Raw genomic sequence first — 144,179 nt, 5'->3', positions numbered from 1 at the left:
TTTCCCAGATCAATTGTTGGCGTCTTGCCTCTGGCCCCTTGCATTGCATTACCATAGTAATGACTTTTTGACCCTTCCCTTTTGAAAGTGGAGATCTACATTCCTAGTCGTGGAGACAAACAAACGTACCTGTGAGTCATTTCGCGGTGTGCAATGAATTATTCCGTGCAGGAACTCCTGTATTCTCACATCGGAAACATCATGACTGACCCTCGTGAAGGTGACGGTGTGAAAATGACGTCCAGCGACTGTTTTTTTTAATTACCACCTTACAACCATACTTGTTTTTTTTACATTAAAATGCTTTTACTTTTATTATTGCTTAATGCAAATAACTACGTACAGCTCAAATTGACTCAAGCCACTGGGATATATGCATATACGTTACTATAATAAAAAACAACAACACATCTGGACATTGCATTTTTTCAGATCTTCAAGCCAGACGCCACATTAACATAATGTCTCCCGCATATCGTATAAATTCTTGGTAAGCGATGCGTCCTGCCAGTGAGCGGTGGTGGAAGTAAAAAAACCAATCCCCATCAACAACAACAAAGACAGAGACGAGCTTCCTCCAATATCGCTCACTGCACCTTTAAGACACCAGCCGCGGAGACCGACTTCCCCGTGTCGCCTCTGGCAGACAATCTTTGATACGCTCATTCCCCATCTCTCTCTAGCCTCTCTTTTTTCTTCTTCTTCTCTTGTCTCCCTTCCACCAGCTATCAAGGGTATACAACGTTCGTAAATTAGAGGTATACAAATGCCACATCCTTGTGGGGCCGAGAGGGATGACACACGACTCTCTGCCTCCGTCGCAATCAGCCGAAAGCATCTGCCCCGGGACGCTCGTCAGCAGAGGACTGTGGTCGTCCCGGTCATCTTCTGTTGAACGTCGACGTCTGTGACTGCGTGAATGCGAAAGGGGATGCTTGCTGTAAAAGGACCACGCACGCTCAGCTAAGCAGGCAGATGGCGGTATCAGATTTAAATCCCTTGACGTCCAAAATTTCACTCAACTTCAACACGGAGAAATAAAAACTGTGGCTTTTTCAGTCGATTTACGTACGGAACATTTCTGGTTGTCACGTGCCGTGTGGTGGTTGCACGGTGGTGGCAGGGGGCAGTCTTTATAGTTTGGAAAAAAAGTGCTTGCTGAGAAAACAGGGGGTGGGGCCCCTATTTAAAAGCGAAATAAATTAAATGAATAAATGACCGGATCGCCTGGTCGCAGATGGCCGACTGCCTGCCATGCAAGATGTCCCTCAGGATAGAAACCTGCCGTCCCTGCCAGGGAGCTATTTGGCATTTGACAAACTCGTCAGCGAAGTCTCATTCGCTCTCATCACTTCCCGAGCCCTCACACATATCCGCCGGCCCACGTTACCGCGCACACAGCCGAGTCCGAGGGGTTCGGGTAAATCCAAGCCTCCGCTCAGCCGGCCGCTGAGAGGCTTCGAAGACGGCGTCTTTGTCCACGGTGAAACCTTACGTGACGCAAATGATTCCTGCTGTTGGCGGCGAGCTCCAGAAGTAAAGGCGACTGAAACGTTTCGGGAATTTGTCGAACGCCCACATGTCGCGGCATATGCTGTTGTTTTCCCGAAGAAATAATTATCTGCATCCCTCGTCGAGCTGAGCAAATGAGTCATATCTCTGATCCTCCAATCCCAGCAGGCCTTTTGTGGTTCGGCTCAATAGCAGCGGCGATCGGCACAGCGATTTTTTTTCTCCTGTAGCTTCTACAGTTTAACTGATTTCCTGTCCGTGCCCGACGGCGCTTTGTCCTCGCAGCTGCGTCGGGCTCTGACGGGGGGAAGCTGCACTCTCCGTCCGTCCACAGGCACCAGGCTCGCGTCGCGTTTAAGAACCCGAGCGACCGGCCGATGGATTTTTCCTCTTTTACCAGTCAATGCCTTCTCACGCCGGCAGCCTTGGCAGACGTCGCCGGGCTTGTTTCGGGGAGCTCTTCAGCTCAAAATTGAAATTCTGTCATTAGCTACTCGGCCCGACGTGGGCTGAGTCCTCGGTGAAGTTTGAACGGCCTCAGAACACACACACAGAGCTCATGCAGGAGGAGTGCATCAGCTCCAGTGGAAAAGAAATCTCCACTAGCTTTAGGGTTTTAAAAATTTGATCAAACCAGGAGTCTGTGATTTTGCAGTTGCATTTCATCTGATGGAAATATTTTTCTTTCGACATTTTGCGCGTCACCAAGTTTCTCAAGACTCTTCCTGACGTATCGACTCAAATTTTAAAATAAGTTCTGTAGATTAATGTTTGACTGCGCGGCGTGAGTTTGTGTTGACTCGAGTTAAACATTTGGTTTTTTTACAAGCAAACTGAGAGAGCAGTGTTGGCTCACAGGACACACAGTGGGTTTCTTCTGCAAATGACAGTATCAGAAGTGAGGTGTTGTTTTCTCTCTCTCGCTCTCTCCCAGTGAACGTGAATATGTAGCCACAACATTTCTTTTGTCGCGTGGAAATGGAGGGCGATGAACAATCAGTACGTTACCGTGGAAAAAAAAAAAGGTCCCAGATTCCCATGTTCCTCCCACTAGTTTGTCTCTCTGACTCATCGATGATCACTTGTAGATCAAACACTGCGGCCGGTGGTGAAACGTCGACGTCCATTTGATTTAATGATGAGGACATTTAATTCCCTGTTGTCAATAATATTTCCCTTTGCTCAGATTTGGCAGTTCTGTGACGGCCAAGTTCGTCCTCTAGTTCACTGGACGCATTACAAAACGGTTTACTTCCTGTGGCTGGTTAAATGAAAAGCTTCCAGAGAGCCGCGACTTACCTCAGTCTTGTGTTGAACTCATGCCACAGTGGCGTGGGGAAACGCCTGTCTGTGTGCAACCATGTGCAGAACCCGCATCAGCGGCACGTTGCCAGTGGCCGGCGACATCATTTTAAGATTTCCTTTTTCTTTTGGGGAGAGGATTAAGCTCGTTGTTCCCTGGTAAAAACTTCAAGTTGAGACTTTGACCGTGAGGCGAGCTGACCCCAGACACGTTCCAATTCCCCCATGAAGCGAGACCGGCGAATGGCGACGAATACACCTTGGTTTTTACTCATTCGCTCAAGTTTAAGAGCTCAACACAACACATAACCCGAGGGCCGGCGTTTAACGTGTCATTACCGAGAAAATCCAATTTTTTCCTCTTGCTTACAGGAAATATTGAATAGTGTCATTAACACCACATGTTGAAAAAAAACAAAAAAAAACCCGGCTCAGCGCGAGATGTTTTCCAGCTGCGCTTTGATAAATATGTCATAAATTTGAAATTAGCATAATGTCTCTCTTCAACAGAGCAACACGCTCTCATTACAGCTAGTGTAATATTTAGCAGTAAATTAATATTATCTATACTATATTGTCGGCACTAAAACAGTGGAAAGATTTGCAGCGGAGAGCTCAATATTTACGCTCGTGATAATTACGCTCGTGATTTGAGTCGCAGACGTTTCGACGTCTGAACCTCCCGAGTGTGCACGTTCCCATTTTTTATTTATTTTTTAAAGCGGCTCTCAGGTGGGAGAAAAAAACAATCAATAATATACATAATGCACACGGCGGATGATTGAAGAACCGGGAGTCGCACGGACTCGTTGGGGGACAAAAACATATTTATCTGCATGAAGAATTGCGCCGCTCGTTGATTCATTCCACTCAGGAGCCTCTTGACGGTTGAGGCTCAGTACGTGATGAGGGACAATCAATCATGTCCGCAAGTTTCTTTCGTTTCCCATCGGGCCTCGAGAAACCAGACGAAAAGATGTGGAGCACAGTTCGGGCCAGGGCGAAAAAAGAAGAAGTAATTGTGCGCTCTCTTTCTCTTTTCTGCCTAAATATATTTATTTATCTGTGTCGTGAGAAAATTGTGTTTTGGTGTATGCACATTATCCCCCGAGCGAGTGCATGAAAACTGGCGTAGTAACCAATTCCGTGGACATACACAGCTGCAGCTGAGATATTATTGTATATTTTTCATTGCAATCCAATGCATCTTACTGATCGTTCATTCAACTCACACGAGGCGTGTGGCATCGACGCGCGGCCATGAATTTATCTCCTCATTGCTAAAAGTATGGGCCTGTTCATGGTTTGGCCACTTAGTTACAGCACGACTTAATATTTTAGATAACAGTGCTGCTGCTTTTCCCTTCATATGTCTGCATATGTTGCTTCGGACCTCTTCCTGCCAGCCCCCCTAGTAAAATTTATAGAAATGTCAGCGTGAGACCCCTGTGAGAAAACAGAAGGAAAGATTCCCGGCTTGACTGTTCCGGGAAATGTTCCTGCTGTTGTGAATGCGTCTGCCCCGAACAATCTCCTGCTGTTCATATGTGACCGGCAGAACATCTTCCAGGATTCTTGTCTGGAAAAATAAGCTCTTGATGGATTTTGTGGCATTAGTCCACAAACAACATGGAATTGACGGACAGCCACCAAATCCCTGTCGACAACACCATTCGCTTACTGTGAGGAAGTGAACGCACGAAATGACAGGTTGAATCAAAGACTCTATATAAAAACAGACGTAGTCACCGAGTCTGGAAAAATGAAGCAGAATATAAGAACTGCAAAACTATACAAAGTATGAGGAATATAGATATGAAGAATGTAAATAACCTTGGTGTGAAGTGTTCAATCAGTTACCGGTAATGTGCATAACTCCAGGAATTGGCTGGAAGGTGCAAATCTTTTATCATGCACAAAAATATTAATTGTGGCCATTTTTTGGCCAATGTTGACATCGCTATTGGTAAGTTACATCCCAAGAGTGTGAAGAGGGGAGAAACGAGGTTGTTAGCCTGAGCAGAAATGTCTTCACGGACACAAACGCTCAAAGTAAATCATAAAGGAAATGTGTTTTTTTCATCGGGGGTCAGGGTCATTTCACTGAAAGCGATTGTGCGCATCGCCGATTGAGAAAACGCCTTCAGCAATCCTGCAGCGCAGATGTCGCCAAAAACACAAAAAGCACATTTTGACCTGAATAGAAATCTTCCCTCTTCTCTAATAGCTCAAACTCAACAAGCTGCCCGACGGTGAACGGCGATAAGTCAAATCCCCGTCAGGGACTCTTTTCCTTCTTGGTGTCTCACCTTTTTTTTTGCCGTGATGGATCGTGGCGGCTGAGTGATGATCTGTCAGAGCCCAGAAATTTTGATTTTTTTTTTCCCTCCCTCTCTCCCTCAGCTGCATCAGGTCGTGCCCTGCTGTCGCTGTCCTGTGTGAGATATATTGACGGCAATTATCTCGGATGCTGGTGGCCACATCGGGCGACGACTCGTTACATCCCACACTGTACTGTGCTGTAGCCCGTATTAGGGTTTGAATACGCAAAGCTTTACAGTGCAGTATAGCTTTACTCCCATGCTGTCTTTGCTGTGGTGCTTTTACACCCGATTCCACGGAGAATCACTTGACGATTAACAACTGTTTTCAGTGTCAGACTTGGAAACTGTTCTTTCTCTTTTCACACCCAGAGAAAACACTGGGTTGTTAGATGAGTTCAAATGTTGAAGTTGTCGCGAGCAGCATACCGGCGCAATTATTTCTCAGTATTAACTTTATTCAAGAAAAAGGATGCGACTGTAAAAATGTCTGAGTAACTGGACTGGAAATTTGTGATCTAGTCTGTTAAATTCAAATATTTTCAGCATTCATCCGTGTTAGATCATGTTCTCTTTGAACGTCATATAGTTTAAGCCTGATGATCAGAATCAGAACCCCAGTAGAAGACGTCGCTCTGTGGAAATGGCGGTGGCCATTTTCCACATTTGTCTAATTGTGTTAAAAACTAAATACATGATGATGACTGACTGGCAAAAAACTTTTTTTGCTGCTAAACTAGCCAACTGACACAGTGAATGTGTGGTTAGAGTTGGTTGATTTATGTGACGGTAGCAGATTCAATTGCATTGTCATGGACGTGCTTGACTGTGACAGATTTTCCGCTCATGGATTTTTTCTTTATCTTGAGATTTTATTTGAGTTTAAGAACCTTCAGGCATCTCTTTATCGTCCACTGTCCAAGATTCCTAATGTCCACATATGATACTTAGCCAAACAATTCAAAACATTCAAGATGGCAGATTCACTTATAGAAACAAAAGTAAAGTAAATTCTGTCAGTATGTTTTGAATGGATGAAATGAGTTCCATAGAATCATCACATTGTACAAACGTGTATCGGAATCCAATTCCGCCTCCCTGGACTATCCCGCCTCCGTGTAAACCAGACGGCCGTGAACGCCAATCCTACAAACCGAACATTCACACACACACACACACACACACAGAGAGACCTGAGGGCAAAACACAGTAGTAAAGCCAGAGGTAAAAGATCAGAATGACGAAGGAGAATGGCGCTGAGAGCGGAGCCGAAAGAGGGGGAGGTGTCGCAAAGAAGTATCCATAACCTTTTTTAGAGGCAGTGTGGAGAAGAAAAAGAAAACACGGAGTTCTGTAAGTTGAATAACAGGAAAGCTAACATTTTATTTCATTTACGTTTGGAAGAGGAGGCTGTGGATGTGAAGGTTCAGTCGACGGACGCCTCGGGCCGAGAGGATCCGCCGCCTTGCATCACCGCCCGGCCCCATAATGCAGCTCAAACACGACGCAATTTGTTATTAATAACCGGGGATCTCGGGCCAAAGTAAACGACGGAGTACATCGCAAACTCCTTCGCATTCAATTGATGGAGAAACCTCCAATCTCCTGCCAGAGACGGGTTAAAGGAAGGTCAGGCCTCTTACTTTCTATGCATGTCCAATATGAGTAATAAGGTTATTAATCCCCTCATGTGACCCAGGTGTAATGAATGTGCAATTGCTTTGCTTTCAACCCGAGTGGAGGAGTTTAGTCTGTGAATAACGTTGGCGGAGAAGAGAAGAGAAGGGGAAAGAAACAGGAGAGAGAAGGCCGCAGAGGTAAAGTGAAGTGGAACGTCGACTGTGATTATGTAACTTGGTTGTTATTAGTAAAATAGTGTTTCATGTTGTTGATGTGGCAGAGAATGATCTGCGTTACGGCTTCACGAGCCAACAAAATATGGTTCCAATAGCCAATGCTTAAAAAAACTGAGGCTATAAGATTCAGCAAAATGAAAGAAAAGAATATCTAAAACAAACATAATTCATCAGTTCACCTTAAATATGTGACGTACCAAACTTATGGTTTGGAAAACTGCACAAATTGTGTTGCACAAAACACAGTCCAGGAGTTGCTCGCCAGTTAAATGATGAACATCACATGTTCAAATGGAATGATGGAGGCACATTAGGATCGTTTTACTGCATATGAAAGAAATTACAGAGCCGAGGGAGGGGAGGTAATATTCTGGGGAAGAAAAGATTAAAGTCGTAAATTTGACGGCATAGCAAGCACTTGGATATTCTTTGAGATTGAAAGTGGCTAATTTGAAAAAACACACATTTACGAGAAAAGAAATCAATTATTTGTGGTGTAGTGCAATTTCGCCTCACGGCAAGAAGGTTCTGGGTTCGAGTCCCGGTTCAAACCAACCAGGGCCTTTCTGTGTGGAGTTTGCATGTTCTCCCCGTGTGTGCGTGGGTTCTCTCCAGGTTCTCCGGCTTCCTCCCACAGTCCAGAGACATGCAGAATGGGGTCAGGTTAATTGGAGACTCTTAATTGACCGTAGGTGTGAATGTGAGAGTGAGTGGTTGTCCGTCTCTGTATGTGGCCCTGTGATAGGCTGGCGACCTGTCCAGGGTGAACCCCGCCTCTCGCCCAATGTCAGCTGGGATTGGCTCCAGCCCCCCCCGCGACCCTTAAGTGGATAAAGCGGTAGACGACGGATGGATGCATAGAACTTATAAAGTGACATTTGCGAGAATTAACTAACGTTTTTTTCACCTTAAATAAATCATTTTGTGTCGAGCTCCTGAGCTAAGAACACGGCAGAACACAACCACCATGGCAGAGGTAATAAAACTCTAAGCCTTTATCATTTGAGACATCCAGCTGATGTTCCTCCTGCAGACTCGACACGGTCCTCGGCAGCAGCACTGCCACGTGATTAAGGAACGACCCCGAGCGCGTGACCACGCATAATTGCAGGCATGCGGACGTGGACATGGGCCCATGCGTAGGTGACGTCGACGGACGAGGCGGAACTCTGTGCAACTGCAGACCCTAAACCGAGGGGGCCCGGGCGGAGGAATCATAATGATATTGTGATCAAGCGTCACATCCGTGACATTATGCGGCGCGCAGTGGGAGCGCGTCCCCCTGTCGTGGCTAAGCGGCGTGTCAGCTCCTCCCTCAGCGGAGGAGCCGGGGGCCGACGGGGAATAGGGACGGGATACAAGAACAACAAGGTCAACCGGGCGTTTAGCAGCGCGGGTCGGCGCTTTTTTCCTGGTTAAACAGAACCCCCCCCCCCCCCCCCCCTTCACTGCCCAGACTGCTGACCTTGTCTTGTTTCATGAAACGTAGCGGCCATGCGTAGCGTTTTGCGGCCTGTGGACTCTGGGCGCCATGTGAGCGACGGCGACGGCGACGGAGGCGCCCGCCCGCCCGCCGGTCTGTGATAATCAAACATGTATCACGGGAGCCTGCACCAATCAGTGTGCATGAACAATGTCGGCGGAGAGAGAGAGAGAGAGAGAGAGAGATCTGAAATGTGGCGTCGGTGACAGACAGTGAGATATTGCCTAAACGAGAGTGATGTTGCAGGGAGGGGAGAGGGGGCGTGGCCCAACGCGTTGCCCTTCTTCTCCCGCTGCCGCCGCTGCTGCAGCTGCCGGTCTCATCAGATATGCTGAACGTGTAAAAGGCTACAAAAAGATGCATATTAACACTGATAAGGGGCTGATAATTACATGAGAACACACTCATCTCCCTTTGCGCGTCCTTCTGACTCTCACATTGTATAAATACTCTCGACAACTTTCCGCCCGTCACTTTCTCTCGGCTCCGCGGAGGAGGAGTCACGCGGGACGCAGACGTCAGGGAGAATTGCTCGATGGGATAATCCCAGTTGACGATTAATGTGCTCTTAATGCAGCTCGGCGAACAAGAGGCTGATTCTACACCGTGGTTACCAGTGTCTTACTGCACGTGGCAATGGCAGGGAACAGTCTGGGGGATTTGTTTTGGTGTGATAATATTCTAAATTGAAACAACTGTCTGTAATATCATTTTGCAATTATCATATCTTTTTGATTGTTTGTCTGTTCTTTGCCGAGTTTCTTGGTCTGACCTGTGGAACCGTTTTTGACCGACGGTGCCCGGGGGTTATTTATTTATGAATTGTTTTCTTGCCTGTAAGATGAAAACCCCAGCGTTCGGTTTATCAGATCAGACACAGATACGAGATGATATACGGATATGTTGGGTGAGCTTCAGAGGTGTGGGCTGGCATTTTTCATTTTTTTTTAATCATAGTTATGATAAGCTGTACTCAAACTCCATCTTCAAGTTTTATCTCTCTTAGCATGAAAAGATGTTTTTCCCCATAAACGTCGACATATTCCTTTAAGATTTTCTGATATTCGGAAGTTTCTTAAGAAATATAGTGGAAATTGCCACTTGTCAAATGAAGATCCAGGAATGCAAATTATCTGAGAGAGAAACATGAAAGTGGAATTGATGATTTTATTCTTGATCTTTGCCCCTTCGTCTTCAGATATGATCTTGAGTTATCGAGGATTTGATTTGGACCAATTTCCTTTTCTTTTTTTTACAGATCTATGCTGTACGCACTCTTTCGGCAACAAGTGCGTCATCGTTCCTAAAGTATTGTTAAAAAAGGATTTTTCCAGATTCGTGATAATCCACCCTGTGTCCGGGGGGGTCTGACCACCAGAGGCTTCACCTTCAGGCGGGCCGGGGCTGAGCCCCCCCTCTGGTCAGAGGTCCCTGAGCCCCGGCCCCAGTAATCCATCCTTTAATTCTGCCTGCTGGCATTTCTTTTCTTTTTTTTTCTGCGGTTGCGCAAGATGCACTTTCTTAACCATGCAATCAAACACCGCAGGGAGCGGGTGACCGAGCTTAAAGAGTTTAATTAATTATGGATTATGAATGGCCCACCGCAAATACGGTTGTGCACAGGCGGATGCATTTTCTGAGTGCTGAAGCTAAAAAGAGGACAGAACTGAAACAGTTTAATTGAAGATAAAAAGGTCTTGTTATCAAAAGCGTTGGGTCAAAACCTCAAAGTATCACTACACAACAATATCAAGAGTCATTTATCGACTGCATTGGGTTTCGCAGCGGGCCGCTGCTGTCACCTTCCGTCTGGCAGACGTGACCATTCCCGCGACATGTGCCTCATCCCATTGCGACATTAGCCTTGAAATGGACTGGGGGAGAAAGGGAGAAGAAAAAAAAAATCGTTTGAATGTAATATAATTTAGCCGAGCACGTCAGTCTCGCTGACAGCTGCATCCATCATTGTCATCAGGAGCCACATCAGCGCACGGGCCCCCCCCCCCCCCCGGAGGTTTTTTCTTCTTTTTTTCGCCAAAGGATGGGGCGGGAATTGTGAACGTCTCACTCAGGTGTCTGGAATGGTTGTGTGCAGGCGGAGACGCGAGTCTGAACGAACGTGGCGGGGAACACCGTGCCCTGCTCATTTTTGTGCAAGGAGCGTCTTTCTCCGACTGCGAGCAGCGGATGAGCCGGAGTTATGAAATACAAAAAAAAATACAAGAATCCTTCTAAGTTTGGATTTGCAAGGCACGGTGAGAAAAAGTTTGGGTGTGACGCAACTGTGAGTGTGCAGGGGAGAGGGAACATTCCCAGAGCATCCGCTCAAGAGAACAGCTGGAAAACGTCTGTGGGTTTACCGTTGACATTTCACCTGCGTGACGGCGAAGCAGCCTGGTATTTAGCAGGAGGCTGTTTCATCATATTTCATTAGCGCGGCTCATTAGGATCCGATAATAGGCCGAGATCAGGTTGTTTTCGGACGAGAGGCCTGGCGGCCGGTGTGTCTGTGACGAGAAGGGAAAAGGGGAAGAGAAGAGAACATCACAGGCTTGAATCCACCTTTCATCACGCGGAGGTTGTCAATTTCACACAAACAAGTCGATCGGAGGTTACTTAAGCGGTTCCACATCCGGACAGAACCTTTGTATCTGGTCTGTTTTCGTTAATAACATGAGTATTACCTCATTGGACATGAGCAAACATTTAAATGTAAAGTTCTTTTGGGGCACATTGGGAATGATGCCATATTCTGATCAAACCAAAAGTAAAACCTTCGTCAAAATTGGAATAAGATCCTACAAATGCCGCTTGGGCTTTTATTCTGATGACAGGAGGGAAGACACGGTGGTCGGCTGTGGCTCAGGAGGCAGAGTCGGACGTCCCACCGACCCGGAGGTCGGCGGTTCGATGCCTAAATCCTTCCGGCAGTGTATGAATGGGTGAACGTGACTGTGAGTGGTCGATGGGACTGGAGAAGCGCCGTCAGTCCATTTGCCTTTTACAGAACCAGGAATCCAGAAAAGCATGGAAACAATGGTTCCAATCAATAGATGGACGAAATGATCAAGCATTTGATTTGCATCGGGATATGTTTTATCGGGGGGGACATCTGTCCTCCCCAAAAACGTATTGTATTCATCAGCACTCGTGATTTATTTGAGCAACTTCTTTGATTTTTTGCATTTGAGGAAGAGGAGACAGGGAACAATCAGCTGGACATGCAGCAGTTTCTCTTCCATCGCGGCCGTCGTCCCCCTTTTGAAGAGCGCCCGCCGTGCCCTCTGCTGCCTTTCGTCACATTCCCGGGACTTCAGTCCTTGAATTGGTTTTCCACCTTGACCTACTTCCTTCGCCCCACCGAGAGACACGGGGCAGATTAATGTCCCCCCCTTTGAAACCTCAGTCACATAGCGGGGGCCACCGGCTCAACTGTGAAGATAAATCAAGGAGTTTGCCACCTGTCACCGCGCTGACTAATGTCTCCAGCGTCCAATATCAAGCCTCGATTTTCGTACCCAAATTGAAAGCGAGAGGGGATAAAAGACAGCGGTACAACAGCAGTGTTTCAGCTTCCTCGGCCGGAGCCGACGCATTTGACGAGACAGGGGTTTCAAAGCATCTTCATCTGCGTCCCTGTCTCGAGTGAACGGTGAGAGGGGGGAGGAAATCCACCACCGTCGGGCTGAATCAACACTTGGGCAAAGTGTGATTCGTGGTCTAACCTCCATATGCACATACGGAGCAGATACATGATATTTGTTATAGTAGAATCCAACACACGCGCTCATTCCAAATCAATGAACTCCAGACGAGGCGCCGTTTTCTCGGCAAGTGCGGCCCTTGGAAAAAAGGTATTCTTAGATTTTTTTTCCCATTCCTATATTTAGCGATGCATGTGCATTGATGATGATGATGATGATGTTTGATGCTGTAGTCGATGAGCCTTGACCAGTGGGCTTTATGACTAACGTCGTTCGAGGGAGAATAAAAGACCAAGAACGTGTATATGTTAACATATCCTTCCAGACGTCTGTTCAATAGACGCGACGAGATGCAAATCGACGTCGTCGCAGATTAATCAAGGGGCAGCGAGAGGCATCAAAGTCTCCTCCATGTGTTTCCGAGGGGCTATAAACGTGTGCAGGATTCATTTTTCCGAAGCCGTCCCTGCGTTGGTTACTTCCACGATGCCTGATGACATTGTGCTGCAGCGGCAGCGGAGGGGGGAGACGGTCTTTATTCCTCTGCTGTGGGTGCACATTACAGGCCGGTGGAGAGCCGGCCCGCTGACAGCTTTATGGATCAATGTGACGGCTCCCTGCAAACCGGGGCGAGCAGAGGTTTATTTGCTCACAGAAGTGAATGGCTGCGATGCCAAACAGAAGTCTTAAACGGGGAGCCTTGTTTTTTCGTCTGCGGATCCTCGGAGAGATCCGTCTCTCTTCTCCAGAATCAAAGCAATCTACGAAAATAGTGTCACCCACAATTTTGAGTGTGAGATTAACAATATATATATATATATGTATATATATATGTATCATGATAGGAAAGTACTATCTCTTTGTAGTTTGCATGTGCTTGCGGTTGCTGCGTCATTAATATTCATATCATATGGGTAAATGTTAATGCGTGATCAGTATGCTGCATGTACAAGTATCAGCGAACATGCAGAAGTGTTTGTACAGTAATGTGTGTGTTTGATTCGTGCACAGTCTGGGTGTTTTTCGGAGTATCGTGTTGCGGGCGACGTGGCCTTTCACACAAACAAATCCACATATTTCCCCTGCAAGTACAGCGGTGCGCTTAATAATTAAAGAGGGAGCATTGATTCCATGAATTAGCAAACAAAGCGGAGGCTTCGTTGTAGTGTTTGCCTGCCTGTTTGGGGAGGAGAGTAACCACAGTAGCCGTGTTTCGAAACCTTGTCGAGGTCCTGGAGACACGGACGCATGCACGTGAGTGTTATTGGAGGAATTAAAAAAAGGTATCGCTAAAAAGCCTTAAATGCTGCTTAATTGAAAATACAACAATTTTTCCTTGCTTATTTCAAGGAAATCAATGTCTTTAGTTCTTGAGATAGTTACATCTTCACGGTTTACAAAGCCATTTCAGACAAGTTAAACACAATCTAGCTACTGCCTGCGTGAGACACTCATCAACATAGGGTCATCCCTATGTTCCATCATTTCTATTAATTACCCCCCACCCCCATGCGACTAAGTAATAGCCCCCGCTGTGTTTAAGTACCAAATTGCATTGAGGAATCAAAAGGTGTGTCTTTTGAAACCCCCCCCTGTGAAACCCCCCCTGTGTGTGTCTTTTGAAAATACTGCATGCAACTTAACAGCAGCACAGGAACAGGCATCGTATATTCCCCAACTCCGTGTCAGCGCAGACTTCAGCACGTCAAGCTTTTGTAGATTTACGAGACATTAGCGAGCACGCGACGACGGTCTTAGGAGTTAGACGAGCGATTAAAGCGACTTTGGTAATCCAAATTTCACACGTGTGAGTGTTTCTGGAGAGCTGTCTCAAAAGTAGCCTGAGGGACCAGATGGTGAATACAATTTTATTTGGTGAAGAGGGGGGAAAAAATAAATAAGCTTGCAGCAGTCCCAGTTTACTTTAATTTAATTTTGCATATTGTACGAATTGCCTTTAGTTCCGTAGTCGAGTTTGTTAATGGGAAATAGAGGGCGTTTTGGACCGTGTTTGCTTCACATTAAAACGTATGAAATTACAATGAAGCACCGTAGCAGCCATTTCTCAGAGTAAAGATATTGGAATTACTATACAATTATAGACGAGCGACTTGAGTGTGAAATCCATATCAGAGTTATGGAATGGGAAATATAATTCTGTTTAAGATGGTGTGTACAAAGGACTAAACAAAGGATTGTCAGCTGTGTTCCATCCATCTGTCATCCATCCATCCATATATCCATCTATCTATCTATACATCAATCTATCTTATCTATATATCATCCATATATCCATCCATCTACCATTTATCTATCCATCCATCTATCTATCCATATATCCATCTATCTATCTATACATCAATCTATCTTATCTATATATCATCCATATATCTATCCATCTACCCATCTATCTATCCATATAGCTATCTATATATCTATCTATCATCCATATATCTATCATCCATCCATCTATCTATCCATTCATCTATCCATCTATCTATCCATATATCTATCATCCATCCATCTATCTATCTATCCATCCATATATCTATCTGTCTATCTATCTATCCATATATGTATCCATCTATCTATCTATCTATCTATTCACCCCTCCCTCTAACAACAAAAAGCCATTCTACCTTTTTCTACCCTGGTTTTTCTTGTAAAAGACAGTTATACCTCAAGAGGTTTACAGTTTAAATCAAGGACACAAAAACTAAAACACTTTTGCAGGTTTGACACATTTCACAAGCTTGTAATTCCCCCCTCCCAAAGTGTTGCCATAGTTGCTCAGGTGTTAAAAAGTTTTGACGCTGGTGAAGAGGACAAGAAGAAGAAGTCGTGTTCAGAGGGAAAGGAAAGGTGACACAGGACAAGGCAGCAATCAAACAGCTGAGAACCAATAAACCAACGCACATTGTATGAAATATCGCATCCGGTTTTCTCCGCGTAACGCCTCGGGTACGAAACGAATTCCAGCGTTCGGCACCTGAGAAATGAAACTAAACGGCGGTTTGAGTCGACACTAACAGATGGCGGCGTTACTCATTTATTCCCCTTTTTATTTATCTATTTACCAGCAAAGACAAAGCAAAGTCACTTCGGCAGTTAAAACGAAGAAAACCCCCCCCCCACACTTTGAATCGCGGGTGGATGTCTGTGAACGCCCGCAATTCGTTGTATGTCTGCTGCTCGGAGCAATTTTCAAATGTACCTCACTACTTAGTCAAACACAACAGCCATATTAATCTTTTCTGCTATGCAGGATGAGTTTTTTTTTCTTCTTTTCCCAGCTGCCCTTGTGATTGGCTCTCTGAATCATAGCCTTTCCTCCCCGACGGCGACACCATTCATCTTCCGCCAGCGGTGAAGGTTAAGGACCGTGCTCACCTGACCACCGCTTGTCATTGATTGTGGTGTAACGCGGTGTGAGAACGCACGTCGCGCTGTTGGCGGCCTCTTCAGCTGGCGTGGTGTGAAAACATTTACAGTTTAAGGGGCCCGCTGGGAGCCGTCGCTTCACAGTGGCCGGCTTCATTTCCCTCTTATTCCGAATGGAGCGGGGGGGGAGAGGAAGTAAGAGATGCTCAGACAGCAAGCGAATGCAATTTGTTTTGTGGCTCTGATATTTATGGATGACGGTCCACATTGTGCTTTTATAAGTGACCGGATTGGGTTTGCGGGGGGGGTTTCAACTGTGGGATGCTGTCATTTTCACAATAACAATGCAAATGTGCAGATACATTTTTGTGTGTCTGACAAAACCAGTCAGCCGGAAGAAGACAGTCACAGGAAAATGTACTGCTGCTTGTCGGGTTAATTCTGTTTTCATGACTCAAGTGTTGCTGAAAAGTGTGGGGGGGGGGGGGGGGGGGGGGGGGGAGCCTACGCCTACGTACAGTGTAATTAATGCAGCCTAATGGAACATTAATGAATCCAATGTACTTTAAATATTATTCAATTTGGTAATTTGGGAGGCTGTAGTCAATGGTAATGTTGATTTATTTCCATCATACCAAAGAACTGCTTCAAATATTTTGTCCACCTTACTTGGATCAATGATGAAAATAAAGATTGACATTTCAATTTTGTGTTGAACTACCTGCAGTTTGAATCATAGACTCGGTATTCCCTCCGTTGACACGTCTAAAAGAACAATATTTATCCAAGACTTTTGCCCAAACATCAAATCCGACCGTCAACTTTCAGTTTTTTTCTCAAGTGCTTTGGAACAAATTCTTAAATAACAATGAATAAATACATAAATGAATGACTGTCTTAGGGCACTTCACAACAAATAGCAAATGTTTCAGCATCTACAATATGTGCAAGTTTCAATTTGCTCAATTATATATACCTTGCTGGTCAAAACTGATGATGTCGCGTTTCAGTTGAACAGCTGTACTACTGTAAGCCGTCACATGCAAAACAGTTAATGTAATCAGGCATATATGAATAACATTACAGCAAATTGGTATTTTTTTTTCGGAACGTCCCTTAGTGAACCTGAACTGCACTGATAACTGAGGAGTTTTCTCACATCTTACATCCTGTCAAGTGAGCTGACAGGTGCTTTTCATGAGTATGATATTTTGGCCAAACATATATTCAGAATCACTACAATCACTACAATTGACAGTGTCTTAAGTGATCCGAGCATTGCATAAGAGCAGTTTTACAGCCCTCAACAAGAGATCGGCGACATGATGGCGGCAAATAAATGTTATTTCACTGCGATAGATCGATGGCGTCTTTTAAAGCATTAGCTCTGTAGGCAAGTGTTGAGAAGACGTCAGGCGATGATAAATGAACAAACTCTACAAGATACCATTTTAGAGAATCTGCGACGGCATGAAGGATCTGCAGTACCAGTTTGTACAGGTGACTCAATGGATTACACAAAGTGCATTGTACATTGTTCTTTCTTTCTTCATACGTAGAGAATGACAGAAAACATGCATTGCTTTAACTTTATGCTTTCATAGTAAAGATGACAGGCCAACGGGAAATACTGCTCTGTGTGCTGCAATATCTGGGAACATTGTGAGCAAAAGTTTTTTCCCAATATTGTCCCATACAACACCAAGAAACTCCTGACGTTCTTGGAACAGTAAGGCACGACCGGCCATCGTTGGTGCCTGTGTTGGGATGATGCTAACGTCATCAGGCAAATGGTTAGCAGTCCACCAAAACATGCTGGTGGTGTTCCTTGCATTATATGGTCCCTTCCTAAACCCAGTTGATGGATTCTTCTCTGCAAGGAGGTGGAAGGTTGCGTTATCATCACTCTCACACGTCTCCGCTTGCCACTATGGATGCTACTCTTGATGACCTCGCACCAGAACCTCGCGGGGGACGGTTGCAGCATGCACAGCGAGTTTCCCTCCCCGGTTGTATTGCAAGGGAAAAATATGTCAGTGGAAATGTGTGACAGGACATCCAGCAAAACAGATTTTTTTTAGTGTAGCAGTTTTTTTTTTTGTATGGAGGTTTTTTCGTATTATGTCATACTGTATATTTTCTCTGTTTACTGAGGTGTACAGGAAATAAAAATACAATAAAATTTCCCTGGAAGTGCAATGTGCAACATTCAATATACGGCTTGATTTATTAACTAAACAAACAAAACAACTACTTTCTTAACATTTGCTTCAATTAAAAACTAGGACATGACTAAGATATGGATATGGGGACATTCCCTGGGTCGACCGCCATACTGACAAAACATGTAAATATAATGACCAACCATTGTTTAGGCAAAGCCTAATTGAACTATTCATTCAGAGGACAAGGGCTAAAGCAACAACTTTGTTTTGAAGCCGGAGTTCGTGAACGTTTTGAATGAGTTATGACCTTTTGCAGGTGAGCTATTGTGTTGTGCTGTACCACATGAGCTGTTCTGACAAAGAGCTGAAGAAAACAGGAATGATTATGATGCTAACTGTACAAGTAGTCGCTTAGCAACAAGAGACACATTTGGTTATGCAGTTTATACGAATCATGTAGAGATAGAGAGATATATGTAGATAGATAAAGAGATAGAGATCGTTGGAATAGATAGAGATAGCTAGAGATTTATATATAGAGAGATATATGGATAGAAAATTAACTGCATTTCAGTCAGGGTTAGGTTTAGCATTAGGGGTTAGTCAGAAAAAAGAAATGAAGTGGCATGAAATGACATTTGAAAAGCAAAGTATCCATTGCGATATCAATGAGAATGACTTTGGTAATTGGCGTGTCATTCTCACGCCCTCATGGTGACTGCAGGCTGGTTGGATATAGGCCGACAGACAAGAGTTTGTCATTTTGCCGCGTGCTCTGAATTACCCTCTTAATAATCACACTTTTCATTTGGGGGCCACGCAAACACGCACGCACACACGCACACACACACACACACACACACACACACACACACCCTACAGGCTGTCTGACTTCTCAGAGGGCCTTTTGCATATTGAACCGAATCTAGTGAAACAGAGCCGGCACAACTTAATGGGAAATGTTGCTCCCCCCCCCCCCCCCCCCGACAGGCAGAAGAAAAAAACCCCCACTGTCATCATTTTCGGCAACATCACAAGTGAGTCCTCTGCATGACCACGGAGAAGAAATGTGTTCAGTCACTCGAATGCAAATTGGCTAAGTGTGCAGACAAACGCTGTTGTTGATTTGCATATAAAAAGGAGACAAACTTGATTATGAAATGGAACTCCGCAGCAGTCGCTGACGGTGTTTGAGAGAAGCGTTTTGAGTTCACGGCGCCCTTCGGATACTCTGAGCTTTATAGATAATGACAGCAAATAGACGTGAGTACGGAAAGCCTTACTGGGACAAACACAGGTTTTGTTCTTGTCTTCGGAACGAGTCATCCGGCGATACTTTAAGACTCAAAGTGCTTTGGTTTGTTGTGTTCCCCTTAACCTGTTGATTGTATCCTACCTTTCCCAGAAGGCCCTGTGGTGCCATGTATTCACCTGTGGCTTTTAAGTTTAGGAGAGTGGAATGCAAGATATGTCTATTGTTGTAAGAAATATCACCTCTGCCCCTTATTTTTCTTAGAGCTCGTCATAAACATGCCCAGCCCATTGCTGTGTCAGTGTCTCACACTGCTACTTTTTTTCTTTCACCTGCCAACAAAAGACACGAAATCGACCAGAAGTGATGATAGAATTTTTGACTGATTCAGACAAAACCGCGAATCCACGTAGTCGCGTTGTCTGAGATGACAAGACGTAGCGGCATTCGGCAAAACCCCAGTTTAAAGGGGCGAGATATAAAAATGGGTAACATATGGAACTGCCTCCGACCGTGATATTATAAAACACACAGAGTCGATGCTAATGATGTTATTACCGACCAGAAAAGGCAGACAGCGACTGTGGCCATAATTGTTTTTGCTGTAATGAAATTAATCAAGCAATTAATCAAGTAAGTGAATTATCCGTGGGTGGAATAATAATAATAATAGTAATGTTAAATTCATCAGGGCAGAGGGCAGATTGTTCTTCAACACACTGCGCTGCCAATCAATATGAATAAGTTGCAACGCCTTATCACTATAGTTCAAAGATTTAAGATTTAGGGACAACTTTCCTCCGAGATGCAGACCTTCATCATCCCTTTCTCTTTGCCTGTGCGACATACGCCGTCCAGCTAGTGGCCGAGCAAATGCGACAGTATTTTCCCCCATACGCACTCCATTTCAAATGTGCTTCATGCATTTACCCTATGCATTTGCTGGCGGACCTTACAGCACCAGTTAGCATAGTAACAGATAATTGGTACGACTACATGAGCCATTTGCCAATGTAACACGTTAAGATTCAGGGCTGCTCGCTCTCACCGCCTTTCACGGTGGCCTTTTTTTTTGTATAGTCGAGCTGCAGAACGCATTCGTCAGGGGCGTCGACCGTCAGCGCCGACCGGAGAAGGTCTAAATCTGCCACAGCGCCCAGGAGTAGTGAAACACTGTCCTTTGTGCAGGCGTCAAGGTTTTCGTTGTTGTTGGTGTTTTTCTTTTGTGCCGGCTCGCCTCCTCCGGCTTTTGGTCTTGAGTTAATGTGCGGGCAGCGTGGGGCTGTAAGAGGGATCAGGTAATCTCATTAGTAAAATTAGTGTAGCGTAACTGTAATCAGCTAAAAGTTACCTTGGAAAGAATGTGTAATTATATGACAATTAAAAATACAATTACAATACTTATTTTCATGTTAAACAATGATATTCACGAATGAAAAGTGCGCCTGACGTACAGGGTCTATCACTGGTCCACCCCCAGGTGGCGGCGTTTAAAAGAAAAGTGTTGAGTCCAAAAATACCGCAGACTTCAGAAATTCTATGTTCAGCGTATTTTGCGGAAGCTAGAAATTAAGTTGAACTGCCGTTTGCACACACACCTCGACTTCAAATCTGAAGAAACACTTAAGACGTAACGTTCCTTCCTCGGTTATCTAGCTAACGTTGCGGGCTAATGGTAGTATGGTGCAGCAAAGTGCGCTGCCCATTAGCCAACACATTAGCTAGCGTATGCTTGCTGAATATGCGAAATGCCTTTTGCTAGCATTGAAAATGTTTTAAGAGGAAAATTATGATTTGTGAAATTTCAATGTTTAATTTTCCAGTAATCCGGAAGTATTCTGATTAGAGTAATCCAATGGAATTCACTATTATTACTACAAACATTCCCATGCACTGTAGTTTGCATTCAGTAACTGACTACATTTCCACATAATCTCCAACCCTGCGTGTAAAGGAACAAAAATACAAAGTCCAAATCTGCAAATGTGGATTCATTGTTGTCCAAAAAGACCAGATTCTTTCCGAACCAAGCTTTTCTTTGGGGAACATGTTTCTGAAATCAGATTATTAGAGCAGAAATTAAGAAGCTCGTTCCGCTCTTGGGTTCCTTGACTCTACTTTATCCTCCCCCCTTCCTCCACGACTCCCTGCTGTGTTCTTAAACGTCGGCCTCTGTGTCTCCACCGGCCCGTTGCCGCCGCGGTGGCGGTCACAGCAACGCCGTCAGGCTCCGTGTCAACAGGGCCTCAGCTCGGCTCTGAAGACCGCGGGCTGTCAGGGGTCGGAGAGAAAACCTCCGCAGCTCGTGCAAACGCGCTCTGGTTTGGGATTCCCCTCGGCAGTCGATCGCACTGATTCCGAACTGCTTCCCCGCGCCAGGGTGCGGAACGAAATCATTATCCGCCGACAAAATGACAACAAAGAGGCGGGAGATTATTGTTTTTTGAGACAACAATCCGAGAAACGGGGGGTCTGTTTGCCTTCCAGAGCTGTTGGTGGTGCAGACATAGCTCAGGAAAAAAAAAGAGCAAAATCGATGCAGAGCTACTCGGCGGCTCCTATTACCCTAACAGGAGAATTATGATGGGGCTCATCTCCCGTGCCACACGAAGCCCCGCGGGGGGGCCGCGCCCGCGGGCCGCATCGGACACTCGTTCTCTCGTTTTTCAACATATTCGCGATGAATAATATATATTTTGTACATTACATTACGCACACTTTCTTGGCCGGGCACATGCGTGCTAAACCCAAACCGACAGACAACATTGTGCCCAGTTGGAATCAGTGCTACTCACGCTAAACCATGAATTTATGAAAATGGTTGTATATATTTCAGGAGCCACCGACAAAGAAAATTTGCTCTCTCTTTATCATGAGAGGAAAACACTTACAGTATATGTATATATATATATATATATACAGTCTCCTTGTTTTCCTTCTCAAAGAAAAAAAAAAGCAAATGGAAGAAGCACGGCAACATTAGAGAGACAGGCGGCATTAAATCCATTAGCAAGATGGGAGATTAGAGCCCAAATGTGTGTGGAAGGAGACCTCTTGATTTAACATAATGTCAACACAGCAGCTTGTGGCGTCTGCTCCGTGGCAGGAGATGAAGTATCAGAACAAGACCCCTCAGAACAGCGGCTCCGATGCAGAGTCCTCCCACCGAGGTCGGGCATCTCTGCAGCAAACAATTCCCCTCTCTCACACACACACACACACACACACACACACACAGGGATGTTCACAGTGCCGCGGACCGTCATAGGTCCTGGGGCTAAGAAGCTTTCTGATTTACTTTGGTAATCCCAGCTGTAAGTCCCCTTGTGACTGTCAGTGAGTGCACTGCCGACGCTAAATAAGAGAACAGAGCGGCAAAAAAATTGTAATTACTCCGAATCTTTTATTTCGTTTGGAGGTAATTAGGGACGTTGTAACGCTGCAATCTTGGGAAGAATTTGTTGTTTTTTTCGTGCCGCCAATTCCGAATGAAGTATATGTTTGCTGTACAATTGAAGGAGCTCAGCGATGCAACCAATTACACCTGATTAGTGTATTTTGTGCGTGCAATTATAAAAGACGCTCGTCCCGCTGCGGAGCTAATTACTGCGTGACTTTAAAGATGTCATATAGCTTTTTTTACTTTAAAAAAATAATGTTTTTAGATAAATTTGTTGGGTTTAAAATGAAGAACAAAATAATGTGATTTTTTTTTTTTGTGGAAAAATATTTGCACAGGAACATATTGTATGTTATTGTAAGACTGAACTGAACATAGTGCACTGCAGCATTGTGCTGCACAGAAAGGAAAGGGGGAAAAAAGGACTCATTAAATTACACTGAAATTTATACATCAGTGATGATAAGCTCTCTAAGGGGGGCGAGCGGCCATTTCACCAGCCGCGAGATTGAAATGTCCCATCTCACCGCAATACGGGAGGAATGAATGAAATACTCCATTCACTTTCTGCAAATGCACATGTTAAAGGTAAATTAGATCAGAGGGTGCGGAACAGGGCGAAAAAAGTGACAGGCGAGCGGCAGGAGTTCCTCACGTTGTGAGCAATGAGCCACATACGGGGAAAGAACGCGAACGCGAGCACGACGCAGGTGCTCCAACAGCCTGCGCGTCGCGACACAGCGGATAATAATGAGCGTTAATACACAGGCCAGATGTTCGGCTCATAATCCAAGCCTCTTAATTCGATTAGCGAAATTGTCAATACACAACGTGACGCTCTTTAGGGGGAGAGCCCGGATCGAGTCGCATCAATCGCTAATTCAGCCGCGTGGTAACCAACACAGGTTGTAGCAGCGCGGGGGCCGCGTGGGTCAGAAGCGTCTGCCAGCTTGTTTCGCCCCTTTACCGCCAAATGCCAAGCGTATGTCATGAGAGCGGCGCTCTCGCCGTTTCAAAAATACTGCAAGAGATGGTGTCGTTAACCTCTGTGCTCGGCAGGCGAAGCCACAACCGGGGGACGAGCTGCAGTCGCCCTGGATGAAGTGAGTGTCCTGCGGTCGGTTAAAGTGTGTGAGGAAGTAGCCTGGGGACCCATAGGGAATTCTGGGAGCTCATTTCATTCGCTCGGCCAGAATATCCCCTGGATCCCCGTCCACTGGGAGGTGATTTCCCTCTGGCAGCAAACTCGCCAGTTCTAATCAAAATTCGATTATCTGATGATGGGCGGGGTTTATACCGTGACGTGGAGGGAAGAGACTTTTGTAAACAACCAAGATGGCTGCCGCTGATGACCGAGCATTTTGACTCAAAGTACACAACATTTTCAACTTTCTCCCACAAAAACAAACAGTCGTTCAAAGGCATTGTGGAATCATCATCGCAGGTATCCCCTCTCTGCTCTAGCCTGTTGACGCGCAACAGACGTCACATGATTCGTTGCTCTCACTGATTGTTGATCTGTCAAGTTGCGTCCGTTGGTGACGGCTCTTGGAAATCGAAAATGAACCGAGAGGTCCCAGACTCTTAAAACGCATTCGAGCATTAGTCCGGGCTACGCCAGGCTAGAGAGGAAGAGGAGAGAGCGTTTGAGATGCCGGTTCCATGGATGATTTCTTTTACCAATTAAGTGAAATTGACTTTGCTGCGGTACGATCGTCAGTCACACAGCTGGCGTTGGATCTTCATCAACACTAATTGCACTTCAGAAAGAAGAGTAGAAGGAGTGAAGGATTGCACCATGACAGCTCAGGACTTAGGGTAGTAGACATGTAAGATGACAAGCTCCAAGTGGTTAAATCGGTCCTAACAAACCAGCCTTCGGAAAAATTACAACACACTTGACTCGCTTTCGAACGTGGCGAATTAGAAAGCATCTCAATTACGTTCCCGAGCTGTGCAAAAATAGGAGATGGATGGTTGTTTCCCAAAAGCTTTACGAGTCAGCTTTGCGGTGTGAAGGGACGGCAGCGTGGTCCTTCCCGTGTCAGGAAAACACACTGTTTCCTTACCCAACTTTGTTGCCCCCCATAGAGGCGTCACATAAACCTCGCCTGACCGCAGAAGGCTGAGCAGAATTGATAGAGTCAAGGGTGTTTATCGGTCGAGATTCACGACCTGCCACCCGCGGATCACTTTTCAGGGTGAAGGTGTTGTCACTTTGGGTCGGACCATGCTCCCCCTTAATTTACGCTGCATCAGCAACGCCGTGTCGCGGGAGAGAAATGTCACCAGTATTCCCGACGCGTTGTAAATCCCTAAGGTTCCTGAGTACGTGGTCCCGGTCCTTCAGGGCCACAGACAAGGGCGAAGGAATTCCAAAGTTTTGCAACAGAGGGAAGTTTAATTGGACCTCATAATCTTTCAAACTGTTACTTATTGAGAATACCTTCATGGGTTTGAGGATGATTGTATGTTAATTGCTTTTGTAATTAGCACGAATGAACTTACAATGGCATGCAAATGTGCCAGTCGGCCACAAGTGTAAATGTGAAGGAGAACATGGTTGTTGAAGGAAAATTAAATGGTTGGTGAAGTTATTGCACAAATGGTTACATTAATCTTTGCTTCTCCAAATCCAACATTCATTTTTTTTTTATAACTTCAGCCAGCTATGCTCGCACTCAGAATATATACTTATATACTAATTGAACGTTCAAGTTCAATTAGTTGAAGAGACATCTACTGTATATTTGATAATGTGCAGTATAAGGGGTCATTTACTTTGTAGGAAAAACACCATCACGTTGGACTGTGTAAATCCAGATACATTCAAAAGATGTGTTATTTTTTTCTTCTTCTATCTCGCAGTGTGTACTAAACTTGTACTTTCGCAAGTTAATATGGGAAAATGACTTTGTCGGGGCTGACAGCTCAGATCGCTAATGAGGATTTAGCTTTGTTCTGATGGAGCCGGCGCCATTCCGAATCAAACAATTGCAGATCAAATGCACAATGTTGTTTGCGTTTGTCTCTTCCCTTGATGAGGGCGGCAGGAAAAGCGGAAAGAAAAAAAAAAACGGAATCTGTTTGTGTTCGAGTCATTTAACAACCAATTAGTCATAAAGCTTTAAGCTTTAAGCGTTAACCTAAAATGGAGCGAAAAGAGAGCTTGCACTCCTTTTACCGCCACGCTGCAATTTGAAAGATGCCGCCTGACTTCTGAGGCTCTTATTGTCACGCCAAAATAACATTAGCACCAGGTATGAAAGGACTCAAAGTGGTGGGTATCAGCGGTGTATGTATCATAACCAGCATGCATGTCAGCTCTCTTTTGGAAGAGGTTGTTACTCTGCATGCGAGACCCCTCATCAGGGGAGTGGCTGGTTCAATTTTCTATTCCAGAAGCCGTGTGACATGACTTGTACTCGTCTCTGAGCGAGGATTACGTGTCATGGCCGTCATACCAAATTACAAGTTTGAGGAGAGAGCAGGAGCGGCAGCAGGAGCACACGGCTCAGGTGATGGATACAAATAACTCAGATCCACTCACTCCCGTATCACTCGACAGAGGCAAGCACTAAAAAAAAAGCAAGTTCGTCATATGTTATATGATAATGCCAAAGAATTAAAGGGGCAGTAAGCAATTTTGGAGAGAGCTCGTTTCTCTCTTTGTCGCGGTTGATGATTTTCCTTCACTGGCTCGGCCGCAAACCTGCGACGTGCTAACCACGAGGTTAAAAAAAACACCTGCGTCTTAGCATCATAAGCTAGCACCTTTCTTAAGGTGTCGGTGGGTGATGTTCACGGTTGCGCACAATTTCCTTTTGTTTTTCAACTTACAGAGCCAGGGACTGTGCCGAACAGACTGATTAAAGCAAGCGAAACGCGAGGAAATATTCCCTGAATTTCACAAAAAAGTGTATTCTTTCAAAATGTCTTACTGCCCCTTTAAGTTGCCTAATTTGTCTTGCAGTGGCAAGATTAAATTACATTGCACAGCACAACAACAAGAGCTTATCGGCTTTAAAGCGGTTTCTTTGATAAAACAGTTGCATTTAGATGGAATTAACACTTTCAGAGTCGTATAAGTGTAACGAGTGCTGCAGTGAGAAAACCTCAAATGGAACGGCCGTGCCAAATTGTGCCAATATAGAGATTTCGCCTTCACCACCTCCCTGCTAAAGCCTGCTAAACTTTGCTCTAATTCACTGTATCAGCATGACATCTGGCAGAGTAATCTTCGGATGTTGCGATATGGATGGATACGGTTTCGGCTTCATCTGCATTATTAAAGAGGGGGATATTCACTTGACAAATGTATCTTCATCTACCCAGTAAATATCTATACAGATTTGTACACGTCTGCTAGAAATGGAAGTGTCACCTTTTATATAGATACCAATATTATTCATAAAGACCTCATAGTCGCAGAGATATACTCTTCAATTTGGGGCCCCTCATATTTCCGAGCAGCGACACGACGACAGGGCCTCGTGAGTACAAGAGGAACCACATCCTATATCACACAGAACAATCGTAACCGCCTCGTTCGTCTCCCGATCATCCCTTCGCCTCTCCTCCTCTCAACGGCACCTGCCAGTTGTTTATCTGCGCCTTGAGTAAAGAAGCAGCCGCCGAGGGAGAGCGCGAGTGATATCTGAGCACGGCCGGCTGATGTAAAGCAGGCAACACCAGCCGCTTGGAGCATCTCGAGGCCGGCGCGTGAATACAGATGGCGGCGACGACGACGACGACGACGACGACGATGATGGTGGTGATTGTTGTTCAGATTAACATGCATTTTTCCTTAGAATTTGTCTGGGTTCGAGAGAAGCTGCTGCTGCTCACCTTGGTGTAATGTGCTGTAATTGTACAGTATGGGATCTAAGAGCAAAGTTTCCTGCTTTCATTAAAATAGCTTCGGTTTTCATGGAGGCAGATGCCCCTGCACTCAGCATATGTGCAAGGTCATAAATCCAGATTACCTTCTTTCCTGCGTCGCTTCTCGAGCCATCTGGTGTGATTAAAGCAGCCGGTCACGCTCCTCCTCCTCCTCCTCCTTCTTCTTCTTCTTCTTCTTCCTTAACACTGCAGCTCGTCCCAGACAAAACAAGAAAAGTGTGGCAACAGCTCAGAAATGACTTGGCCACTTCAGTTATTCAAAACTAACAAACAGAAAAAGAACTACCTTCCATTAGCGATTTTAAGATATTCCCTTGATTTTTCTTGTAATTGAATTATTTGTGGAATGTGTTGTTGTGTAGTTATTGCTCCAAGGGCATTTTTAAATTGTTTGATTATGTTGTTTTGCAGAATCTGTTTGTCCTGAGAAATGGTAGTAGGGTTTAAATACACCAGACTGCTCTAGTGTGAATCAAGAAGGTGACATGTTTGCGACACAAAGAGTATTTCAAACATTTATCGTTACGAGTAGTAATGATGGACACTCGGAATTTCTATTGATTTATTTAATTTCAAAAGGTTTATTGAGGATCCAGTTTGAGAAAGTTAGTTCACAAAGATTGGAAAATACGATCTGCCCATGACATTGTCTTCAATGGTAGAAACTATTTTGATGGATGAACAGTCCAATTTACATACAGCTGCTGGAACGCCTGTGTTGTAAATCTCCCTACTGTACTTTGTACTGTCTGATGACGAGCCAACGATTTCAAAAGGAAAAACAAAACAATGGCTCCGTATCAAACGCGCCTGTGAGGCGGCTGGCTCGAAGCGAAAAATCTAAGGATCTCTCGTCTGCTGTCTCTCCTCGAGACAGAACTAGTCCCCGCCGCTATAGCCCAAACTTTATTCCTAGTTGGTGTGTCTCTGGAGGATGAGTGACAAACGTGTCACATTGTGAAAGAGAATCAAAAAGTTTTTAAATGTCAAGCTGGAACATCAATACACCCCCCTCCTCGCACAGAAAAGACAAAAAGAAATCTAATTTGGTGGGTCCATCTCTCTCTGGACGCTGCAGTTTTCCGGAGAGTTTGGAAGCGTCTATATTTCTTGTTTGCCTGTGGCTCGTACTTGACACCGGCATCTTATTGAGATTCATGCAGCTAATCGACACACGGCCCCACTTTGTGATTCATTGTTAATAAAATTGGCTTATTTACATTTAACAGGTTTTTAAAGTAGAGACGGTTAATCGTTGTCGGAAAAGATCCGTATCTAGAAACGCTGCCACCAACGGGCAAAGGAGGTAACATCGGGTGTGGACATCTTTCTTTGTCATAAGCGTTACTCTGCTGTTTTTCTTTTTAGGAATATTGCTGCTCCTGTATTGCAACAGGCTTTTCTCTCTGACAGAGTCAATCGGAAGCAAACTGCGACCTCGCATTCTTCCTTTTCTGTGGTGATATGAAAGAAAGTTACTTGAGGGGTTTGTAAAAGGTCAAGGATTGCGGTTCAAGAGTCCGGCTGTTTCTGCCTCATGTCTTGTTTTTCCATACTTCTTACCTCAGTCGGCAGCGCAGGTGTGGCCGTGAACTGCAGCCTGCCCAGACTTGGTATTTCTAAATTCTGCTGGCACCGCAGCTCTCACCGGTTTCCGTCATGACACGATGTCCTCGGTACATAACGTCCTCGCTCGGCGCGGCTCTAATTTAGAGCCCCCGCGTTTTGTACAAAAGTCAAGACATTGCAGTCGGCGGCATTTACCGAGCCGGGGAGGTCCTTTCTGTGCATCTGCCGGGGACCGTCGAGGATGTGGCACTTCTTCACGGTGGCGGTGGCAGAGGGGAGCTCCACCGACACCTCCCCCCTGTGATGGAGCATCTCGCCTTGCCAGGTGGACATGCTCATTGTCCAGCCGCCTTATCTCTTCGGGGGCCATTCCTTACTGAAGATCACTTGGACTGACGGAGCACAAGCAAGGGCATTCTTACGGACATTTCTGGAACTGGCAAAGCCTTTGGAGGGGGGGGGGGGAGTGTGTTGGCGATGCAAGATGTGCCAAATCTAAGGCTGTCTGGAGAATCCTACACTGTTGGCGTGAGACTCGTAATCTACCTCGTAAATTACCACCGGCAGGATGTATAACCGATGTTTCACTGATATGGAAGCTCTCAGCTGGACCCGTTCTCTCTTGCCGTTAGGGCTCTAATGTACAACGGCCATGGATCACTTTAAAGCACCCTTGGGGCTGGATCGATGAGACGGCCCCCGCTTGTGTCCCAACGCATTATATTTCACAAGTGATTCCATATCCATGGATGGATGGATGGATGGTTGTTGCAGTTTGACGTGACAGCAAAAAATATATAAATAAATATACATATCTCAAACAACTTTTGACATTGCAGTGGCCTCTGCAGTGCATTTTTATATTTACTTTGGTGCATTGATGATGATGATGATGATGATGATAACGCAATGTTAAATTCAGCAGAAGATGAGCGTTCCAGAAAGAAAACATCAATCACTGTAACTACATCAGAATTCTGCTCTTCCTGCTTTTAGAAGTCACATGCCCAAGGCAACTGTTCTCCACAGCAGAAACCAAAGACGGAATTCTTTCCTTTGTGGTAAAAACAAACAAAAAATGCACTTATGAAAACTCAACCCACCTGTCAAATTGCATTTGGTTGGAAAAACAATCCTAATAGGTATTTATTTGCCATAGATGAGGGAGGGAGAATTTCTTTGGAGCATTTATTAGATCCTTTGCATAGAGCTCAACAGCGGAAGACAATGTTATCAGATATAGAAGTTCCCATTGTTGTATTAATATTTTCTCTTGTTAGCATGGGAATAAATATACTTTGAGGGCGGGACACAGAAATGTATTTAAAAGTTACCTCTGCAGGACAGGGAGTAAATTAGCACAACTACGAGCAATAAATTGATCAATGTTACGCTGACATATAGTCTATCGATTGATCGTGATGTATGTATTGTAAGTTATTAATTAAATGATCTGTCTGGGGGTAACGCAACCATCTTTGCACCCATTTAGATCTGACATGCAGTGTTGGAGAAACTCAAGATAGTCAGATAAAACGGTGATCTACATCCATTACATTAATTGTGCTGATGGAGGCAGGTATGACCTGGAATCCAACCCCCCAACCTTCTGTACCAAGGTCGGTGGTGTGACGCTACGCCAGCTGCCCAAAAAAGATGTGTTTTGGATTTATTTATAAAAAATAGCATCCTCTTCATGTTTACATTCCCAAGTGGAGGGCGCGGGATTAGCGAGGTATTAACATAAAGCCCCGGTGAAAGTGCACAGTCTTACATATGCTGCGTGTTGTTATTTTTTTGTCCACACAACACAAGCCCACTACTTATATTACTGCTGCTGCTCATGTGGGATTCTCCCATCGCTTGCTACTGGCAATAACACTGCCTCTCCGCGTCTCTGTGCCCGGAATGAGAATTTTATTGCACATTATACAGCTTAATGAGGTAAGAGATTAAGATGTTGCCCTCACACTCGCAAAAAAGGCTATATTAGCACATTGGATTTCCAAAACGACACGGCCCGGCCGCTGCAGCCTCTCGTGGTATTGTTTAGGGGTAAGAGTGATGGAGTGGTCGGTGATTACTGCGCGAGTGTCCGACTGGAATGTAATTTAATCTCGTTGTGTAATGTTGGAGTTGGTGTACGGGGGGGGGGGGGGATTCTTACCGTGTTCCAAACGGTTTTCATTTGATTAAAGTCAGATGAAACTTTACTACGATGACGTGCTGGTACACCAAAATAATCTGTATTTCACCTTTTTGTAGAGCTAAAAGAACAAAAAGACATACCTCTGATAATGAAAAGCATTTAACAAATGTATTTTTCTGTCGCTGAACGTAAGTTATAATGTGTGAGACTACATCAAACCCTTTTTTCATACTGTCTATTGTCAGCAATTTATTTTTCTGCAATGGCCGTTCAATGCATTCACTTTCTGTAATTCCCTTTTATATATAAAACACACTCGGCATTAATGGCAGAGTCACATTCTGTTTGGTTTCATTGGAAACTGGAACGAGAATCACAGGAGACATTGACATGGACGTCGTTGAATGACGATTATTTATAATTTGACACTTTAATTCTCGTGCATTATTATTATTTTAAATGCACTTTGATCCCGCAATGAAAAGCTTGGCGGAATAAAGGAGATGCCAATCATATTGAAAACAGGAGCTGGGGCCGCAGAGCGAAGACGAGGATTTATTTCAAGCGTCTCTATTAACCTGTGAGGTGAAGAAGGCCCGTGCCCGGGGTCTGCGTTGCATCACAGCGCTGCAGGGCAGCTCTGGGTGGGCAGTATTGATTTTGCTGGGGAGGAAACTATAGCATGGGAGTTCACGACCGAGGGATGCTGTAATTCTCCCGTCTTGATGTGGACACTCTCTTTCGAGAGCCTCCAGTTTTTCAACGGTGATGTCTGGAGGTCAGGATTTTCTTGGAGCCCTCCCTCGCCCTTATCTCTGACATGTGTGTGCATGCGCTCTCTGACAGTTTTAAAAGTGACCTTATACTTTCCTTGGAATGAGGGTACAAAAAAAAAGAGCTGCTCTCTCTTGTGATCGGATGGGGGGGGGGGGGCGTTTGACCTCGAACCGCCGCATCGATTACGCGTTATTAGATGTTTTACAGCCCTGGTGAGTGAGCCACTTAAGTTTAGATATACAGACTTCACAAAAAGGTCAACTGGAAAAGGTTTTTGGATGGACACTTCCTGGATAGTCCATAAATCTGCTGGTGGGGACCAAACCGAACGAGGCCCACCCTCGGGGACTCGATGGGCTGCGTGTTGGGGTTTGGGTGAGAAGCTTATCCCCGCGGATTCCCACCGCCACCCTGCCGCACGCCAGCTGGAGGCCGTATTTAGCAGCAGACGCTGACACGCCTTGCTTGCCGCCAGCGAGACACACACACACACACACACACACACACACACAAGGTGGATTACCTGGGTGATACGCTTCCCGATGCTCTAATACCCAGATCTGTCTCGCAAAGATTAGCACTTAGGAAATCAACCACATGCGATGCTGAGGAGCGGAGTGACCCGCCTGAACTGACCCCTTCCTCATCCCCTTCCCCATCCCCTTCCCCACCCCCACTGTTTGTTAATACACTTCTTCTCCTTCCACCACTGAAACTAGCTCCTAGTAAATAGCTGCCGGAGCCAGTGGCTTTTAAAATATTCATCAAGCTATTTCCAGCGTCCCCCAAACATTGCTCTCATTAGATAATGATTCATTTTTTCCCCCAGGGGAAGGAGGAAGTTGTTTGTTGGGCTTCACCAGAGCAACACCACCACCACCACCACTGGTGCAACAGTTTGACCTTTGCCTGGACAGTTAAAGTAACTTTATAAATTGCAAATGACACATCCAGAAACTTGTACAACTGAATCAGAGTGACGGAACAGACGACATGTTGGGGAATCTTAGCGTGTCATAGCTTGCAGAATATACAAAGGGGATCAGAAGGAGTTCCCGCAAGCCAAAGTGTACATACAGTATCAACTTCTGTCCCTCACCATATGTCAGATGTTTACAGTTTCACCCTGATGATTCAAAACACTGCCGCCGATGCTGCTGCTTTGTCTTCCACTGCGATAGAATAAATAAAAATGAGCAGCTGCCAAGCCCGATGCTCATTTACCATCCGTCGTTTACGTTGACACGCCACATCTGCATGGTGAAATCATTATACAGATGATACTGTGCTGTCTGAAAAATGATGTTTTAAACATATTAATTTTTCTGCTTCTACAAAGGAGAAGTCAAACAACTTTCTCATTAGACAAAGGCGATCTGTTATTGGCACGTTAATGGAGGAAAATCTGCAAAGATGACTCTACCTCAGAAGTAAATACAATATTTAGTATTCATACCATTTTTTTGTTTTAACGTAGTCCCAGATACTCCCCGACATTCCGGCCGTAAAAACGACTGGTTTGTCTTGTGTATGTGACAGGCTCCGTGAATTTAGACTGTACTTTAGTCTTATGGAGCATAATGAATGCTGCCCGCTGAGGAACACACTGTGTGGGAGACGAGAAAAAAGCCCGAGCAGGAGCCGCATACAGATCAAGAGGCTCGCAGCGATTCTTTCAGAATGGTCCCGCCGCTCGGCGGGGGAGCGTCTTGTTGTTCCCAGATTATTAGGGCCCCTCGCTCTCAGAGGGACGCGTGTATTCTGCCGGAGCAAACCGCAAATGACACGGTAAAGAAATTCTTTCTCTGCACCTCCACTTTGAACCGTAATACATCATATGAATTATGGAGACTTGATTAGGTTGGGAGAAGGGACCCTAAACGGACCTTTTGTCATCGCGGTTACGGCAATAAACGCTCGGTCAATGGCGTCCGTGGCCTCCTGATTACGACCCCATGATACTGGAACGTGGTCGCCGTGGTTACAGTAACACCCATGCAGCTACCCTTGTGGAAGTCTCACGGTTCGGCTTCAGTAAAAAGGTCGTGGGTTGGATCACAAAGAAAAGGCTTCCTCGCCATCACGGGATGCTGACAGCGGTCATCTTATCAGACCGCACATCTCAGCCTCCCCCCTTTGGATTGACCTTCGATTGGATTGATTCCGGGAACGTGACTTCCCTCCCCTCGCTCCCGTCGCTGTCACCGCGGCCTCCATCAGAGGCCCGCCGAACAATGACACCTAACTGTGAGTCATGACGCGCGCGTGCGAACGCGCCACATCTGGCGCAATGGGTTGCCGCTAAACACAAGTTTCTAAATCGCTAATCCATCGAGCCGGCAATTGTTGGTAATATCGTGCTTAACACAGCTCGGCTAATGTTTACACATTTGTGGAATAGCTTTTTATGCTCCAGCTCATTATTATTTTTTTTGGAGGTCACACGATTGGGATAAACATGTCATAGACACAAGGTCAGCCGCTCTTCACTCTGCAGGTTTTCTTGGCTGATTATTCGACAGACATTTGTGGCATAACCTCAGGGACCGACCAACTGTCACACACACACACACACACACACACACACACACAGCTGTGTCACACTGCTGCTGGATGTCAGTGAGGGGCATGAATTGTCAAGATGGTGGATGGATATATTTTTGGAGGAGTCGAAAGGGGCTGTATTACTGGAGATTTCCTCCATTTTTGGTCCATGAAAAGTCATAATATGGGGAAAAATGTCGATCGTGTTTCCCCAAACTCCCAAGATGATGTTGTGTTATGTCCACACACCAAAGATATTCAGTTAACTGTCGCAGAGGAGCAAAGAACCCAGAAAATATTCACATTCAAGAAGATGAAATCAGAGAATTTTGACTTTTTTCCCCACACAAAAACTACTTGAACAGATTAATCCATTGTCAATAAAGTCGGCGATTAAGTGTCTGACATCTGAACTTGTGACATTTTATTTTGGATGATTTTAATGTTATTTTTCTCTGTGCCAATACGCCCGGGGCTAACGAGCAGGTCATTAACATTTGCATTTGGTTTTGTCTCGGCCATTTCCCAGAACTATCTTCATCACAACAGGACCTAGTCGAGTGCTAAGCCGCTGAAATAACCGAGGAGAGGAAACCTTCTGTGCTGGTGAACACATACTGTACACTTCTGTCAGAAAAAGAAACCCTGTATGCATCCGTTATCTTTGTTGCTTCTCAGGGTCGCGGTTTCGCGCTGTAGGAGACTACCAGAAGAAGTGAAAACACCCGAGACAAATTCTGCTGGTTATGAAATAGTTTGAGCTTGTTCAACGGTGTGTTTCCAAACGAGGCAGGTCGGACTAATACGAGCGTTCCAACAAGGCAGGAACAATCTCATTAGTCAAGTTTCTTATTCAAGAAGATTTGAAAGCAGGGCTCCTCATAAACATTAATTAGAATAAAAAATGTTTTCTTCATCTTTCCTCGCTCATGACCCAAGGCAGCCACGGGTCAAACGGCAGAATCCCCGACTAACTTTGTCCGCACGGCTGCATTTTTGACATTACATGAAACTCGTGGCTCTTCCAGTCTGCCGAAGGGAATCCAGTGATTTTCATTTCCGCCGTTGCCTCGCGATGCTGCGTGTGATCGTGTTCTGTCACCAGCATTTCCCCCAATGCTCTCGGAGTCCTGAGACAATGCGAGTGGCGCAGGTGCTGCCGTCGCCTCGCGCGAATGACATCTGACAGTGTCGATTTCCGCTAAACAGTTCTGTCCGGGGGGGCCGTCGGGGCGCCTTCCTCCTCGGCCTCGACGGCGAGCGAGTCCCCTTTCAGACGGTTCAATGTGGCGCTGCTGCAAGAAAACACACGCCTGTCACTTCGCGTTTCATCAAACGCTCGCTGGACTCGAGCATAATGAGAGTGAAGCTCTTTAAAGCCAATACCAACAATCGGAGCATGTGCCCGCGATGCCGCGGCGACGCCTTTGAACTAAAACAGTGTTTAACCATCTGAGAGCGTGTAAAGGATATTAAAAATGACCCGCGGTTCTTTTAGCGCTCATGTAGGACTTCAGCGGCAAAAGGACATTATTCTAATTGGTCCCCTTGAATGTTACAAATCCCGCCCTGCCATCCTGAGAAGAGATTGCAATTTCATCTGTCACTTAATGTTACCTTCAATTTTTTTTCTTCTTGATGTTGTATATAACACCCACTAAAAGCTTCGGAGTGCTTACGTCGCACAGTGGTTATCCTTCACGAAGCACTAATCGCTGCATTTTCCACCACCTCGGTGGAAAGCAAATAGCATCGTAATGGGATAATTAGTATAATGCAGTCGAGTGAATGTCGGGTCCCTGCGATCCGGTGTCTAACAATCAGAACTTCTCCGCACTTTGTAAAGATAATCTATGTTCCCGGCCAGAAAAAAATGTTAAAATAAAGTGTGAATATATGTATATATATATATATATAATGTAAACTGCAATACAACATCTAAGTCCACCGATCTTATATTTCTATCAAGGGTTGCCGTGCAGTCCTGTAGAGCCGAACTGCAGACGGAGCCTGTGGCCAACACCGTCTGCCGGAGAGCCAAAACCCTTTGACCCGTGATTCTCCACTAAGTCCGTCTATAAATATTGCTGCACCGCGTCCCTGAAGATCCGTCCCTCTCCCCTGCTGGGCGTCTGGAAGATGTGTAAACACATCTAAGGGTCTTGGACTATTTGCCGCCGCGCCCCCGTCATTCCATCATGAAATGGAAGGCGGCGTCCACATTGAGCGGTGTTTTGTATTTATTTGATTTGAGCGTGGCAGATATGAAAAAGTATGAAAAAGGAAAAGCAACAGTGATGTGAATAGATCTATGTCTACGGCGCCTCTCTTGTCCTACTGACAAGTCACATTCCCCCATTCAGACACAGCGCTTCTCTCTTCAGTGCCTTTCTCTATCACACATCATTCGTGCAGCAGATTTAGGGTCACGTGAGCCGGGGAAATCGAACCATCGACCCCTTCCGGTTAGCGGACGGCCCGCTCCACGTCTTGGAGCCACGCCACAGCCGCCCCCTGGTGAGACGCGGACCTTCAGTGGCGCCTGGAGGATCTCAAGAGCTCGTTGGCTTTCGCGTCATCGCGTCAACATTACGACTCAAGCCAATGACACGAATTTCGCGTCGCACGTCTGTGCATCGTCCGTACCTACAAAGAATGAATCACAATAATCTGACGACATGCTTATTTTTATTTTTTATTGTGTACATTTTATGTACCGTGTGTCAAGCGATGAATAACTCCGCTCGTCCTCGGCGGAGCCGTGTAAAGAAGTAAGTCTCAGTGTGTAAATCTGTCGCCTTCACAACTTCAACTGGGTGTTAATTTATGACACGATTCCGAGGACGGTGATTTCCAAACTTCCGATGCACGATTCCTTGTCGGGCTCATCATGAGCAAGTGTGGTCAGAGATGCTCTTTTCTGCCCTGGTCTCACTCCTGAGCGAGCTCGGCCTGAGCCGTGTCACGGATACCCACTACCCTCGGCTCCCCCACGAGGTTGGTTGACCCCAAAGCCCGAACGTCTCCTGCCGCATCCTTTTTCTTAATGCATCAGATGTAAACCGTCGTACGCCACGCAGTCTCTCATTCGGCTCTCGTTATGGACGACTCCATGCCTTGCGGTCTCCGCGCCCTGCCCGTGATATTAAAGTTCCCCACTCGGATTTCATCTGCTGCTGCGGCGGCCCGGGCCCAGTATCGATCCCATTAATGATTCAAAGGGCAAAAGTGAGTCACGGGCAGCCATAAAACGACAATAATAATAAACAAGCGTACTTTTTTATTAATAGTATTTAAACGCAGGGGGCCATTTCATTTTCATTTGGGATGCTGATCTACGACGACAAAACACCTGTACTTGAGTTTTGTGCCATTCGCTGCCGCGGTCTGTGACTTCAGAGGAAAGTGACTGAGTCCTCTCGCACAAAACGGCAAGTTTGTCCAATTCCATCATTACTCCAATAACTACTGCACCGTGTCAACAGTCCGCCCGGAGCTCAGGGAAGTCCTTGAGTGGGATTTCTTTTTTTTGAAGGTGACGCACCTAAAGGAAAGAAAGAAAACTCAACTCGACCCACATTATTTGAGAGGATGGAGGTGTAAAGGAGCTCCAAGCAGCCACTTGTACACATACTGTTTCATTTGTAGATAACAATTACATGTGATACATAATTCAAAATCTCAAAAGTCCATTCGTGTCCGTATGAAATATGATCTCCTCATCAGAAAAAAGTCGAGGCCACGGTTTTGCAAAGATATGAAGATACTTTTCCGCCGTATCTTGCCAATTAAATGACACCGTTTCTTTGTGCTTTTCCAAAACATTTAGAAGTGAAGAAACTTTTATGATGCGGCAATGCCACGGCTAAGATTTTGTTGTAAACAGTGCTTTATGACACATCTGTCTCTTTTTGGTTTAGTTCAGTGAATCGAAGCCCCGCCGCGCCGTCTAAAACTTCCCAGAGTTTGGTTCGTCCCCGCAAAAGTCCGTGCCAGTTTTCCATTTGCCGAGTGTCTCCGGTGTGAGACGAGACTCCTGATTGGTTACAACGGGACCACGACTGAGATCCGTATGCGTGGCAGGACAAGGATCCTCGGGGCGCTGCCAGAGGCGGGAGCACACAGTGCTGGAGAGACTCCGGCATTAACCCCGCCGAGCGTGTATGGTTTGTGACGTGCTGTTATAATTTCATTATCCGCCACCGTTCGCTCCCATGTCAGCGCAACTGCGGCGAGAGCGAGTCGTCACCCACACATGCTGCACACGACGGTAACCTGGTCGAATGGTGTGTGTACACCGCACCGTGAAATGTTAAATAATTCATCCTCAGCTACATTTCAGTCTTGTCAGACAGAAACTGGAACTGGAAAAAACCCAGTTCCCCCCACACGAATCAATGGCTAAGGGTTGTTACAGAAATAACAATGTGACCTTTCATTCACGAGTAAGTAGCCCAAAAACAATTGAACCAACACGTTTGTTAAAAGACAATAGAAATTCAGATTGGTCCCACTGAAGGGAAGTTATATTTACCGAATTGTAATACACTGGTTTTAGAAATGTTGTTGTTCCAAATAACGCAGTACGAGTAAATCGTCTGCGGCGGAAAGCCAAAGCTCACGATTACCTATGTGCTCCCGCCATACGTACCCATGGCCCCTCTGGATCGGTCCGGCTGTGCTCGAAGAAGAAGAAGTCGATGTTTGTTTGCTTCCGAGGCAGAAACACTCATGACTGTGCTTCAACTGTACGAGAGCCAGAAGACCGGCAGCCAAAAAAACTTTGACATGTCAGACATTAATTCAATTGTCCGTCGGCCGTTCGGGAGCATCTGATTGATCCCCCCTAACCCGTGTGCACGCACACATTTGGTCTGCAAGAAATCAGGTCAAAAAAAGGCCCAAGTCGTAAAAGGGTATGTCCAGTTTTGCTTTGGTAACTTTAGTTTTCATAAGTGAAAGTACTGAATTTTAAATTGTACTTTACATATCAAAAATCCTTTTTTTTTTTTTTGCCCCTCTCAAAGTTTCTCGTATTGTTTTATCATCACATATTAGCAGTGCTGGATAATTCCTCTATAAACATTAACAATGATTTTTACGATGGTTTTATAATAATTTGGGGTAACGAGTGGGGATAAAAGTAAAAAGAAAACGGGCTGCAGGGATTCACTTCCCTTCAGTCACAAACGCATGAGTCCGATAGGCCCCCTGGTAAGAACTGTCCCTCAGTTGGGAATCAGGTTCATTCCAAATTGTGTTTGGTGGTGCTCAGCTTGGGCGTTCTGTGTAAAGTTCTTGCACAAAATGGGGAAAACCATTTTGCCCGTGCTTTAAAACCAAGGCCGCGAAGGCTGGTCGCACCTGTACCTTGTTCAGCAAGTCCTGCAGTATTAACATTTTATCTCACCGGATCTATGAACATACGATGCAGAACACTGAACTGCGACCATAGATTTTCATCTCCGATTCGCGCTCCTGCCATTTGGTAATGATCTCCGCATCTCGCTCAATGTGCAGACATGCAGCCGGAGCCGCCCCCTCATTGTGGATGAAAATAGCAAAATGTCAATTCTTGACAACGTCTTCACGAATGGAGCTTAACAGGATGCGAGAAGCCGCCCTTTGTCCGTCCGTCCCTCTGGATGAGGTGAAGAAGGAGGATGAAAAAACTGCCGTTCAGGGAATATGTGCTGTTCTCTCGCATCAAGGTTGTCATAGTGTTTCCGAGTGTCCTACGGGGGAGAACTTTGACCCCGTGGGTTAAGCCTCGAGGTATGATGGGGACGAGTGCGCTGGGGCCCGACTTATTGTGCATTAGAACAATTTTCAAGGTCACTGTAAACCGTCACTAGTCTCCGTTTCCTCTCCTTGTTGTGTGTTTCATCTGCTTGGTAGAAACAACACTCGAGCAAATGCACTGTGCCTCTTCAATATAAATGAATCATAATGCGTCACTTGTTTTTCAGAGTCCCGCCGGCTGTCTACTATCTTTGAAGTCATCGGATATTCATTTTTGCGTAAGCTACAATGCAAAAACTGCGTAATATTTGCCCGTTCCAGCTTCTCAAAAGTGAGGATTTTTGTGTCTCTAGTTTATTTAACTTTTTAAAAATGGAATATTGTTTGATTTTTTTTGTGACTGTTGGTTTGGACCAAAAAAAACCAAAAAACAAGCAATTTAAAATCACCACCTTCGACTCTTGGTGGAAATGTGTTTTCACCCTTGTGTCCTGAAAAATAATATTCATGCAGCATATACTAAATGGTTTTTGGCTACCGTGGTTTTTGAAGGAAATGGATTATGTTTACTGGAAGTTTTTTTTAATATTATATGGTCGGACCACACAAAGTTTGTAGGGAGTGTTGCTGATGCCAAGTTGGCAGCGCATGGACTTTTTCCGGACACACGTTTTTTCATCATTTTCTTACGAAGAGAAAGAGCTCATATTTATGAATAAGAAATCAGCAGTTCATTTAAAAAGAGATTTTTCCGTCCACCTAAAGGTGTCGACCCACTTCTGTAATTGCAGCTCTTGTCTTCATCGGCGGCCGCTCCGCCACCCCGTCAAAGTGCGCTCGGCCCATTAGGAATTATAACTCTCGACGGTTTCTCGCTGTTCACTCGCCACTTCCTGTTTTCCGTCGCCGCATGGTCCCACTCGATGCATGGGCGCAAATTAACTGTGGGCTTTTAAAGTCAGTTTTTTCCTTCATCCTGTTCTTTCAATTGCTTTGTTTCAAGATGTACAGCTAATGTGTCCCATCAGGTGTGATATTTTGCAGTTACTGTCAGACTGTCTAATGGTTTCATCATTTCCGTCATGTGCTGGCTGTTAATAAGCTTCACCCCCCCCCCCCCCCCCCTTGTGTTAAACAGATTGAGTCCTGACATTTCCCCCTCCTCCTCCTGCTCCTCATGCAGCCAAGAGCCTCTGTTTGGATTGTAAATCAGACCTTGCGGATACATAATGAATGAGAACATAAAGTTTTCATTTGGTCGGGAAAGGTGAAATAGGAAGTTTACCGCTCCAAAACCCGAAAATGCCCGCTTCCCTTTTGTTAAGGATTCTGTTAATCCTCTTTACCTTTTACTCCAATGTCCCCAAAAAAATGTTAACTGCAAAAATGTTCCTAACCGAGAGGGATCGACCGCACGTGAACCATTGTGCATGAGAGTCTGAGAGTGCTGCGTGTTCCTCGGCGCGACGCTTGATGCATCCTAACGAGTCGAACAGTGTGTGCTGAAGAGTCGGCAGCGGGAGGCGAGTGTTGGTTTGATTCCCCGAGCAGCGATTTGTCTCGGCTGCGTAAGTGCCGAGGGATGGCGCTACTCGCAGTCGTCTCCGCGGACGGGGGGAGAGTGCTATATGGATTTTTAATGGCGGGGGCGCGGCGTAACCTCGACGCTCATCAACCGCACACACAAATTACATTGTGTTTGCGGGGCGGGCGAACAAACTTCCAGTCCTGTCCCCGGCTTGATACCAAAGTCTCCCAGCGGGGCGGCGGCGGCGGCGGAGCCCGAATGCCTCCGCCATTTGTCTTGTGTCCGCGGCGGTTTGCCGTGCACACGCCCACCGCAAAAACCGGCAGCTTGAAATGAGATTCAGTCAAGCGCACATAATCCCTCAGTTCTGCTTAGCTGTGATTAATTGACCAAATGTCTCGTATGTGTGTGGGGCAGGTGCACACAACCAGCTTGTGCCTTTAAAAACCCCAAAAAGGACAAACCTCGGCCACCCGCGGTGGATATCTGCTACAAAAGAATTGTCCTCTCAAGTCAATCGCTTTCAACCTTGTCCACGGGACACATTGTAATCTCAGGGTATCGTTAAAAAAGGCCTCTTCCAGCAATTAGCCCCCCCCCCCGGCGAAATGCTTTACTGACCTGTCATTAAACGCCCGTCAAGGCAAAACGGACATCATGCGGAGAAATGGCCCCTTCGGATCGATGGCGGAGTAACCCCTTGAAGCACCGCGCCGCCCGTTGTCAGGGAGAGGACGCATTTCGGTTGACAGAGTCTCGCACTCGTGCGCGACAAGGAGGGCCGTTCTCCAGGCCTTCATTAATAAACCCTCAGTGGGGAATAAAAAGCAGGTTTATGACCTTTTTTCGTGACCAGTTGTCCCAAATCGTTGAGAAATTCATGACGTATGTTATTATTTTCTTTATCTCGACCCCTTTAGCTATCGGAGAAGAAAAAAAACGAACGAGAAAGGTGAACAGGAGCCGAATGTAATGCAGTCACAGAAGGACGTCGGCCATTACTGCAAGGGCTTTGTCTTCTTCCTACACAGGATGTTTCCGCTGTCTGACACACACACACACACACACACACACTTTTGCCTCAGGACATCGGATATGTCTGTTCAGAGTATAGATAAACAGCCTATATGCATCACATAGCCGGTCACCACAGGCAAGAAATGACATTTGCACACTGACGTAGAGAGAACACTGGACACATCCAGGAGCGGACTGAAACGATAAGGCAGGCAGGGAATTCAACTCCATCTCGGGATAACCTCGCACAAAACATCAGGCTGCTAATTAATACATTTTTGATGTTAAAGGATATCAATTAGCAAAATTATTAGAGATGCTCCATTTTTTACCTTTCTGATTCCAAAACCTGGATTTTTCCGTAGCGGCCGATACCGAATCCCGACCCGATACCAGCGTATTTTAAATCAGAACAACTAAAGTATTTTTAACAGCGGTTTGCTACCAACCAAAAACTGTCCTTCAACAAAATCGACCAGATTCAGAAAGTGTTTTGAAGCAGCGTATTACGGCGTAGGTTTCAAAGATCGCAGACCTCTAGCGGTAGTTATGCGCGCGGCCACTAGAGGTCAGCGGTGGACCTGGTGAGTCCGTCAAGTTTGTGTATTTAAAAAAAAGGGGCAGGAAGCGATTCTAAAGCGATTCACGTTTCGTAAATATCAGCGAGGATTTTCTTTACTAGAGCCTAGCTAGGCTAGATGTGCTATTTTATGAAATGCACGACTTGATCGTTTGTACCACATACGACACAGTTCATCGGATGAGGTGGAGGACTTGTTGCATTTCTGATTCTGGGATCGGTATCGGAACATGTCCGAAAATTATCTAAATTTCTAAAAATGTGAAAATGAAAATGACATGATATGTTTTATTATGAGTATTTTTCTTTGACGTATTTCAGCAAATGCATATTATTACAGGAGTAGATGGAGGCCACATGTTTAGAATATAGTGACACAAGAAATGCAATGTCATCAGTCATAATTATATACAGTAACGTGAAGAAGTTGTAAAACATGATTTAAAGTCTCTCTCTCTCTCTCTCTCTCTCTCTCTCTCTCTGTTGCCGGCAGCAGCTGCAGCATCGACACTGTGGACGAACGTACGGCGGCTCAGCGAGGTACGCCGTCAAACCCACGGGAGGTACAGTAAGAGGTTCCCGCTCGTTCCCACTTTGGTTCATCATTACTGGTCAAGTTCACTGCTCATTTTCAGGCCACTGGGAACAAAAAAGCCCCCGGCGCTCCCGACGGGGCAGTTTGCCACTGGACGCAGCCGGCGTCATCAGTCAGCATTAAGCAGAACTATCACCCGAGCCTCGCTCGGCCAAGGCCGGGGCTCGTATTACAGATTTAACAATGATCTTTCTGCGTTGGTGAGAGAAAGAAAATCGGAGAGCGTGCACCGCCATGAAAACTCTCTTGGACGGAACGAAAAAAACCAAAGCAAGAAAACTCTTCTTCGCCACATTTAGCAAAAACAAAATGTTGATGGTACATGATTCTGTAACTATCTCACATTGTTTTGGAGTAAAGTTGAAGTATATGCACGTGTCACCGGTGGTTTTGCTACAGGGAGGGTTAAGAATAGACGAGCTCATTTAAGAAGAGCCAACGTTCCTTCGATCATCGTCTTCCTAACCAGTCATTTCCCTTTGCGCCGCACCCACTTCTTAGACAGAATGATGTCGAGCATCGACATCCGGCAGTTATGTTAAAAAAAAAAAGCCTGAATCTCAGAAGGTGCGATTCTGTTTTTCTTCCGGTGCCGAGAATGAAAACGCACGTCGATACTTCTGTGCACGTCCTTGGCGGCGTTCTTGCCGTTGCATGCTAACTCCCAACGGTGTGAGACACAGTTGTGTTTGGCGGCAGGAAACTGGTTCCCCGGATGATACATGAAGTGAGACCCCTGCCTCTCCACGTCCGCATCCCTCTGACTCTCATCCTGCCGCTCGCCTCCGATGCCTAATCTGTCTCCTTAGCGAGCACACTTTAGTTTATAGACCTCCCTCTCCTCCTCCCTCTCCTCCTCCTCCCCCTCCTCTCCCCCCCCCCCCCCCCCCCCATCCTCGCCTGTGACGCATCACCCTCCGCTCTCTTCATGTCTCCTCTGCGGCCTAATTGATGGGTGAACACTAACAAGTTGCCCTCCCTCCATCTCGCCGCCGCGTCCTGGTCCTGAAGGGGCCTCGCTCTCGCTCTCTCTCTCTCTCTCTCTCGCTGCCCATCGCTTCAACCCCCCCCCCCCCCCCCAGCCCCTTTCACTGCTCTGTTCATTATTCATCAAGTTTCCCTTTGGATCCAGAGAGAGCAAAAGCATGGCTGAATAGGCAGACTCAACAGCTGGCCCCAGGGTAACCTGAGCGATGGTGAGTGTGTGTGTGTGTGTGTGTGTGTGTGTGTGTGTGTGTGTGTGAGAGGTAGAAAGAGAGTGACTGACTGACTGACTGACTAATTGATAGACAGAAACAAAACAACAAAAGGAAGCGGATGAGGCAAAGAGTCCAAAAAATAGAGAGCGCCCTGCCAAAGACGAGTTTCCAAACAGTGTAATTGGGCTCGGGGAGCAAGGAAAAGGCGGAGCAGCCAGGCGGAGAAGTGCTGGTTGCAGAAGGTGGCTGCGTTTTGAAAACCAAGCGGTGTCACCGAGCCGAGAAGTGGCGAGGAGGTTAGAGAGAGAGAGAGAGAGACTTGTGAAATTCACCGTGTCTCGAAGCACCAGGGACATGTGAACACTACGACGTGCGCAATTGGAGTTGACAAAAAAAGAATTCAGTACTTCCCCCACCCCCCCAAAAAAAGTTGAGTGTGAGTATCTACTAGAGATCATCAGAGAAATATAAGAAACGTTTTTTTGCAATTATATTTTCTGTATTTCTGTAGCAAAACCTGCATATTATATATATACATATATATATATATATATATATATATATATATATATATATATACACACATATATAGGCTGTCACTGACACCATGGTGTGTCAACACTTGGGGAAGGAAAAGTGTGTTTTTTTTCAGAAAGCAAACGTCATCAGTTCCGCACGTCAACAGCCGACTGCTGATGCACCCAATTTTATTTCAAACTTAATAGACGAAAGAAGGAGAAAAGAAATGCCTTCCAAAACCCGTCTGAAAGCCGTATACTCGGGCGAAAGGAAAAGACCACCACAATTAAACTTCTTGAAATCGGTACGGTATCAAAATCCCGCCGCTCAGATGTTGACCTCCCCTCTCTCGCTCCCGCCTCCTCTTTAACTCACTGGGAGTAATTGGCAGCCGGTGGCGCCATTAAGATTCTGGAGGATGAAAGTAACACTCACCTCTTCCTGACTCTTGAAAGACACCTCAAATATTACAAAAAAAAATAAGAAAAACTGTACGACTATCTCTGAATATCTTTAAGGCCGTGAATCCACTTTCCATGAATCGTACGGTCACCGACGTCTGGAGAGATGATAATACGGAGATACGCTTGAATAAAAAAACGTGGTTTTTTTTAGGATGTGAAATGTCTGGGCCCCAATTATTTTTGGGTTTACTCAAACACAAAATGCATTATTTCACGATCCGGATTTTGGTTTTTTTTAAACATTGCTGCTTAGGTCCAAACACATGCCGATGTTATTTCCTTTGTTTTCCGGCTTGTTAAATTTGACCCCCTCGACCCACATGACGCCACCAGAGACGACGGAAATAGAGGCGTCTTGAACCGCGAATACAAATCGCTCATATTCAACGTTTTATTTTATTCTCAAAAGCATAGTAGCGTTCATTACATAGTAGCGTTCATTACAGCCGCATTTGAAGCTCACGAGAGACCTTGAGATGGAGAAACAAAAGTTTTAGCTTCACGCTTGAGGCTGTAAGGGATTGAAACACTCATGTCCAAGTTTCATTTCAGGTTTACAGTATCAGATCTGAATATCTGTGCAATTTGCTGTGTGGAGTTCAAGCCGGAGTCCCTGTGCGCTCAAACGGGCAAACACTCCGTCTGACTTTTAAGGTTAATTAATGATAAATTCCACGTCAGGTTTTCTTCACACAGACACTGATGCTCCATATCCTACTGGGACAGTCGGTGGGGGGCGGGCGAGGTAGACGGTGTTTGCTTCTGAATGTGTGTGTAAGACAATTAGATGGGGATAACATATTGCTCCCTGATCACTATCTTATATAATCACGTGTTAACAGAGAAAGACAGGAGCAGGGGAGGAGGAGGAGGAGGAGAGGGAGAGGGAGATAATGGAGAGGAGGGGTGGAGGGATGGGGGGGGTGGGTGCACAGGGAGGCCGGTCCGAAGCCTGGGAGCCGAGGATTGATCTGAGAACCGGCCAATCCGCTGCCTCCGTCGGGCCTGAGCCGCCGCAGTAGCCGGGCAGGATTGGAGGAGAGGAGGATGCTGCTGAAAGTGTCGGCGGAGAGATCCGCGCACACGCACCGGGGCTCGGCTCGGCTCGGCCTGTCGATCCGCGCGCGCACACGGGGGGGAGGAAGCGAGGTGGTGGTGGTGGTGGTGTTGGTGGTGGTGGGGGCGGGGGGGGGGGGGGGGGGGGGGGGGGGGGGGGTGAGTGAGTATCGGCTCTTCGGCAGCGCCGCGCAGTCCAGCTCAGCCCCGGAGAGGATGACAGCGGCTGGGAGAGGAAACTGAAACGAGAGAGATGGAACTATAGGAGGGAGAGGAGAGGATGATGATGAGGAGGAGGAACAAAGTCCAACATATGTGCGTCTTTCCAGCCGCTGATCAACAGTCACGTCCGTTCACGGCGGTGCACGAGGACAGGTGAGACGAGACAAGTTAGTTCTCGCTCGGCTTTGCGCATCGCGCGCGTAAGTTCTTTTTCTCTTCTTCTTCATTTTGTACCTGTGCGTGTGCGCGGGCTTGTGCGCGTGTGGCTCGTCTGCGCCTGCCGCCGAGTTGTGTGTTTGACACAACTGGTACAGGAGTCTTGTGCGCGTGAGCGGGGCGCGTGCAAGGGGCGAGTTGGGTTGTGTGCGCGTAAAAATTGGCGGAAAGACACACAGACACGAGAGGAGGCGAAGTGGAAGTGCGCGCACGTTCTCTCTCTCATTTTTAAAAATGTATATTTATGTTTTTATTTGGCCATAACGAGCGCATTTGGCACCGGCGCGCCTCCCTCCGCCTCGTCTCCCGGGGGGTATGTCGTGGCTCTCCTGCGCCCCGATGGAGTTTTCAACGAACGGGCAGGTTTCTGCACCGGGAGTGGGAGTTGGAGGCTCTATATACATCCGATCCCTCTCTGCTGCGTGTGTGTGTGTGTGTGTGCGTGCGTGTGTGTGCCGCACCAAGTGTAAAAGCCACAGACTGAAATTTACGCGCACTGCAGGAAACAAGAGTCCACGCACTGACTGCAGCCCTTCCCCATCGCAGCTCCAAATCTAAAACAAAAAACCCAACACATAGGCGCAGTTTTCATTGGAGTGAAAGACTCATTCATTTCATTCCCTGAAATGCTTTGACAGTGTGTGTGTGTGTGTGTGTGTGTGTGGTTGTGCGCGCGAGCGCAGAGATGCGTTGTGCCAAGTGCCAGATGCTCAGCTGTCCCTGTTAATGTTGCTGTGATTGGCTTCTGGTGAGCACAAGGGGAGAACTGTGGAGCTGTCAGTCTCAACAAGCGTTGCATTTTTTTTTCTGCAAGGTGATGGCCTCTCCTGATGTGTTTGCAAAATGTTTTAAGAGAAAGATGTCAAGTGTCGTGTGATTCAGTGGCATGTTGTCGGGCTACAGTGCGTTGAAGAAAAGCTGTTATGTTGCTGAACATTAGACGGTGTGGCTCTGCTACAGGATTATGGTGAACTGTACGGGGCCTCTGGTTATCGATGCAGACGACATGTAAACATTATTCGACATGCATGATCGGAAAAGCTGTGCCGAGGGATACGTTTTGATGTTTTCCCCGTTTAATTGGGGCCTGGGGACGTTGTGGAGTCGTCCATATAACATTCCCTCGGTTTAAACCAGTGGACAGGATGAGGCAACTACAACGGTTATCTCCATCTATCAGTCGATCTGTCATATTTATCTCATGATTGGTGAATTACATGTCCGCCACAATGTTCCCCAAAATCCATTTATCGAGGGGGAAAATCCATCTTCACGTGAGAAGCTTTGAATAAGCAAACGTTTGGTATTTCTCTTCGATTTAAACAATCCATCAGCTGTCGCATGAACGGTATAATTTAGTTACAGCACCAGACTGGAGAGCATGAGGACTTTAATTGACATACAATTATGTAAGATGCATAACAGACCTGCATGAAAATGCTCTGAAGGCTTCATCAGCCTCATTGGTCCCCCTGCTGGAAACCCATCACGTCAACTCTTAAAAGTGGGAAATGATTCCCACTTACAAGCCATTAGCAGTCACTTTTACCCATCGTTAATGTACAAGGATGGAGAATCACATGATTACTGAACCTAAACTTTCCATTTCAATCCTCGCAACTACTTAAAGCCAGTTGAATGTCACAACTTAGGCCTGTCACGATAATTACGTGATCGACTTTTCATCAATACAAGCTGAATCGTGTTGGACTGGCATACGCAACAAGCAAGCTCACGTGATTCAGTCTCCTAAAAATGGTCTTAAAATGAGGGTAATATTTTTTATCGCATTTAATTCTGGGACAATATATCGTGCAACAAAAAGTAGTTATCGTGACAGGCCTTTTTTGACTAGCAGCGCCTCCGTGGACGTTGTTACAGCAGGAAGAGTTCCAAAAGAAACCCAATAGTTGAAGGTGCAAGAACTTGATTGTTCTGGTTATAAGATTTAAAATTTGACAAGTGGAATAGTCTGGAATAGCTTATTTGAACAGTTTTTGCTAAAGGCCTTCGGCCTTTGGCCTGAGTCAGTCTCACCCAAAGAGAAAACGACACATGCTTGATGAATTGGGAACGATTAATCGTCTGGGTAATCCCCTGGTCAGATTGTTTAGGCCAAACAATTATAATTAGATTTGCTACAAACTCGGATCAATTAAAAGACAAAATGATTTCACCTATGGGAAGTTTTTTCACTTCCTGTTCCTTCTTGCATCAGTGACTTGTCGACTTTCCCTTCGACCAACGACGTGGAGTTCGGTGCCCCCAACATAAACGCAGAAGCCTGGCAGGGATCCAGAGTGAACCTGCAGATGTTCTGGAAAGGCACAAAGACGAGGCTCCGCAAGCCTTTCAGAGGCGCTCTGTGATATAATGGTATGCGTGTTTGTCCAGGGCCGGTGGATGTTTTCCCGTTTGAAAAGGGCACCGAGCTAATTACACCCTTATTAATCTCAATAAAGAGAAACATTCAGGGGGGGAAAAACGGTCCGTTTCACTTACAGGCGCCAGTGTGTGAGCGTCAGTGGACGACGCAGACGACCACAGCAAGTGCATGAAAGGCCAAACTGTTCATATGCTGATCAGTGGAATCCCTGATTTCGACACCAGTCACGCAAACCCTATATGCCCCCGAGTGTTGTGTCAACTCGACTGTGAAACACAGCGCAATGATCAGTCACTCGTCACAGCTCGCTTGGAGCTGAGCAGACGTGTCAAGCAAGTCATTCGTTTTGTCAGACCGGGCTACGTCGTAGACCACACATTGTTGTTGTGAAAAACTTACCACACTTCTCTTTGGATTCTGAAAGGCCAATTTTGGAATGGTTTCGACAGAGATGTTCCAATAGCAGTATCGGAAATACCTCAGATACTCAACTGCCAATTCACAATTGGCAAGTACGCAAATCTACGTATCCATCCGATGCCACGTTTTTAAAACAGGGCCCGACCAATATGAACCTTTCCCAGACATATCGGTATCAGCGCTTATGTTTACCGATATGAAATCTTTTGACAGTGCAGAATAAACAATGCAGGAAAATAAATGTGCATTTAAGTTTTACTAAAATAAATTATGTTTATTTTTTCATTTTAAGTTCTATATATTTGGTTGAAATTTGAGGGTTAAACTAAAATATCAAGCCTCAATTACATTTCTTTGGCGGAAAGGTTTGATAACTACATCTTGGGAACCATTGACAGATTAATATATATATATATATATATATATATATATATATATATCAGCCGCTGTATCAGTATCTCAAATCTTGTACTCCCTAATATCGACATCGGCCGGGCTTTTAAAGTGATGAGATAAAACTGCAATTTTCTTCTCCTGGAAGAAATAACTTCTTCTTTTTGGCCACTCCAAAAACAGCAGTTGTGCTCTACCGCCAATTACAAGCACTGTTGTTTTTTTTAAGCGGCAAAGATGAAGTGATTTCCTGTAGCGCGGCGTTAGCCAGAGCTCGAGAGATATCAGCAATTTGTGAATATTTCACACCAGAAAACCTTATTGTTGTTTTATACTGTTACTGTAAAATATACAGACCAAAACATATTTCATTTTCATAAGCTGTGGCTGCACTTTAACAGCTATATAAAGGATGTAATTGTTGTTTATTCCTAGATTTATTTTTTTGTGTTCTTTTTCAGTTATTCCTGTTAAACTACAACTTCTAGTTCTCTGTGTGCATCTGCCATCTTTGCAATGATAGCAAGCATCACTTCCACAGGGTTTGTAGCATACAGCTATTAGAATATGTTATATGAGTTATTATTCAAGTCCAGGTTTTGGAATCAGGTATCAGGAAAAAATTGTATGATTTACATCTCTAACTCCAGGGTGATGGCTGGCATAACGTATCACTAGCAGTCTAGACAGAACAGTGGGTTGTTGTCCCAACAGTGCCGTCAAAGGGCCATTCAAAAAGATAAATCATAGCTTTTCTTCCAAACATTAATAGTCTCTCCACAAAGAGCTGGTCATTCACCGGCCGTGTCTGCAGACCGAGACCGACAATTTAAGTTTTTGAAGACAGAATTACAGCTCTGAGTGAAAAGCCTCATCAGTGCCAATGCCGGCTATTTCTCCCAAAATCCAGGAAGCAGGTGAAGGTGAAATAATCCCCCGCTTCTCACGCAGCACAGGGGTTTTATTGTGTGGCGCTAACAGATGAACGATGCATCGAATTTTGTCGTTAAAATGTCTTATCAGACATGATGGGGACGTGCACACACACACACACACACACACACACACACACACACACACACACACACACCATTAAACATATAATTCAAAAAGAGAAAACCACTAGTGTGAGCTGATTGGCTGGTTATATGGTGTATAAACAGCACCCCCTTGTGAAAGTCAACTATTGATTGAAAAAAACAAAATCAATTCCAGAAGCCACAAAATCGTGTCTGAAAATGATTTGCTTTCCCACCGCCTTCGCGACAAAAAGAAACACAACCTCATCGGAAATTTTCTCACATCGCCACTTCAAACCACTGGCGTTGCTGCTCGTCTAATCTACAGCGGAACAACCCGTCGCTGACAACGTACGGCCGCCGGTGCCAGCGAGACGCAACAATCGGACCCTAGTCGCCACAAGTGCGTCCAGGAAGAAAAAGCATAGTTTCTCCCGCAGCGAAAAAAATTAATCTGCGTCTTGACATTTAAAATTGTAATATTCAATGTTAATGACATCTCTTATCATTTATGATATTCCCCTGCATGCACCTTTAATATTGTTTGTCCCATATGACCAGATAAACTGATTAACTGCATTAAATATTTTCTAGTGACATTCTAGTGTTTTTACATTGGTCTCGCTGTGGAACTTGTCTGCTATTGTATTTATTTGTTAACGTGACTATTTTTTGTTATTATCGCTGAAGTGTAGAGCTCCATCAGTCAACCGATTACTAAATTAATCCCCAACTATTTTAATAAGGAAGTAATAAAATTCTCTGATTTCAGCTTCTCAAATATGAATATTTTCTGGTTTCTTTGCTCCTCCGTGACAGTAAACGAAATATATTTGGTGTGTGGACAAAACTAAACATCATCTTGGGATTTGGGAAACACAATCAACATTTTTAACAATTTTACGACATTTTATGGACCAAACAACTAATCGGTTAATGAAGAGAATAATCGTTAGTTGCAGCCCTGCTGAAGTGTATCCGTCACCATCAGGTTCATCGCCATAGAAGAGGCGATCATTTTGTCAAGACTCCAAAAAGAAGCAATATTGTCTTTGAATGTGGACATTTCTTCCAACATCCAACGATTCCATACTCAGCACATTTTGCTATCTAGTCGCGCCATATGGCGAGGAAAGACGTTTGAAGGGCGTTTCTCTGAAAACGATAAACTGGAACCATTTCTTTTTACTCTCTTGGATTCTTTAAAAGACACAGCGTTGGGACTCGCACGCATTCTTCACAGATCCGAACGGGACGGCGCTTCACACCGTCTCCGAACGTGCTTTGGATCTGATTTGCGAATCCTATTTTTTTGTGTTTTTGGCTGTCCAGACTTTCAACAGAAATCAATCTGGGGACAATCTGGATATACCCCCTCTCTGACCAAAAAGAAAAAAGAACCGCTTGGAGCTGGCAGCCTGATCAAGGCCTTACACACCATATGGTCGCATTGATTTTGAACAGGCTGCCAGACAGACAGTAATGACACGTGGTGGAGAGCCACAGGGTGTTTCCCATGAGCTCATCAGCCAGGTAGGCGTCGTCGACGCGCATGGTTATCAATCTGGAACTGATGACACCTCGGGACGCGTTTCACCTGTCAAGAACTAAAGTGCACGGCGAGCTCATCAAACACCTACGGTCAAAAGCAATGTCCAATTTCCAATGCTGCACTTTTAACTCGCCGTCATGCGGCATACTTTGCCTTTTCCCGTGCTCACCGTGGGACACGGGAGCAGTCTGAATCACGGCGCTTGTTACTTTGCACTCTGGGTGTCTTCAGTATGGGCGAGAGAGCACCATTAGGATGATTCATCTGCTGCCCTCACTGGCAGTGACGAATGGGCGGCGAGGCATCCCCTCAAAGAACACCCAGCATTACGAAAAAAGAAAAAAGGGGGAGGTTTGTTCGAGGCCGGGCATTTTTTTTATGGAGACCGCAGCATTTCCTCCCCCGGCACATTTTGAATTCGGGGGGAGAAGACACGACGGATGATGGAGCGCGCCTCGTTAAAAACCCCCGTAAATGTCATGATTTTCCCCATGAATCGGTTAAAAACACAATGGTTTGGAATATTATTTATATTCCCCCCCCCCCCCCCCCCCCCCCCCCCCCCCAAAAGATACGTGTCATTTATGAGAAATAGATCGAGCTACACGTCGAACCTGGGAACATTACACTTCCCCAGACTCCTTGCGAGCCCTTGACGTGTGACGTAGCAGGAGGAAGAAGAAAAAAGAACAGTCTGTTACGTGAGAAGAGGGGAAAATGCTGCAGCAGTGGGATGTGGATATGAATATTCCTCATATCTGCTTATTTCTGGGAAGGAATGTCTTTGCGAGTCGTGAAAACGAAGCCATTTGATTGCCAATATGCTGCATGAATAGTTAATGCGCTATTAGGGGGAGCGGTTGGATTTCCCATGTCACATTTGTGTGAGTGTTTGCTCAGACTACTTTTTTTTTCTTCTTTTTTTTTTAAATAGCTCTTAAGGATGAACCGTCATTATGTAATCGCTGTGCGTTTCCTGCCCCGGGATCCTGGAGGCTGCCTCAGAGTATTTGAGTTTGTTCTCTGCTTTAAAAGCGCCGGGGCGGCGGCGGCGGTGGAGGAAGAGGAGGAGGAGGAGGAGGAGGAGGAGGAGATGCCTCGTGGTCACATTCGGGAGGCTGCAGCGTTCTTCAAGGAAGAAGCCTGTGTTTCATATTCACCTGGGCTCAGTGGTGTGTTGCACTGATAAAAAAAACAAACTTTGTACAGTCCTAACTGACTCATTAACAACTTTATAACATATTCATCCTCACATCCTTGTGACGTTCATGCCGGTTATCACATCTCGCTCCTTCTGCCACAGAGGTTGTGTGTGTGTGTGTGTGTGTGTGTGTGTGTGTGTGTGTGTGTGTGTGTGTGTGTGTGTGTGTGTGTGTGTGTGTGTGTGTGTGTGTGTGTGTGTGTGTGTGTGTGTGTGTGTGTGTGTGTGTGTGTGTTCTGTGGGCCTGTCAGATCTCCTCAGGCTTCACGTGCATCGCTGGAGATGTGGAAATGTGAGCGAGATGTTGATTGGACCATGCCAACGATTGGTATGAGTGATATGGGGGGCGAGGTTGGACGGGGGGGGGGGGGGGGGACCCAGCTGATTCACACGTCTGAGGTGGAGGAGAGGCGGGCTGCAGGAGGGGTGGGGGGCAAAAGGACGATGTCAATGCTGAGTTTTGTTAAAAATCAACAAGAGTTGACCTGATATATATATATATATATATATATATATATATATATATATATATATATATATATTCTTTTACCACTTTGGATTCGGAAACGCAGTTGGTACCAAAACTAGTGTCATGACCATGAACCATGAAGCTTAAATGACGCTCCTAGTGTTGTATTTGCATTAGGTGGTGGATCTATAGTATTTAACCAAGTGCTCAACTGTTCAACTTGGTGTTCTGTCGTAGACAAAAAAATGTTTGACCTTCTCAATGTTTGGTATCGTTATTTTCAGCACAACGCTGACCAGACTTTATATATATGAGCAGACAATAGATTTTTCATTTTGACATCAACAGACTGGACTCCGAGACACACACAAATTCCTGATTTTGTCCAGAGGGTCAAAAAACAGATGGATTTTCTTTTCAACTATACAACGGCAAACACTCAACACCATTAAGAGTTCATTTCCCTTTAATCTTTCATGATTCAGGTAGTTTTCCTCCCAATTTCCAGGTCTTATACTTTGAATAAGTTGCAACAGCACTTGTTTTCACAGATTTTCTGATTCGAAAAGTCATTTTCACAATTCAGCATTTGTGTAAATTCATTCTTAGGCAACAATTCACCGTTTCATGATAGTAAACTGAATATGTTGGGGATTTACAATGACTTTTCGAAGGCATTGGGAACTTGTGATTGGCGGATAAATGTCATTCATGATACTCTATTAGTCCAAACTAAGCACAGCACACCTACACACAAGAACGAACACGAGACAGAGTCAAACTACACAAAAGGATCTATCTACATCAGTGAGTCAGCCAGTCCTTCGCTGGCCAACAGAGTCCAATACCTCAGAGGCCACATATCATAAAGTCACATTTACAAGCGTATTTATAAGTTCATAAACAAGTCAAAGTGACCATATCTCGTGTTATGGCTGTTAACGGCTCCTGGAACACGGCCAGCCGCCATTCTATTACCGTTAGATCCAAACAGTCGTAGATGGGGAAATTTATCACAATATAATCGATGAATCAGGAAATGACTAGTAAATGAATTGACATGAAAGCAGTTGATTGCAGCACTGCTCAATTTCCAGTGGTGAAGGGTCCAACAAAACAGAAAAAAAGTGGATTCAGTGTTAACTTACTCTTTACATGAAAACTTACATGAAGCCCGCCTCTGCACAGGCACACGGAGCCAAAAAATAAAGTTTTGAATCTCATATCTCTGTTAGCAATCTGTTAAAATAATACAGTGGAATGATAACACAAATAAGAATAACATGACGTAACGATGGAGGAAAACCTCGGCTGGTGATTTTAGAGGGATTCGTGAGAGAATCCTAATCTCAGTTCGACGGGATTGAGAAAGTCGTGATTCTCACTTTTTTCTGGGGGGGTGGCGAGAAACACGGCCTCTCGAAAAAGATGAGTAGTTTTAGATTTTAAAGGTGTCTATCGATGTCAAAAAATCAAACAACGTGAGCGTGAAATCACGACTGGGCCGCCCACACAACATACTGCACTGTACTGTACATTCCTCTCACACTTTTCCCACGACTTGTCTCTCCACTTCGCCTCTGCCGCCTGCATCACCGGCTTGTTCTTAACTTGCACACTGAGGCGGCACATCCCCCCCCCCCCCCAGAATCCACCTCGTCTCTTCTGCCCTCGCTCCGTTCGGCACTTCGATCCCACCGGCATTAGAGGCTCGCCCAAGTGGTGCCGCGGTGATTAGTCTCTTCATTGATTAGTTGAAATTCATCAACAATTCATTTACCACTAATTCATCATTGCAGTCATTTATTAAGCCAAATGCGCTTCTTAAAAAATTGAGGATTTATTGCTCGTCTTGTTTTTCATTTAACGGCAAATTTAATTCATGTGTTTTTAGGGTGACAATTTTTTTTGTGGGCGAAACAAGTCCCCCAACCGGAATAACCATATAATGACATTTTTATATTATTACCATCACACTGATTTCCCCCAGACCCTAATATGAGGAAGCAAATAGGCCGTCTTGTATACGTTCAGACAAAAAGAAATTCTGAAACTGAAGTTACTCAGCAATATGTTTGATTAATGACTTTTTAAGTTGATAATAGAGCAAAAATGCCAACTATGACTGATTCCAGTAAATATTTTATATGTTTCCCCTAAATATGAGGGGAAAGAACTAATAGACCTTTTTGTATACGTTCATACAATTTTATTTATGAAAAAAAAAGTTTTGAAACTCCAATTACTCAACAATATGTTTGATAAATGACCTTTTAAGTGATGTGAGCAAAAAAGTCAAATATTTACTGATATTTCCAGTGAATATTTCATATCCTAATGAATGAAATATCAGCTGGTTTTCGCCTGTTACCCAGACAATCCTGACAATTTGCCTACTCTCGTACATTACATTGTATCGACCCTAACAACTAATCGATTACGTTGGGAAAGGACTCATCAATCGATAATGAATCATTACGAATTGGGCGGTCTTTACTTTTGAGGCGGCCCCCCTCCCTGGATGCTTTTTGCGGCAGCGCTGCGTTCAGAGTGGAGCGAGATGACGATGATGAAGATGATGGTGCAAGTTGAAAAACTTGTCCTTTTTTTCTCCCTTTCCTTCCTCCTGCAGTTGCCAGCAGATGGACGCTGTCCGCTCCGTGCTCGTATGATGAGAGCTCAATTCAGCCGTTAAAAACACACAACAGATGGGACATCTCTCCTTTTCCTCCACCCGGCGCTCGTCAAGCAGCCAAACAACATATAGTGGGGACGACGAGAGCGGCCGTGTTTTTCTAATTTGCAGCCGGAGGAAAACGAAAAAAAAAACGAGGATGAACTCCTCCTCGACAAATATAATTAAGGTCCTTTAACTCGGCACGCAAACACGAGGAGATGAACCCATCAGTGGCCCTTCGTCGTCTCGGAGAAGAACCTTTCGCCTCGGCAGAGCCGCGTTTTGGGGGTTTGTTGCGCTAATCAAAGCTGAGGGCGAAGACAGATGGCGTTTGGGAGGGTGGCGTGCTGGAAGGACAAGTTGCTGTTGACTTTGGGAGACGTTGTGGGAAGGGGGGGGGGGTGACTGACACACCAGCCTGCCCACACGACTCGGTGGGAGTCATTACTGCAATGGACCTAATTACCTTCAGGCCCTAATCTGTGTTTAAAAACCTGCTGCTTATTACTTTTAATTACCCACAAGTGTATTGGGAAAGAAAAACCAGAGAAGAAAATTGAACTACAAGGTTGGAGAGTTATGTCTGTTGTGTTTCTTTCCCTTCATGTGTGTGTGTCCATTGGAGAGACAGAGGGTTACAGTGTGGAGTGCAATTGTAATTTCGGTTTAGCTCTGTATTTTCTTGGACTCTTTGGCCTCGTAGACATTTTGTTTTGTCTGTAGCCCTAAAACAAAGTCATTTCTTTGCTCGCAAGGCAAGAAGAAAGAGATGATGATCCTCAGGTGTCTACTTGGCGAAAGGGGAAGTTGAGGGAATGCCGGGTCGTGATTGTTAGACGATCTTGAGGTTGTCTTCTGTCGACCGCCTTTGGGTTATGTCATTTAATAAAAGTGGTATTTCTGCAGGTGCTGGAATGTAGAGTTCATGTTGAGTTGGGGGGGGGGTAAACAGTCCCAAAATCAAAATGTAGTTCCTTTACTCTGTCATCCTCACCATCTATAGCTGACATGACGAAAACACCATTAAAATCTGGAGGAAATACATACTTATAACTTTGTTAACTGTCAAAATAACACGATTAAGATGAAATGGACAGGAGAAGGAGAAAACTTCTCACTCACTCTCACCCTCCGTCGTCTCAGAGTCTTTGTACTGAGGTCTTTGTGATTCGAGGCACAGACAGACGGACACAAGCCTCTTGCTCTATACTCAGATTAGATTCCATAGTTGTGATGTATGCACACTGCTGCCGTCCCAAGAAGCCTTATTAGAGTCTGTATTTCTTGCTATCCCCTTGTTTTTGGTCTGCTTAGTTCTTAGTCAGTAAAGTAAAAATAAAATGAAGCTGTCCACTGTTGGAACGGCAGCAAACGTCCGCTCTGCTCTCCTCACAGTTTAGAGGATGTAATTTCATATTTTCCCTCTTATTAATGATGTATCATATTCACCACCACTGTAGCCCATCAGCTATTAATCACAGTGTGAATTTTAATGAGCTGACCACCCCGGTCCTCGGATACACTTTGGTCAGTGTACAAGCCGTATTTACTGGGAATTCAAGGCTTAGATGATGTACTCACACATGCCCAGGGCAGTTAGCTAGCTAATAGAAAATGCCTCCCTCAGACTCAGAGGATAGTAGACCTACTCGGTTTCGATGAACTCGATGTAGTGATTGTTGCAGGACTTATTTGCGAGGTGCTGCCATCAAGCCGTAACCATAGAAATGGACGTAGTCACTGGGTCCGAGGAATTAAGCCAATGCGGAAAGTGCCTGTAGCCTGTCTTCTCTGGAACGACCAGTAGAGGGCGACTCACTGGTTGCTCAAGTCTATGAGAAAAGGACTGGTCCGTCCAAACGGTGCATGGTTGCAGGTGTAGGTTCGGCGTGACCGAGGGGATAGAAGTTTTGTACCAAAACTTTGTCGGGTCGAGTGATAGTAACTACGGTAACAGCGTGAAAAACATGAACTCCGTTGTCGTTTGCTAAGACATAGTTTGAGATACATGAATGAATACATGAGATTGATATATAAAATCTCACAAGAAGAACTCCGTTAGTCCCAAACACATTTCCCGAGCCCCGTGTTTCTGGCCTTGACAAAGGTTCTAACACCAGCAGACAATCCGTGATACTGCCGGACAGCTTACACCCATGAAAAGCTATTTTAACGTGGTCTTGTGGACAGAACCTTCATCACGTCAGCTGAAGGGGACGTTAACCTGACGAAACAAACCCCGAGAACAAAATATGGTACTGCCTAATTATGTATCTGGCAAAAACCTCACAGAGAGACCAGAGTTGGAAAAAGACAAAACTAAGACGAAAGACGACTAAGTCTTCCGAACCTCTGAATTCGCCGGCACCTCTCCGTCTCCAAACCTGTTTGTCTCCTTCAATTTCGTGAAAACCCTCGAGGGTGAGCCTCACGTTCAGAGGATTGCCCGGCTTGTGAAGCTGATCGCACCACAGCTGGGTCAAATCACCCGATAGTCTCCAGGCCGAAAAAAATTAAATAAATAAAAGTGCTTATTTATAGAAAAGTCACACATCCATCAAATGCAATTTGGCGGATCTGACGAAAGTGATGTTATCAATGTCAGTGAATTAAAAAAAACAGCATTTAGTCCCAAAGCACATATTATCAGCGGATATTTATGGACTATCCACGGATTATGAATAGGGCTGCAAGTAAGGATTTTTTTCATAATCGATCAATCTGTCGATTATTTCCTTGATCAATCGATCAGTTGTTTGGTTCATAAAATGGTGAAAAATGACGATTGTGTTCCCCAAACCCCCAAGATGATGTTTTGTTTTGTCCACACACCAAAAGATATTTGTTTACTGTCACAGAGGAGCGAGGAAACCAGAAAATATTCACATTTAAGAGGCTGAAAAAATTGAATTTTGAATTTTGAAATTATCAAAACACTTGGATTTTTCTCCTCTGCTGTCTCTTGTTTTGTTTTTTTTGTCTCCTGTACTTCTAATCTAATCCTCTTGTTTGCTCACCTCGGCTCGGGGAAACATCGCCCAGGACTTCGGGGCCTCGGATCCCGACCCCCGCAAACGGCTGCAAGATGTTTGTTCTTTGTTTTTTCGGGTGAAAAGTCAACAGACAGCTGTTTGTGCTTGACGATAGGCGGCGGCGGCGGCGGCGGCGGCGGCTCATCGATACGCGCATATTCTACTCTTCCTCAAAGATATGAAATGAACATTAAACATAGTTGGAAAGGGTTGAAGGATACGTTTGTCAGCTGAGCAGTGGGTGCTGGGGGAGAAATCCAGCAGTGATGAAGTGGAAGTCTCGAGTTACATGATTCATTTATTTTTATGAGAAAAGCAAAACAATGCAGGATTCTGTTACAGATTCTGAACCCAGCAAATGTCTGGAATTTTTGCCTAATCACCTTTTTTTTGCCAGCTGCCCAATCAATGAATACATGTCCAGATTTGTGAAGATGGGGTATCAAAAAGCGAAATCATAATTCAAATCCATAAGAATTTATACATGTAATCCTTATGTATTTTTTTACAGTGTATCTCTAAGTATTTCCTGATTCTCCCGGCCCGTCTGTTGACTCTGTCCCAAACCCAACTGGTTCCTGTCAAAGATTTCAAATCTTTGAAAACAGTTCACAAATGCATAACTTCATTTTCTTCAACTGCTGGGCACTGTAGTTTTTTAATAAACATAACTCAAACAGGAGAAAAAAAATATCGCAGTTGTTACTTAGTCTGGGACTTTTTCAATCAATGGATTAATTTACACGTTGAGTGCTCCGGTGTGTATGTCCTGCAGCTAAACAGTGGGGAAGTTGCACGGTGTGGCCCATTGTGTTTTTAATAGTTTGATGGACAAAATTAGGGGGGAAAAAAAAGGATCTCTGCACACTTACATCTATGTGATGTAGTGAGCTATATCACCTTGACTACACTACAGAAAAAACTAAAGTCATTTGTTGTTTTTGTCTTTTCATTTGATTATTTAAAAGAAACACATCAAATATCGTCAGCCGTATCCTCCGACCCCCCCCCCCCCAGACAAAAGGACAGTCAGGTTTTCTCATAATCAGACTATGAATTTAACCAGGACGTTAAGGTACGGCATTTAAAAAAAAAAACCCCAAATCAAACAGAATTTGCACGTGCATGTAAAAATAACGCGAGCCATCTTGTGCGCGTGCCCCCCAAAAAATCCCAGCGGCTGCCGCTGTGCATAAGCCGTCCTGTTAAACGCCTTGCGCATACATAAACACGCTGCAGGCAGAAGGCCGCTCAGAACGATATCATAAACATAAGACTGGGGGGGGGGGGGAAATATTTCCATTGACGGAGCCAGATGCTGTTGATTTCATGGCTCCCCGGAATGTGTTTTTTGCCGGGAATCAGCATGATAATCAGACAATTAGGAGTCTGATGGAGGGGAGCCCCGGGAGGCGAAAGTGAAACCACTGGAAAAGATATTCTCATTCCGACACGTCGCCTGATTCAACCTACAACATTTTATTCCTGCCGGAGCTTTTTACCGTGTTGGGGAATTTTGCGATACTAGTCAATCATAAAGACGATAAAAGAAGCCTTAGAATCCCTAAAACCCACTAGTAGTGTTTGCAGGGGCGTGCTGTCGTTTCCTCAGTTACATGGGGGGGGGGGAGTGTACCTGCACCTATGCAGATGATAATCTTTTCCCCCAGATTACGCGTGTTCGGTGTCGGGCGGAGTATTTATCCTCCCGCTGCTTTAATCCAAGTGGATGTGCAGCAGACTTCCGCTGCCTCTCTCTCTCTCTCTCTCTCTCTCTCTCTCTCTCTCACACAGCCCGAGAGCTCGCACTAGGTATTGTCCATTACAAACCCACTGCACTTAGTCGACATCGCCAACGAATGGAGTTGAGCTGCATAATTTGCATGTAGAGATAGAGATATATATATATATAAAACATGTGGATTAGTGAAGGGGGGCTTCTAAGCACATCTTAATCCATATATACATGTAAAAATATTTGTACAAAAATCTGCGATTATCCCTCAAAGTGAGCGACGGTCGTAAGTTGCATTAATGTCTGCTGCTGAGCTTCCTCCCTAATGTCGTCACACGCATTGTGCGAGATGGGAAGTGGCGTCGGCCCCTTCGAAGGCCGTCCGCCCCGTACATCCTATTAAGTGTCAAATACGTGTGTTTGTGTCGGCCCGAGCCGCCGGCGTTCTGCTGCGGCACGTCGGACCGACTCCACAACTGTTTGAGCATCGTATTTGCTTCCTTGTGCTTCAACTGCGTCGACAACCATAAGTTTACGAAGCGCTTGAACAGATTCATACGTCCTGCACGCCACCGATTGCATATAGCGTCACTGCTGTCCTAACCTCTACCTCTTCGCACCTTCACCATAACACGGTGTCACTTTTTCAACCATTTTTCTAACTCTGCACTTTGCCAAGAAAACTATTTATGTTCTTGTAATTGTAAAGAGAGAAGTGACAAAGACAAATGAGCCAGGCGTGACTGTGAAAACGTTCGTTCGGCAGCCGGCCGCGAGAAATGATGCATTTGATTTTTAAATTTATGGTTTAATTTTCTCTCCTCTCCTGAGATGCGACGACAGGTTTGCTGGGTGAGACCAGCTGGTCTTTGTCGCAGGTTATTCCGAACAAGTATTTTGTACTTTTGGTATAATATGTTGGTAGAGGTGATGCGTCTGGAGCCGTAGAAACGGAAGATGGAATTCATTTTTGGAAGATAAACTTCAAAACGAGTCAAAATGTTATATTTCTCTAAAGGCAAATCAAAGATTATTGTTGTTTATGCACCAGTGTAACTATGGACAGTACTGATGTCTGCTGTAACTCTGTGTCTGTACAGACAATGCAACACTTTAATAACAGAAACCACCGGCAACCTGGATCATATTTAGTTTTAAATCAAATATACATCGCTGCAACTGACGGTCCAATCAGATGCGGCTGTTCAACACAATTTCTCCCTTGTCTTTCATATTCACTACGAAGTGCTGCTTTATCGAACGGACAGATCATTCAAACAAGTTTTCGGCCCAATTTAGTAAACACGCCAAATGAATACGCAACGGGGCGACATGAGGCGGTGGAAGGAGTTTTTTATTTCACCCCGGAGAGCGTGACAACGTGAAAAACTCTCTCTCTCTCCCTCTCTCTCTCTCTCTCTCTCCCTCTCTCTCTCTCTCTCTCTCTCTCTCTCTCTCTCTCTCCCTCTCTCTCTCTCTCTCCCTCTCTCTCTCTCTCTCTCTCTCTCCCTCCCTCTCTCTCCCTCTCTCTCTCTCTCTCCCTCTCTCTCTCTCTCTCTCTCTCTCTCTCTCTCTCTCTCTCTCTCTCTCTCTCTCTCTCTCCCTCCCTCTCTCTCTCTCTCTCTCTCTCTCTCCCTCTCTCTCTCCCCCTCTCCCTCTCCCTCTCTCTCTCTCTCTCCCTCTCTCTCTCTCTCTCTCTCTCTCTCTCCCTCTCTCTCTCCCTCTCTCTCTCTCTCTCTCTCTCTCTCTCTCTCTCTCTCTCTCCCTCCCTCTCTCTCTCTCTCTCTCTCTCTCTCTCTCTCTCTCTCTCTCTCTCTCTCTCTCTCTCTCTCTCTCCCTCCCTCTCTCTCTCTCTCTCTCTCTCTCTCCCTCTCTCTCTCTCTCTCTCTCTCTCTCCCTCTCTCTCTCCCCCTCTCCCTCTCCCTCTCTCTCTCTCTCTCCCTCTCTCTCTCTCTCTCTCTCTCTCTCTCTCCCTCTCTCTCTCTCTCTCCCTCTCTCTCTCTCTCTCTCTCTCTCTCTCCCTCTCTCTCTCTCCCTCTCCCTCTCTCTCTCTCTCTCCCTCTCTCTCTCTCTCTCTCTCTCTCTCTCTCTCTCTCTCTGCCTCAGCCTCCGACTGATGATTTAATCTTTGACCTTCCGGGGGGGAAGCTCCTTGTAATATTAACGGCTGGACCTGCTTATCCCGCAGTCGACCCGACTGAAAGCTCGTGGAATGATCCCTTTTTAGGTGTACGCTTGTTTTTTTTTTACCGTTGGAAAAACGCTCAGAGTATATAGAGTATATGTGCCACGTAAAACCTGTTTCCGCCGATGCCAATTTCCAACTCGACGGAGAGAAGTGCCTCCAATCGCATATATATATATATTCACTGCACAGCAATTCTGAACCGTTCCTTTTTTTAAAAATTCCTTTGGTTGTGAAATCACGTCGAAGGGCGAAAACAGCAAGGTCAAATGATGCAATTTTCTCTCATCATCATCAAAATAAAAAAAAAAGAGAAAAAAGAAGAAGTGAGCACTGATTTCGTGCCGCGGCGCCACTTGAGTAACAACTCTTAAACAACATCCGACTCGCGGAGTCGTGATGCACGTTCACGCCAGCACAGAGATTCAACAAAGCTCCTAGTTATTTGATCAATGCCACCCTCAGTATATAATTCTGATTGAGGAAAAACGCCCGTTTCCTTCTGTCTCTTCCATTCCGGTGCGCCGCCGCTCCACGTCTGAGTGGCTCGATGTTGCACACGCCGAGCCTCGTCGCAGTGCGTCCCCGGGTTGTGTTAGAGCATCCGAGTCCGCTCGTCCTTTTGGAGCTGCGGGGCCCCCGGCGCTGCTCTGACGACGTGACGCTCTCTGACGTCACGTGGCAGCATCGGTTCGCCGAGCAGCCGCCGCGACCTCAAAGGCCCGGGACGCCTTTTAGCAGCACTGCAACTGCTCAAGTCCAAACTCGTCTGTGTCATCTACATAGCGGCAAAAGAAATGGAAAATGGCTGGGATCGTTTTTTTGGTTCGCAAGTGCACATCCTCATCCGACAGGATTTATGAGTTCCGATGTAATGGGATGGCGTCAGGGGACGTTTAGCTTCTTCTGTCCATCAAATTAATCTCTGACTCTGCGTTTCTCTCTTTCCCCCCTTGTCTCTCTCTCTCTCTCTCCCAGGAAATCCAGAATGGCGTCAGGGATTAACCCCTGCTCTCGGTAGAAGTGCCCGGGAAACGTTCACGTCGCCCCCCCCCCCTTTGTCGCGGCGTCTCTTCATCCTGGGAAAATTCCATAATGTAAACGCATCTTTCATTTTTGTTCCCTTTTTTTTCCACCTCCGGCCGGCGGCCTTTTGGGGGTCATGAACCATAGAGGAGCTACCAGGACGGCCGGTTTCCTTGTTTGGATTTAGACCTCTCCCTTTTTTCTGGCCCCGGGCTACATCACGGGCCCCCGCAGCGGTGGCCAGAGGAAGTGGCTACGGCAGCGGCGGCGGGAGGACCTCGCCACCTCGGAGTACAGGGATAACTTCACAGACACGCGCGCGCCGCCATGAGGATATCCACCACCTCCTGTCTCTGCCCCTTCCTGGTCTGCCTCTGCTTCATCCAGAGGTGCTGCGGCGCGGGCCACCACGGCGCCGCCCGAGTGCCGTCCAGGAACCAGACCCGAGTGGCCGGCGGCGAGACGGAGGTGCACCACCGACCCAAGCGCGGCTGGATCTGGAACCAGTTCTTCGTTCTAGAAGAGCACTTGGGACCGGACGCGCAGTACGTGGGAAAGGTAGGACTGCCTTCTTTCTTTTTTTTTTGCAACTGCACAAAAAAAAATATAAAGAACTGGAAAACCTTCTGATCCCCGGGGAACTTGCTTTTGAACGGCTTACTTGGCGTTTTCCCCTCCTCTCCTCTTGTTTATTGAGAAGTGGGTTACGGCGGGAACGAGCTGTTCTGTTGAGGTAGACTGCCACGTTGGCATCGCTCCCTTCTGATGTGGAAATTCAGTTCTCATTTCTGAAAGGTGTGTGTGAGTGTGTGTGTGTGTGTGTGTGTGGTTGCACTTCTTTCTTCTCAATTACAAAGTCCGACTGAAAATCCCTCTCATGATAATGTCCCAAAAAAACATATTTTAATTCTGTGTAATGAAGGAGCGCCTCTCAGCAGGTGGGCCGCTCTGCGGACGCCGGCTCCTCCACTCGAGTGGATTAAGTCTGAAAGTGAGAGTGACCCCCCCCCCCCTCACCTCACATCAAGCTCCATCTTTGAACTGAACTATTAGATTTGGGGTTTTTTGCCTCTCTGGGAAATGGACTCAGATTTAATCTCTTTGTGGGGAAAAGAAATTAAAATATAAGTCCAAGGGGGGACACGGCGAGCCACCTCGCGTCCTCGTCGCTAGAATTTTTCCATCCATCCATCCATCGTGTACCGGTTTATCCATTTAGGGTCACGGCTGGAGCCAATCCCAGCTGACGTTGGGCGAGAGGCGGGGTTCACCCCGGACAGGTCTCCAGCCTATCACAGGGCCACGTACAGAGACAGACAACCATTCACACCTACGGTCAATCTAGAGTCTCCAATGAACCTGACCCCATCCTGCATGTCTCTGGACTGTGGGAGGAAGCCGGAGAACCCGGAGAGAACCCACGCACACACGGGGGAGAACATGCAAACTCCACACAGAAAGGCCCTGGTTGGTTTGAACCGGGACTCAGAACCTTCTTGCTGTGAGTGCGCACCACTACGCCACCTTGCAGCCGTTAGAATTTTCTTTAGAATGTAATTCCAGAGGTGAGAGAGTGTGGCGTGGCGGTGGTCGGGCGGTCGTCGGGCGGTTGTCGGGCGGTCGTCGGGCGGTGGGGACTTCTTTTTTGTGTTAGCTCCACAATAAGCCACGGCGAGCCGGTAAGTGGTCGGCCCCCAGCAGATTGACCGGCCCCCTTATCTTCCCCGAAAATGTGAAAAAGTGTTTCTCCGCCGCAGTGATCATTATTCCAGGCACTCGGGCACAGACTAATCCCCCCCCCTCCTCTCAAATGCACTCGGAGAGAAGAAGAGGACGAGGGGAGGCGGCGACTGCACATATGTCTGTGTTTCCGACAACGGCACCGTTTGAAGGCAGACTGAACGAGGGGATGACATGCTCGGAGAAAGGGAGTGAGGAGGGAGGGGGGATAAACCCACCCAACGACTGCAAATATCTCTGTCCACCTCGAAATGTGCGTTTGGGAACAAAACCTGGTGGGTTTTTTATCCACCAGCGTTCCCCGTGAAGCCCGACAGCAGACAAAAGGATATTTATTGGCGAAGCATGTTTTGGTTAATATTATTTGACGCATGAACGAACCGTGAAATCCCTCGGCGACGACAACAACAACAGAAAACTAAAATCCCTCAGCGTCCACGAGACAATGTGTCCCGATCACTAGACAATACAGATCTTTTCTTTTTTCTTTTTTCTTTTTGTTTTTATCGCCGATGCAGCGACTGCAGGAAGACGTGGTTCTTCCTCCAACATTAAATTCATCCGCTGCCTCTTGAAGTTCAGATTGTTTGCTTTGCTGATCTGTGCCAGCTCCGCTCTTACCTCGAGGGTGTTGTTGTTGCGAGTGTGTGTGTGTGTGTGTGTGTGTCTGTCTGTGTGTGTGTGTGTGTGTGTTTGTGTGTTTGTGTGTGTGTGTGTGTGTGTGTGTGTGTCTGTCTATGTGTGTGTTTGTGTGATTGTGTGTGTGTTTGTGTGATTGTGTGTGTGTGTTTGTGTGTGTGTTTGTGCGTGCGTGCGTGTGTGTGTGTGTGTGTGTGTGTGCGTGTGTGTGTGCGTCTGTGCGTGTGTGTGTGTGTGTGTTTGTGTGTGTTTGTGTGTTTGTGTGTGTTTGTGTGTGTGTTTGTGTGTTTGTGTGTTTGTGTTTGTGTGTGTGTGTTTGTGTGTGTGTTTGTGTGTGTGTGTGTGTTTGTGTGCTGCTGATGAATGCAAAAACAATCGCACACAGCTAATCCTGCATCATGATAAAGTGCTGAGAAGATACATAAACACTATTAAGGAACGAATTTGACACGCGTGTTTGAGGAGATGAGGTCTCCAGATGGTTTCGCACGGAAGAGAAAAAAAGAGAAAAAAACCCATTTAATTATGTGGGTTGGGACTGGTGGAGCTGCCGCATCCTAATGTGGCCCGGAGACAGAATGACCCTTAATTAGACAAAGACAGGGGAGGAGGAGGATTAATGCACTCTGCACGTAGTGCGGCGTATTGTGCCTCTCCCTCCCTCCCTCTGCTTGATTAAAAAAAACTCTGGACATTAGCGAGCGAGCAAATGAGCATTTCCACTGCAGGGAATTGGCCGACACACACTCTCTCTGTCCATAATTGCTTTCATGAAGAAGAAGAAAAAGAAATGGTGACGTTTTGAATCAGACGTTTCGCCATCAGATGTGCGGCAGGAGGAAGAAGCGCACGAACACAAAACAATAGGAGACTTTGTCCTCGGCAGCTGGAAATGTGTGTGATTCTCTCACATGAAGGAACTTCTGGGAATAAGTGAAGCGGCCAGTCTGTCAAGAAGATGTTTAATCCCCCCCCCCCCCGAGGTATCCCATAATCCCCTGTGACACCTTTCTGTGGGGCGGGGGGGGATGATGCATTTTGGAAATGACAGCTTTGTGCATGAGTGAGACGCAAATGCTCGGTGTTCCGGGGGGGGGGGCTTGTCCAGATACAGACGAGACAGGAGACAACCCACGAAGGTGTGAACGTCTCCGTGTCAGTCAGCTCAGCGTGGCGCTGTGAAGAACTCCGGCAGGTAACACACTCGGGATGGTCTACGAGTGAAAGTGAAAGTGTCTTTCTGGGACTCCGTTGGACTGGACGGTGCCGGTGCAGATCCTGGGTCATAAAAAATCCATGAACGCTCCCCTTAAACTCCCCTTAAACTCGGAGGGACGCCCCCCCCCGTGTCTCCTTCTGTGTTAATTCGCAGAGCAAAGTTGCAACCCTTCCAACTAAAGAAAGAGGTACCTTCAAAATGTTTTATTCATACGTCTAGAAATGTATTGTGCTGTGACAGAATCAGGCAACTGTCTGGTTGTGTTTACAGTAAAAGCTCAACAGTGGGAGGAGGAAGAAGAGAAAAAAAACTAGACCTAAAATTGCTTCTCAGACTTTTAAAAAGTGTCACGTGGAACAAACAGTGTCGTTCACATCGCTGGTGTCGTGACACTTGAGACGTGCACGTGTGTGAGCCTCGCGCGGCGGCTTCTCCCGGAGCTCAGGATGACGACGAATCAAACCTGCTGAGGTGCAAAAAAACCCCTCTGCACTCCTGGAATAACACACAGAACACCGACGGTCGGAGGGAAATAAAAAGAAAGCGGTGCAGACACAGTGCAGAGAGATCGACCTCCGCCTTCAAGAAGAATAAAGAACTTCATTGTTTGGTCCTGTTCCGGCAAATCAAATAGAATCCCCTGTTGCATCACACACGAGATAGTCCGCTCGGATCAATCCGATAGAGAACCCTCTGCACACCTCTGGAAAGAGTCAAGGTCGATTCTCGACGAACTCGAGTGGCCGCAAGCGACAAATCACTTTCGGACGAGACACCGGATCCGAAAGGCTCGGCTTCGCGGAACGAGCTGAGAGTATCTGAACCGCGAGCGGTGGTATTTTTAGTTTCGAGGCCAAAACGGAGCAGCAGAAACACTTAAAGAGTGAATAAATGATACACTTTCATGCTTTATGCTAATCCACATTAACGCCGTCAGTCCAAAAAAGACATTCTATTCATAATTATGTTAAAAAGAGACAGAGAGAGAGAGAGAGAGAGAGAGAAAAAAGTGGATGTTCACATTTTAGAATCTGCAAACAAATTACTTTAGCTCCAATTTTAGCTGCACTTTAGTCTCAGACTCTGCAGCTTCTACTACGTTCGCCAGCGAGATGCTGCTTTCTCGTCCGTCTGCTCTCGAAAAGCTTCCTGCGACATTTGGAAATGAAGCCGGGGAGCCCGGTCTGAACCAACCAACCGGTAGAGCTGGTTGCCGGGAAACCAAAACATTGGCTGAAAGATGCTAAAAAAAGCCTCGTAGGAGCTGGGTTTGCCAGATTAAAAAATAGGAATGAGTGAATCCATCCATCCATCGTCTACCGCTTTATCCATTAAGGATACCCTTCTTGGTGTGAGGCGAAAGTGCGAACCACTACGCCACCGTGCAGCACGGAATGAGTGAATATTTAACAGAAAGATTCAGATGTTCCAATACCATTTCACCCTTCCAGGTGCAGACTCCGATACCGTTGCGTATCAGCCGATCCTGAGAACCGATCCGGTACAAGTGCATTGTTGTGGTTCGGCCTGGCTCAGGTTCAACCCCTTGGAGAAACAGATGCATACACACAGAATGAATGTCATAGAATTTCTTTTGTCATGTAGTTTGACAGTCATAACAGGAAAAGCGACACAAATAACCAACTCTAGGAGTAAAAAAATGACTTCCTTTACATAGCTGTCGGAGTGCAGCCGCAGCCTATGATGAAAATTATTAAAGACCTTTAGAGGTTTGAACAGAACTGCAAGAGTATATTAAACTGAATGAATCTAGGAATAAATAACAAAATCCTTAACATGCAGCCAGACTTTATGAAAATAAAATACCATTAGTCTGTGTTTTTCAGAGTATGAAATAAAACAATAGGGTTCACGTCGGCGTTTTACTTTCCAGCGTGAAATATATTGCCAATATTTGAACGCTACCCGAGCGGAAATCCCTTCTTCTTCTTCTTCTCCTTTGCCGCTCTTAAAACAGAACTTGCTGCTTTGGAGCGGCGAAGAAGAAGAAGGGATTCCAGGGTGAAGGACATTTCAGCTTTTATCTGGCTGACACCAATATACTCAGAAGAGATGGAATCGGATTGGTACATGTTTGCGGACCCAACCCGGCATCGGAATCTCCAGTTTCAGCAGCAACATGTACTGTCAGTACTGTAAGTGGTGTGTGTGTGTGTGTGTGTGTGTGTGTGTGTGTGTGTGTGTGTGTGTGTGTGTGTGCCTGCGCACACGTGTGGACAAGAGAGATTCATTGATTTCTGTCACCGGTGTTTTCAGGCAATTTGGATCAACAGCCTCTGTTTGAAGAAGGATCACCATTGTTTGGTCAGGGTCGGAAATGTGTCCGCACTGCCGTGTCCTTGACACGCTCACACTTTTACCAAACAAAAGGATAATGTGGAGTTGGGGGGGGAGAAGAGAGGGAAGCGAGGCCAAGTGAATTACAGTTTAATGTCCAAGGCTCCAACGTCTGCAGGAGAAAGCGCATGGCTCCTGTTTGCCAGCATGCGTCATTTCCAAAGTGCATTCCCCTGTCCTCTGGCTGAAACGTTCAAAACATATTAGCACCATCGGGACACTTGAGACTAAACCATTTGCCCCTCGCTCACTTGGCAGAGCGCGAGGCAGAGACCTCATGGTTTTTTTTCTTTCTTTCCCGAAGGCCGATCTGCCGACGCCTTCATTCCTGTCTCGTCCGAATGTGAAGCAGTTAGAGGCAGAGCCATTAAACCAGTGTCAAGAGTTGCTTCCTGGGACGCTAATAATCTCATTACTGTACATCAAGCAGTCAACCGTCCAGCTGGGGAGGCAACAGTTCATTCTGCTGCCCCCCCAACGTAGAGGACGACTATCAGGGCGGATCTCTGTGATGGTGCGCGTCCTCGGCGCTCCCCCTCATCGCGGTCTGCTGATGTGCGGTCATCAGGCCGGCGTTCCATCATCAGGCCGGCGTTCCATCATCAGGCCTTTGCTGTGACTGTGACAAATCAATCGGGAGAGGAGGGGGCTGCTCAGAGGGGGTTGATTGGTGGTATGCGGGGATAATCAGACAATCAAGCATGCCCACATAAAGAGTGATTAAGTCCTCTTGAGTGAAGTGTAAGAGCTGAGATTTAATCACAAAAAAACGAGCCCGCCCCCTCCGCTAATTGCAAATATGAAGACGTGGCGCCGATCATCAGCAGGAGCACGTAGCGCGCTCATTTCTCCGCCCCCTGGAAACCTGCAGTCAAAAAGGTTCTTTTGTGTGTAATTAGTGTTTTTTCTCAGTAATCAGTATAATAACACAAATGAAACATTGGCTGAATACATCGGTTGGGAGACTGAACTATGGGGTGGAGGTTCGTTTTAACGAACCTCCAAGAAAGTAAAAAACAGTCTGGGTCCCAGAAGAGAAAAGAGAGGAACAAACAAAGCAAGGGGAAAAAAAACTGTTGATTAATTTCTGATAAAGCGACGTCCTCTCAGACAACCGGAGAGCGCGAGCGAAGGCTGGCGAGGGGCACGTGCATTACGTGGATCTGTACACTGAATATAGGGCCGAGCTGTTATTAAAAAAAAAAAGGGGGGGGGGGGCATTCGCCAATAATTCAGTCCAACCGGTCACATACATTATCATGGATCTATTCTGTACAGTGAAAAGGACAAAGGCGTTGAAGGGGAAGGAAGCACATGAAGGTCAAGCTGTGTAGCAGCTAATAACGTAGCAGGGTGGCGCTCGCAGGGGGCGTGTCCGCCGCCGCCGCCGCCGCCGCTTACTTCTGGACTCCACCTGAAAGTGGGACACGAGTTACGTCCATCTGAACTGCGGCCACTTTTCGGATGACGATCGCTGCATCATGTCAGCGCCTCATTTGTCGGCAGGAGTAGAAAAATTGGCATGATTGTCATGTCAAAAGCCAGGACTTAATGCGGCACTGGTGCATTGTGATCGACTGGCACCATAATTGAATCTTTCAGGGGTGAACGGGTTTATTAGCGGCCGTGTAAGTTATGACCGTGCATTCAGGTTCGTGCGTCCAGGTCCAGTTTGCTGTTCATAATTGATAAAATATATTTTTTAAATGCCGCATGTGTCATTTAGTTCTTTATTGAGTAAATACTTGTGAATGCAAAAATGTAAATATAGGCCACCTCCTCCCAATACTTACTTATTATCATCAACTCTGTCTCATATTTTTTTGCGAATGAAGGAAAACATATCTGATTGATAAGAGGGCCAGAATATTGATCACATAATCTATGTTTATCAAGTGAAACATTAAACATCTGGCAACATTAGTAATGCATTTACTAATGTTAATGTACCTTGTGTGACAGCTGTTATATTTGGTAACACGGGCACATTTTTTTTCTCATCCATCCCACTTCTCATTTTCCATCGTCTTTGACGCGGCTGAGTGAGAGACTGAGTTGATTACATCTGTGACCCCTTCAACTCGATCACATTACCCAGCACATAATGTGCATGATGCAATTTGAATGTGGCAGAATTCGCGTTCTAGCGGTGAAACTCTGTCGGGTTAAAAGGAGGAGCGAGAAAAAAAAGGATTGTTTTCTTCCTCAGCTCTCCTCTCTCCTCCTAATTGACCTCGACACCCGACAAGTGGTACGACAGGGCCGAAGATGAACCGCTTGGCTGTGAGCGCCAATTAGCATGCGAGCACACACAATGACTCTGCAGAGGCCCCAAAAATATCATACACGTAGTTTGTTGACAAAAGAAAAATCAAGATACACTTTCCAGCTCGCTCCTCTGGGCGCATGATGACGTTACAAGCGAGGTTCACCTTGAGATTGGAGTTGGGGTTTTTTTTTCTTCCTTTTTCTTCGCGCCAGCGACTTTTAAAGCCCCCCGGTCTCTGCTGATCTCTTTAAACTCCTCAGAAATGCATTGCCAGCTGCCCGCCGCCAGCCCACATGCCAGTCATCTATTCCACCAGTCCTTTAATAAAGTCGCCCACAGAGACGGGGAGATAAACACAATCCCTTGTTTTGATGCGCTGCGGACGAACACGATCCCTCTTAAGTCTGTGCAGGTGGAGCCAGGCAAAACAACAAGGTCGCAGGGGTCATGGTTCCACCTTCGTCGCCGTTTCTCCCTTCGCCACGCCTCCGATCGGGCTGCGCGAGAGATTCCCGCACGCCCTCCGTTCATCATTTATGGCGCGGACGCCGGAGTTGCTCCGAATTGCCGCACACAATGTGTTCGTCGCGCTCATCTCGGGGGCTGCAAACAAAAATCAACGCAACTCACATTAAGGCGGGCAGGGCCATGAAATTCCATCATCAGAACTAATGGAGGAATAAATAAAATGTCCCTTGGAAAGCCGAAAGTGAAATGCAGTAGCAGGCGTCGAAATTGCGCCTCGTGTTTGAAACCATGCGACAGATATTTGCCCCCCAGCTGGTTTCTCCACAATCGGCTTTGACTAGAAATATTTAAACTGCCCCTGTAACGGCAGTGATGAAAGTCTCTGTCCAACCGAGTTTGTTTTTTTGCCTCTTCTCGTCTCTTTGGTATCCCCCTGGCATCCAACAGCCACAGATGGTGAGTGAACATGAGAGAGCCGTGTGCAGTTCACTTGCAGCCTGGGGAGAATATCAGTATCTATCAATAGGAGGTCTATATACATTCAATATTGGTACTAGTACCTCGGGTTGTTGTCTTTACCTGCCCCAATGGGCTGTAGTTCCTTATTTATGAGTGAATTACAGTTAAACTTGAATTCTGATTATGTAATTCAGATATTCACAGTGAGGGTATGTCAACCACAATCCTAATGACATGGACAAATGCAAACCGGAGTGAGGAATTAAGAAACCTTGAGTTCACTGAATGAACATTGAAGTTTTATATTTGAGCTACGTGACTGTGACAGTGAGTTTGCTGTTCACAAAAAGCATCTGCTAATACCGAAAAATACAGACATTACGACCAAGGATTGTTCATTTGCATGAAGCAGGAAGGGGTTAGAAAATGATTCCAAGGAGTTCAAATGGTCCACAGTTGAAGACAAACTCTGTATAAAACGGAAAAGATTTGGTTCCGTGGCTGCTCTCCCTGAAGGTGGGCGTCCAGCTGAAGATGACTCCGAAGACACGACGCAGAATTCACAGAGAGAGTTTTTGTTTTTTTTAAACAACAACTGAAGGATTAAAATCATAACTGGAGCTGGTTCAACATCTGTGTTCACCAGGCTGATAGATGGAAAACGTGTTGCGTGGAGCGCGGTGTTCTTGACACGGCGGAGGAAGCAAGCTCACGGCGAGCTGTGGATTGATGAAACTAAGTTTGCATTGTTTGGGAAGAACATTCAGCTCTATGTGTGATGTAGAACATGGGCGCCGCATACCAACATGAAAACATCATCCCGGGTGGGAAGAAGGATTTGTTGCTGATTAGCCCCCTTTGGGACTGGACCGCTCACCACCATCATCAAGGGGAAAACAATCTCCCAAATTTATCAAGGTAGCTTTCAGACGTGCACTGAAGTCCGGACATTTTTCCGGAGGGGCTGAATGTGAGAAAGCAAATGTGAACTATTCCTGCCAGCCCCTGGAGAGTGTCCGAGTGACCCCATGTGAGCAAGAAAATCTCTGGAGAATTTCAAAGCGGGAGAGTGGGCGTCCTGCCTTTCCACAGCGGATTTATCATCACTTCCTGCCTCCTGCTTGCTTTACACCAGACACCTACAGAAGGATCCTGAGATTTGAGAATGACTGTAAAACATAGAAGAAGTAAATCCTACCACAGAACGATTTCAAAGAAAAAAGGAAATCAGCAGCTGCACAGTGGCGTAGTGGTTAGCACTTTCGCCTCACAGCGAGAAGGTTCAAACCAAACAGGGCTACCTGCTCCCGAAGCTCCTGAAGAGCCCGGTCGGTACTTTCGTAATATGGTGCTGTCACAATGTTACGTACGTGCATAACAGCATCTCTAGCGGCTAGTCTGGTACGCCCCCAGCAAAGCCGGGTGAGAACTTCCCACTCACGCTGGAAGCGGTTGGCCAATCACAAGAGAGTGGAGCCGGCTGGCCAAACTAAACAGACTGGGCTTTATCGGGAGGGAGGGGCCTTAAAGAGACGGGAGCTAAAACCAGGTGTTTCAGGCAGAAGATGGAAAGAGGAGCTGCAGGAATGGACAGTCTGAGGAACTGATGTGTTCACTGAACATTAGAGCGCGTGAACCTTTTCAAGCAATAACCGAAATTAAAATGATGAACCTGTACATGAGCACAATATGTCTCCTTTAAGAAAACCAGGACGTTCCGAAGGGTTTGCATTCATCACGTACTTAAACATTTGAAGATCCAGTCATCAATAAACAATAAATGCAGGACAGCCAATCTTCATATTGACATTTGAGTTATTTCTTTAATTTTTACATACAAAGCCTTTTCTAGATGTTTGGTCATTTGGTTGCATAGGTCAGTTATACTTCACTAATGTACGCCAACTTTCCACTTCAGGACAGTAACCAAGCACTGCACCTTGTCAATAATTTGATCTCACCTGGATGTTGTACAGTGGGCTAGAAGTACAGTAGTTTGTCTATCATGACTACCCAATGGACCCAATGATTTTTAAATGAATTAAAAACCTCACATGACAAGAACACCTGTACTGTAAATGCTGGTTCACTCGGTGACTCCTCATTGATCCGAACCTTCCGTATCTTCATATCGTTCCGCTCTCTGCCGCCGCCGCCGCCGCTCCTTCGGTCCTGTGATGTTTGTGTAATGGGCCGCAACCTGTTGACACTTTTATCACCCATAGATTTCGGAAGGCGGCGGTCGCCATATGCATCATTGGGCCGCACTTTGGTCCGATCTTGATTTATAGGCCCCTTGCGAACGGAAGACAACGGCTAAATTAGCTCCCTGACCGGAGGCAAAGTCCATTTATGTGCTGCAGCCGAGCGGAGTGCTGCCGGACAGAAAGTGGATATATCCCTGTCGTGGCTTTTTGCGGAAGTGGACTGACCTTATGTAATAACTCTTGTTCGCGCTATTGAAAATGATTCAGTTCATAGGCATATGTTTTCATTATCAAACCACAGGCGGCGCTGGGAGCTCATATTTTTCCAGGCTAAGTGTCTGTCACTAAATTAAAAGTGTGTGCGCAGGAAAGGGGCCAAAACCGCGTGTCAACAAAGTAATTGCTCGCAGATATGTAAATATATACACTCTGATTTCTTGCTTTGGTCGCCGTGCTTCACATTGCTTCAACTCGGCAGCTGATTAACGACCTGATTCAACAGGATCTTTGGCTCCTCATGTAATTACAGGCTTGATATTTACCAACGCAGAAGGACGGCACGCTCTCATCGAGAGTCAGGGGCTTGAAATCAACAGCGGCTTTTTCTAATTAATGATTTATTTTGCCAGTCCAGGCTTTGATTAGATGTGGCCCAGGGACCTCCAGTATTCCACTTGTGAGATAAATTGTATCTGTGCATGTTATATACGTTTTTTGAATATTAATGTCCACCTTCTTGGTTGTCCTCGCCATTAAACGACTCTAAATTACACCCTGGTTGGCCAGAACTGAGCCTCAGGGTCAGTAAGGTAACAAGCCCAATTCAACGAGTTCTCCCACTGCACACGTTTCCTAATGGACTATCGGTAAAACATGCTTTCTATCTGCAGAGACGTCTGCTGGAGTTCCCAGTTGCCACGTGGAAATCAGGATTAATCAACAAACAGTAACGGAAAAAGAAAACATGTGTAAAGCGTTTTGGTCAATAACGCGCTCAGTGTTTCATGGCCTAAATAAAACCGGAACAGAATGGGTGATTAATTGATTCTAAATTTGGGTTACAGTGAAAGAAGACTCTGTCCCCAAATTTAGCAGTAGCCCACCGCTCAGATGAGTTTACAGCAGCATCACGGGCGGGGTAGTGTGTCAGTCGATATCAATACGTCACGTGGCACAAAAATGAATCCAGCTGCTATTTCTGTCGCCCAAATTGACATCTAATTTAAAAATATTCAGTTACACGTAAAACACTGATTCTGTGTCTTAAGGGCTCAGTTCGGAACCATTAATAAGGACTGTTGCTAACGCTATTTTAATTTGATTATTGAAAGTCGAGGCGTTGCAGATCCCTGCAAACGTTACACCAGAAAGACCTGATGAGTCATATCCCGCCGGACTTGTCTCAACCTGTAACTGCTGTTGCTATTTTTTTTCTTCTGTTTTTCATCATTTCTTTTTAAAATCTACCTGCTTTAAAATCATAATTTTTTTTTTTTTACATTTATGACTGATGCACCTGCGGTTTGGGGAACAGATCATTTGGCCGCTGTGGGGCTACGTTATACTTCTTAGACGTTATACTTGTCTGTTGCTGCTGTTGTGAAAACTATTTCGCTGTATATCTGACATTTGCTTCTAATTGGCATTCAACAGTCGTAACAGTTGGAAGTTGCTTTGCATACCAATTGTACTGTACGTTGTTTTTTTGCCTCCTTTTTTTACATTTCAAGTGCTTCACAACATGTATGCGCATCCACGCTGTGAGCATGTACATTATAATGGGAGAAAAAGAAACACATTATCTACATACAAACAATGAATTATTCATTTGCTGCAGGTGAATCTTCTCCAAAGATATGCATGAATCTGCTCGGGAATTCTAAGGTAGCTCATTGATGTGCACCTACAAATATGAAGCACAAAAAAAAGAAATAATAATAATAGTAATAATAATACCACCGGTATGTAAAGAGGTGCCAATGCACGGTGGGAAAAGATTGTTCTGTTGTGTTCAGCTGGTAACATTTCCCTGAGGAAAATGAAAAAAAAAAGTGCTTTTCTTAACATGTTTTATTCATGGGTTGAAAATGAAATAGTTTAAATGACGATGTAACAGTGGGGGCCGCTGGTTCGGAGATTCAGTGGTGTTGTATAAAACTATATTTAAAAGTTCCAAACTGCAAACCCAGCTGAGCAATTGGCATCAAAGTTGTAATCCTCTCGATATCAGTTGTGGCTGAACAAGTGGCTGGCTTTTCCTTTATTCCTCTTTCTCCCTCTCTCTCTCTCTCTCTCTCTCTCTCTCTCTCTCTCTCTCTCTCTCTGTCTCGTGTTGAGAACGGAGGCAGCGCTTCACCATCTTTAACAGTCTTGTAAGGATTTTCTCCCCCAAAACTTTATAATCTCTAAAGATGTGTTTCTCCAGCGATGCTCGGCACAGTGGAGCCTGAGAGCCGAATATTGAATCATGTTTTGACTTGAGACGTCGGCGGGGTTCTCTGAAGCTGAAGCGTGGTCTGCGCGGTAGTGCTGCAAAGTTTATTTCTATGTAAAGCTCAAATATTTTAGATATATATATATATAACAATTTATGAAGCTATATAGCCTGGACCCATGCCTTCACAAGGACTAAGGCTGCAACTGTTTGTAGTTTGTGGTTTCTCAGTTTGTAACCTAGAAAATATCTACTAATTATCCAAAACCCCAAAATATTAAATTAGAAAATAAAATAAAGCTGAATGTAGGAAATGTTCCCATTTGACAAGGCCGAACAAGAAAGTAATTGGTGTCTTTCTTATAAAATTAGAAGCCATTTTACTAAAGGTAATGATCGACTTTTAGTCCAACAGTTGGTTCTGCACTGGAAGTAATAAAAGTGGTGAAAAGTCTTTTTTGCCTGCGGTTGTTCCACATCGATCCCCGTCAGCCATAATAAATGTTACAACCATGAATCATAATTTAAAAAAACGTGAATCAAACACAACCGCTAAGAAGTCATTTTTGGCAGCTGTCTCTGTATTCACACACACACACACACACACTCTCTCCTTCTGTTTTTTTTTTGTCCTCCTGCAGCTTCACTCCAACTCAGATAAAGGTGACGGATCCGTCAGGTACATTCTGAGCGGGGAAGGAGCCGGGACTATATTTATCATCGACGAGGTGACGGGAGATATTCACGCCACGAAGAGCCTGGACCGGGAGAGGAAAACGCATTATGTGCTGCACGCGCAGGCCTTGGACCGCTACACGGAGGAGGCCCTGGAACCAAAGTCGGAGTTCATCATCAAAGTGCAGGACATCAATGACAATGCGCCCAAATTTCCAGGTGGACCCTTTGTAGCTCTGGTCCCGGAGATGTCTGAAGTGGGTGAGTAAAATGGTCCGACGATTGCTTTTTTCACTCTCACAGCAGCGGTAGATGTTTAAAGAACCCCTCCAGTCACGTTTTAAAGTATATAAAAATAATCTGCTATGCCTAATATTGTGTTTAACATTAATTACCCCCCAAAAGGTTTTTAAAAAACCCTCTGAAATGGGGCTGGAAACCATCCACTCTCTCTTCCTCATGGAGGAATTCTGAGACTAGGAATATTCATGATATGAGAAAATAACATAGGCCCCGCCCACCACAGCTGCTCGCGTTAGGTTGACCGGCTGAAGAATGTTGCGCAACAACGACGGCTAGAGGCAACATTGGCGACGTTCAGCCATAAATTTTTCGCCAGCCGCTAATGCTAACGGTAACTGTCTGCTGACACACCTGCCGTCCTCTCGTGCATGCTAGCCGCTAACGCTAACTGTCTGCCGACACACCTGCCGTCCTCTCGTGGATGCTAACGGCTAACGCAAACGTTCTGCTGACTCACCTCCCGTCCTCTCGTAGATGCTAATGCTAATGCTAACTGTCTGCCGACACACCTGCCGTCCTCTCGTGGATGCTAACGGCTAACGCTAACGTTCTGCTGACTCACCTCCCGTCCTTTCATGGATGCTAATAGTAATGCTAACTGTCTGCTGACATACCTGTCGTCCTCTCGTGGATGCGCTGCCTCTGCGTGCGCTGGAAGTTTCCAGTTTCTTTGCCTCACATTTGCATATTCAACGGCGATGGTTTTTTTTCTTCTATTTGTGACGTAGCAAAATCTAGCTTTGCCCAGGATTCGTTTGAATTTCAGATTTCAGAGATGTGAAACACAGAAATCTGCTCCTCCAGGAGAGGATGAAAACACCAGATACAAGTCCCTGCAGTCAATGTCAGATATTTCAGAGGACAGAAACAGAAGAAAAAAACTTTTTGGACTAGAGGGGGACTTTAATTAAATGACTCGTATGATGAATTAAGCGTCTAAAGCTCGAGTGTTATTTTTGCTGATTCTCTTCATGTTCATATTGAAAGAAACTACCGTTGCCAGACCTGGGGCTTGTTTGAAATAGACTCCCGACCAAGAGGTTTCAAAAAGAAAAAAGGTATTAGTATTGAAAACCAGGATCAAGCATGTTAGTAGCCCCATGCAGCGCGCTGGTCTTGTCCCGTGTGTGATAACGTCCCCCAGGACGGTTGATCTTCTGTAAGACAGAAGGTCTTTTTGGTTTTCCGGGGGGCTGTGTCTGACGGTTCCCCCGGGTGGGCAGGGTCTTTATGAAGCACTCAAGAGTGAGTCCTCCACATCAGTGGTGGAAAGGAAAAGCCTCTCTCTCTCTCTCTCTCTCTCTTTCTCTCTTTCTCTCTCTCTCTCTCTCTCTCTCCTCTGAGATATCTGCCGCCCGGCGTCATGGAGCGACCATGTATTTTTCATTTTCTTTATTCCGCCGTTCCCTTTTTTAGCCCCGGCTGAACAAAAGCCGGTGGATTTGGCCTCACAGCACAGCAGCTTGAAGGGAAAAGAAAGAGCAGAGTGACGCTCAAATATTTCCCAGCACCTCTTGAAAAAAAACACGCGTCCAGGCGGTGGCCAAACTGCTGTCAGTGTGAGTTTGCCTCAAAAATATACTAGTAGGGCGCTGACAGTTTGTAGAACACATTCCATTCGTATATGTCCGTCAGCAACAATCCCTTCAGTCGCCGAGAAAGAAGTGGAAGGGCTTATTAATAAAGAGAAAAAAGGAACAGCTTCATCCGTTTCCTGCAGCGAGAAGATGGTAATGTGTTAAAAAAAACAAAAAAAACCCCGATTACGTATGCAAACCCCAACAGACCAGTGGGCTATAGTGGAATATTAATGAGCACACAGGCCTGACACACACACACACACACACACACACACACACACACCCAACTAGAAGTTGGACGTCAAGTACATGTCTTCATCTTGTTCATCCGAGACATCGCGTGTGCTCTGGTGCTCTGCCGGCGCGTAGTGAACATTATATATCAGGTGCCGTTGCTACTGTGAGACAAGAATCATGCACTTTTCACGAGACAGGATTGATTATCGGATTATAGTGCGCGAAAAAAAGAGAGAGAGAGAGAGAGAGAGAGTGTGTATCGGCCTCCCTTTACAAACGAGCCGGCGCACTTTCGGAAAAGTTTCAACGGTCGCCCCGAAACTTTACTGCGGGTTGCACACGAAGAAGAAGAATCAATCACCATCGATGACCCAGGGGAGGAAATCAAGGACTGTGAAGGGGAAAATAATTAGCCCTTTTCTTTTTTTTTCTGTCTCTCTCCACCCGCCCCCTCTTTTGCTCGGGTCAATTAAAGTAACTCCTTTTGGGTCCGGTTGTGTGTGTGTGTGTGTGTGTGTGTGTGTGTGTGTGTGTGTGTGTGTGTGTGTGTGTGTGTGTGTGTGCGGCGTCAAATCGGCTGTAACAATCAACCGTCCTCACACTCCAGAGCACTAATCCGCCAGCGTTCGTCAATACCGCCGCTCCCCGAGTGCCGGAAGGGTTCTGTCGGGGAGTGTGGCAGCTAATGGGTTGTGATGTCCCCCTCCCCCTCCCCGTCTAGATTGATGAGCTGGGCACGGGCCAGTCGCGTACCCACTGCACAATCATATGTTTTGTGAGCGCTACGTCTCCCAGGCGAGAGGTTTTTAGTGCCAACGGGACGCGTCAACTCTTCTCCCTTCTGGGCCGAATCGCTGTTTTAATTGCGGGCGCCGGCGCCCCGAGGCCGACGCGGTGGCTCGTTTTAGCCGGCGACTCATGAATAATTGAGTGTTACCGGAGCTAATGTACAGAAATTGAGCCGCATGGGATGAGTGTTGAACCCCCCCCACACTTTTGTAAGTGGATGAAAATGGAGAACCGGCGTGTGAAGGACAGGACACGTACTCGAGATTTATTTTGGCCCCGTTTTTGTAGATTCGCTGTCATCCGTCACACAACACGAATCAATTTTCGTTTCATGAAACGCACTTGCGACACGTTTTGTTTTGCTTTCAAAATGAAAACCAGTGTTTCATCTCTGATCGCGTTCCAGTGTCCTGACATCCCTTCAACCCGCCGAGTCTCAGACAGCATCTCGCTAACAAATGACCTCGTCGTTAGCGAGTCATTTTTTTCTTTCTCTTTTCCAAGACTAGGAAATGATAAGTGATGAAAGTGGCGATGAAACAAACGGAGGAAGACTCAGTCTCGTTGACTCGGATCATTTTTCTTTTTTTTAAAAGGGCATTGTGATTTGTGGTTACGGCAATTAGCTCGTTGAGGGCGGCGGTGATAGATGGACACGGTACGTGACTGGGTTTATAATAGAAAAAGATGATCTGTGTATGTAGAAACAATATTTCATAATATTTTTGAACAATGCCATTCTGCATTATCGAAAATTTTCTCATTAAACCTTTACCAGCCTGTTGCTGGACATGTTGTATAATATGTATTGATAGAATGCCATGTAAGAAATCCGTGATATCATTTTTTCATGACAAGGCTTCAACCATCAAACGTAGTCAATTTGTTTTAACCTTATAAGGTCGGGTGCTAAATGGTTAAACCTAAAACATTTCTCTACAGTACCTGGGTCAAGGCCGAGGTCGACGAAGGTTTAGTTTGCCGGAAATTAGCTCCCGCTCATGAGACGGTAGAAGTGTCGTTAGGTGGTGGTCTCATTGTGAGAACCTTTGACCAATCGTTGTTGTATTGTAGTTCTCTCTATTGTAGATCTATATTGGAAGAAAAAAAACAAAGAGTGACCTTAAATCGCCTGAGATCAAACTCCCCGCAGAGTCTCCCTGTATTCATGGAACTGATTCATCATCAAACCTGTTGCACTCGTCCCCTTTATAGTTTCTAATATATGTTCTCATATAGTGCTTGAACACTTAAGTTGAAGTGCATTGTCAGAGATGGCATTGCTCGGTCCGTCAGTGGTGCATGATGGGAGCATTATCAGTCAGAATAAACTCGAATGCGAATCTGCCGCCACAGTTTGAGAAAAAACCTGGAAAGGGTAAAGAATGGATTGATGGATATATTGTGTCATGTCTGCTGAGACATATATGGAACTTTTCACTTAATGATGAAAAGGTCACAGATAAGACATTTTCTGCAGACCGAATTCAAACTTCTTCAATTTAAATGATGTTACTAACTAATAGGCTTTCCCGGACAGATGATTCGGAACCGGCTCAGCTTCCCGAAGCAGCCCGACGAATTGATTAACTTTTAATAATTCCCAGTGCAAAGTTTTTTCTTTCTTTTCTCTTCGCTGCAAGGTGGACAGAGATTTCAGACTGCCCGAGCATATCCCGAGGAGTGCATGGCTCATTATGGCCTGGCATTTCACTCCACATGCTCCTTCAGGTTCTCTCAAGAAAGAAAAAAAGTCATATCTGGCTGGAGTTCCTCTTCATTTTTTAATTTAGTTTAATTCCCCAAAGGAGAAAACGGCAAATGTCCAGAAGATTTGCACAATCCAAAATATCTGTGCCCCTAACATGACCGCACTACGAATTCTTACATATAATCCATTATATAAGCTTGTAGTGCAATTACAATGCACTCATCGCGCAATTATAACGGGTTAATGAAGCCTGTAATGCCACGTGAGCAACGCTCCGAGTGTTAAATTGAACCACAGCGGTCCTTGCGCGGAACCTTTTTTCAAACAACAGTGTAAATAATGAGCCGTCCCCTCGGAGTCTTACAATCTCTCCTCTTTGTTTTTTGTCAAAGGAAGAGAAAAAAAAAAACACGTGTAAACTAAAAGAACCGGCGATTGTACATTGACGCCTTTTTTAACTTCCCTGCAATTATCCCTTCATGTGACACAAGTCATTGTACACTGCAGACGACGGGACCTGTGAATCATAATGCGTTCATGTTTCAATTAATTCAAATTTTCTGATGGATTCTAGTCGGGGAAGGTCGGTAGCAATATTATATCAGCAGGTTCGTCAGCTAACTAGATGTTTCTTCAAAGTAAATTTCGCGATTCGTCTGTTTGGTCTCTTTTTAGTAACAATGGCTCCAGCATGAGAAAGTATCTTACCTTTCTAGCCCGGCAGAGTTTATATTCAGATTTTCTGCACAGTAATAATTCTCCGTGGACCACGGCGGCACGGTTGCTAGGAGACCTCTTATTTACCCGGCCACGTCGCCCATTTTTGGAATGATATTGCGTCGATATGTACGTTCAGTAGCATTCCAAATCATTTCAGAGAGAGACGGCAGTTACTGTACCGGGTAAAAGAAATGATTTCTGAATGTGTTCATTTTTTTTCAGGCACGTCCGTGTTGCAAGTGACCGCGTCGGATGCCGACGACCCCACCTACGGAAACAGTGCCAGGATAGTCTACAGCATTCTACAAGGACAGCCATACTTCTCCGTTGACCCCAAAACTGGTATGGCATCATTGCGTGCTGTGATTTTTTTTGATATTTTTAACACAGACTAATAACTACAAATGGGAGTAAGAGCATTGTCATAATCTCTTTGTCATAACGCTGTCAAATGTGTCGAGCGTGCGTTTTTCTTGCGCGTTCCGTCACTGCGGCACGACCTCGCACATCATAAAAGCCGAAGCGGGCCGCGGCGGAGTGATGGGGCCGCTCGCGTGGGCCGCTGTGCTTGTTTGTTTGAGCACGCAATCCGCTCTGTGGACCATAACTCACTCCCCGGGGGTCAGGAGACATACTCTTCGAGGAGGTCTTCAGAAAAAAAGCTATTGTTCCACTACCTTTCGAAAGGGGATGGGAGAAGGTCCATCTTTTTCTTGTGTGTGTGTGTGTGTGTGTGTGTGTGTGTGTGTGTGTGTGTGTGGGTCCACGATTAGATCCATTAAAAGTTAATAACCGCCCTTCCAAAGTGCAAGACATGTAACTTTTATACGATATGAAAAAAATGAGTTTTGAGCGTGTGTGCATGTCTGTTTGTTTCTGACCTCTCTCTGTAAGACAAAGAGAGTGTGTACAGTACGCGCACGTGCACGTCTGACGTTTTGCCTGCTTGCCTCTGCCTCTTCCTCTGCCGCCGCTGTCGGTTAACATGAACAACAAACCACGCGTATGAATTGATTCATCGCAGTCCGGAACAACTGCTGGGCCCCTCGGAGACTCCGCCGCCCATGTAAAAACACGGGGAGTCTTTGCCGAATGGGCAGCGCAAATGAATTGCTGAATATTTTGACTCCACCTCGGATAGACGGAGCAATTCCACAGCGGTGCGGTGAGGCTTGAAGCGATGCCAATTTTTGAATGCAAACTGGACGCCGCACGTTCTGTTCAATCAGGCTCACGAATATGTCGTTGGATTTGATTGTAAATTGCGTTTGAACTGAAAAAAAAAATAATACATACATATATACTGTATATATATACCCGTGTGATTTCCCTCCTGTGCACCGTGCTTGCTGGACACGTCAGGCTTGCTCTGCCCGAGCTGACTCGGCATCTTGGTCTGCATTATAATTCAGCGCCGGGCGCGCCGAGGAGTCGGGACGTGATCGAAGATCCCTCGCCAGCTGCACTCGCTTCCCCGCGCAGCACCATTCCGCCCACACGTTACAATTTATACGAGTCGGCTGTTGTTGTTTTTTCGCCACTGGGAGAAAGAAAAAAAAACACCCTCCCCTCCTCCCTGGAATCCGGGCAGGCGCACTCCAGTGGTCAGTGGGGGGGGATGTTGTACTCGAGCATGTGGTCTTCATTACGCCGAGCGGAGGTTTTTAAAGCGGGTTGTGTTTGGCGCGCTGCCACGGCCGAGCACCACGCTGGGGAGCTCACGCCTCTCCTGCATCTGTCTCGCAGTGCGCCGGCTCGCTTACACCTCCCCGCATCCACATGCACCTGGTTCCCACCATGCTCGGACTGCAGAGGGACGCCATCGCGGGGGGATTCGTGATCACGAGCAGGATTAAAAAGAGCACACACACACACACACCCGTTTGACCTTGGCTCTGGTGGCCTGATATAGCAGTGACAGATTTACAAGGCTCGTGAGCGGGAAGGAAAGACCTTTTTAAGGACGGGGTGATGATGGCATTTGGCCCAGACATATGTCAGCGAGGGAGTCCTCGGAGGAGGCTTGACCCAAAATCCTCAGCAAGCAACAAAGTGAGCCGTCGTCTTTGTAGCTTGGCGGTTTTGATGGCACCGTCTCCAACCCGCCAGCGTTCGACTTGTCAGAATTCTTTGCACAATAGTTTCATCAACACAATTTTTTAAACCTTACAAAATGAACTTTGATCAAATACCCTCACAGGTTGCTCTTGTTGCTTTGCAGCTGTGCAAAATTAAAAACACCGTATCTTAATGAAACCCAATGAATCCAACGAACATCTGTGGATATTGCTCCAATAGGCTATGACTTTATGTCTTGTGCAAAATTAAAAACACCATATCTTAATGAAACCCAATGAAGCCATCGAACATCTGTGGATATTGCTCCGATAGGTTATGACTTTATGTCTTTCATCAACCTGAAGAACTGAGTGGCTGTGAGGCAAACTCTGACAAAGAACAACAAAAAGAAACATCTAAAACTGAAGCATTGCTTGAAAACAAGCTCATAAAAACCCGAGGGTTCTTCTGAAAGTCTTGACAGTCTCTGAAACTTTTTAAAAAATCTCAGCCTCTGAAGTGGATAGAAACATGAAATGAAGAAAACAATCTGAGGGGCTTAGACCTTTGGCTTTTTATTGGATTTTACCGATCCATTCGGGCGCCATGCAAGAGTCAGACAGGGAAGACAGACTTGTCGATGTGATGACGATACCTTCTTGTTTCTTCACTGACTAATTAACTCCGAGAACGATATTAAGGCAGCGGAAATTAAGATTTAGTCGTGTCTATGTAATTTTCTAACTGACACATTTATGATAGCGCCATGCGGTAGGCAAAAAATAAAGGAGAGATAACAATTTAGGACGACATTTACTTCACCAGAGAAATGAATGAGCGTGAGAAGAGACTTTGTAAAGACGGAGATGTAAGTGATGAAAGTTGACGATGGCGTGACTTTGGCGAACAAAGAAAAACATATTTCGGCAGCTTTTGCACTGCAGTATAAAAAAATTGCCAACCAAAATAGTTCATAAGGCCTTTCAGTTATTTTTCTCGGGTTATTTCTCCTAAGTTGTATTTATTGTGGGGTCTTATAGGAGAAGCAGATTTAATAGTGAGTTTGGCAGAATATTGGATTTGTTAATTTCATATTTGAAGAAGATGTTATTCTATTAGTGCTGGTGCTGGCACTGGATTTCAAGCCTTTACTAGAATGTTTTTGGACTTTAAGGAAATGGCTGGACTCAAAGATCAGAACTCAGGAGCAGATGTAAAAGAATTAGTGTCAAAGCGCTTAGAAATAATGAATCAGTATTGGATGATGTTCTCACAGAGTCCCAGGTTCCGACAGGTTGGAGGAATCCAACAAATTTAGTCCCGGGAAATCTAAAATCCAGTGAAGTGAGTGTGCAGACGGAGGAGCGGGAAGAAATCCAAACGTGCAGTGATGTGGACTGGCTGTGCGAGCGTGCCAGGTTATGGCAGGGGAGATTATCCTAAATGCTGGCAAGAAACAACAGAGGCTGGATGCAGGCGAACAGGTGGAATACCAGAAGAACTTCTCCAAGACAAGCAGAGTAGTTGGCCGACATGTTTCCTGCTACGAGGTGAACAACAATCTGGCGGCATTGTTGCAAGAACCGGTACCTTACGTACTGCTCGGTCTTGTGGTCTTGATTAGGAAATTGAAAAAAACATGAGCGAGATAATCCACATTCCTCACAGAATGACGAGATGAGGTCTTACATACCAATCTTTTCATGAAACGTGTCCTCAATCAGTAGAACTTAAATACTGTATTCAAAAATGCCAAGTGAATCATGGGCATGTGTTTTGCATATTCAAAATAAGATGGTTTCCCCTTAGCGTCGCATAAAGCGCAGTGAGATGCAATTAAGAGGTGTGTGTAGATTATCCACTCGCTGGTTCAAACTGCCGACTTCCATTCGGTCTGCACACGGCAGCGGTGAAGGCCGTCGACTATGTCCCGATTCTAAAGAAGTGAAAGGCCTAATCGCTGAATTCACCGCGCGAAGCATGGAGCTAGAGCGAGAACCCGCTCTCCCCGTTCTACCTTGAGCTATTTCAGGCGAAAGGCGGCAGCAGCTCAGAAGCGAGTCCCTTATATTAATATATTCATCACCAATGAACAGGAATTAAATTTGTGATGGTTTTTGAAGGAAATGTTTGAGCACGCTTATTATTTGCGTTTGATGTTGTTGAGGGTTAGATGAGATCAACACCACTTTCATGTCGGTATGCAAAAATATGGAGTTAGAGCCAAGAGTCATTTCGATGTTATGTGAGTTGTTGCCAAGGTAAACACCAAAAAATATGCGGAGGGCTCATTAATAAGGTATATGTGTTCGCTATAGTTATAGTTGTTAGTAAATCTTACAGGTAGCCTACTGGTAAGAGGAGTTTGTTATCTTTGCCAGATGACAGCTTTGTATTGAACAGATTCATATTTAACAATGTGGGTCTTCTAAGCTTACCTAAACTGTTTCTTCGAAAATAGTTCTTTGTAAAATTCTTTTACAAAGAAGCTGGAAGGTGACAGACGTTCGTTACAGTCAAGAGTGTCCAACGGCAATCACAAATTCTGTCATGGTGTCCTTCTGAGGAGGACTCGGAACCCTCTACCTGCTGCTCATGTCGGACTTGTCTGGGGATTTTTGGGCCAAAAACAGGACTTGGTTCATAAGGACACGACTGAACCTCAATCTGCTCACTGAATATAAATCACACAGGTTCACAGAAACGGTGCGTGGATGTTCATTCCCCTGGTTTATAAAGCTCTGTCACTTTTCTGTCGGAGTGTTCTTACAATATTGGGTAATATAACTAGCTAAGTGACGTGCTAACTGTGTGGAGAATGTCCGCCGCAGTGCATTTGATTACATGGTTTGCAAATCTCGGGAAAAAAAACTGCGAGCCTTGCAGATTTAAGAAGAGCTTTCTGTATCTCAGCACAAGTGCGTCTTCAGAGCGTGGCTGCATTTATCCTCTTTATTTTTAACCGTTGGGGTCGTAACTCCTGTCTCTCCCATCACGACCGTGCATCTGTCACTTACCCGCAGAGACACTGAGGGTGTTTCCTCTTGAGCCTCGTCGTCGAATGCCCTCCAGAACCCCCACCTCACATCTGTAACACACACACACACACACACACACACACACATCGAGGCAGAGACACATCACACTGCACAACCCTTAAGTCCCCTTTGCATCCTAAATAGGCTAATTTCTCTGCTGATCTGGGATTTGGGAGAGTTTATTGAAGGAGCTGACACAGATCAAGATGTTTTTTTCGCAGTTCGAGGGGGATTACGTCTTGCTGGTGGTTAGATCAAGGGGAAAGGCTGTCACCCTGTCAATCAGCTGTGCCGCGGCCCTGAACAGTCCAGCCAATTATTCTCGATCAGATACGTGATCCCATATATAACAACAAAGTCTTTGGAAAGTAAAAAAGAAGAAAACGTGTAGTGATATTATTCCTGTGATTATTAAGGCGCCGCTGCTGTTGATGATATCTACCTTCCTCTCCAGAAAGGCTGTAAGGGTGCAGACACACGGGGGGATAACATCGTATTGGATGGGCCACAAAACCCAGGATTCCTGAAGCTGGAAATCGACAAGCGCTTTAGTAATCTCCTATAATCCTTTTTGTTCACCCAGGAGATTGTCCTCCTTTAGAAGTTTCCAGCCAGACAAAGAGGTGGATAGTGTGATGGTATCAACTCTAATAGACTGGGGGAGGTTGAGGAAAAGGCTAACCGCCTCGCTGTGTCAAATGGGCCCAGGTTCACGGAAGTCGGCTCTTTCTCAATTATTTTCTAAATTAACTGACTAGCTCCGGAGACGTTTATAGAGACTATCTGCGGTGTTGCGGCTCAGAAATGTGTCGGGTGAAAGCGAGTTCAGGGGTGAAACCGACATACCTTTCAGGTGCTTGCGCATCCCAAAGAAAACCCATGTGGCCTTTTTCTGTATTGGCAAAGAAACCAAGAAAATACATGTTTGACGGCAAATGATTGACAGTAGATCCTCCTTTACGCTCGGGGACACCAGTGGAATTTCCAGGAGCCAAATCCACTTACCACTAAAACCACCGCGGTGAAGTATTGCTCAGGAGCGATGTGCCTTCATGTGTAAAAGGGGTAATATGAGACTCGAAAGGTCAGATCATCTGTCGTAGTGTCGTGGCTAATGGAAGTGTGTGGCCACTTGCACGGGTCCGTGTGTTGCTAGGACCCCGGGTTAAGTAATGCGGAGACTCCAGTTAATAACAAAGGAGTTATAGTGGAGCCAGCATTCTTACAGGAGAGCTGGCGGCGAGAGCATTGATGAGTTTTGAAAACCAAGACACACCGAGAGACGTGGCATGACAACATATAACGCTTGTGCTCTGATTCTTGGAATTCTTTTATTGGACATGTGGAGATTATGGACATGTGGACACATGCAAACACCTTGACAGCTTTCAACTCAGTTGTGACACTGTCTTTCTCTATCTGAATTTGAAAGGCAGACAGTCTTTCAACTAGAATTTGATTTACAAGATATAACCACATTCAAATACCAAACAATTTAATGAATAACTCAAGTCCACCACTTTTAAAATGCCGCCGGAATAAAAAATATTTCCAGACAGTGAGAGAAGAGAGCTACCTGGCAGTCAAAAAGTAAAGAAAGTCTTTGCTTTCATTTCCTTTTGGAATAAAGCCCTGCAAAACATTGGAGACTGCCGAGCTTGCTGCCCCACTTAACGGTTGTTCTTTTGCAGGCAGAGCTAACACGCACAGAGTGACACCGCAGAAGAAGTAGACACAATCAGCGTTGGTACATTAAACAGACTGAACTGCCGCAATATAGTTGAAAGTACCTTCCACAAAAAAAAGGGGGGGGGGGGGGGGGGGGGGGGCTAAATCTGGTTTCTCTTTACCTCACAAACCTCTAACAAGCAGCGTTTCTGTGTGGCCTTGAAGTGGAATTTGAGGAGAGAGGATATTGGCGCTGTCTTTTGTTTTTCTTTTATCCATTTTGTCTGTGATAATTAGATATTACTATACCATGCCGGTGAATTATGCAATGCTAGAATATATTATAGTCTTTTTTTTTTGTGCTGATTCACTGTTGTCGAGTCCCGGATCACAGGCACTCGATTGGACCCGAGCCACGGCTCAGTGTAACAGATGATGTGTAACCTACGATCCCCCTGGATCTTAATACTGTTGGCTGCCGTGCTCCTTGACCCACTTTTAATGATTATTCCGCCTGAGGCGAGTGGATTAGTTTCTGTCTATAGTCGTGAAGAAAGAAAGAGGCAAGTCACCTTTTGTGTAACACGGCTATAGAGCTGCCGCTTTGCTGAAATTAGGAAATAAAACTGCATTAATTTGCTCTAAAATTACTTTTTTAAATTCAAGCTGTTAAGATTTGAATACTAGTACTAAGAGAATAAACGGTACTAATGATAATTTTCTTTGTCTGAGTAGGTACTTAATGAAGTACTGGAGAAAGGTAAATGCATTTTTAATAGCGCTTTGGGTGCATGAAAAGCACTTTATAAATCAAATATATTATTATTATTATTATTATTATTATTATTAATACTTTGTCCAAAATGCAGTTTTTTGACAAAATGTTTGCTTTGATTCCAACAGCAATCCGGCCTTTATCTTCTTCTAGGGGTTTGTTGTTAACAGTAACAGTTACATAGGCAATGTAGTGATTGTTTTAAATCCATATTTTCCCGGTGAGACCGTCTTTCTGTGTTATTGTTTGTGCTAACAGCAAATGAAAAACCTTTACACCATTAATTGTATTAAAACTGCTTTAAATGTCTTTTCTGCGCTTGGGGTCTGTGGTGAGATGTACGGATGTACTTGAACACACCACGCTGGGTGGGTCGCAGGTAATAAGCCAGGTGTGCGACGGTACAGGAGACGATGGAGTAAAATGGCTAATTGTTATCACCATTTAGGTATTCTGAACATGTCAGCAAAGTGTTTATGAACACATGCAGCAGATACAGAGAAGCATCAGCATCAACTTGGAGTCATGGCCCCCTGGAGAATTGAAGTCGACAGCACTTGATTTCAGATCAGCGTAAATCATACAACACCAACAGCCCAGGATGTAACCGTTAGCCAATTAGCTTGCTAGTCGGCTAGTTAGCTAGCTAATGGTGAGAATAGTCATAAGACAAAGCACATGGTTGTAGGCTGACACAGGAAAAAGGCTTATTGCATTATCGCTTCCCACAGTAGAATGAAAATAAGCAGTGCAAGTATTTATTTTCTCCAACAATGAGTATAGTATGGCTTTATTATGTACCGTGTAATAAATACAAATCGTGTAAATTGGTGCTTTTCTTTTGTTAATGTAACATAACATAGTAAAAAAAAAAAAGCCCCTTGCTGTGATTTCACAACGGGAGGGCGACAGCCAAAGTCCATTCCGTGTGGTGATCAATGCCGGGGCCACGTCCTCCGGGGCCTCACTGCTCCCCGTTCCAGCCGTTTTGTGTGTTATTGCAGGGTTCACAAGTTCACAGGAACACGAGTTCAATGGTGGCCACGGGGTCTCGGCTCTGGGGGGGAAAGCCAGATTTACAGCGAACACCGATATTACCGGTGCAACATATTAAATCAGGCCCCGTGTGTCGATGTGGTTTCAGGAGCCAAGATGGCGAATTAACCCTCGAGCACAGATACAGACACACACACATATAAACTAATATAGACTATAGCAGACAATGTTAGGACTGCACACACGGACACACACAGACAAATGTATGTGCAAGACGTGCGCCTATTATGTGCAATAAATCACCGGCCACCCGGCGACGGGGGAAGCAAACGCCGCGGCCGTCTTTTTTAGCGTGTTACTGTGTTGCAATTTGCGCGCGCAGAGTTACTCCGCGGTGGGGCCGCGGTGGAGTCATATATCACCGCGTTAGCATTGTGAAAGTTCACGGCTGTGTTTGGCCGCGCTATTGTGGTAATAAATGTGATTGAGTGGGCGCCACGGAAAGTTGCGTTCTGCCCCCCCCCATTCAAGGTTGCATAGTCATTTTCAATAAGATGAAAAGTGAGTAAAGGGTAACCGCGACGATGACTGAGAGCCAAAGATGAAAGGGACTCATTTTTATGGCGTGTTAAGGAAATTCTCGTACGGTGAATGCATGATGTAGTCAATAACTGAAAGGTTCTTCCGGAAAAAAAGAATATGAGGAGAGTAATATATTGACAACAATAACTGTTATTGTCACTCCAAAAACCTTTTTTGGGTCTTAATCTAAAAGAAGAGTTTTCACTTTGCTTTACAAGTGATTTGTTTTTTTGTTCATTCTCATTAGGCCAGAGGCCATTCTCGAGTTTGTTGGGGCCCTCGGCAAAAAATCACAGGGGGCCACTCGAACCAGCGCTCATCACCACTATGTTATATCTAACCTTAGGGAGGTCTCCTACTGTCATTGCAAACTTTGCACTTTGTCACTGCTGTAGTTTTAAATTCGTCAGCCCTAGGGGGCCCACTACTGACCTGGGGGCCCCAAGCAGTCGCCTGCCTTGCCTGCTGGCAGGCGGCGCCTCTGCATAAGGCTATCATTGGTTGCCTTTTCCACTAACTGCTTATTAATTTTTCGTTTCGCTCTCCCTTCAACCGTGCAGGAATCATCAGGACTGCCTTAGCCAACATGGACCGGGAAGCCAGAGAACACTACACGGTCGTGATTCAAGCCAAAGACATGGCAGGCCAGGTCGGAGGCCTCTCGGGCTCCACCACCATCAACATCACGCTGACGGACGTCAACGACAACCCGCCCAAGTTTCCCCAGAGTAAGTATACGACACGAACAAACCGACCGACCGATTTAAAAGTGGATGGGTATGTTGTATGATTTTACGTGCGTTGGAATAAGGTGCTTTAGATTTAGAAATCTGGAGAACAGTACGTTGTCCTTGACCACAGCTTCACAAGGAAACGGATGCCATTTTGCTGCTTCACTCTTGTATGGCGTCCTTCGTTGTTATCTAAATCATTCAGTGTCTGCAGTGGGTCTTGGGTTCGTTTTTGTTCCACAAGTACGCCGACCTTGTCGCTGGCTTAGCGCTCACTTGTAGAAGGAGGCGGCCTCCGAACAAGGCATTTGGCAGTTGGCAAAAAAAAGATTAGCGAGCCACAAAACCGTCTGCCACCGGTTTAAAGCTTGTTCAATCTCTTGACCTTAACTCTAAATTTAAATCTGACTAAATTGAGCTGATCGTGTCTAAAGAAGGAACGGGGGACGGCTTCTTCTGCGTAGTGCAACTGACGACTGTCCATAAACACGATAGCTCATGACTTTACAGGCAAGTTGCACCATATTATGTTGTTTTTATATATATATATATATACATGTCTGTTGGGACTGTAAAAGTCAGATCGTGCATCGATTGTAACAAATTTCTTTTTTGTTTTCACTGAGCACTCTGCTGTTGCAGCTTGAATGAAAATAAAACAAGTCCTCACCAAGTCTTTATTTGCAGATATAGAAATTATTTTAATGCCGAATTTTCCTGCGTGCATTGATTAACCACGTTTGTGGTGCAATCATGGATTTGTGAGGCCTTACCCTCACAAACCCTATTCCGCATTCACTTTGATGTATTATACTTCATCATTGTGGGGCTCAGCAATCTAATATTGCAGTTAAATTAGCCAAATTAGACGAGCATCCATCCAGCCCCTGTGTTTTGCGGTCTGAATCCCCCTCCGTTTTAATGCTAAATGTAAGTAATGATTTAGTTGTGGTTCTTTGCCTTTTTGAAAATGCTTCATCAACCCCCCCAACCCAAAAAAAAAAAAAGCCTCAGAGTTTTTCCTTTTTGTGCTGCAGTGGAAAAAAACTATTTCAAAACCATCAACATTTTCCTGAATAATCGCCCGCCTCGGAGTTTGATCTGCTCCACCGCAGCGCAATCTACCCGGGCTTTGCATTTAGCATCACTTGAACCACCGCGGCGTATTTTTGTAATGACGTTCCCTCCGGGACAAAAGGGTGACGGATTCAAATTGCTCAACGGAGCCCTTTCGGGATGACATTCAGACGATGACGCGGGGCCGTTTAGTCTGTGTTTTTTAAACAGTTTTTTCTCTGTTTTTCTGCTGTATCTAAATGGCTGCACAATCGATCTTCATCCGCAGAAAATTACCAGCTGTACGTCCCTGAATCCGCTCAAGTGGGCAAGCCGGTGGGGAAGATCAAGGCCAACGACGAGGACCTCGGCGCCAACGCCGACGTCAAGTACAGCATCATCAACTCGGAGGGGGCCAACACCTTCTCCATCTCCACCGAGAGGGACACGAGGGAGGGCGTCGTCAGCCTCAAAAAGGTGAGCGCGTAGGAAGGGAAGAGAACAATTTGAGGAATGAAATTCCCTGTGGGGACAATGTCCTTTTTGCTGTTCGGATGCAGCTGAAATGTTGGGAGTTTTGACCTCTCGCGGTGCCGTAGAACGATGTTGTGATGATGCGGACAATGTGATAAGTGTTCAATCTGCATTGATGCACTTGAAAAAGTTCTGCATAGCTTCAATAAAAGAGGAGTAGAAGGCACCTTTTTTGGGTTTATGTATCAGGAAATCAAGACAAAATGTAGGTGTAGAACTCTCGCTCTGTCTTGTAGGAGTGTTACATTTTCATTAAATAAATGAACACAGAAATTGCATTTCTTGTCGACATCTGACAACTCATTTATCCTTCATGTCATTTGATTTGTAAACACTGGAATGTTTCCTGGCAAACGCTGTCGCTTGCACAATTCAAATAAATAGAGTCATAGTCCTCTAATGAAATCTCACTGTCGGCCTTTCTTTTCTCCCGCCCGTCCGCCCGCCCGCCCGCCCGCCCGCCCGCCACAGCCTCTGAACTACGAGAGAAAGAAGACCTACACTCTCCACATCGAGGGCACCAACACGCACGTGGACCCTCGCTTCTCCTATCTCGGCTCTTTCAAAGACACCGCCATGCTGAAGATAACGGTCGGGGACGTGGACGAGGCGCCCGTCTTCTCCATGGACTACTACATCATGGATGTGTACGAGAACGCGCCGGGCGGCACGGAGGTGGGCGCCGTGACGGCCCGGGACCCCGACAGCAGGAACAGTCCCGTCAGGTAAGAAAGACGCCGAACCGCTGAAATGTCTTCTTTTTTTTTTACACGATCAGAAGGGAAATTATTTTGCAACTGGTAATTAATAGAGCCGTCTCATTCGGTTTTGCATCATCGGAGTTGAAGATGTTGTTTCCTGTTAAGAAATATCTGTGGGGGGGAGAAGCAAAAAGGGAGAACAGAGGAGGTTGCTCGCAGTAAGAGGATTATTTTAAGACGCTTTCAGCTGTGACTGGCGGCAAATTCAACTAATTTGTTGCCAAAACCTTGATTTAAAAAAAATAAAAAATTAGATTAACATAGCAGCCTTTGCCTGATGGATTTGATATATCCTTACACATATTCATAAAGCCTGGTGACCTTGACTGTTTGCTTTGTTTTGGTAAAGCTTTCATATTTATGTAAATCTATTTCATGTTGTTTATTTTGGTGTTCAAGTTTACCACTGAGATTTTCTTTTGCTGCAAAAAAAAGAAAAAAATTAGGAGCTTTGGTCCCGCCCACTGAGATCTGAGTCGACTAATGAGATTATTTCTGCCTCCAGGAAATATTTGTCTTATTAAAACTCCTTATTTGCGTGTCGTGTCTCTGTGGAGAGGCCGTCAGAGCTATGACTTAATGCCGGCGTTTGCATAGTCAGCGTCTTATCAATATTCACGTTTGAAATAATAGTTCACGATTGCAGTTGGCTTTGTTTCGTGTAAGCACCGTCTGACAAGTCAGAAATATTCAATCTGTCATATTTATATATTAAGATGTACTTGTGCTGCTACGTGATCATTAGTCTATTCCTTTTTTTGCCCGACGCTTTACATATACATGCCCCCCAAATGTTTCGGATCTGCAAATATGCCTAATGAATTTTCCTCATTTTCTCGCTTCACCAGACACACTGTTGTGTTGTCTGCAAGCTTGCGAAGTAACCCGGGGCGATACCACCGCTTAGCACGTTTGTATGCGCTTCAAAACACATGCTTGTGTACTGCGGAAGAAGAAAAAAAAAGATTGATATGAGCCCCGGGCAGTATAGACCAATCTCAGGTTTTTGCACAGGTAGAAGAAAATAATGTCATGACTTTACACTCAACTGAAACTCCTCATGAGATATATGAGTACATCGCTCTCATATTAATAAGAAAGGAGCCGTCTGTTGCTAGTACGTGTTATGGGATCATATATATCTCAGTGACCCCGGCTCGGTAGACCCAGTCAGGTTGAAAATGGGATTCATGATGTCACAAAACTATAAGTGGGAATATAGGATTAATAACCAGTCAACAACCTGTGTGGATAGAGGTGTGCAGGGACTTCCTCCCATAGGCTGCAGAGCTCGGGGGGGGGGGGTTTCCCCCCCAGAAGCGAGTGAGCGCCGAGACTTCCTCGTGAATGATGTACAATTTGAAATCGGGGCAGGGACACGCGGGGTAAAGATCCGCCTTTTGATTCATGTCAGAGTTTTAGAGACTTTCTAGTAAACAAGGGGGACAATCTACATATGAAAGAGTTTCCCCTGGCGGGACGCCTCCTCTCTCGTCCGTTCTCTCGCCCACACAAAGACGACGCCACCGGGGGGTATTCTAGCGACATCCACTTGAACCCAGGAAGAAGAAGAAGGCTCAGCAACTTTGCACTGGGTACTCAGGCCCCGCTTTGATCATCAAGCAGTCCGCCCGTGCAATAAACATGCCATTGAAGTGACGTGTCAAATGTTGGTGTGACATTGACGTCCAAAGAGCCATCGGAGTCGCGGCGGCTCATTACCTCTGGTTGCTCTCGAACATCATCATCGCCGCCAGGCGAACTTCTCGAGGCCTGGTCCTCGCTGTGTACCGTGGCGGCGTGCAGTTTCAAATCGGTCCAGGCCTCAGCTTGTTCGAACCAGGGCTGCAACTAAGGATTATTTTCACCATTGATTCATCTGTCGGTTGTTTTCTCGGTCAATCGATCAGCGGTTTGGTCCATGAAATGTCATAAAATGCTGAAACATGGCGATCGTGTTTCCCCAACGCCCAAGATGATGTTTTTGTTTTGTCCGCACACCAAAGATATTAAGTTTACTGTCACAGAGGAGCAAAGAAACCAGAAAGTATTCACATGTAATAAAGCTGAAATCAGAGAATTTTGACTTATTTTGTCATTAAAACTTCTTTATCGATTATCAAAATAGTTGTTGATTACTAATCGACTAATCAATCAAATGGTGCAGCTGTAGTTTTAACTATGTTTCTACCTTGAACAGCTGTAATACTGTACATAGCATAATATCAGTTTTAACATATTTGATTAACAATCGAGGGTCAAGAGTTCAACATTTCAGAACCTCAAATAACGCGGTGTCCTGGAATATAATCTTTATAGGGGGTTAATATCTTATACTTTGGATAGCTGGGACATAAAACACAATGCTTATGATTTAGAGCCAATAGCTGTGATTACCTGAAGAGTTTTTCAGTGGGGCCATGGAATTACACGTTTAGTTTTTTCCTTCTTCTTCATTGAGACAGGTTGAACGCTTATCTACCAAGCTCTCACTTTTACAGCTGAACAGCCCTAAGAGCTCTTATGAGCCTGAGCATTCAATAAATGATGACACCCTTTTTTTCTTCTTATAACTGCGTACACTTGTACGCAATCCGCACTTAAGAAATTACTTTATTACATTATTTCAAATGAATGCCACCGCGACTGTCATTACTATCCAGCACACAATTACCTTCCCTAGTATCAAGGTGAAAAATGAAGAGTGGATGCTGGATTAAAGTTGTGAATAGGAAATAGGCCATTACGCGATGAATTAGGGGAATACTAGTGTCAATACTCATCTCGGCTTTGTATTCCGCATAGTGCTTCGCTTCCAGCCCGAGAGCAGCGTTGCTAGAAAAAAAGCCATTACATGAGTGTAAACACTGAACATGGGCCTTTTTTCTGTCGTTAAATATCGAGGATAATTGCTCTTTACTTGAGACATTTGTATTTTTAACACATTCTGTCAAGACCTAAGGTCGTCTTTCGTTTCACTGCATCGCTGAATCCCCGATCATTAACGTACGTTCTTTTGTTTTTTTTAAATATGACATGAACCAAAGTAAATAAATATCTGTTTCCTGAACTAAATGGGGGCGAGAAACGCGCGAAGCGCCGTCATTTTTAATGAAGCGCCGCTCGGCCTTAAAGACGGAACGATGCTGCTCGTGTCTTGCGTCATCTGTAGGCTCCGATTTGGAGCTTTTCAAAAGTTTGAAGAAAAAGCCAAAACATTTCTTTGATGATATCATCGTCAGATATCTGGAGTTCGCCTCGGGGACTGTAAACTACCGTGCTACAACCAATGGGTGTTGAGTTTGAAAGATGCGGTTGGACGTTGGGAGATATTTCAGGACCCGGAGCGCTTTGGTTTTCATGCTTTGCTTCAAGTCCTCAAATATATTCATGGTATTAAACGGGATATTCTGTTTCATTTCAACTTTCCCATTCTGCATTTGGGTGCTTCCAGATACTGCTCCGTATCGCAGACATAACAATCTTGATTAATAAATTGTACGCCGGCCGTGGCCGGACTCGAATGAGTGACTTTGCAGTCACAGTACGTCCGTATGTCCGTCATGAACTGAAGGCATGAAGAGAATGTGACGCGGTGCAGCGAGTCTGACTTTCCTGCCAATTGGCTCTCTGCAAATGAGTGTGAAATTATGAGTAAAATATTTCTCAAACCTTAAAACCGTGAAAAGTAGATCAGATTTCATTGCGTCACGTCACCTCATAGAGGTGGACTTTTCATTCTAGGCGGGGCTAGGACGAGAGACACCTGTATGTATCAGTTGAGGTCTAGAAATGTAGACGATCACGAATCCAAATCTCGAGTTGGCATCACGATGTAACTAGACCATGCAGATTATCTCCTGTGTGTCCGCCGGTGTGTTTTTTGAATCATGCACCTCCCGATAGGTATTTCTTGGACAGCGTGGAAGAAGGAACGAGGTACTTCAGGATCGACGAGAGCACCGGAGTCGTGCGGACCACGCAGCCCCTGGACAGAGAGGACATGCCCTGGCATAACATCACCGTGATGGCCTCGGAGGTTGGTAGGTACCCAGGGCTACTTTCCCATCCAGCCCCATGTTTTTCTTTTTTACAAGTGTTGTGTTACAAGTGCGTTTTTTTCCCTCCTGTACAGGTTATTTAATCAAATCTAGCAGCACTTTAGTCCATGATTATGGACGACTGACGTATAAAGATGGTACATTTCTCCCACGATTTGACATCTGAAATACGGCGAGGCGGTTAAAAGAGGAAAAACAGACCCGGCGTTCCACCCTGGCGGTTTTTTTTCTCGCTCCTCTCCTACCAGATAACAAGACGCCACGAGGGGGATCGCGTAGTCCGAGGGAGGAGCGCAGGTTCAAATTCACCGAGTGTAAAAGCTGGAGTCCGAATCAATATCAACAGAAGGAAAAAGGTTCCATACAAACAAAAAGGAACAACTCCATGAATCCGCGCTGCGCCCCCCTTCTCTCCCGTCACCGACGGATACAAAATGAAAAAATCTGCACTTTAATGTCCCGATCAAAGACCCTTTCTCTGGGATACTGTAAATGTTGATGGGATACACCTGCGGCGGCGGCGGCGGCAGAACTCCGAGGCACTGAAGAACGGCAATCAATGGCTGTCGCCCTGCAGCTCTTGCACATCCGTCCGGGTCTTTATTCCTATTTTATCCTTGGCCAGTCGTCCGGATTTTATTGAAGGAAGTAGTGCAGTAAAGATTGCATAAATGTTTGTAGTGTGTTTAGCTTCTTTACTGAAAAAAGTATTTTGGTCATCGTGTTAATTTTGTTTGTTATATAAGTAGAGTAAAATGCCACTTTAACAGGAGAACATATTTTGTTTTTGTCATTTTCAAGTGTTTTATGGTCAATTTTCAACGTGCATCAGTAGTGTGGATTTTCACATGTCCAGTTTTCAGAGCAAAGACATATTTTACTTGCGCGCCCTACCGTCTCAAAAGGAAGAGGCACGCGCAGTATGAAACGCAAGCCCGGACATCCGATGAGTCAATGGCGAGATTAACAATCTGGAGAAAAAAAACATGGCTGAAGGAGTTTATTTGCATATTGATTGGAATGTATTCAAACGGGTTAGTGTACTTTCCTCATTAATTAACCAGAAAATCAAATTAGTCCCAATTGTGTCAATGTCCTTTTCCCACATTGGAAATTAATTAAATTCGATGCAGGCACCGCGCTAAACTTTCGAGAATTGCTATCGGGGGGGTAACTTTGGGTAATTTGTAATCACAATGAGACAAATCTCTCGCCGGCCGACAAAAGGTGCCGCATGCTAATGCGTCGTTATCTCCCCGCCCATGTCCTTTAGTATTCAGGGCTACGAATGATACGTTTTTCACCACTTCCACCTTTCTGAATGAGCAAGGACACGAAAACACTCAACGCACAGTTGGCGGCCAACGAACCCCTGCAGAGGCTTTGTCCTGCCACCAGGAAGAAAGACAGTGAATTAAAGCTACAGCGTGTAATATTTAGAAGAACTTATCCACAGAGATTGAATAGAGATTTTGTCCATAACTATGTGTTATTATATGTATAATCACCTGCGACAAAGAACCAATGTTTTTTCGTCTGGACTTAAAGTGGTAAGTGGCGCGCCACCGTAAAGTGTCCCCTGTCAGGTTCTCATTTGGTTGCTGTTTGTAAATTTACCACCAGATGCCGCCGGAAAATTGCAAAAATTACACTTTAAAGAATGAATATGTGGTCGAATTTTAATAATAAAGAGAGATTTCTGTCAAACATTTTAGATGCTGATGATTAGATCCCATGCATGGAAACCTGCACACAACCAGCCGAAACATATGAAATCCCCTGTCTTTTTTTCCATATATTTATTGTCAGTTCAGCAGTTAAAGTCCAATGAATAGCATTAAATAGTACAAAGGTAAGCGGTACACAGCCCAACGTAAAGTAAAATACAAAATAAAAAAACGTTACCTTGTCCACACACTGAGAACGCATGTACATGTCATGAAAAATAACTTTTTCAGCGATCAAGAAATAGGTTTACTTGCAGCTTTCCTGCAGCGCCGTGTGTGAACGAAGCCTTCACATGCGAGCGATTCTTACAGGTGCCTTCCGACCTTTGCAATCACTCACAAACCCCTCGGCCTGTGCGAAGGCCGTGTTTGATCAAACTAGCCCCCCCACCCTCCGATGCGATATTAGGACGATGTGTATTGGTCTGAGGGGAAGTAAGCGCTTTATATTGTACTGTCAGAATATCGAGAAGATAATGACTCTCAACACCAGTAGAGGAGAAAGTTTCAGGACAAACTTTCAGAGCAATAATCGATTTACACTGTCGGAGCGAGCGTCAAGGTCGGGTCTACTTGTTCTTTCTAGACTTTAATTCCAGAAACGCTGCGACACCGAGTTATGTAATTTTTAGACGACAGATGGAGGGACGGAGGCGTCTCTCGGACCCGTTGTGTTTCGAGAGTGAAGTAAATGAAAGAAAAACATTAATTTAATAGAAAGACTGCAGCACCTGCACACCGCTCTTCTCCTCTCTCGTGTTTTCGCTGAGTGAGCAGGCTATTTTTCAGCGCACACTCGTACTGTAAAATAACCTCGCACCTGGAGGCTACGCAGTAAATCTTTCTCCTCTCCCGTCGGGGGGGGGGGGCGACGTACAGTAGCCCGCCGCAGGGTGAGGGGTCGCGTCGGGGCTCCTCAGGAGTACCTGCGGATCGAGGGACAGATCGTGCGAAGCCTCGTATACATGTCGGGTGTTAAATGATCCCTTTCATGCGCATGTGTCATTTTCCTCATGAGCTTTTCCGTGTAGTGCAATGGGTGAATAATGCGTCATAACTGCGAACGCGGCAACAGGGACGACGCGACGCGGCACAGATGCGCTGTTTGCACACAAAACGTCCATCTGCGACATTTCATCCCTTGGTGCTTTTTTAAACGGTGGCGCAGTCTTAAGACAAAACAAAAAAAAATCCCTTTTACACAACCCCCGACAAGCGGAGGCGCGAGCGTGTCCCAGTTTTTTTTTTTTGAAAAACGACAGTGTGTTGATGCTCCACTTTGCTATCGAGGCCTCGCATTTGACTTTCATCCTCCCTCCCAGTCACATGTTCTCTCCCTCTCTCTCTCTCCCTCCCTCCCTCAGACAACCCCAGCCTCCTCAGTCACGTCCCCGTCACCGTCCAGGTGCTGGACGTGAACGACAATCCGCCCGGAATAGCCACAGACGAGGAGGCCATCGTGTGCGAGAGCTCGAGGCCGGGACAGGTGAGCGTCGAGGGGTTCACCCCTTTTGAAGGACCGATCTGCGCCACAACGCACGCCCGCCTCTATTTTTGTTTCCCCTCTGTCCTCGCACATTCAAATCTTCCTGCACCTCGGGAGGAACGTGCTGAGAGCCGTGCGTTAACCTCGAGTGATTCGGTGCTGAACTGTTGTTTCCCCTCAGCGGTTTGCGTTGAGCCGAGCAGACGGAGACGGCAAAGGCCTCGGAGAGGAGCTGCTCATCAGCGAACCATGACAGGTCGCGAAATAGAAGCTCGTTCCAATTTGCTCTCCGCAGTCTTTGATTCGTGCGAATTAACGAGGTTCTTTTGAGATATGGAGCAATCAGCGGCTGGAAGAGGCCGAAAGAGCGTTTACAGCGTAGGGGTGATGGATACGGACGGGCAGCGCACAAGCAAATGCAGTTTTAATAGTTTCAAGCTTGTGCCAAAGAAAGTTTGAATTCAATTTTACATTCTATTTGAATTATGTTTTGCAGTGTGGCCTCTGGAATTCATGGCCCTGGGGATTAAGTGGAGGAGAATTATAATAATAATAGTAAGCACACCAGCATTCAGACGACAACCTGTGTGAAAGGAAAAGAGCAGCTGCTTAATGTTTTAGAATCTCAGTTCTTGTACCACGCCGATGGAAATTTGATCTGATTAATTGGCAGGTGTCCATCAAAATTGGAACGCCTCCAATTCAGAGTTGAATCGCGGCGCTAAATCGGCGCTCAGGTGTTTTTTGTTTTTTTGAAACTGCCGGTGACCATAGCAACAATGCAACGGTTAAAATATAAACCATGAATTTAAATGACTTCTAAAGCAGTGGTCTGGAACATTGTTTCGGGGGCGGGTGGTGAAATGATGATGAATAATAAAATAAAAGTAATGTATGAAACTCTTAACAATTGAAAAACTCTTCAAAAACTCTTTTTTTTCTTTCCTTCTCTAAACTTTTTCTCCGGCTCGTCTCTCGGCTCCGGACTTTTTTTCCCTGAAATTTTTCAGAGGGGCTTTATGTGAGGACGCAAATGTTGCCCTGGACATTTTCCAAAACTTTTTCCTGCCCATCCTCCCTCGGAAAAGTTTTACGGAAACTGTCCGGTTGCAATTTTTTGCGGACATTTTTTCCAGAGTTGAGTCTGAAAAACAGCTGCTGACTCGAGTTGCGACGATCGGGATGCGTGAAATAAAATAGTTGAAATATGTTAATATATAAATGTCATCATTTATTAATTCTCAATGATTTATCGGTTGTAGGTCCAGGTCCGGGTGGGACACGGTCTGGGTCCAAACCGTAGCTGACTTATTAGTGCCCTAAGCTCGAAAGTATAAAGACAAGGTCACTGTGGTTTGTAAAAAACCCACAAAAATTGCTAAGACATTAGGACAATTGCAGGCACACATTAGACTCTCATTATGTTCTGAAGCAAAAATATGTCATTACGGAGAACAAATTTGCCCCCCACTTAGAAAACCATCCGAGGAGCGGTGTTTTCCTCGGGCGGGCATATTTTTTTTCGAAAGCAACGGCCAACTCTATTGCTTCCTCTGGTCGTTCCCCCCAAAAATCACGTCCCATTATGCGGATTTTTCTAAGAATAACTCGAGCGGCACTCGACTGTTTGTATTTTATATCGATGGGGCCAAACGTTGGGTCACGATCATTTTAAATCAACGCCGGAAAGGACAAAAAGAACACGGAATAAGGGGGAAAAAAAAGCTCCATCCACCGGTGCCACTCCGTCGACCGTGACATACACATAAGTGAAGTCGTGCACAAACGCAGCGCGTCGTAACGCCGCACAGTTGCAGGCAAAGGGGCTCGAGTGCAGGCGTGCGGAGGGAGCGCGGCGACGGCTCGGATCTCACGTGGATGATAAGAAGGTCCCCGTGGTGACGGGGGATGTTAGGTCATCTCCCTCTCTCTCTCTCCCGCCGCTCGAGTCTGTGCATTTTCTTTTTTTTCTTTTTTTACCAATTAAGGATAACAAGTTGACATAAGTGGCAGTGTGGCCGCCCTGGGAGCTTCCCTTTCCTGTCATCGTTAGATGCCAGCCAAATGCCACATGCTCTTAAAAAAAGAAACAGTCGCGGAAAACCAGCCACTTGTACATCAGGCAAGCTTAGGACAAAATATGTTACAAGCAGTGGCATAGCGCTGGGGGGCCGGGGGCGGACCGACTACCCAGAGCCCAAGGGTTTTTGTTGCAATTTGTGTTTTCTACGTTATTAGTGGCCGTTAATTAATGATTTTCTTTCAAAAGAAAGGTGGCTAGCTATTAGCAAACTTCTACTTCGACAGCTAGCTAGCAGCTACCTAGCTGAGATCGACACAGCTGCTATTGCTATAGCTAGCTAGCTAACTGTAATATTTACTACCTGAATACAGTAGGCGTCAGCTAGCTAGCTACTATTAGAACACACAAATTAATTAGCATCATAGCTGCGGGGGCCCCACAGAGACTGCTTATGTATATACACACACACACACACACACACACACACACACACACACACACACACAGGACTCAACCACTGTAAAGAATAATTCACTGGTACAAAAGTGCAATAACCAACTGTGCAATATTTATATACATATTCTCCATGTGCAACTATTGCCACTGCTCTCTGTATAGTGTTTATATTTTGTTATATTTTGTACATACGTATTGCTTTTTAAAATGTCTTTAAATTTCTTTCTATGTTCTACTACTGTAGTTCTTCTACATTCTGTCCACTGTGCTGCCTCTAACATTTCCCCATTGTGGGACGAACAAAGGTGTATCTCATCTTATGTTATCTTATCTCATCTTATGTTACAGGGCCCAGAATTTGGTGCTACACCCCTGGTCACATGACCAGTCTGCGTTCGGGTCAAAAGGGGAACTCTGACTTTGTCCAATAAGAATAAATCGAGACCTTTGTCCTGCGTGTAGTTGGGGTGAAAAGGGGGATTATATGTAAAGAGATGCAGCAGCTGTTTATGATGTAATTCGCCGTCTTGTCTCCCGGGCAACAGGTGATCCAGACCGTCAGCGCGGTGGACAAGGACGACTTTGCCAACGGACAGCGGTTCTCCTTCGCCCTGCCCAGCCAGCTGCCGGTTAATCCCAACTTCACCCTGAAGGACAACGAAGGTAATTACGAGCGATCAATATGTTTGTTTGCATTTCTTATGAGCTTTTTTGTTTTGTTTTGCACACTCCGTGCCTCCGGGGGAGGCAGGGGCCCGTTCGTCATCGCTCAACACTACCCGAGATCCAATAAGCCGTAGTGATTTTCCTCGTACCTGGGAGGCGCAATAAAAACATATACAGCGTCTGTCAAACTGTGTGTGCGGTGGAAATGTTCCGCCGGGGAATCTGCGCACTGGGAGAGTCGTAGAGGATTTGGCGTGTTCGGCGCGTTCTGCTGTCAAATGGATTACTCGCATTGGCGCTCCACCGTCCCCCGTTTCCCTCCCTCGCCTGCGCGCACTATTTCCAGGCGGCGCAAAGCCAACAGTGGGTGTTACCATGGCAACCGTCTGGGTCTCAGGTGATTGTATACAGAGCCCTGGGTTTGTCTGCAATCACTGGGGCGCTTTTTTTTTTTTTTTTTAAAGCTCTCAGCCAGAAGATCTCACAGTTGCCCACTGCGCAGAGGTGTTCACAGCAGCACTCCAGATGAGTCCCCGAGCCAGAGAGAAGAGGGCGAGAGATGGGGAAAAAGAAAAAGAAAAAAAAATCAATGTGATCATAACAGATAAGTGTGTTTGGCCCAAGGTCCAGTCGCTTCGCACCACAAGCTGCACATGTGCCTCACCTCCCGCCCACCGCCACTCGGAGTCGGATCGAATGAGGGAAGGGCAGACTGCATCACTGCTCCCCACGTATCTCCCAGAGAGATTAACATTCAAAAGTATGAAGGACTTATTAGGTAGTAATGTGCTTTAGTTTTACACACATTAAGCCACCAGAGCTGCTCTGAAGCCAACTCTTGGACGTGGAATGAAAGTGTGACGTGTGTGTGTGTGTGTGTGTGTGTGTAGCAGCCGACAGAATATTTTACTTTGCTTCATCATGAATCATTTGTCTCGCCTCTTGTCTGTTTGTCAAAAAAAACTTGCCTAATCGAAAATTGACAACGTTACGTTTAAAGATTCAGATCTCAGATGAGCACCTGTTGTGCTACAGTGGCATCCACTTCACACCCCCCCCCCCCTTTTAACGTATCTAATTGAGGGTTTTGTCTTTTGGCGTGTCTTCACAGGTGTGAATGTGTTGTTTATGTGTGAAACACACACCAACACACACACACACACACGTCTTTGTCATAGTCGCTGGGTATGGCTGAGAATTACAGGGAGGTATACTGTGCGCCCCCAGCACTACGGTACGTGCCAAACATCTCTCGCTGATTTGCCATATGCTATGTTCAGGAATCACAGTGTGGAGTTGAAGGGAAGTTAATTAAACTAATACTGAAAAACCATGCGTGGCCCCGGTGATGGAGCCGTTCTTTGCTTCTGTGGCTTTTTTGCTTTCTGTACGGAGTGATGTACTCGAGTTTTGCATTCGGGCCGGCGCCATCTTGTTTTCTGGAAACCAGAAGTCACCGTATTTGGGAGAGCGGGGGGTGGGGGGTGGGGAGAGCTCGTCCACTGCACCGTCCACCTACACCTGCAACCATGCACCTATTGGATGGCACCAGCTTTCAATCATGTTGTATCCACGCCCCAATTCACACCGTGCTTTACTGTCTTATTTCACCGTAACTGGGCCATAATTTACAAAAAGGAACATCATGCTGTATTGAAGAAGACTTGAAACTAGAGATTAAACCATAAACTCCTCAGGAAAATGTTTACTGACGTTATAGATCAAGTGAGAAGTGGAGTAAATTTTGCCATAGAGTCGCCCTCTGCTGGTCATTCAGGAGAATGCAGGTTTTAGCCACTTTTCGCGTTGGCTTCACTTTCTAGACTACGTCCATTTTCATATGCACTCTCAGGGCCTGGCCCATTTAAATCCAAATACCAGCAAATCTATAAAAAAAACAAAAAACATTTCCCACTCTTAATAAGTATTTTTTACTACAGCAAAGCCAACTGCAGCAAAAATATTCCCAAAATATTCACGGAAGAGAAAACCCCTTTTTCTTCCTCATCTTTTGATTCAAGCTGTTTAAGTTATGGCGCCTATTAAATTTAGGTTTTTTTTATCACCTGCTGCTTACCATCCCACATGTTTCTTGATTTTTTGTTTGTTTTGTGAAGCTATATCTGTGTATAATAATCCCCACGTGGGTTGGGCCGACTATGTGTCATGACGTGGAAGTTAAAAAAAATAAAAAATCATGTTTTAAATCGCTTGTCATGGAGAAACCTGAAAGAACAAAGGGAAACGGTTCATTATGCAAGAAATAGTGTGGGATAACTGGGGGATGGGGATAATGGTGGAATAGAAAAAGGATTCAACAGCACAAAGAATTGATGCTTCTTTTTTTATCACACCCTCAACAACCTGTTCGTCGTACATCCTTGGCTAGCACAGGAGTGGGATTTAGGCAAGTGGGGATTCAAAGGAAAACCACTCTGACATAAATGGAACACTTGTATTTCCTCATGCAACATCCTTTAACCAGGGAAGCTGTTAATAGAGCGCATGTCCTGATTTGGACCAACAACCCGCACGGGTCGGTTGACCAGGAGAAGAAAAGGGAGGCAGCCGCCCAGCAAAGCCTCTGACGTGTTCTGTTGACCACAGACGAGCTCCAGCGGAGCAGCTAAATACCAAGGGCACACTTGGAGCTCGCCGTTAGACGAGGGAAGTGGCTCTGACGTGAAGTTACACACCCTCAGAGACACACACACACACTCAGTTGCTCGTCACAGAGGGACATTGCCAGTCTCAGGCTACAAACTCAAGTGACGAATCGTTAAAGCTACAGTGTGTCCCTGTCGGTCGCTCAGTTGCTTGCGGTTTGCAGCTTTTAACAACAGATGTTGCCAGAAAATTACCAAAAATGACCCACTGGGGCTTTAAATGACAGGAGTTTTCCTGATCCTTCTGATCCTTATTGTCATCACTTGTCTGTCTAGAATGACTTCTATCAAGTGTCCGAGTTTGCCGTCCACATATAGCGAACGTAGCGGGAGATTGTCCGAGCCGCGGCAGGGTAAGTCCGGGGAGAGCAGCAGGAGACTCGGATAACTCATCGACACGCCCACTCGCTCGCTGTGAATCTTTCCCGTCCGTATTCTCACGGGAGCTCACTTGGACATTCGACCCCGGAGATTGAACTGTACTAAGGGGCTGGCAGGGGAAACTCCAGAGCAACATCTTCGAGAAGTTCGGGACAACGTCCGAGCTTTTACAGTATTCTTTCCTTCTCCTCTGAGTTCCTCGCCCGGTTTCACCTGCACAACAGCGCAGAGCTCACGCTGCTCCCTTCAGTCGTCTCCCGGTCACTCGGAGCCTGCCTTCGGCACTGGCACTCAAAAAGCAGGCGTCGGAGGAGTCGTGCAGTTCTGCCGCCGCCGTGTATTAGAAGTTATTTGTGGTGTTCACACAGAGAGAGAGCGAGCGAGAAGCACAATGCACCACACTGTCGAGTCCCGTGTCTGATAATTAAAGTAAGCTCCTCACACTCCAAGCGGCTCCGTCGTAGCAGACCAACAGTTGGCGGCTGCTCCGTGCCAGGGCCTAATACCTCCTCCCGCTGTTGTTGTGCAACCGACCAAAATCCCCCTCAGTCGCTCGCATAACTAACTCTCCCGTGACCTCCTTTTCCTCCTCCGTTAGAGTTTTGCTCAGTGGATCATCATGAAACTCGTGTGTGCGTGCGTGTGTGTTTTCTTTCTTTCTCTCTTTCTTTCTTTGTGGCTCAACGCTCGGTTCCCGTGCGAACGAGGGTTTGAGACACTGGCGCGTTTAATGACTTCACGCGTCGCAGGTAATTTAACCACCGCGACTTTTTGCGAGAGCTGGAGCGTCACGTGGAAGCCATTTTCTTTCTTCCTGCAACCGTATCAGATTTTGTTCAAAGCCGTTACCTTGTCTCAATTCCAGCACAGATCTCTCATCAGCTCCCGCTCCGTCTAAACAGTATTTAAATTTTTTCGAACTAAAAGGGAAAACACAGATTCAGTCTTGAAATTAGATCAAGAGATTTGGTTGAATTGCATTATGCGTTTGCCGAGAGAAACACCCGTTTCGTTGACGCAGTTCAATGCATATCAGGGCGCTTCTGCAAGGGCCGCCGCGGGAGAACCGCGTTGGGACCAGCCCCTTTTAATGCGTTCACCTTGACGCGACGCGCACTCCACGATGAAAATCGAATATGTCTTTAATCTCGTCAGCGGTCACATTGTGGTGACATTCCTCTCTCTTAAGGAGGCAATTGAGTGGGCGGCTGTGATCTCTAAATAACCCACGCACTTAAACAGATGGATCGATTTTTCTAGGAGGCCTCTCTCTCCCTCGCAGCGCGCGTACGTACGGGACGGACCTCATGACGGCACCTGCAAACGGGTGTCAAGACTCACACAGTGTTTTCCCCCGTGTGCACGGTATCTGCCGAAACGCCGCGAAGAGGGCCGTCGGAAATGATCGCGAGCTCACGTTGAGGCATCTGATCGGCTTCGCGCGTGACCCCGATGAGTCCGATGATCGTGATTTCAGAAAAAAAGAGTGACCTATTCTCTTTTTTTTTTTCAAGGAATATTATTTTTGCACTCACATCGTGTACGCGTGCCGCCAGGCCACATCAGAGCCGTGAGCCAATTGCGTTCCCGTGTAGCGGAGGAACGTAATAATAAGGTTACATCAGATACACACAGGACACGACCTCATGAAGCGAACATAGGAGAGTGTAAATGTGCTGAAACCACGGCCTTTTGTTTGATTCTATTTTATTTGTTATTCTTCTTCTTTTGTCTTCTGTCGTCACCGTGTTTTGTCGAGCTAAGCCGCACTGAGTCAGACTAATCCCCGTCGAGTCAGACGCCTCCCTTTTTTTTTTTTTTAAAGGAGATCGTTGCGTTTGTCTCCCGACGCGCTCGTCTGCTGCTCTGCATGAAATGCTTGTTGTGAAATGATATAAATATTTGAACAACACTGAGCCACTGATCAATATTCAAGGCCGCCCTTTAATAAAACCTGGAGGGGTTGTGCTTTTTTGCCGGTGTCGGTATTCGACCGAACCCTCTGTACCATGTAGAACGGGGCTCAGCCCGTAGCGCAGGCTGCATTTTTATTTGCCACCGAGAAAGCCTGCCGCCGTTTCTCCGAAAATAGTTTCTCAGATCAGAAAAAGTGATGGATTTTTTATGACAGGATAATGTGCGGGTGCGTGCTTCCGCTCTTAGACAAACCTATTTACATATTGCGTGTGCACATGTAGTCCCCAACATACTGTAGCGGAGACACACACACACACACACACACACACACACACACACACACACGAGGAATCCAGCGAGGTGCACGTGTGAAGTCTGTAGAGATGTGTTTGCGTCGCATGCGTTTGTGGTTGAATCATTTCTGGTTGGCTTTTTTTTCTAAATATAATACGGAGTCAGCTCCGTGTTGACGATATCTGCGTTCAATATACATGTAGAAAAATACACAACCCTCCCAAATCTGAATATAGTCGAGCACCAAAGCGTCACCGTGTCGTTCGCTCATTCATAATCATTTGACCCATCAAACACGAGAGACAGTTGAGCTGGGCCCCGGAAGGTGAAACGCTTCCCACCTACTTCCTGCACATCTGCCGGTCAGGTGTTATTTCACGCTGTCAAAGCTCTTTCTTTTGGGGAAAAAAAAGAGCAGCGTGGCCATTTTCCAGTTCGTGGTTCATACTGTGGCCTAATGAACCCTGGGCCCAGGGAATTACGCGAGGGCTCTTACCGGAACTTAACACACACACACACACGTGCATATTAATGTGACCAATGTGACAGAAAAACCACCGAGAGAAAGAAATAATAAGGATAATTGCTGAAATGACATTTTCAACGGAGCGTGAAATGCTTCTTAGAGGCGCGATTTCGCCTCCCGGGCGGTCGCCGTCTCCTGCGTGGCGCTCGCAGGTAACGTCACGTGGTGCGAGCCGTCACGACGCGGTTAAACTGGGACCGCCCCGCCCCCCTCTCCCATCCCCATCCCCTCCCTCCTCACGTTGGTTCAATGCGAAATTAGCACGACACGACTGATGGTGCACTTCATCATTGTGTTCTGTACAAGGACCCGTGTTGCTCTGTGTGACGTACACACACACACACACACACACACATCCCCTACCTCTCATCTCCCTGCTCCCAAATTCTCTTTTCCTCGTTATTTGCATCCTCCACTCTCCCTGAACCCCCCCCCTCCACCCCTCCACCCCTCCACCCATCTGCTTGCTGATACGGTGAAACCGAGGCGAGGCCGACTTAATAAAGCTTGAAGTACACGTTGTCATTCCGACTGTCGATCATTATAATTATTCGGAGATGGAGCAGAGATTGGAGTGGGAGGCGAGGTCTCTGAGCGGCACCATGGAAGTGCAACGCGGCGGAGGTGTGATTTTTTCTTCTTCTTCTTCCTGCTGGGTGGAGAAGGGGAAAAGGGAAAAGGGAAACGACCGCCCCTGTAACACCATTCAAATAATAATATCCTGTGAATTTATTTTGGCATGGGCCCGAAATTAGTCAGGTACCTGAATCACCCGGCCGCCCAAGTTTAATTTGTGATCATTTGTCATAATGTAGAAAATTAAAATACAATGCACATGATATTATCAGGCTGTGGTTTGTTAGTGCTCCTCCTACCTGGGAGCCGGAGGGTTTCCTCCGCAGTCGTCTTAGTCGTTCTTCCGGACAGAGATCCCGGATGTTGTTCCCGGAACTTGCTGGGGCGCTCCGATCGCGGATGGCTCCACTGTCGCCCTCACTTTCCACGTATTCTCTAGCTCCTCTTTCGGATTTTGCCGTCGTTTGGGGTCGCTACATCAATATCGCCGCTGACCTTCAGCCGTTGTTGTTTGGCGACAGCCACGACGTCCGGTTGGTTGGTTGGTCGGTCGGTTGGTTGGTTGGTTGGTTGGTTGGTTGGTTGGTTGGTCGGTCGGTTGGTTGGTTGGTCGGTTGGTTGGTTGGTCGGTCGGTCGGTTGGTTGTTCGGTCGGTTGGTTGGTCGGTCGGTTGGTTGGTTGGTCGGTTGGTTGGTTGGTTCGCCATCGCCATTTCATTAGGGCTGGATCTGGAATCCAACAGGATCTTTCGGCTCGGCCGTTCCAATGTTGTCTTCCATTTTGACCTCGGGACTTCCAGCCTATACTCGGCGCAATATAGTGTGTATAAATATATATATGTTTGTATGTTTGTATGTTTTTTTACCCTGTAGTTCCATAATGAAGCTGACGTAAACTAAGCTGCTTCAGTGGACCACAGCATTGAACAGGCTCGCTTTCATCCACGTTGAACGATTCAAACCATCACTGAGACACACTGTCTCAGATCATACAACCAGATGTAAAGGTGACCTCAGCTCACCTGGGGAGAAAACCTCTGACATCACTTGGGTTGAGCATTAGAACTTCTCAAACCGTATTTTACAAAGCATGGAGGAGTTCGAGCTGTGTGTTGGTTTTCCCCTCCTCCTTCTTCTTCGTCTTGGCTCAATCTTGCCATGAAACCTTCCTCCAGAGCTCCTCTCTTCTCCATCGTCAGCCTTTTTTTAAAATCTTTTTATCTTTTGTTTATCTCCATGAGATGTTCCATAAAGAGAGAGTGTTGAGGCCAAGGTGAGCCGCTCTCTTCGCAGCTCATTGAATTAGCAAACGAACACCTTCGGAATTCATTTGGAATAAATTAGAAAAAAATCGGGTCACAATGGCAAATGTTAGGAGTCGGATGTTTCTCTTTGGTTTATCGGACGATTCGTACACTTAATCCGAACGACTGTGGCTGTAAGTGTCAGTGATAAGTGATGCAATTGAGAATCAAAGCACAAACATGAAATAGTCTTTTTCATCCACGGGATTCTAATTCTCCCTCACGGTTTCTCTCCCCTCTGCAGACAGCACGGCGAGCATCATCGCGCGGCGGCGGCGTTTCAGCCACCTGACCCAGGAGCTGTACGAGCTGCCCATCGTGGTGTGGGACGGCGGGGAGCCGTCGCTCAGCGGCACCAGCACCTTGACCCTGCGCGTGTGCCCGTGCCAGCGCCACGGCAGGGTCCGGATGTGCCAGGGCGAGGCGTTCCTCTCCTCGGCGGGCCTCAGCACGGGGGCGCTGATCGCCATCCTGCTGTGCATCGTCATCCTGCTGGGTGAGTTGGGACAACTGCTGGGGGGGGGGCTGCAGGAGGGGAGGGAGGGAGGGGGGAGCTGCCCGGGGGCAAATACCCTGAGGGGCTTGGACGGAGGAGATGGACCATAGAGGAGAAGGGAAGAGCGGAAGGGTTTGACAAGGGCAGAGGAGGAGAGAGAGAGAGAGAGAGAGAGAGAGAAGGGGGGGAGAGAGAGAGAGAGAGAGAGAGAGAGAGAAGGGGGGGGAGAGAGAGAGAGAGAGAGAGAGAGAGAAGGGGGGGAGAGAGAGAGAGAGAGAGAGAGAGAGAGAGGAGGAGGAGGAGGAGGAGGAGGAGGAGGAGGATGAATAGACACGCGAGGACACAAGTGGAATTTAGAATGAGGGTGTAAAATGTTGGAAAGGAAAAATAAAAGGACATGGAAGAGGGACAGAGAGAGAGAGAGAGAGAGAGAGAGAGAGGGGAGGCTGGAGGAGATGCGAGTAGAAAGGAGGCGGCGAGGCCAAAGACGAGGGCGATGGCGACGACCGGGTCAGAGTGATTCAGACAGACGACTGACGGAACAAAAGAAAAAGAATAAAAACGGTCGCAGAGGGGAACTGGAGTCCGAGGGGCAGTTCAGGTTTCGTGTTCAAACGCGCGGCTGCAATCAGGAAATCACATTAGACCGGTAAATCACATTTGTTGACAATTTTTGAAATTCAATTCAAATCGTCTCTAGTGCTGTGCGACTGAATCCTCCTCCTCCTCCTCCTCCCTCCCTCCCGCCTGTCAAGTGTTTGACATCGCATGTTGCGACTACAAGAGCAGAGGACGAGCGTGGAGTGATGCGGGTGACAAGCCAACGCGCCAGGCCTCGCTCGTTGATTTCATGTGTGACGGACGCGTTCGCGCACCTCGAATGCAGAAAAACACCGTCGGGGGCGAAACACGCGGTGAAAAAAACAAAGAAAAACACGGCTGCTGTCTCCGTGCCAGCGGTGCTCACACGACACGCGGCCTCAGTGTGCGTGCCTGGTTGCTATGGCAGCACGGGCTGTTAGAATTAGAAAAAAATGTCTGCACACGAGTCAGATCAAATCATTGAATGTCCCAAAGACTAATCTCCCCGCCTCCCCCCCCCCCCCCCCCCCCCCCTGCAGACCTAAACTGCAGCACAACATGATTGGACACAACTGTCTAATGACACGCCTTCTCAGCGCTCGATTTCATATTTAGATTATTGTCTCGATTAATCGATCAGTCGCTTGGTCCATGAAATGTCGTTAAATGGTGAAAAATGGCGATCGTGTTTCCCCAACAGCGCCAAGATGATGTTTTGTGTTGTCCTCGCACCAAAGATGCTCAGTTTACTGTCACAGAGGAGCTGAGGAACCAGAAAATATTCACATCTAAGAAGCTGAAATCAGAATTTTGACTTTTTTATTTCATAATAAACTACTTGGACCGATTAATCGATTAAAATCAAAATAGTTGGCGATTAATTAATTAGTCGACTACTAATCGATCAACCGTTGCAGCTCTAGTATTGATCCCTCCCCTTGCAGCCTATTCCAACCCTGGAATAGTTTTTGTTTGACCGAAATGAACTTGCTCGAGGTAAAAACAATGTTTCACACTCTTAAGAAAGCGCGAGCCAGAAGAAAAGTCTCACTAATGTGTTTTTTAGAGACGCGGACCGAAGGTTTACATAAGTGGCAAAGCATCAGTGTCATTAGATCATTGACTGAATTCCCGCTCGCTTTGCTTCGTCACCGTGATTGGTTCGCATCTGATTGTTTTTCCCGTCTGCCCCAATTAACGTCCGGATGTTATCTCGGTGCCCTCCATCTAATAAGTCGTCCTAATTGAGCCTGCAGCAAAGAAAAAGAACATAGAGGGAAGCAAACTCTCTCGGAACTGACTTTGGTTGATAGTTATTTTTTGCCTTTTCACTTCACTTAAATAACATTAAATATTCCTCTTTTTTTTCATTTGATTTTTGCTAATTGGGTCTCAAAGTCAATGGTAGATTGTAGTGATACTCCCATGAGTGTCGAAGTGAGCAACAGTTAAGATCCCAGCTCAGCAAATGAAAAGACCCGATTGGACCGTTCACTGGGCGTCGACGTAGAGCGAGCGTTACAACATGGTGTGTGTGTGTGTGTGTGTGTGTGTGTGTGTGTGTGTGTGTGTGTGTGTGTGCAGTCCAGATTATGGAATGCTTAATGCTTAATTTAAAAAAGGAGCTTTAACGCAGGGTAACATTTTTTTTATTGTTATTGCGGTCAGTGTCTTTTCCCTGTCCATCACGGGGAGATGTTCAACTGTAGATAGTGGAAGCAGGAAGTGGACAAAAACCCCCACAAAAATGTGAATTAAAAGAAGCAAAACCTCTCCCCCCTTCGTTGTGTAATTGGTTGCTTTAAACAAGTAGAGGGATACACATTGTCCCAGACAAATAGCTTTTTTCTCTTCCTCGCTGTCTGACCCCACTTGGGCAGTGTAGGTAGGTGCCCCGGGTGAGGTGAAGTGAATTTGGGTTGTTGGGGACCTTTCATTTAAAACGGCGGCATGGAACTGCACCGAACAATGGAATTACATGAATATCGCCCTGTAAGAAAAGACACAAAACACTGCAGCAGATGAGAATAAAATGATATACTGTACAATAAAGTGGAAAATTCGCTTACACAAGCAAAGTGACAGTGAAGATTCCCCATAAAGAAAAAACAATTTTTATAACGCGATTGATTTATAGACGATATATGGAAGCACTCATACATATAAAACCTATGAAATACAGCCACACAATAACACATACCACAAAACATACAGGAATATAATAACTAGTGACAATCTGAGTTAATACAAAAACATTTTTAAAAGTTTTTGGCGCATAATGGAAGAAAAGAAATCACAATCTCCATATTGTATAGAATGAATTCCCTGTACGGTTTGAAAAAATGATCTCTCATAATCACATAATCAACACACTTCATCATGTTCATATGTCAAGGATGTTTTCATCTTCTTATGCAAAACACTTTCACGAGATAAGATGAATCTGTGCATAATTACTCACGGTACAGTCGAGACTCACTTCGTTCAAACCATGATGGAAGAGTTTAGAGCGATTACAACTCAATCAGGGCCGGTGCAATGCATCATGGGCCGACAGGCAGCCGTCCGTGGTTAACTGCTCCAAGTTATCTGTTATGAAGTATGTGTGAAACAAACACCAAAGAAAATGTGTGTGTGTGTCAGTTCAGACAATTCTTTACCCAGAGGTGTTGTGTTATTTTGGGCTCCGAGCAGAACTGCTGGATAGTACAGTACGTGTCCGTATCTGTCTTATACCCAACGGTGGATTATCAGTCAGGCAACTTGTGCAACTGTCCCACATGGACGCTCTTGGAGAATCTTAAAGGTCCCACAGGATCGGATCTTTTTGTCGTTAATCCCGTGTTTGTTCCGGAGCCGTCTGTATTTTCAACCCCGCCTTTGTGTCGCGTTTGCGATATGACCACAGACAGTTTTTCAGTTTTGACGTCAAGCAAGTGAATCCGTCCATGATTAAATCCATGTGAAAGGACAGTGTCATGTATCTGAGGTTGGTTGAGATTCTCAGTTGCGACGTCGTCTTAGTCCACGTTATTGGACGCTATCAGATTTTCAGTAAAACTAATTCTCCCTTGGCCGAGTAAACTTTTCAAACACCAAGGCCTTTACTTCTCCTAACAACTCAAGATCATTTCACCTTCAGGGACTAAAGCTGCTTTCAGTAACTTTTTATGTATGCGACAAAAGAAAATGTCCCCAAAATGTTGCTCCAGAAGCCACAGAGTGTGTGTGAACGCATCACATGTGAAAGGCATTTTCTGGACAACTTCAGGAGTTCAAGTTCACTTTTGGGTCTTTGGTCAGTTGTCAACTAGACTATAAGGCAGTTTCATAGTCACCACAGTATGACTATGGAAATGGATCGCTTGGGTACGTACAGTAGATCGACCAAATGCAACATTGCGTCCTTCATCCGAGATGAAACCTCCTCCTCCTCCTTCCTGTCCGTCTGTCAATATTTCACCTCGAACTGTTTGTGTCACAAGGTTCCTCTTCCCGAGAGGCTGATGTGTTGTGAAGATAAAGATAAACACAGCCATCTTGATTCATGATCTCAAGAGGCCCAAAAGCATTTTACACAACCTCAAAGATTCAAAGGAATGAAAACCCACTTTTTGAAAAATCCTGCCGCTAACATTCAGTGAAAACTTCATTACGGAGCATCGGATGTTTTTTCCGCCTGATACTCTGATCGATGTGGCTCGTCTCTGCTGATGAACTCCTTTTAGATATTGCTATAGATATAGATTTTTTTTTTTTAAAGACTTCCCTCGCTGACACCATTTTTGTTAAATGGGATGTTGGTGTTAACAACTTGCGGAGGGGAGGGGATGGGTCATCATTAACCCAAAGAAGCATAACTCCCATTAGTCGTTGGAGCTGTAGTATCTCATCAAATATTACTCGGCTTCATGATGTCATTAACTGTTGGAGAAGTTATTTCAGAATGTGAGCTTCTCATGAGCAGAGACGGGGGTTTTTCTTAGACGTGGCACAACTGGGAACATTTTCATTACGGGCCTCACGCGACACATACGTCCTCGTCCCGACGTGATGTATTCGGGCTCTGCAGACGACGACGACGACGATGCGCACTACACTGTCCTCATCTCAGCGACTTCCATTCAAAAGCGCCTCGATGCTAATGTCGGCTAATGCGGTTATTGATTTACAGCTCCTTCGACGCTCGGCCGGTTTTTAGTGTCCTGACTAAAAATTGGCTCGCGTTCATTTGGTTTTGCTGTTTACGAACCACCACATGTTCGTCTGTCATGAGCTGTGAATTAACAAACAGCACACACAAACACACACACACACACACACACACACACACACACAAAGGGATTGGGATTAGAATAAAATACATGCCTGAGCATTGGTGCTTACAAAGCCGTCTTTTGTCTGCCTTGCAGCCATCGTGGTCCTCTTCATCACCCTGCGGCGGAGCAAGAAGGAGCCGCTCATCATCTCCGAGGAGGACATCCGGGAGAACGTGGTCACCTACGACGACGAGGGCGGCGGCGAGGAGGACACGGAGGCCTTCGACATCATCGCCCTGCGCAACCCGGCCGCCGCCGAGGAGCTCAAGTTCCGGCGGGACGTCCGCCCGGAGGCGCGGCAGCACCGCGGCGCGCCCCACCGCCGCCGGAGCCCGTCGGTGGACGAGCTGGACGAGACGGACGTGCACGAGTTCATCCGGCAGAGATTGGCCGAGGCCGACATGGACACCAGCGTGCCGCCGTACGACTCGCTGCAGACCTACGCGTACGAGGGTCAGGGCTCCCCCGCGGGGTCCGTCAGTCCTCTAGACTCTGCCGGGACGCAGTCGGAGCAGGATTACAACTACCTGGACGAATGGGGGCCCGAGTTCCAGAAACTGGCAGAACTCTACGGAGAGGCAGAATCGGATGTGACGACCTAGTCTGGGGATTTCAGACCAAATCCGTTTGAAATCTGGGTTTTCCAAAAAAAAATTACAGTGAACAATGTGAACAGAGTCGAACCGGTCTGGTGGTTTTCCAACGTCTGTTGTTGAACTAAAAAAAGACCTGTGCCCCTATTTTTCTTTTTCTTTTTTTTTGGATCATCGGGTCGTTCGTCTGGAATTATTGAATCAGATTTCGGAGACGGAAGAGAGCAACAGTATTGGGGGGGAAAAAGGAAAATGTGGATATTTTCCTCGGTGTATATTTTTTATTTCTCAATAAAGTCCTGAAATCCATACGAGTGGATATGTGAGAAAAAAAATAAATTGTACATGGTTTTCTTGTCCTTCTCCGTAAGCAGATCTACGACGCGCAGTATAAGATTACAGTGGTGGGAGGCAACAGCGAAGGTGTTTCATGATTCACCGAGCAGAGGATGCAGCTGAGCGATATGTACGTGATGATGACACCTCGAGTCAGAGGAGTTTGTTCCGTGGCATTGAGTATTGACATATTGGAAATAAAAGTACATCTTATAAGTAGTATTTTCAAAAGAAGATCTTTTAGTCACCTTGCACACCTGATCAAGACGTACACACATTTTGCTTACTTATATACAAATACAGCAAAACAACAAAAAACCAACAACCACAAAAACAATGCAACCTTGGTGTCCTGAACCGTCCCTGGAGCCTCTTCATGGTCAACCCTCCAATTAACCAGCCTCTCTGTAGGAGCTGGTCTCTCCGCATCGCTTCGTTAATTTGCCCTATGCGTGATGTGGGTCGGCTTTAGGGGGTTTTGCAGTGTTTTAGATGTTGCAGAGGAGCTATGGGAAAAAATACTGATCCTGTAGATATGACGAGCATCGGTATATGCATTCCTTATTTTAGCGTTCTGTGGATGTTCGCTATCGTCCCGTCGTGCACTGCTGGAAGTGGTCGAGCGGCGAGACGGCTTGAGGGGAGTTATTGGCCGAAGACATTTCTTTTGATTCCTCTTCTATGTTTATTTTATATCCTTCTATGTATATTTTTGAGTAAGGGGAGTAGAACATTGATCCGAAACAACTGCAAAGATGTGGCGCGCGCGTGTACACTAGTACGGATCATTGTGTTGAGTTGGACCACGGAATGACCCACGTACAGTATGTGGGAAATGTGATGCATGGAGGATCCATAGGCCTGTAGAAAGAAAAAAAAAATAATTTTAATTCTTTGAAATCAAAGGAAAGAAAAGAAGTGTAAAAGAAAATACTAAGAAAATAACTGAAAATCGTACCTGGTACATGAACGTGAAGAGCCGCCAGCGGCATCCCGACTCCAAAGTGGGCGGAGCTTTGCATCCTTCACACCCGTTGTGGGGACGTTGAAGCGTCGCCTCACATTTATCACCCAACGTCACACAAGACGTGAAAACGGAACGTCAGAGTTGTGTCAGCGTCGGTTTGCGCTAGGAGTTGAAGTTGGACGTCTGGAAAGTTCAATAGGCGGTGAACGTCTGCAACAGTTCTTCTGCGTGATGATGCTGATGATGATGATGATGATGATGGTGGGTAAGAAGAAAAAAAAAAGGAACCTAAACAATGGCATCACTTTGACTCGTGGAGTAGGCACCGACTCGTCCGTCCTCGCTCGTCCTCCTAGATTTTCGGTTCAGAAACGCCGAGGAACAAAACAGACGACAAATACAAAAGGCGAGCGTTGAATATTTTACACCCCTGCACTCATCCCCTCCCTTGTTTCCCCGCTCATTTATTCCGTCCGCTCGCAGGACGACTTGTGTTTTTTTGTCTCCGCTCACATCAGACAGACGCGAGCAGACGAGCACAGGGAGTTTTTTCAAACATTTGTCGGGAGCACAGGTCGCGGGCGGCCCGGCGGCGAGCGATGATGTTACCGAAACTGACAGCCGGTGAATATTTCATCGCTTGTCTTTATTTTTTTGCATCTGAGGCACTTTAATTATTTTACTATCAGATGGAAGGCGGCGGCGGCGGCAGTCACCCGCACCCTTAGGATTTGTCATCCACTCGTCTGTCACGTTCGCATGAGCACAGTGTCTCAGGAAATCGTTCATCAGCGGCAGCCATCTTGGTCGTTTCCAAAAAGTCGCTTCTGTCCGCCTGCGTCGTGGGAAGAACTCCGGCCATTATCAGATAATCCGTTGCGATTGGACCGGCGAGATTTCTGTCGGAGAAGTGTTGGGATTTCGCAACGGAAAACCGAGTCAACTTGGGATTAAGCGATTTTTGTGGTCGAAGATCAAAAGGTCAAGGTCACTTTCACCTCACATTTGACCTTTTTCTTGTGAACGCGTTATGTCACCAACGCCTGGAGGGAATTTCATTTGGACACTTCAAACCGATTGGGACTAAAGGTCAAGGTCACCGTGACAACAATAACACACTTATTAAGACAGAATAGACCTTGGATTTATTTCCTACAAAGTATTTAATTCGCGTATTGTACGGGTATAGAAAGACATGGATGTTTAACTTCAACCTGACTCAACCAGAGCGTCGAGACTTCTCTTTCCTCAGCCAACACATATACCCTATATACCTTTTTAAGGGAGCTATGGAAAGCGGGGGGCCTTCGCTCCGGAGGATGGAGAGGTTTCGCTTTCCCTTCATTCAGCCGGCGAAGTGCGCTGCCGAGTTTCAGTGCACGAAATGCAGACGTGCAATTATTGGGTTGATGTGACCTGAATCGGAGCTCTTGAAATTCAACCGTCGTGGGATTCCCGGAGCAGCTCGATGTCTGTGTTAGAGAAAAAAACAGATAATGGTGTAAACAGAAAGAGGCTGCTTTGTAAACCGGAGGCGCGGAGGGTGAAGTTTAGAAGATGGAGGCAGAAGACGCATTCAGACAAAGCATGAGAAAATTCTGTTTAAGGACTTTATAGATGATAAGTTGAGAGAAAAATGACAATTTTGATCATTTGTTAGGGGAAAAAAAGGGCAAATATTCTCTGGTTCAAGCTTCACGATTGCAGATTTGTTTGGTTTTATCTGATATTTATCTGAATATTTTGATTTTGGACCGTTGGTCGGACGATACATGTGATATGTAGATAAAATCTTTAAGCTTCGGGCGCTTTTCTAATATTTTATTGAAAAAAGTTTTATGTAGAACTATTTGAGTAATTTGCATTATTACCGAAAATGACTCATTTTCCGATACAATCTGTATTTTCTGCTAATCACAGGCTATCAATTTCAGAGTGGGAGTTAAACACAAAGTTTAGCTTGTTGACAGTAAATCAATATTAAATGGTGATTTTTTTTTTTGTGCAGGAAGTTGGTGATTTTAAAACGCCAACACAAACTGAGAGCCCTGCAGCACGGGGGGAAAAACAAAAGCCATTTGCACGATTAGTCACTTTTGCTACGTGTAATTAAGGCTGCTCGTTCGACTCGAAGGCACCGAATGTGACCCGCGTGCATGTACGCGGCGGTCCGTGCGCACCCCTGTGGCAACGCAGCGCCACGCTAATGACGCGGAATCAACATAATTTCCGTCAGTCGTCGCCGAGCGAACACTCGCCTCATCCACAGGAACGCACGTTTGTGCAGACGATAAATCTGGCGGGGGATTTTTCATCCCTGACGGGGACGACATCATCTTCAGACAATTAGTTACTTGTTAGGTAATTAAGCAGACATGACGCTAACATAACGAGCACGAGCTGAGGAATTAATTAAAGAAATGGTTGTGAACTTCCTCGTATTTGCGTTTTGTTTTGTTGTTTTTTTTTTACGACAACAACGAGAAAAGAAAGAATAAGGAGAATGGTTTGATAAGTGTCAGACGCGAAGCGGGTTTACATGGATTGAACCATCACTTCTTTACAGCAGCCACGCAATCTGTCAAAGCTTCGCCCGCGTGTTGCCGAGATAAGAGTGAGGGGGTAATATCTCACGGGGGCCGTATGGGGATACGCACGTGTTGGATGGAGATGGCTGCCGAGGTTGGTTTTAATCTTTTGTCAAAAAGACGAAGCAGAGTGGATTTTCGTTTGAAATAAATACCGGTTCCTGTTGCGGGGCCGAGATGGTTCCGGCGTCTCCTCCTCCCCGTTTGATGAGCATCATGCAGTCGAGTTTGTTTACCAAAAAAACAGCTTTAATTGCACTTTGCATACTAGGTCAAAGATGGATGTGTGTGTTTATGCTTGTGTATCTTGAGTCTGACGCGTAAGGTGCGTGCGTGTGTGTGTGTGCGTGTGTGTAAGAGTAATTTTTTTATTATTATTTTGCAGCGGGTTGCGTTAAGACCTGAGGGCCGGCAGGAGCCAGCTGCTCCTACTCTCCATTCCGTTTGAGGTCAGAGGCTTCTTAAGAAGGTTTGAAGCTCTCGCATGGGGGATGATTTAATGGAGGGGCGGCTTTGCATATTATAAATGTTCATGACTGTGGAGTATGTGAAGGTGAACTGGAAATGAAAAAGATCAAACAGAGTCCAAAAAATCCTTTCAAAGTCACGCTCGCGATCATTAAAGTTGTTTTACCTGCGAGCGGCAGGTTTTTGTTTTTGCGGTTAACAAACATTCACTTTGTGAGAAGTTGGGAATTTGGGGCTTTAAGATGCAAAAATAACTTTTGCCACGTCCTCTTCAGGCGGATGTTTATGACTGCTATGTGAAAAAAAAACCACGTTTGAATTCAGGCTTTGGAAGAAAAAAAAAACCTGAGTCTCTTTGGAGAACCCAATTACACAATTCTGCTTTTTTTTTTTTGTTGCTGTTGAGCTTTTTACATGTTTTCACTTCTGTCGGGGAACAGAAGGGGGAGCGAGGCTCCGCTCCGCGCGTCACCTCGGCAGTAGTACATGATTTCCAGTGACATTAGAGAATCAACAAAGTAGAACTTTCAGTACGGCACCATCAGTGTGACAAGCTGACCTACATACAGTCTGACAAATTATGCAGACGAGGAGTGTGTGTGTGTGTGTGTGTGTGTGTGTGTGTGTGTGTGTGTGGGTGGGTGGGGGATGACTTTCTTCACCAGCCTGAGACTAATACGAAGCTGCATCATGAAACTGAAACCGACATCGTGAAAATATGAAACGGATCCATGTGCCATTTTTAATGCGAATGGAGTTAACTGGCACATTCTCGTCGAAGTCTTAAAAACCCTAATTCAGCCGGACTGGGATGATTACATTAGCTCCCAGAATTGAACAGTAATGATTCAAATATTTTTTTTCAAATTACGTAAATTGCATAAAAATGGTGAAGATAATTTTTAATCCCAATCATGAATTTCAAACTCACTCGGAACTGAAGTTAACCGTCATGTTATATAATAAAAAAGGCCTTGTGAGTTACGGTACATGGTGTTAGGATGTGTGTGTGTGTGTGTGTGTGTGTGTGTGTGTCCGAAAGTGTTCGGATTCACATTGGCAGATTTTAGAAGTTTGACTACTGGATTTTTATATTTTATTTTTACAGTGTAGTGAACTAGTTAAGCTCTCTGCGACAACACACAATGAAAATCGAGGATTCAAATGTGTATTATTGCTCAATAATAAAGGAGACAGAGACTCTCAAACACTATTTTGTGTCCAAAAAGGCAAAACTCGTCTTCTTCATAGATTTCCAGAAAACAAAGAGTCTAAACTCGGTCGGTCCGTACATCCAAACATACACTTTCCAATCCAATGGTCAAATACACGTTCACATGCATGTGTACGTTAAGAAATAGGAACCTGGTTCCCCCCAAACTTCTGACATCCCAGTCTGTAAGTCAGACCTGATTCCAAATCAGCATTTCCACCTGAAGACCCCCTACTGCACATGACGCTGAATCTATGAAATGAATTATCAATAAGAATGGGTGTGAACTGTACCGCATCTTCTGTTCATGTGTTGAGTAAGCGATGGGGTGCCGGAGACGCATTGTGCTCGTTAATTGTGACGGATATGCGATGTGGCTCGTGCTGGTGTGTTTGCATCCGTTCCGGTCCAACTTGAGTCTTTTCTGTATCTAAGCGTTGCACGCAGGAGGTTTTTCGCGTTGAAACACCCAACATGGTCACAAGACAGAACGAAAATGAGACCCTTGTATTTCACACCACCGTTACTGGAGACGGAAAACATCGTCAGCGTTCTTTTCTTTGCCACCTGGGAATTATCACGTGTAGATGCCTGAACCAGATCCATTTTTTGAAAAAAGGTTTCCAAGGACGATTTACAAGAAAATCATCCAAGTCAGCAATTTTGTTTAGTCTAGTCACTGTCTTTTTGGGAGAATTCATTTTATTTAAAAAAAACATTCCCATACCGGAATCTTTTCGCCAACATTAGGATTGTCTAATTAGTTGTCTACTCACAATATATATATATATATATATATATATATATATATATATATATATATATCCGGTGAGAGTTCACACTTCGGTAAAAACTTTTTCCGGTTCACAATCCGCCGTGAAGTTTTGTCATTGAAGAGGAACTTTGGAATTGAAGTACTTCTCCCCCGAGTTGGCGGCTTCTGGTTCGTCATTTGAATTCATTTTCATTCATTCATTTTCAAGTCATTAGTTCGGTTGGCTCGTTGTGGATCCGACTGCAGCAGCTGCCTCTTCCCTCTCATTCTACACGTGCGATATTTAATTTTCTACCCAACGTATCGAAGCATTAAAGATTCACTGTGTCCTATTAATAAATCAAAGTTTCTGCCGTTAACATGGAGCGTCGAGATGCTCCAAATTCTAATCAGATCGGCTGCTCCGCGGCAAGATCTCGAAGTGGAGATATTCCTGAGTTCATCATCTCCCCAAACAACTTGACGGCTGATAAGAGGGACGCGCTAATTCGTCGAGAGCCGGCAGCTGCAGGCAATTTTCACAGCTCTCCACTAATAAGAACGTGGCGACACCTTCGTCGACGCCAAACCCTCGAGAACTCAAACAAATGATTAGCGGGCAACAAGACAAACATTAACAATTCATTCTACCAGCTCCCGGAAACTCCCCCCAGTCCTGCCAGGAGGAAATCAAAACAGCCTAAATGATTAAGTGTGAAATAGGCCGAGTGCGCCGCCGCCGCCGCACACGTGGAATCGCTGATGTATACGAGATTTATTCCCAGCGCCCAGTGGTGGAAACGTCTCACTGCGCTGGTTTCAAATGAGGTGCACTTTCAACTTGACGACTCTCCAGGTCGAGTCCTCACCGGTTCTCTGTCAGACGGAGTCTGATCGGTGGTCATGGGGCTTCGTTCAATCACGCAACTGTAATCAGGAGGTTCACACAAATCCTCCTCACTCGCGACTTGAAAAGTTCCTTATCGGCTCCATCGGGGGAAACATTTTTATGTGACACACAAGATAAATCTTGTTTGCAGTAAACCATGCAAAAAAAAATTACTCACAGGGTAGATCATCTGTGACGTCGCTCTTCGGCTCTTTTTTTTTGATAGATGTTTCGAAGCCTGGGGCTCAGCCAGGAATTATTAATTCGAAAGGCATGAATTACTGATTTGATGACAAATTCAAACCCTCCGTACCTGCCCCATGCACAGGTGGGGTCTCTTCAGGATTATTTTTTTCCTTTAGATAGAGGACAAATTAACATTTAAAAGAACACATCGCTGTACTCCTACAAAGTAAATGGTGGAACAGGTTTAAACATTCAATGACATTTTCCACATCAGAGTAAATCTTTAAAGCTACACTGTGGAATTTGTGTACTTTTTGGCGGCATCTGGTGGTAAAGTTGCAAACCGCAACCCACCGAGCAACCGACAGGGGACACTTTATGGTGGCGCCCCGCTGATTCCATTTCCTGCGACGTATTCTGGAGCGTTTTGTGCAAGACCTTATTCAACACGACGTAGCAAACATGGAGACTCACACGGAGGTCGGGTCCACCTCATGTCGCTATATTTAACTCATTCAAAGTTGACGAAAAGAACATTGTGATGATGCAGATATGAACACATAGTTATGGACAATATATTCAATTTCTGTGAATAAGTTCTCCAAAATATTACACACTGTAGCTTCAAGAGCAAAGACGAAACACAAGAATTTGCCTCATGTCCGACTTCCCGTCGCAGCGGAAAAATGAAGTAAAGTAAACTTAAAACGGCGAATCAAAATTACTTGTTTATTATTATTGAAGAAGTCAACTTCAGTGGAGTGGACAGGAAATCAATAAGAGCCATGAACTTCATATACTCCACTGTGCCAATAAGAAAAGCGTTTCATTTTAATCCGGAATAACGCTTGGTCGAGCTCATTCCTCCGCCGAGGTCCAACCGCCCTTAGATTCAATCGGGCTGCACCAAATTGCACAAACTCATAGTAGATATCAGTCGCCTAAATATCCATGAATTCTTCCCCGGGAAAAACGGTGACAATGTCAAAAATACCTCTCGCAGTGGTGAAGCACGTGATGAAAAATGTCCCGTTTCCTTGGTGGCCCATGTACCGTCCTTCCACCATGTTTCGTGGAAATCCGTCCAGCAGTTGTTGTGTCGTCCTGCTGATGAAGCAACCAGCTAACCAACCTCCTTGGCAGGAAGTAATCAAACACAACTAATAGCCGAGGGGTGATTTCAGCAGAGCGTCAACATTGTCCTTTACCCCTCACGTCTATACTGGAGGGATGGCATACGAACCGTGCACGTGACTTCATTCATGGCTACAAAAACATTATTCAACAACTCCTCCGCAATATATTTTAGAAACTGTGAAGAACAGTCAGGCCAATGACCGTGACCCTGCAATGATTTACTGAACAATGTACGTACAACCCATCGCCTTGGAGACGCAACAACAGAAAAAAAGAAAGAAAAAAAAAGGTCAATTTTATTGAATGGCAAAAAATTATATGCTGACAACAAAATAAAAATATGAAAAATCTCTCTAAAATGACTTAATTTTAAAGGTTTGACCTCTGTTAATTGCACACTAACATAAAATGATTTCTTTTTAATTCTAATTTTGATAAAGCTTCAAACATTCAATCGTTTTTATCCTCCCACTATCATATTGATCTGCTGACCTGTGTGATTTTGGCACTTATGTCCATATATTAACATAAATTTTTCACTTACAACTTCACTCTCATCCATTCTTTACACAGCACCCAGAGGAATTCAGTCGGCTGTATTGATTCCACTCAAACCACATGCTTTCAAAGTGTCCGCCGCATGTTTGGAGGATGTTAACTAACTCGGGGAGGTCCCGGGTCAAAGCTGAACACGGGGGGGGGGGGGGGGGGGGGGGGGGGGGATAATAGCCCCAGAAACAGCTGAGCCACAAGGACGGCTGCATTGCAAAACCCACCGGGGAAAATCTCTTTCAGCGTCGACCGCAAATGAGGATTCACCACAACAGTGCGGCGGTTAACAGCAGACAGAGTTGCCCCCCTCCCCCAACTCGTGAACGTGAACACATAGGGGAAGTAGAGCCGCCTTTGAGGAGGAAGTCCCTCCTTGAATTCTACCCCAGTTGGAATACGGGGAAAAAAGGAAATACGGGTTTGATGGTTAGCCCAATTATCTCCAGCGAGAGAGGCGGCGGATGGCACCGTCTCCCCGTGTTCACCATTGACAGGTTTGCCCGTGCTGCCAGGTGCACTCATTTGTCTCTGAAATAATTGGAAATTAAGGGGATAATGAGGTCTGTGGGGGAAACGCCCGATGAGTGTTCCTGACATTCGGCTGGATGAGGGACAGAATATGTAAACCGCAGAGTTTTTTCTCCTCAGACGGACGCTCGTGAAAGGGAAGGAAAGTAGGCCGCCGCAGGACTACGATGACGACAATAGACGATGACACTCACCATGATGTCGAATGGGACTTTAGCAGGGTTGAGTGTCCTGGTTGAAACAACGCGGGTCAATTCCAAGTATGAGGGATGACACATGCATATTAATGTGCACATCGGGAAAATCGAGCGAGACTTTTGCTCGCTTAAATGGGAACAAAGATCTCTTACCCAGGCCTTTGGCGTGGTGGTGACCTGGTGTGAAGTGTCAGCAGATCAGCTCCGGCCCCTCTTCGAGCTCGGTTCGATGGCGCCATCATGTAAAGGGATTTCAGGTTTCAGGAGGTTAGCAGGAAGACGAGTGGAAGCAGCCAATGAGCAGTTTAAGCGGGAGACATGGGCTTTTCGATACGGAGGTCTTTTGTACCCACCATCTACGAAACAGGCAGCGTGGTATGTCACAGACGTTTGATTGTCCACACACGTACACATCTGCGTCATCACACTGGACATCCTCGACATGACATTGGTCATCTGTGTCATTATAGCCTCCACAAGATACTGGTCCCAGCAAGGACACACTCTGCCACTGCGGAAGGCAGAAAAGCTTTTTCAATTCTGATCAGTGCCGCTCCTCTCGCTTGCTTTTATGTCCTCCGAGCTACTTAACGGTTAATTGTCTTCACCTGGAGTCCCGGGAGCGAGCCAGTCAGCGAGACGAGCGCCGCGTTAGGAGCCAGCGGGCCCCTGGGCCCTGCAGACTGTCATTAAGGGCGGTGCTCTGCGCCGGATGGAACCGCCGGCTGCCAGTCATTCTCTGCGAGTGTGCCGCCAAATCCCTGGGAAGGATTCACGGTCGGCATGTGAGAGAGCTGGATACCAAACAAACAGATGAATTAAAACAACTGTGCTTTCAAAAGGGGCTGGGAAAGTCAGAATAACTCGGGGCTGTTGAATATTCATTGTGAATGATCACAACTGACGAACTTTTATGTGAAGGTACACGTGCAGCCTCGACACTGATCTACGTCGACAGTGGAAGTGGAATGAGGTCGGTGGTTTCATGGCGACTTAACTAACTTAATACCATGGTCACGTTAGAGATCATAAACTCCACCTCCTGCCTCTGTACAAAAATTAAGGCAGATGCAGGCGCTGCCATTTAGAATTTTGTGGATGTAATTTTGACCGTCGAATTGACACAAGGTATTAATGTCACATGCTCAACCAATCGCGTCAATCATGCCACTCTTAAATTGTTGAATTACCAATTAAATACAAACATACCTGGGGTATAAAAACTGACACCTGAACTACCTAAAATGACAGAAACCATCTTTGGGTGAATAAATATATCCAGGTCATTTGGCGTCCATCTTTACACGCAGACTATAGTTGAAATGGGAGCAGTTCCTTTTTCTATGAATTGCAAGCCTTCAGGTTGACTGTCGGAGAATTGTTTGAGATTTGATTCGGTGATGAAAGGGTTAGAAATACTGAAAATCTGAAGTGAATCCATTAAATGTGTCACCGTGTTCCAGGCACTTTCATAGCATTGGCCCTTTTCCCTTTGATTATTTTTCTGGGGAAAGCGCATAAGAAAATGTTAATAGCTTAATTTAGTTGCTTCATTTCCAGGGGCCCTTATGTACCATCACACTGTCAGACTTAATGTACCGGGACAGCTGAGAAGAATAACACTTTATTATTTCTGTCCCCGTCTTGTGAAGTCAGCAGCTTTTGTCGAAAGCAAGATGTGTCCCCACACAGCTATAAAGTGTTTGCTCTATTCATGGTACAACGTCGGCAAACTTGCAAGTCAGAATGAATGGGGGCGGGAAATAAAACACACACACACACACACACACACACACACAGGTAAGGAATTAATCATTTGATTTTTTTTTTTAAGTGTAACTTGTATTTTACAATATAGGAGGGAAAGGAAGGAATCGCAGGTGGCACTAATATAATGAAGGCTCCCTCCACTCCATTTTAAGTGTCGCTGTAATCCACCTCGTTGAGCCGAGTTAAAAACCAAACGGTGGACGGTGGTGAAAAGTGCAAGAGAAAACTAAATCTCCTAAAAACACTTTTGCTTTTCTCCGTGTGCACTTTAAAGGGGCAGTTCATCGATTTTGACGTGGGGTTGTATGAGTTACTTATGCATAGTTAATATGTCACCTCGTGGAGACGGTGATCAGCGGCGTCATTTAACGGAGCTTGGAGGAGAAGTGGGAGTAGCGTAAGTCAAAGTCCCACTGTTGCAGAGGGGACCACGGAAAAACGTCTGTTTCGCCACATTTTAAAACGTTGACTAAAATAAAAAAATACATCCGTTCTGCAGGCGCGAGTTGGCGCAGTGAAAAAATTAACTATGCATAAGTAACTCATACAACCCCACTTAAAAATCACTGAACTATCCCTTGAATCACCAGCATTGTTGTGGTTTTTCCAGAGTAACGGTATACCTATTGTGTCATCAATTCATTGTATATTAACTTATTGTGCATTGCGTGGATTCTATTTGCAGAGTCGAAAGGTGTCGCAGGGACGTGAAGAAAGGATGATCTGGGGGAAAACCTGCCAGGAGGAACAACAACAACACGCCATAGGTAATGTAAAGGACCCTTGTGATTATGTATATTTACGTGGCATACATGTGGAGGTGTCGATCATGATTATCCCATAGAGATAATACAATAATAAAATTGAAAAAATCCTGAGTGAAGCCTGAAGGGGAAGAGCTCCTGCCACTGATCCTGTTTCGTTTGCGTGTTAAACCGAGGCTGAGAACAAGCGCTCGCGCGCTCCCTCCATGAGCCGAACGGCGCCTTACCGCCGCCTGAACAAGCAGGAAACGGTGTAAGTGTGCAACATACGGTAAAGAGAGATTAAGACGGAACATGAAACAGGTACGGGGACGGGATTGCCGCGACTGTTGTTGGAGCTTTCGCAAATTTGTTTACAAAACTGAATTTTTCCGGGAGGCTTTTCTTCTTTTCTTTTTTTCCTTCTTTCGCTCGAGGCGTCTGTCACGGGAACATCACTCCGAAAGTGTTCTCACAACCACTTCAGGTGCTCATTTCTTAGAATGTTTCACAAAAACAAAATTAAAAACTAGTCAAAATAAAATAAAATAAAAGCACTTACTCGTTTCTTTAACTGCTGGTAAATTTCCCTGTGGAGACCTGGGATTATTTTCATTATCATGTGTGTTGTGCGAGGAACATAAATTGGTTCTCCAGACTCCAATTTCCCAACGCTCAGGGGAAATGTTTTGCGGCCCACGTGTGCGGATGACATATTGAAATCATGCGGCAGTGTTGAATCTTGTCCAAGTTACATTTTAAAAGCTAATATGTGACGCCTGCGCGGCGGCGGTCATGTCCCGGCTGACTAGGCAAATCTCAACGGGAAGTTAATTTAATATGATGCTTGGGAAGGACCAAACAAATAAATGAAACCCTGCTACACATCACGTTTATTATCATTCCAACTGTATTCCCCCGTGTGCGTGGGAATATTTGCAGCCAGAACGAAATCAAAAAAAATGGGGACAAAAGAAACAATTGTCTTTGACATTCTCGCCAGAGAAAAAAAAAATTCACGTGATTGCCGACTGTACGGGAGGTTGCCTCTACTTTCATTGAACACAGTGAAGGAGCAGCTTTCAATGACATCTGGGGAATTTAGGGCAAATTTAATAAGCACAGAGCACTTGGAAAAGTAATTCCTCATGTAAGCACAAAACATATGGACACAATACAGGGTTGGACATCAGGATGAGGCGATAACGCAGGTGACGCCCTAAGGCCCGAGTCATTTCTGTTAAAAGTGGGTTTTTAGTGGTACAACAAACACATTTCCATTTTTATGTCTAAATAAAGAAGTTAAAAGAGCAAAAATGCTAATACTATCCGCCTGTGGATTTCAATTTCAGTTGTAAATACCCCCTTTGTGAGAATTTATTTTATTCTAAAAACGAAATACTGCGGGGTGAAATCCAAGGCCCGAGAAGTTGCACACAGACGCAGTCTGCGTATATTTGTTTTCCTTTTACCGCAGATTATAAAAAAGAAGCTACAAGCGGAAGCACTGAGGACAGCCATCTTGGAGTGATCAAAAAGCCAGAGGAAGTAGATCTCAATGCGGCTGATACGTTTGGCGGTTTTCACGTAATTCATCTGTGAATGGCACTTCAGACTGGAGTGATAAACATCCTCCCTGGTCTGATGACTTCATCAGGAAGCTAAGCTGTTTCCTCTACTGCCGGGTGGTGCGAGGCCTCCCGTCCGGACATCTACATGTCTGAGAAAAACCAATCGCTCATCGAGTGGCATCAAACGTGTGTGCCGAGGCAGCGCATTCACTTCTATTCACAGACCAGAGAGAGACAAATTGAGGCGGAATGGGTTTGAATGTGAGCAAAAGCTGAAATACCGGCTCAATGTGATGCATCGACGTACGGTAGCAGCCTTCATCAGTATCATTCAGTAGAGAGAGGGGGGAAATAAGAAGTTCAGGATAACCAGCAGGGAAAAGGAGGCTCGTAAACCCGCACAAATTCCTTCTTGTTTCTGTCTATTCACCATTTTCAAACCTGAAATAAATCTGTACAGCAGAGCTTTGCAGTATCCGCCACAGGAGGCACAATAAAGGTGATGTACACGTTTGGAATTGATGTTTTGTCTTGAAAGAGGACGGCAGCGACAGCTGATCAATACACAGAATACTCCATAAGACATATTTAATGAGATAACAGCAATCAAACAATTATCATAGACAATGTGAAGCCGTGCGGCTGGATGGGAGCAAATCTCTTCCCAAAGGATGGATGTCCACCAGTTATATTACCCCAAACTCTAACAAAAAAAGTTGAAATATATTTAAAAGCTATCAAAAATCGTTTCTCTACCCATTAAAATGGCTTCAAAGATGCATTACAGCCTGTTAAAGAGTCAACGCGCTGGCAGACGAACTCTCCAAAGGAAAATAAAACACCTCATCTCATGTTCCGTAAACCAAACTGAGCGCCGGTCTTTAATTCAGCGGAGGCAGGCGAAGGAGTGAGTGCGCTGGTAAATACACCACTTTATCATCACGGACACGGAGACTTTATAACCACAAAGTACCACGGGAAATTATAAACCCAGGGAAAAATCAAACGCTGCTATAATCCGTACACCTCACCTTCCTGTCTCTACTCCACCAAACACTCGTTATAGTGCCCGAGTTTCTCATTAGAGAATTAGTTTGCTTGCTATTTACCTAGCAAGCAAACCCAGACGCTAATTAGAGTCATGTACAAAGAAAGTCAACAAAGTAACAACGGGCGTCTGGGCCGGCTAGCTAGGCGTTTGGTAGCTGGGCTCCAGCTACTTAGGCGTTTGCTAGCCAGCCGTTTGCTAGCTGGGTCCCTGCTAGCTAGGCGTTTGCTAGCCAGCCGTTTGCTAGCCGGGTCCCAGCTAGCTAGGCGTTTGCTAGCCAGCCGTTTGCTAGCTGGGTCCCTGCTAGCTAGGCGATTGCTAGCCAGCCGTTTGCTAGCTGGGTCCCTGCTAGCTTAGCGTTTGCTTGCCAGGCTTTTACTAGCTGGGTCCCTGCTAGCTAGGCGTTTGCTAGCCAGCCGTTTGCTAGCTGGGTCCCTGCTAGCTAAGCGTTTGCTAGCCAGGCTTTTACTAGCTGGGTCCCTGCTAGCTAGGCGTTTGCTAGCTGGGTTTCTGCCAACTAGGCGTTTGCTAGCCATCCGTTTGCTAGCTGGGGCCCTGCTAGCTAGGCGTTTGCTAGACAGATGCACTGCGTAGTGTTGGTTGATAGCTTCGCTAGTTTGTGAGCTAGATTTCAAGGTCATGATCTTGAGAACAACATCTCTCATGAACTGTCTTCCATGGCTTATGGAAGCACTTAAATTGTGTAGTTTTGCCTTATTTCCTTCATTGTTATGCTGCAAAATTGTGTTTCATTCATCATCTAATGCTAAACATACAGTTTTAGTGAGCTACAGTTGAGCTACAGAAGCAGGACCACAGCAGACAGGATGACATTTGATGTTTTTTTTGTTTTTTTGTCTGATCTAACCCTTAACCCTTGATTTGCAAAAAGAAATTGCTTAAGTGCAGTTTAATTTCTGTCATAAATCTATTTTGTTGCATATTTTAAGTGGGTATCCGGAAATCCTGGAGCTTTCTTTGAGGGTATACGTCGTATACCTGCGTATCACTAGACTACAATAGTTCTTTTCACCAGTATTTGATAAAGTGTCAGTGAAAAAATAAGTATTATTTTGTGTCTTATATTTTTGAAAGGAAAGAGGAAAATACCTCAAATATTTTTTGCTAAAACTAGGTGGTTATTTGCACATACTGATTTCTAAATGAAATGTGTTTTACTTACTGATCAAAGTATTTAGATGCTCTATATAAGTAGATATTTTCATTATTTCTTTTTTTCACATTATTCTTCTCATCTTGTCGGTGACATGTCAGTCTCTCTTGGAAAATTGATTCACTTCCATTTGGCTGAAAATGTGACATTACTGCCAACCTTCATTAAGAAAGACTGGTAGCATTCTTTGCCTCGCCATCTGCGCTTTATGAATAACATCCACATTTCACAGCTGGTGTTCAACGATGATAGCTGCTGTGTATGTATGCTCGGGTAAATGCATCAGAGAAACAAACAAACCAAGAAAACACAAACTGTGTCTATTCAACCAGCAGAATTGAAATATGTCAGAGATCTGTAAAGCTGGATATACAACACTGCACTAAGCCTCCATACTGTAGTTGCGCCTGTTATATTGATATTTAGCACAAATTGGGTCTTTTTGTGTTTTTCGAGTGGGTACGCTTTTTTTTCTTCCAAAAGGGGATAAGTGGAAATATTATGACTTTCTATTTTTTTTACGAAACAGTAGCTTTGTGACAAGGGAGAAAGAAATTATGAGATGAGAAGTACCATTTGTTGTCAGGTTATATCTCTCGCCGCTATAGTTAATTATGACAGGAGCAAAACAGGACGTCACTTGTGACGTAGTACATTCACCTTGGAAGGAGATTTGGATGGATGAGTTGACAAAACACAGCACTTTTATATTCTTTTGCTATTTGTTTCCCCTTTGGAACCTATAGTTTATATTGTTTTCCCCAAGTACTTACTTCAACCCCAAACCTCTATAACTAAATCTATAACCTTAACAGTGTGTTTATTATTGTATGACCATAAAGGTTTGGTATACCTACTGTACGGCTAGTACACTCCTGTGGGTTTTATCTAGAAACAAATGACCTGTATGGTTTTTTGGTAGGACGAACCTGAGATGACGGCAGTTTAGTGTTTGGAGAAAAAACTGTGAAGCTTGTGAACTTTTCAGGAAATATCAGGATTTTTTTTCAAGAATTACGGCACAATGGTCAGTTGGACTAATGGTATAAATTATCTTTTATTCTTTTTCATGTTTCCCTTCAATGTGGACAGCAGGACCCACATGCCGGCATGTCACTTGAACTGCGCAGTGTAAACACTTTGGGACGAACTCTGTGCTATGAGATGAGGCTCCTTGTGGACAGAGGACTCTTTTGAACCCTGCAGCAATTACTTCTGGACGTACAGAGTCGAAACTGTTGTAAGTCACTCGGGCTGAGGACATGAGATACATAAGTGAATCTCTGTCTTTTACAGTGATGCCTGTGACTGGCAGCGCTGCCAGTGCATTGATGTGGGTGTTTAAAAGACATCAATGCACAATAGTTTCCCATCCCTTTTTTGGAGATACGCGACTGACACAAAAACCCCTTTACATCTGTGTGTTCCATCATATCTCTTTTTGAAGTCATTACAGCTCAGCGCAGTGCAGAAATGTATTACCATATCTATAAAGAAAAATTGATCCAATAACGACCGCGGAAAGAAATACCCCACCTCCGCGGAGTTCAAGCACGGTGGTGCGGTAAGAGCTTAGAGCTTCCCTCTGAAGCACTAATGTGCTCAAACACCCATGGGGCCTCGTTACAGCAAGATTGAAAGTACCAGCGGTGGTGCCTCGCCGGGCATTTACCTAAATGGGAAAAAGGGCCTATGGTCACACTTTGCGGCGTGTAGCATCTTAGCAGTGCTGCGAGGATGAGAGGTGGGGGCAAGAGCATTTGTCACTTGAGCCCCTGTTGCCAGACTCATCATTGCGTGAGAAATCACCTACAGCCGAGAGCAGAGCAGTATAGTGTGCTGTCAAAGGTTCTCCAAACCCCCCCCCCACTAGAGAGATCACCCCGAGTTTCTTGAAAATGGAATTAGACCCAAAAGAAACATGCAAACACACAAATGCCTCTTATAGCCGACTACTCTGCGTCTTACCGTTGGGGAGTTTTCTTGTAAAGTTATTTTGACATCCTGTTTCATCACTAAAACACATTCTCTACATTGTCAATATCATCAAAATCATCTCTTTGGAATTTTTTTGAAAACTTGAAATTGTAAATGCAAATGCACGTGTAAATTAAATGAAGAAAACATGCACCTGCACTATTATTTATATCACAACACCCGTGCGGGTCAACACGATAGGGGGAAGGTACTTCATGAATTTCACACCATTCTTTCACTCTTATCACATGCACAGGACAAAGGGAAGACAGTAAATGTCTTTTTGTTTTTTCCTCTTAACCTGAAGGAAGTGGAATCACACGTGTCAAACAAATAAATGTCAAGGTTAAATTAGCTAAATAGTCCTTTTTTGAGAAATAAATATCTCTCTAGGTTACATATAAAGTCCTCACAACATATTCAAATATATACTGTTTTAACCTTGACCTGCAAATGCCCAGTTCCGCGCTCACTCGGCAGAACATGGGCGTGAAAGCTAAAGTGGCGTCGACGGCAAAATGGAATTAGGTGACATGTTCAACTAGACGTGGTCATAAATAATACAATGCACAATGTCCATATTCACACAAAAGGCCCTCGCCGCTGTCCTTTCATGTGCCGACGCGCGCTGGTTTGATTATAAATGAATTTGTACTTGTCTCGGGAACGAACACAGAAGCCGAGCGATTGGCCATGTGCTCGATTGTAATACAATGACCAAAAGCACACTTGGCAGCACCGGCCATATTGCGCGCAAATGGCATCAGACGGACAATACAGATGGGTCGAGTTATGTGAATCCAAACCCCCCCTAAAGCTCTAATAGCGGCTTGTGTGTTGTCGCGTATGCCCGCGACAACACACAGTGTTTACACGTGTCATTGTTTTAGTTTTTTTTAAATCATCTCTATACGCCGTCCTTATTCATGTCCGAGGGCAGAGGCTCTCACACTCCACTATCCCCGAGCAGGCCGGTCAATTTCAGGGGGGGACAGGGCGTGCGATCCGCGGCCGATCAGGTGGCCTCGTTGTACTGTATTTACGCGAGGCACGTCGGAACACGACGCCTCATTAGACCTTGAGCGCCCCCCCCCGCCACGGCCCCGTCCAAACACAATGGCCCCCGTCTTATTATATGTGTCTCCCCCCCCCCGAGGCAGCCGCAGTCAAGCTGCTGGAGATCAGGGGCGACCGGGACCTTTTGTACGCTGTAACACCTGCACACTGGCTGCCATGTGACAAGGTCTGGCGCTGTCATCTGCCCCCCCCCCCCCCCCCCCCCCCCCCCCCCCGTCTCCCCTAACTCCCTGAACTCTTTCTGCTCCGCTCCGGTTTTCCTCTGATGTCTCTCCTTTTCTTTATTTATTTTTTTTTTATCTTCCTCTCACCACCCATACCTGAGCTATATATAAATCTGCTGAGTCACTAAGCTCACCTGGAAAATTACTCCGACATTATTCCTCATTATTATTTTTTCTTTTTCTTTTTTTATCACCCCTAACCCTTTTTGTTCCTTTGTTTATTCCTTCTGGTTTCAAAAGGCGTTTTAAGATTTTGCCTCTCTGCTTCTCTACCCCAGCGCACTCTCGGCCTTCCTGTCTCTTCAACCTCCTCCTATGCAAGCGTGTCTTTCATCTTCTCTAAGTACTCCCCCCCCCCCCTCCTCCTCTCCCTCTCACACGTATATTCTGCACACACACTCTCTCTCTCTCTCTGTGTCCTCTGTCACCCCGCCTGCAAAGCTAAAGCTGTCTGGCTCCCCACCTGCACTGTCCTTCGAGGACGCTGACTTACGGTATGGTATATATTTTGGCGGAGGGAGAATGCAGCATGGGGGGGGGGGGGAACTCTCCTAACAAGGGAGAGGGAAAAAAAAAGACTGTCATCCGGCATGTCACCGAGCGGCTTACGATGAATCAACTAATCCCATATTTTCGAGCAAAGTCTTCATGCTCAACCGCGTTGATTTCTCTCGGAGAATGACAAGTAAGCGATTCAAAACACGTGGGAAATAGAAAAATACACCGTGGCATGAACTCCTTGAAGAAAAGTGAGTTGGTTTGTCCGAAAGACGGCGTTCCCAAAATGGCTCCAAGGTCAAACATTACTTTTGATTAATGCCTTGTTAATTGGCTTGAACGCCAGCGGAGGTAAATTGCAGCGGAGAGTGCGGGACACTCACTCAATCACGTTTTTTGCCAAAGTCACCGGGGCTGCGATCCGATTAGTCGTGACACGCCCCCGCCGACGGAACCCGTCACCAGGGCGGGTGACAGATCACCTAAGACTCGCTGACGAATGACAAGCAACTCTCGAGGTGTTTGTCTGAAATGTGCATACGCCTCAGTCCAACTCTTTTAACAACAAAATGCACCAAAAGAAATATTAACATGGGAAAAAAATATACTTTGCAGTCTATAAAGTCAATTCATTATCTCATGTCAACACAATTAGCGTCAATTCCAAAGGTGCATTAGTACAAACTCAACACGCTACAGTGACGTGCTCGTGTTATGACAGGCGGCGGTTGCGGAAAATATAATTGCTCTCTCCCTCTGTCTGTCGATGAGTGTTGGGTCAATAGTAGAGCAATTGCCTGTTAGTGGTACAAAGTGAGTCCACGTGCAACCGCGTGCGTTCTGTGGGATCGGTGTTGTGACTTGTTAGTGTTCCAATCTGTTGGTGTTGTACAGCAGCAAAAGGAAAACGCGTTCGGGTTTTTTTCCGCCCGACAACCATGTGCGACTCCGAATGTGCTTTTTTCCCCAAGATGGCGCCGGCCAAAATGCCAGAGTCGAGGCTTCAGGTCGGCAGCCCACTGACCAGCAGGTGACGTCACGGTGGACGTCAAAATCTGTCCGCTCGACAGACTAGCGATTCCACCTGTAGGTCAGGTTCTTGTTCCTCTCTCACCCTGGTCTCGTGTTCCCCTCGCCGCGTGTCTCTCCCCATTCGCTCGCATATGTTAAACTCCTGTCGTCCATTAACCTTCGACCCCGAGTCTCCTCTGCACGCGAATCATCACTTGAAAAGCTGTTTACACTGCGGCGGCGGCGGCGGCGAAACGCGTTCATCCCCGCCACCTGCCGCGCAGCGTAAGATCCGGCTCCTCTCTCGGCGCAATCACGCAATTAGGGAGAGAAAAAAAAACCCAGGCTGACACCGACGATATGAAAGTCGACGGGATGCTTGTTTGCACTACGACTGCGACATTAGGAAACAAAGCACATCGCTGGCGAAGGCTATTCCGTGTGTGTGTGTGTGTGTGTGTGTGTGTGTGTGTGTGTGTGTGTACGCCGTTGTCACTACGCCGCGGCTGCTGAATGTGTACGCTCTTCCCCGCTGCCTGTCATCCCACTTTCAGCACACTCCGTGATTAATGAGACATTGAGTCACGGGGACGGGGCGGGGGGGGGTCTCAGCTCGTGTCAGTGACACACACTGACTGTGTGTGCGCTTGCACTCGCAGCACTCCATCACACACACACTGCTCACCATTATCCAGTCGACGCCGGACGCGGGGTCCAAACATCCTCGTCCCTGCCAATTAACAACTTGTGAGGAGGGTTTGTTAGAAAACCTCCCACATGCAAGGACCCCGAAATTAATAACATCAACTGTGGATGGTGCGAAGAGAACGGTCTATTCATCTCACTTTCTTCTGTCTGGTAATGGCACCCGGTGTCTGGTGGTAATAGCCTCTCTCTCTCTCTCTCTCTGCGTGTGCAGTGGAACGCTAATGAACGCCAGCCATTTGCATGCACAGGCAGCGTGCGAGGGTCTATCGACGCAAATTGCTTTAATGTGGAACTGAATGTGACCCCGCCGATGACTGGGGGTTTTGTAAATAAGCCATTATCCATCTAAGGGCATAATTACATTGTTTATGTCAGTGCGTCGCGGGGGCCCCCGCCGGCCCCCTCGTCTAGACACCTACCTGAGCGTAATTGATAAACTTAGCAAGCGTAGATTTTTTTAAATTTTTTTTTTAGAAACGGACCGATGGAGAGGTCGCCGTGCCGCAGGCCGGGTTTGAGCAATCTGAGGCTCGACGGTGACGGACGCGGCGACCCATTGATCAATCGGGTCATTCAGTTGAGGTCGAGGGCGTGGAGAATGCGTGCGCCGCCGCGGCAATGCTAATGTCCGCGTAGACGCAATATTCTCATTTCGGAGGTGACAAGTGCAGTTTCGAATCATGTGCACTTCGTCTGGCAAGTTGATTTGAGTTTATTATGGACGATTCTTTTTTTTTTTTCTCCGCCTGATTAGACACATTCATGGTCCATTTCTAATTTTTTCTCTACGTGAACTATATCATATCAAAATTTCACACTCCATAGTCCAATGACTTTTGATTTCACAGCATAAACTATGGAACTCGGTTGCATATGAATATATCATTTTCTTTTTTCACAATTTAAATGCCAACTGACTGCAAATGTGTTTATC

The 144,179-nt window shown here is 45.6% G+C and overlaps 1 protein-coding gene across 2 annotated transcripts; it reads left to right on the top strand.

Annotated features, from left to right (window-relative positions):
- Positions 1-47,159: 47,159 nt before the first annotated feature.
- LOC118291471 (cadherin-18) lies at positions 47,160-122,138 on the top strand. Of its 2 annotated transcripts, none has more exons than XM_035619758.2 (12): positions 47,160-47,392; positions 65,503-66,108; positions 79,985-80,279; positions 85,581-85,700; positions 95,036-95,203; positions 96,552-96,739; positions 97,268-97,521; positions 101,464-101,600; positions 104,710-104,831; positions 107,856-107,973; positions 115,884-116,135; positions 121,130-122,138. In XM_035619758.2, exons 2-12 carry the CDS (start codon positions 65,878-65,880, stop codon positions 121,636-121,638), a joined length of 2,394 nt encoding a protein of 797 aa, XP_035475651.1. In that variant the 5' UTR covers positions 47,160-47,392; positions 65,503-65,877; the 3' UTR covers positions 121,639-122,138. The 2 variants fall into 2 exon arrangements, with proteins under 2 accessions (XP_035475651.1, XP_035475652.1); XM_035619759.2 differs by having other exon boundaries at positions 47,160-47,439.
- Positions 122,139-144,179: the final 22,041 nt, after the last annotated feature.

The sequence above is a fragment of the Scophthalmus maximus genome, chromosome 21 (assembly GCF_022379125.1).
Source record: "Scophthalmus maximus strain ysfricsl-2021 chromosome 21, ASM2237912v1, whole genome shotgun sequence".
NCBI lineage: Eukaryota > Metazoa > Chordata > Actinopteri > Pleuronectiformes > Scophthalmidae > Scophthalmus > Scophthalmus maximus.
Note: the sequence above shows the minus strand (reverse complement) of the source record. Positions and strands in the feature narration are given on the sequence as shown.

Bases quoted from the DNA above. Each gene is read 5' to 3' on its own strand.
- LOC118291471 (XM_035619758.2), top strand. From the start codon at position 65,878: ATGAGGATATCCACCACCTCCTGTCTCTGCCCCTTCCTGGTCTGCCTC. The intron at 66,109-79,984 runs GTAGGACTGCCT...GTCCTCCTGCAG, and splicing joins ACGCGCAGTACGTGGGAAAG to CTTCACTCCAACTCAGATAA. The intron at 97,522-101,463 runs GTAAGAAAGACG...ACCTCCCGATAG, and splicing joins AGCAGGAACAGTCCCGTCAG to GTATTTCTTGGACAGCGTGG.